Source organism: Nerophis ophidion, linkage group LG13 (assembly GCF_033978795.1).
Source record: "Nerophis ophidion isolate RoL-2023_Sa linkage group LG13, RoL_Noph_v1.0, whole genome shotgun sequence".
Classification (NCBI taxonomy): Eukaryota; Metazoa; Chordata; class Actinopteri; order Syngnathiformes; family Syngnathidae; genus Nerophis; species Nerophis ophidion.
The window spans coordinates 15,881,145-16,005,745 of record NC_084623.1 but is presented as its reverse complement, the minus strand read 5'-3'; the positions used below and the strand labels follow the sequence as shown (position 1 = coordinate 16,005,745).

The following is a 124,601-nucleotide window of genomic DNA, read 5'->3' as shown; positions in this document are numbered from 1 at the left end:
CCTTGACTCACATATGAACTTGAAGTGTCATCCCATTCCTAACCCATAGTGTTCAATATGATGTTGGTCCACCTGGGGCGGCATAGCTCGGTTGGTAGAGTGGCCGTGTCAGCAACTTGAGGGTTGCAGGTTCGATTCCCGCTTGTGCCATCCTAGTTACTGCCGTTGTGTCCTTGGGCAAGACACTTTACCCACCTGCTCCCAGTGCCACCCACACTGGTTTAAATGTAACTTAGATATTGGGTGTCACTATGTAAAGCGCTTTGAGTCACTTTAGAAAAGCGCTATATAAATATAATTCACTAATTCACTTTTGCAGCTATTACAGCTTCAACTCTTCTGGGAAAGCTGTCCACACGTTTGTGGATTGTGTTTATACGGATTTATCGACCATTCTTCCAAAAGCGCATTGGTAAGGTCAGACATCAACAATGGTCGAGAAGGTCTTGCTCTCAGTGTTCGTTCTAATTCATCCCAAAGGTGTTCTATCGGGTTCACATCAGGACTCTGTGAAGGCCAGTCAAGTTCATCCACACCAGACTCTGTCATCCATGTCTTTATGGACCTTGCTTTGTGCACTGGGGCCCTCTCCAAACTGTTTCCACAAAGTTGGGAGCATGGAATTCTACAAAATGAGTTGGTATCCTGAAGCATTTAGGTTCATTTCACTGAAACTAAGGGGCCAAGCCCAACTCCTGAAAAACGACCCCACACCATAATTCCTCCTCCAACAAATTTCACACTCGACACAATGCAGTCCAAAATGTATGGTTGTCCTGGCAACCTCCAAACTCAGACTCGTCCATCAGATTGCCAGATGGAAAAGCGTAATTCATCACTCCAGAGAAGGCGTCTCCACTGCTCTTGTGGGGCGGTATAGCTCGGTTGGTAGAGTGGCCGTGCCAGCAACTTGAGGGTTGCAGGTTCGATTCCCGCTTCCGCCATCCTAGTCACTGCTGTTGTGTCCTTGGGCAAGACACTTTACCCACGTGCTCCCAGTGCCACCCACACTGGTTTAAATGTAATTAGATATTGGGTTTCACTATGTAAAGCGCTTTGAGTCACTAGAGAAAAGCGCTATATAAATATAATTCACTTCACTTCACTATAATTCACTTCACTCTTGAGTTCAGTGGTGATGTACTTTACACCTCTGCATCCCACTCTTTGCATTGGACTAGGTGATGTATGGCTTAGATGCAGCTTCCCGGCCATGAAAACCCATTCCACAAAGCTCTCTGCGTACTGTGCGTGGGCTAATTGGAAGGTCACTTGAAGTTTGGAGCTCTGCAGCAACTGACTGTGCAGAAAGTCGGCGATCTCTTTGCACTATGCGCTTCAGTATCCGCTGACCCGTCTGTCAATTTACGTGGCTAACCACTTGGTGGCTGAGGTGCTGATCCCTCACGCTGTTGCTACTCTTCGCCTTTAGCTATGAAAACAGCAAGAACTCGCCCCAGTGAAAGAAACAACGTGAGTATGCCTCCCAGCTCTTCGTGCACCGTAATCATCGATTGGTTGGCCATACTAGGGAACCGTGGCCGCCAGTTAGAGCAGAGTAGTTTTTAACACGTAGCGAGCTGACTAGCCCAGTTTGTAACAGCCCTAAGCGGCATACAAGTCACGATGAATCGTTTGAGACACATAATAGATTTAGTTAATCCTACACCCCAGTCATAGGAGACTCAATCACCCGGAACATACAGTTTAGTAAACCAGCCATAATTTTGTGTATTCCCAGGGCTCAAGCCCCTGAAATTGAAGAAAATCTTAGGGAGCTGATTCGCAATAGCCTTGTAAACACAAACAAGAGGATAATCTCACCACCAGCTACTTAAACACAGTTATACATGTTGGCTCCAATGAGACAAGGATGAGACAGTCAGAGATTACAAAGAGGAACATAGCTAGGACTTGTAATCTCACTAGAAAGATGTCTCGGCATGGAGTACTTGTCTCTGGCCCCCTGCCTGCTGGAGGCAATAATGCGAGGTATAGCAGATTAGTCTTGCTTAACAAGTGGCAGGCTAGTTTTTGTAGAGAACATGGACTAACATTTATTGATAATTGGCCCTCTTTCTGGGGCGAACCAGACCCGCTGATGAAGGACGCCTTCCCCCTAACCGGGAAGACGCCATCACTCTATCTAGAACAGTAGTTCTTAACCTGGGTGCGATCGAACCCTATGGGTTCGATGAGTCGTCCTCAGGGGTTCGACGGAGCCTCCGCCGCGGAGGTCAAGACACACTCGACTAATCGTGAAAATCAGGGCTCCCAAACACACGGCCCGTGGGCCAATTACGGCCCGCGAGACGTTATTTTGAGGCCCACACATTAATATGGAAATGTAATGTTGGTGCGGCCGGCGAGTTTTAAATGAATGGCACTTTACAGCGTCATACTTGAATACTCTCGATTTTTCCGGGAGACTCACAATATTCAGTGCCCCTCTAGGGGTAATCCCGCCCCCCCAACCCTGTCCCCTGTCACACCTGGACATGGATTATTTTTGCTTTTTCGATGCAAGGAGAATACGGGACGAGCCAGACGTGACTGTGAGTACATGGTTGTTTATTTGGAATACTAAATACAAAAATAAACAAACTAAGGGCGCTCACAAAGAGGTACAAAACTTGGCTACAAAAATACAAACAGGAAAACAAAACAACTGCTCGATGGCATGAAAGACAATGAACTAAACTTAAAACTTGCACTGTGGCAGAAATATGAATAACTAACACAAAAGCACTTACTGTGACCGGTACAAGGGGCATGGATAGCAAGGTAATCTAGGGTGCGTGAAGGCATGAGGCAGAATGCAAAAATCCCAGAACGATAAACAGAAAGCAAGTGACATAAATAGTGGCCGTGGTAACTAGAAACTGGTGTGAGAGGCTGATGATCGGGGCATGACTAGGGGAAACAGGTGGAAACTAATGAGTAGCTATGGTAACAAAAACAAACCAGGAAGTGAAAAAACGGAACAAGAGTCCAGAAAACAAAACAAAACATGATCAAACATAAAACCAGATTTACAGGCGTGACAGTCCCCTATTGTAGAGTTAGGGCTGCATTGGATTCTGGGTATTTGTTCTGTTGTGTTTATGTTGTGTTACGGTAAGGATGTTCTCCCAATATGTGTTTGTCAATCTTGTTTGGTTTGGGTTCACAGTGTGGCGCATATTTGTAACACTGATAAAGTTGTTTATACGGCCACCCTCAGTGTGACCTGTATGGCTGTTGATCAAGTATGTCTTGCAGTCACTTCCGTGGGTCTGCAGAAGCCTCATACAATATGTGACTGGGGTGTTAGCTTTTCATATGGTGGAAAAGCGGATGAGACAGCAGGTTGTAGACAACGTTAAAGGCAGTGCTATCGCGGCACGCCCTTAATTAATATTGTTGACCGGGTAAAAACCGGGAGATTGTCAGGAGGGGCACTGATATTCGGGTGTCTCCCAGAAAGATCGCGAGAGTTTGAGAGTATGTTTTTAGGGCGGGAAAGCCATTCAAAGAAGGTGAATTCATTAAAAAGTTTATGTTAGATTTTTTTTTTAAGAAATCTTTTCTGGCGGTCCACCCTCAACCAGTTCCTGCATCCAGTAGCCCCCAGGTAAATTGAGTTCAAGACCCCTGGTGTAAATAAAAATGTGATACTTTTATTAATAGATTGCACAGTTCAGTACATATTCCGTACAATTGACCACTAAATGGTAACACCCGAATAAGTTTTTCAACTTGTTTAAGTCGGGATCCACGTTAATCAATTCTCCCTATCGGGTTTATGGATATGGAAACAGCAGAAGTCAGACTGATTTGCATGTGTGTAAGTTGTTGTGAATTCATGCAATGTGTTGGTTTTGTTCTTTGAACAAGGAGATGTTGATGCATGGTTCATTTTGTGCGCCAGTAAAAAAAAACATAACTGTCTTGAATTTGAAACAAAAATATTTTATTTTTTACTAATGAAGGGTTCGGTGAATGCGCAAATGAAACTGGTGGGGTTCGGTATCTCCAACAAGGTTAAGAACCACTGATCTAGAAACATAGATTTCTTGTTGAGTCACACTTGACTAACTACACTCGGACACAGGCATTTACAGTGTCTGTTAGCCCGGGTGAGGAGTCCGTTTAACTAGAACTAACCGGCGTTAGGCTGTAAAATTCCTGCACTTATAGCATTTTTCGTAGAATAATACATGACTCACATAATGTTTTTTGTGTAATGACTGTGCCAGAGGTGAACATGCATTTTGCTGAGGTGGAAGATTATGACGTGTTAAATCTATCGCAGCACCAAGCAAATACTCTCAAGATCCCCATCATATCAATTCCTATCCTATTTTATTAAATACTTTGGTACCTCGGTATTGGTAGGAATCATTTCATGACGAAAATGTTTGTCACACCGAATGACGAATGATGAAAATGAATGCCACATTTTTAAAGGTTTACATATTTAATTTTTGTGTACCATTGCAAACACATAGACTTCATGTTTTTGGAATTGTTTAATTCTGTGTATGTTAGTCTGCCTAAACACACCAGCAGACAAAAAGGCACGATGCTGAAAAGGATTGTGGGTGCAGTATCTCAGTCCGTGAGCACAGAAGCACGGCAGCAATGTGCCAACCAAATTAATTTAAAGAACAAAACAAGACAGTTGTTATGAAATTCATCGCCAAAGAAAAAGTAAAGGAATTATGCAAAACCCAGCTGGAATACTTCAAAAAGGCAACCTCACGATTGCCTCAAATAAGAAAAAATATGCTGCTAAGTTTGAATTATTAAGGGCAAGATGAATGGAACTTTTTTGACCTACATAAAAAGTTCTGCTTTTTCCCAATCATCAAGTTACACCGTATTATTTATAATGAGCTAAAGAAATCTATAAAGTGTTTTTTTTTAAAATATTATACAACCTGATTCCCTCTTCTGTCTCAGGAGAGTTTAAATATTTCTATAAGGAAGTCCTTGGGGCGGCGGGCACTTGTGACCTTGGGGAATATGCTTTATCAGTATCATGCTTTGTCATTTTGATAAAAAAAAATATATTAAAATGTTTGCACACATTGTTTTATTGATTTTGTTTTGTAGGTTGAAGTGTTAATGTTGCAGATTGTTATTTATTGAGTTTCTTTAATTTTATTTTTCAGCATCAAACGGTTAAAGGCGGTTAAAAAATGTTCATAGTTTAAATAGGGATTTTAAAATTAAACAGGCAAATTAATTTACTTTGAATATTATCTTGTGGACTAAAACAATGTTAATAAAGTTATTATTTGTTGTAAATTGATCTATGTGTTTTTTTGCTTTCTTTAATGTTAATAAAGATACATTGTTGTGCAGAGGTGTACTTACAACAATTTTATAGACAAGTAAAAACATTTATAATCGCGTTGGGGGTGCAAAATGTTTTCTCCTGGGAATCACTGCTATAAAGCAATGATTTTCATTTACTACTACGTAGTTTATGTATATGTATATATGTATGTATATATATATATATATGTATATGTGTGTATGTATGTATATATACTGTATATATATGTGTGTGTATGTATGTGTATATATATATATATACATTATATATATATATATATATATATATATATATACATATATATATATAATATATATATATATATTTTTTTTTATAGACAAGTGAATACATTTATATTCGCGTTGGCGGTGCAAAATATTTTCTCCTGAGAATCACTGCTATAAGGCAATGCTTTTCATTTACTACTACGTAGTTTTTTGTTAGTGTTTTATTTTAAACACAAGAACATTGTGAACACATTGTTACGTTGTAAACTGCCTGGCAATTACATGAACTAATTTCCCATGGGAATCAATAAGTCTCAGTCTAACTTACAGTAGTCGTATTTCCAACCTGCATGCAGTAAATATAAAATCGGTTAACTCATTTGAACAAAAACAGAATTAAAAAAATGTTGGACGATAAAAAGGAATTCATTACTTTGAGCAGCTGTTCATTAAATATGTGTGGGATATACAGCCACCTGGTGGGTAGAGAATGCCACTGTTACAATACTGGAATTCAACAAAATATAAAAATACATTCACAATTATACTTAAATGATCCTTTTAGCTAAAAGGAATTATTAGCAATATTCCGAATCCTACAGTATAACAATTATGTAAAAGTGTAAATTCTGAAGGTCAAAGGCCTACTGAAACCCACTACTACCCACCACGCAGTCTCATAGTTTATATATCAATGATGAAATATTAACATTGCAACACATGCCAATACGGCCTTTTTAGTTTACTAAATTACAATTTTAAATTTCCCGGGAGTTTCGTCTTGAAAACGTCGTGTAGTGATGACGTGTACGCAAGACGTCACGGGTATTAAGGAAATATGAGCGCTGCACACACACACAGCTAAAAGTCGTCTGCTTTAACGGCATAATTACACAGTATTTCGGAGACCTGTGTTGCTGAATCTTTTGCAATTTGTTCAATTAATATTGGAGAAGTCACAGTAGAAAGATGGAGTTGGGACACTTTAGCCTTTAGCCACACAAACACACGGTGATTCCCTGTTTAAAATTCCTGGAGGTGAAACTTTACTATGGATCAGAGCGCGGTCAAGCAAACATGAATCACGACGGAATGTCAACCAGCAGTTTTCGGTGAGAAAATTGTGGTAAAAAGTCGCTTCTTACCGGAGAAAAGCTGAGCTTGTGCCGTCCATAGCTGCCGTCGGCTCCCCTGAGGCATTCTCCCGTCCAAAGGCAAAACCCAGTAACTCAATTTTGGTCAAAACTGAGCTGATAATAATGTAGTTCCTAGGTGATATGCTTTACATTAGTGTATGCAATATTGTAATTTGTTCCGTAAGTAAGCTGTTAGGCGCATGGCAGGACCTAGCAACTACCACATAACCGCGTAGATACAACAGAAAAACCTAGTATCTCAAGGGACCAATCGGAGCTTCTTTGTCAGTCGCCTTATTGTCTTTAATGAGACATTTGCACAAATGGGGGCCGATGGTCAACCTGATTATGTGATATTATGGCACAAGGGGATATTTGGAAGATTGGCCCAGGACGTTGCAAGCACCTCCATTAAATGTATTGTTCTTGATTCTTCCCCTTGCATACTCTTTTGGGCAGATAACTGTGGAGGTCAAAATAAAAACTGGACGCTGTACACGGCTCTTGCCCAATGTGCAAACACAGAATGGGGCTCACCCGAGATTGTGATAAAATATCTGGAGAGCAGATTCAATCCATGGCTCAATCGGCAAGAAAATGAAAGCTCAAGAAAACATCTATACGTTTGATGACTTTGTAGATCTTTGTAAGACAGCATCAAGATAGATTGGTTTTCCTTTGTTTTCTCAAAATCAGCTAGAAGTGAGTTACTAGGTTTTGCCTTTGGACAGGCGCATTGGTGTCAAGACACCCGTGGACATACACCTCCGACTATCAGGTAAAACACTAGCAACACAATAGAAAGATAAGGGATTTCCCAGAATTATCCTAGTAAATGTCTCTAAAAACATCGGAATCCGTCCCAATGCAATTGCGTTCTTTTTTTTTTTAACTTATTTTTTTCAAAAAACATATTTTTTCTAGTCCGTCGCTATCAATATCCTCAAACACGAATCTTTCATCCTCGCTCAAATTAATGGGGAAATTGTCGTTTTCTCGGTCCGAATAGCACTTTTTGTTGGAGGCTCCCATTAAAATCAATGTGAATCTGTGAGGAGCCCCCACACGTGTGACGTCATCGTCTGCGACTTCCGGTAAAGGCAGGGCTTTTCTCTTAACACCGAAAGTTGCGAACTTTATCGTGGATGTTCTCTACTAAATCCTTTCAGCAAAAATATGGCAATATCGCGAAATGATCAAGTATGACACATAGAATGGACCTGCTATCCCTGTTTAAATAAGAACATCTCATTTCAGTAGGCCTTTAAGTTTTAAGTTTTAAAGTCGAATTTTGGCCTTTAATTTTCAATCAATTTTTATTCTGGCCTGTCATTTTTTGACTTGGAGATTGGGGCCCAGCAGCTCGTATTCTTTCTTTTGAATTAAAAGTGAAAGAAGTACCGTTCATTTCCCGTGCATGTTCAATGTGTGCGTACTCCTTGTGGCCTGTTCAGGTTTTGGAGGAGATAATTGCAGCCAGCTTCTTCTGGATCTTCTCCTCATTGATCAGTATGTTGGACCTCACGGCACAAATCTGATCCTGGTAATCTTTGATCTTTTGCTCCAGCTCACCAAGTTCTGTTTTAAGAGGTTCCACCGCCTGGTCTGTCGCTCTGCACAAGCATGAACACATGGAAAATACGTCAATGAGAATGATCAATGTGATTTTTTTGGTTGTTTATTTTATAGGGAGATTGCACAATATATGTAACAACAAGCTAATTTTCTTCTGTTGTAGAAAATTGTTGAAAAGGCTAAATGACGGCAGGTTAAAAAAATATTTACCAATAAAGTCTAAAATTTTGATGAAAAAAAATACTTTAACAATAACCGAGCACAGGCATGAAGATCAGATCAACAACAGTACAATAAATACAAAAGGAGAGGGATTTTTGTCACGATTTACCTGATACATGAAACATGACAAATTGATGTGCACTATCCACTTAGAGCTGCCAGATGGCAGTAGAGTGCTGAATATCTCATAATGTGTTTTGTGGCAATTTTAACTTTGACCACAGTCCAATAAATACAGTAGGAAGGAGATTCATATGGCCACTTTTGTCAAGGTTTACCTGACACATGAACCATGACAAATTGGGTGTGTGTACTATCCACTTTAGCTGCCAGATGGCAGTAGAGTGCTGGATATCTCATAAAGTGTTTTGTGGCAATTTCAACTTTGACACCACAGTCCAATACAGTAGGAAGGTGATTCATATGGCCGTCAATTGTCACGGTTTACCTGACACATGAAACATGACAAATTGGATGTGTGCACTCTCCACTTAGCTGCCAGATGGCAGTAGAGTGCTAAATATCTCATAAAGTGTTTTTTGGCAATTCCAACTTTGACCAAGGTCATATAAATACAGTCGGAAAGGGATTCGTATGGCCAATTTTGTCACGGTTTACCTGACACATGAAACATGACAAATTAGGTGTGTGCACTATCCACTTTAGCTTCCAGATGGCAGTAGATTGCTGAATATCTCATAATGTGTTTTGTGGCAATTCCAACTTTGACCACAGTCATATAATTATAGTCGGAAAGGGATTCATATGGCCACTTTTTGTCACGGTTTACCTGACACATGAACCATGACAAATTGGGTGTGTGCACTATCCACTTCAGCTGCCAGATGGCAGTAGAGTGCTGGATATCTCATAAAGTGTTTTGTGGCAATTTCAACTTTGACACCACAGTCCAATACAGTAGGAAGGTGATTCATATGGCCGTCAATCGTCACGGTTTACCTGACACATGAAACATGACAAATTGGGTGTGTGCACAATCCACTTTAGCTGACAGATGGCAGTAGAGTGCTGGATATGTCATAAAGTGTTTTTTTGGCAATTCCAACTTTAAACAAGGTCATTCAACCAAGGTCATATAAATACAGTCGGAAAGGGATTCGTATGGCCAATTTTGTCACGGTTTACCTGACACATGAAACATGACAAATTAGGTGTGTGCGCTATCCACTTTAGCTTCCAGATGGCAGTAAATTGCTGAATATCTCATAATGTGTTTTGTGGCAATTCCAACTTTGACCACAGTCATATAATTATAGTCGGAAAGGGATTCATAAGGCCACTTTTTGTCACGGTTTACCTGACACATGAAACATGACAAATTGGGTGTGTGCACTATCCACTTTAGCTGCCAGGTGGCAGTAGAGTGCTGGATATCTCATAAAGTGTTTTGTGGCAATTTCAACTTTGACCACAGTCCAATACAGTAGGAAGGTCATTCATATGACCTTAAATTGTCATGGTTTACCTGACACATGAAACATGACAAATTGTGTGTGTGCACTCTCCACTTAGCTGCCAGATGGCAGTAGAGTGCTAAATATCTCATCAAGTGTTTTTCGGCAATTCCAACTTTGACCAAGGTCATATAAATACAGTCGGAATGTTATTCATTTGGCCACTTTTGTCACGGTTTACCTGACACATGAAACATGACAAATTGGGTGTGTACACTATCCACTTTAGCTGCTAAATGGCAGTAGAGTGCTGAATAACTTATAATGTGTTTTGTGGCAATGTCAACTTTGACCAAGGTCATATAAATACAGTCGGAAAGGGATTTATTTGGCCACTTTTGTCACAGTTTACCTGACACATGAACCATGACAAATTGGGTGTGTGTACTATCCACTTTAGCTGCCAGATGGCAGTAGAGTGCTGGATATCTCATAAAGTGTTTTGTGGCAATTTCAACTTTGACACCACAGTCCAACACAGTAGGAAGGGGATTCATATGGCCGTCAATTGTCACGGTTTACCTGACACATGAAACATGACAAATTGGATGTGCGCACTCTCCACTTAGCTGCCAGATGGCAGTAGAGTGCTAGATATCTCATAAAGTGTTTTTTGGCAATTCCAACTTTGACCAAGGTCATATAAATACAGTCGGAAAGGGATTCATTTGGCCACTTTTGTCACGGTTTACCTGACACATGAAACATGACAATTTAGGTGTGTGCACTATCCCCTTTAGCTGCCAGATGACAATAGAGTGCTGGATATCTCATAATGTGTTTTGTAGCAATTCCAACTTTGACCACAGTCATATCAATGCAGAAGGAAAGGGATTCATATGGCCACTTTTGTCATGGTTTACCTGACACATGAAACATGACAAATTGGGTGTGTGTACTATCCACTTCAGCTGCCAGATGGCAGTAGAGTGCTGAATAACTTATGTGTTTTGTGGCAATGTCAACTTTGACCAAGGTCATATAAATACAGTCGGAAAGGGATTTATTTGGCCACTTTTGTCACGGTTTACCTGACACATGAACCATGACAAATTGGGTGTGTGTACTATCCACTTCAGCTGCCAGATGGCAGTAGAGTGCTGGATATCTCATAAAGTGTTTTGTGGCAATTTCAACTTTGACACCACAGTCCAATACAATAGGAAGGTGATTCATATGGCCGTCAATTGTCACGGTTTACCTGACACATGAAACATGACAAATTGGGTGTGTGCACTATCCACTTTAGCTGCCAGATGGCAGTAGAGTGCTAAATATCTCACAAAGTGTTTTTTTGGCTATTCCAACTTTGACCAAGGTCATATAAATACAGTCAGAAAGGGATTCATTCGGCCACTTTTGTCACGGTTTACCTGACACATGAAACATGACAAATTGGGTGTGTGCACTATCCACTTTAGCTGCCAGATGGCAGTAGAGTGCTAAATATCTCACAAAGTGTTTTTTTGGCTATTCCAACTTTGACCAAGGTCATATAAATACAGTCAGAAAGGGATTCATTCGGCCACTTTTGTCACGGTTTACCTGACACATGAAACATGACAATTTAGGTGTGTGCACTATCCACTTTAGCTGCCAGATGACAGTAGAGTGCTGGATATCTCATAAAGTGTTTTGTAGCAATTCCAACTTTGACCACAGTCATATCAATACAGAAGGAAAGGGATTCATATGGCCACTTTTGTCACGGTTTACCTGACACATGAAACATGACAAGTTGGGTGTGTGCACTATCCACTTTAGCTGCCAGATGGAAGTAGAGTGCTGAATATCTTATCATTTGTTTGGTGGCAATTCCAACTTTGACCACAGTCATATAGATACAGTTGGAAAGGGATTCATATGGCCCTCAATTGTCATGGTTTACCTGACACATGAACCATGACAAATTGGGTGTGTGCACTATCAACTTTAGCTGCCAGATGGCATTAGGGTGTTGAATGTCTTCTGTTTTTTGTGGCAATTCGAACTTTGACCACCGCATCAGTTGCTATGCGGAGTGGCACTTTCCATCATTTTCAGCAGACTGCATATTCCCCTCACGTGAGATCAACCCAGGAATGGGGCCATTTGAATCCCTTCCCTACTGTACATTACATACTCAGAGCTAGTGACTACAAACCTGATGAGTTTATGATATTTCATAATATTGTCAAAAGTTAACAAATTATACTTCTTAGTGTTGATGAGAAATATTGTCAAGCAATATTTAAGGTAAGAAAATATTAGGGGTGTCAAAAAGATAGACTTTTGAAAGATCTGTGGTTCTTATTTGTTAAGTTTTTAATTAATAAAAAAAATCTATTAAAAAAATACATATATAATTGTATATATAGTTCATATATACAATTATATATGTATTATATATGCGGCATAGCTCGGTTGGTAAAGTGGCCGTGTCAGCAACTTGAGGGTTGCAGGTTCGATTCCCGCTTGTGCCATCCTAGTTACTGCCATTGTGTCCTTGGGCAAGACACTTTACCCACGTGCTCCCAGTGCCACCCACACTGGTTTAAATGTAACTTAGATATTGGGTGTCACTATGTAAAGCGCTTTGATATACTTGAGAAAAGCGCTATATAAATATAATTCACAAAATATAATTTACATATGCTGTACATGTACAGTACAGGCCAATGGTTTGGACACACCTTCTAATTTCAATGTGTTTTCTTTGTTTTCACAACTATTTACATTGTACAAAACCCGTATAAACGGAATACAATAATTTGCAAATCTTTTTCAACCCATATTCAATTGAATGCACTACAAAGACAAGATATTTGATGTTCAAACTCATAAAATTTATTTTTTCATTTTTGCAAATAATAATTAACTTCGAATTTCATGGCTGCAACACGTGACAAAGTAGTTGGGAAAGGGCATGTTCACCACTTTGTTACATCACCTTTTCTTTTAACAACACTCAATAAACGTTTGGGAACTGAGGAAACTAATTGTTGAAACTTTGAAAGTGGAATTCTTTCCTATTCTTGTTTTTGTAGAGCTTCAGTCGTTCAACAGTCCGGGGTCTCCGCTGTCGTATTTTACGCTTCATATTGCGCCACACATTTTCGATGGGAGACAGGTCTGGACTGCAGGCGGGCCAGGAAAGTATCCGCACTCTTTTTTTACGAAGCCACGCTGTTGTAACACGTGCTGAATGTGGCTTGGCATTGTCTTGCTGAAATAAGCAGGGGCGTCCATGAAAAAGACGGCGCTTTGATGGCAGCATATGTTCCAAAACCTGTATGTACCTTTCAGCATTAATGGTGCCTTCACAGATGTGTAAGTTACCCACGCCTTGGGCACTAATGCACCCCCATACCATCACAGATGCTGGCTTTTCAACTTTGCGTCGATAATAGTCTGGATGGTTCGCTTCCCCTTTGGTCCGGATGACACGATGTGGAATATTTCCAAAAACAATTTGAAATGTGGACTCGTCAGACCACAGAACACTTTTCCACTTTGCATCAGTCCATTTTAGATGATCTTGCGCACAGAGAAGCCGGCGGCGTTTCTGGATGTTGTTGATAAATGGCTTTCACTTTGCATAGTAGAGCTTTAACTTGCACTTACAGATGTAGCGACGAACTGTATTTAGTGACAGTGGTTTTCTGAAGTGTTTCTGAGCCCATGTGGTGATATCCTTTAGAGATTGATGTCGGTTTTTGTTACAGTGCCGGCTGAGGGATCGAAGGTCACGGTCATTCAATGTTGGTTTCCGGCCATGCCGCTTATGTGGAGTGATTTCTCCATGTTCTCTAAACCTTTTGATGATATTATGGACCGTAGATGTTGAAATCCCTAAATTTCTTGCAACTGCAGTTTGAGAAACGTTGTTCTTAAACTGTTTGATTATTTGCTCACGCAGTTGTGGACAAAGGGGTGTACCTCACCCCATCCTTTCTTGTGAAAGACTGAGCCTTTTTTAGGAAGCTGTTTTTATACCCAATCATGGCACCCACCTGTTCCAAAGTGGCCTGCACACCTGTGGGATGTTCCAAATACGTGTTTGATGAGCATTCCTCAACTTTATCAGTATTTATTGCCACCATTTGTTGCGGGCATCAAATTCTAAAGTTAATGATTATTTGCAACCAAAAAAAATGTTTATCAGTTTTAACTTCAAATATGTTGTCTTTGTAGCATATTCAACTGAATATGGGTTGAAAATTATTTGCAAATCTTTGTATTCCGTTTATATTTACATCTAACACAATTTCCCAACTCATATGGAAACAGGGTTTGCACACATACCACCATGTGAAAGAGAGTGTGTCTAATTGATCACCTCTGTTCCTGCTGCAGAGCCTGTGCATGTTCCTTGTTCTCCTTCCGCCAGCTTTGCAGTTCTGCTTGCATGGCATCTATATCCTCCTGGACATAGTCCATGATCTTACCCAAAGGCAGCGCACTCTGACACACCGACTGGATGGACGCGCGGAGACGCTCTATCTCCCGCATGACCAGGTCCTGCTCCTTCTTCCAGGCTTCTTCTGAAACCAACTTCTGAATATAGAAGAGGATCATGCAATGGGTAAGGACACACTTAAAAAAAAATTTCCCCACACAGTATCATAAATGTGCAAGACATATTAACAAAATCAACCATCAGTTGTTTCTTTCATTGTGAAATCAATCAATCAATCAATCAATTAATGTTTATTTATATAGCCCTAAATCACAAATGTCTCAAAGGACTGTACAAACTATTACGACTACGACATCCTCGGAAGAACCCACATAAGGGCAAGGAAAACTCACACCCAGTGGGACGCCAGTGACAATGCTGACTATGAGAAACCTTGGAGAGGACCTCAAAAGTGGGCAACCCCCCCCACTAGGGGACCGTAGATGGGCACTTTGAGAAATGTTGTTAACATCCATTTCTCAGAAATCTGCCATAACGACATCTTTTTGGAGGTTTACAGCAGGAAATGTCAACTGGCAGCCAGCGGGCCACATCCAGCCGTACTAAAAAGCTGCCAAGTTTAAGAAAATGACAAGAGTGAGACTTAAGTGTCATGAAGGCTTATTTAAATGTTGATTTATACCTTAAGACCGATGTCCTCACCACTGCGACCACTGTTTGATTGAATACTGTTTGGTTCTCAAAGTGGATTCAAGGGACTCTGGAGGTTCTTTCAGGGCGGTCTAAATTGATACTTACCAGGTCTGTAATTTTGACAGTGTTGGGTCCATCTGGTTCCATTTATACACTGTCAAAGTGAAATTAGAATTTTTGACAAACACTGCTCCGGGAGAATCTAAATGTATATTTAAAAGTCAGACACACATTGAGACTAATGCTAGAGTCTCTTTTTCAAGTGTGAACTGGCCAAGAGAAGAGGCAAATAAATATGAGGGGGCCGTTAGGGACATTATTCAGAATTACCTCTTACATACACTACTGAAATGCTCTCACATAAACAACTGAAATGTTTTTCTCTCACACACACCACTGAAACACTCTTATACACACTACTGAAACACTCTGATACACACTACTGAAATGCTCTCACATAAACAACTGAAATGTTTTTCTCTCACACACAATACTGAAACACTCTTATACAGACTACTGAAATGCTCTTACATACACTACTGAAATGCTCTCACATACACTACTGAAATGCTTTCACATTAACAACTGAAATGTTTTTTCTCTCACACACACCACTGAAACACTCTTATACACACTACTGAAATGCTTTCACATAAACAACTGAAATGTTTTTTCTCTCACACACACCACTGAAACACTCTTATACACACTACTGAAATGCTCTTACATACGCTACTGAAATGCTCTCACATTTCAGTAGTGTGTATAAGAGTGTTTCAGTAGTGTGTATAAGAGTGTTTCAGTGGTGTGTGTGTGAAAGAAAAACATTTCAGTTGTTTATGTGAGAGCATTTCAGTAGTGTATGTAAGAGGTAATTCTGAATAATGTCCCTAATGGCCCCTCATAAATAAATGCTACACAGCTTCGCAACAAATGCAGGACAGTGATAGACGTATAGCAGCCCTAAAACACTATGTAGTAGGAAACTCAAGGAGGAACTTTGAATCAACAGTAAAAAAAAATTAGGTAGTTACCTTCTTTTAGCAACCATGAGAACGTTGAGTGAGTTTTAAATGTTGGCGCTGTTGTGTGTGATAGTTTGAGACGCCAAGACCCGCCTACTTCTTCTTTCTTTCCAATGGTGTTTGGTAAGAAACTTTGTGGCATGCATTACCGACTCCTACTAATATGGACTGTGAATCGAGACGTAACCTACTCTACATTATTTTATTTAACCCTTATAGCAGGGGTCGGCAACTTTTACCAATCAAACAGCCACTCTGACCCGTTTCACAGAGTAAAGAAAACAATGGGAGCCACATAACTCTTTTGAAATTTATAATGAAATAATACTGCATGCAGAGTTTTTTTTTGCTTTGTGCTATGTATAAACCAGGGGTCTCAGACACGCGGCCCGCACCTTAACATGAAAATTTAATGTTAGCGCGGCCCGTGAGTTTTATATGAATGCGGAATGTGGAATGCACTCCCAACAGGTATAAAAGTAAGTGCACCTCTATCCTCCTTCAAAACCGCTCTAAAACAACACCTCCAAGCAACTTCAACACTTTACTAATACCCTCCTCCATTCACATCCCATCTCCCCGGATTATAAACAACTCAAATGTACTTCTAATGTATATACTTGTTCTTATGCTATCTGAACTCACTATGTTCTCTGCTGGCTGTACATATCCTACTAAATAAGACCTACATTGTTTCAATGTCCACATTTCTCTGTTGATGACTGAAGTATTGATATCAACCAAAGCTCCTCATCCCACCCCCCGGATTGTAAATAATGTAAATAATTCAATGTACATACTATGATGATTAACTTGTGTGATGACTGTATTATGTTGATAGTATATATTTGTACCATGAATTGATTAACGTGGACCCGACTTAAACAAGTTGAAAAACTTATTCGGGTGTTACCATTTAGTGGTCAATTGTACGGAATATGTCCTGAACTGTGCAAACTACTAATAAAAGTATCAATCAATCAATCAATCAATGCCGCTTGACCGCGTCACACCTGCCAACCGTCCCAATTTTCCCGGGACACTCCCAAATTTCAGAGTAATTATTCTCTCAAATGTCCGCTGGTGTTCACCCAATGAACAATAATGAGGGTGTACAATGATGTCACTACCGCCCTCTACAGCTTGTACAAATGGCTTGCCAGCCCAAAGAATTGTTTGACGAGGCTATAGCAGACACACGTGAGAGACTGCAAGGCATCCTTGTTCAACAGCAATACAGGTCACACTGTGGGTGGCCGTTTAAACAGCTTTAGCACTCTTACTAATATGCGCCATACTATGAACCCACACCAAACAAGAATGACAAACACATTTCAGGAGAACATCCGCACTATAACACAACATAAACACGACAGAACAAATACCCAGAGTCCCCGCTACCACCAAACCCCCCACCCCTCTGTGCGTCGGTTTAGGTGGGCAGGGCTGGGGGGGTTGGGTTGGTGATAGCGGGGTGTATAATGGAGCCCGGAAGAGTCAGGATACATGGGATTCTGGGTATTTGTTCTGTCTTGTTTATGTTGTGTTATAGTGCGGATTTTCTCCTGAAATGTGTTTGTCATTCTTGTTTGGTGTGGGTTCACAGTGTGGTGCATATTAGTAAGAGTGTTAAAGTTGTTTATATCACATCCCTCAGTGTGACCTGTATGGCTGTTGGACAAGTATGCCTTGCAGTTGCGTATGCGTTCAGATAGAGGTCGCATCCAAAATGTGACCGGGCGGCCGGCACGCAGATAGCATGGTGAAAATCCTGGCGCGATGACATGTAGAAAGGGTGTTAGAGGCATTGTCATCACGGCACACCGTCAAAGTTGATGTCTGGGTGAAAATCGAAAAATGTTTACCCGGGAGATTTCTGATGGAGACATTAAAATTGGAAATCTACCGGACTTCTCCGGGCGGTCGCATGCGGCTCCGGAGCCGTGGGTTGCTGACCCCTGCCTTATAGGATGTATGTATTGCTTTTCTACCTTATCTATTCCAAATGCAATCTTAAAATATCCTCAACTGCTATACTAACCTTGTCTTTATATATAAAGAGAAGTATAGCTCAGTTGGTAGAGTGGCCGTGCCAGGGTTGCAGGTCCTAGTCACTGCCGTTGTGCCCTTGGGCAAGACACTTTACCCACCTGCTCCCAGTGCCACCCACACTGGTTCAAATGTAACTTAGCTATTGGATTTCACTATGTAAAGCGCTTTGAGACACTAGAGAAAAAGTACTATATAAATACAATTCACTTCACTCTTTCACTAACTTATTTTTCAATATTTCCCTTTCTCCCTTTTATATTTTCTACACTGCATTCGTATATGCTCTACATTTTCTATTCGATGACAATAATCACACAGCCCTGTGTTATGTTTCCCTGTTAATTTCAGTGAACTCTTTAGATATGTATGTCCTAACCTCATTCTAGTAATAATATATTCATTTTTCCTATTTCTATTGCCTCCTTTTATCACTCCTACACTCGTCTGGACTTTGTAATACTGCGTTTCTTTTGTTTCTTTATTCCAATTATCTTGCTATTTTTTATTCAGTACTTTCTGAACTATACTTTTTACTTCCGCTTGACTTTGATTATTCTCAATGTTTATTTCACTTTGAGTTTGTGTTTGCCACTTGCCTGTGTATGAAAAGTGCTACAGAAATAAAGTTTAATTTGATATATTATACCCTACCTTGTTTCTGAAACAAGGTGTTTTTATGCTGATTAATGCACTGCTGCAGTCCCAGCACACAACTTTACTTGCTTTATTTTCCTTTGTCCAATTAACTGCCATGTAAATTGCTGTTAATTTCCCTCGTAAATAAAAATGATTACTTGTCACGAGATAAATGTCAAGTGTTGAAATGTTAAATTGCGTGACTGTCACGCTCAAAGTGTGTGGGTTGGCAGCTCTGCTACTATGTTATTTATTATTGGTGTGCTTTTATGTTGAAGGTATGTCGTCACCGGCTACAAGATATAAAAATTGGAGCTGTCCGATAATATCGTCCTGCTGATGTTATTGGCCGATAAATGCTTTAAAATGTATTATTGGAAAAAATCGGTTACGGTTTCAAAATTATCGGTACCGGTTTTAAAAAAAGTAGAATATGTGACTTTTTAAAATGCTGTTGTGTACAGCTTAAAGGCACACACACAAGTGAATGCAAGGCATAGTTGATCAACAGCCATACAGGTCACACTAAGGGTGGCCCTATAAACAACTTTAACACTGTTACAAATATGCACCACACTGTGAACCCACACCAAACAAGAATGACAAACACATTTCGGGAGAACATCCGCACCGTAACACAACATAAACACAACAGAACAAATACCCAAAACCGCTTGCAGCACTAACTCTTCCGGGATGCTACAATATACACCCCCCGCTACCCCCAACCCCGCCCAACTCAACCTCCTCATGCTCTCTCAGGGAGAGCATGTCCCAAATTCCAAACTGCTGTTTTGAGACATGTTAAAAAAAATAATGCAGTTTGTGACTTCAATAATAAATATGGCAGTGCCATGTTGGCATTTTTTTTCCATAACTTGAGTTGATTTATTTCGGAAAACCTTGTTCCATTGTTTAATGCATCCAGCGAGGCATCACGACAAAATTAGGCATATTAATGTGTTAATTCCACGACTGTATATTTCGGTATTGGTTGATATCGGTATTGGTAATTAAGAGTCGGACAATATCGGATATCGGCAAAAAAGCCATTATCGGACATCTCTAATAAAAATATTAGCAGATTTCAGAGCAACATGTACACAATGTCCTCGATTGTTCACTAAAATTACAGAGGAAGCAATAGCTGGGGAACTAGAGTTGCAGTCGTTTATTTTCAGGGAAACACTGCCCCCAATGTTTTGGTGGAGAATTGCAAGTCATGTGTTGAACCCTCGCCGAAAAGCTATCACAGGATTTTTTCAGAAGCGTCTTGTAAGACATAATGAAATGATAGCCTGTTAAAACGTGGCGCTAATATTAGCAGTAGGAATGCTAGTGTTACACAGTTGTGTTCTAATCAACTATTTAATGTTAACATTATTTAATGTGATATATGGCATCTATTACGTTAGAATGCCCATTTTTTTCTGACACGCTCGTTGTTTTTCTGTTTCGGCAGAAAAAATGAAAATCATTAAGGAAAAAAAAGGACTAATCACAGTTTTGCAATCTGCGTCATCGTTGACATGAGGTTAGATTTTTTTTCGGAGTCAGACACAGAAAGTATTGTATTTTCCGCATCAAGGCTCGATTATGGCCAAAACACTTTGATTTGTAGCCTTGTAGCGCCACTGAGATTTATAATTGTTGAAAGATATCCTAATAAGGCAGCTTTAAATGTGTTCAAATGTGGGCTGCCAAAAATGTCAAGTTAATTCAAGTGATTAATCACAAAACATGCTTAACCGCAGACCTGAAAGGCATCACTGGTTGTTTTACGGTCAGTGGTCAGGTCAACGCAAAGATCAGTGCGGAAACTCCAATTGGTTTGGCTGCTGGCAAGTTTCATTCCAAAAGTGAAATTCTTGAGCACATAAATATAGTGCATTCAAGTGAAACAAATTTAAAAAAAAAATCCTGGATGACATTCTGACCCTTTTCTGTCTGGCTCTCAACAAAGGCAGTCACATTGTCCTCCTTCTCTGTCATATTTCCTGCTTTCCTTTTTGTCTCGTCTTGTCTTCTTAACTTTCTAAGAGCCTCTTTTTTGCACTGTTCTAAACATGGAATTGATTAACTGGACTTTCTGTTCTGATGAGACAGTTGCCACCAAATACATTAGGGCCTCTTTGGAGATGTGGCAAGTCCTGTGCCTGTCTGTTTTTCCATCCAGGACCGAAAAGATATCCATGTATTTGGAACGGTGATAACAAGGCATCTGCTGATTGAAATAAGCATTGCTCGGGTCCATCTTTCCATCTTCTTCCGCTTATTCGAGGTCGGGATGCGGGGGCAGCAGCCTAAGCAGGGAAGCCCAGACTTTCCTCCCCCCAGCCACTTCGTCCAGCTCTTCCCGGGGGATCCCGAGGCGTTTCCAGGCCAGCCGAGAGACATAGTCTTCCCAACTTGTCCTGGGTCTTCCCCTTGGCCTCTTACCGGTCAGACCTGCCCTAAACACCTCCCGAGGGAGGCGTTCGGGTGCCATCCTGACCAGATGCCCGAACCACCTCATCTGGCTCCTTGAGCTGCCATCCGAGCTCCCCCCGGATGGCAGAAGTTCTCACCCTATCTCTAAGGGAGAGCCCCACCACCCGGCGGAGGAAACTCATTTCGGCCACTTGTACCCATGATCTTGTCCTTTCGATCATAACCCAAAGCTCATGACCATAGGTGAGGATGGGAACGTAGATCGACCGGTAAATTGAGAGCTTTGCCTTCCGGCTCAGCTCCTTCTTCACCACAACGGATCGATACAGCGTCCGCATTACTGAAGACGCCGCACCGATCTCACGATCCACTCTTTCCTCACTCGTGAACAAGACTCCTAGATACTTGAACTCCTCCACTTGGGGCAGGGTCTTCTCCCCAACCTGGAGATGGCACTCCAACTTTTTCCGGGCGAGAACCATGGACTCGGACTTGGCGGTGCTGATTCTCATCCCGGTCGCTTCACACTCGGCTCAGCTCCTTCTTCACCACAACGGATCGATACAGCGTCCGCATTACTGAAGACGCCGCACCGATCTCACGATCCACTCTTTCCTCACTCGTGAACAAGACTCCTAGATACTTGAACTCCTCCACTTGGGGCAGGGTCTTCTCCCCAACCTGGAGATGGCACTCCACCCTTTTCTGGGTGCTGATTCTCATCCCGGTCGCTTCACACTCGGCTGCGAATCGATCCAGTGAGAGCTGAAGATCCATCAGGATGACATCATTTGCGAAAAGCAGAGACCTAATCCTGCAGCCACCAAACCGGATCCCCTCAACGCCTTGACTGCGTCTAGAAATTCTGTCCATAAAAGTTATGAACAGAATCAAAGTCCAACCCTCACTAGAAACGTATCCGACTTACTGCCGGCAATGCGGACCAAGCTCTGACCCTGATCGTACAGGAAGCGAACCGCCACACTCAGACAGTCATTGCTGGGGTCTATCGACAAATTCAGAAGACAATGCTAACTGTTCAAGGAGCCCAAAGGCTGCCTATTGCAAAAGACGAGACGGGCAGATTTGAGGGCACTCAGACTCTGGCGATCTTGGAATTGAATCGCAAATTTGATAACATCTCGGACAAGCTCAATTTGAGAGCCAGAATGGCCAATTTGATCGGAAGAATCCAATTGCAATGTATTTGCTCACCCGGAACCATTGACAATCCTTATCTACAATTTGGCTCACTCTGCAAACGGCCTTGCTTTAAACACCCCGGTGAGACCAGTACAGCAAAAGACCCTCTGAAACCCTCTCCACTTCTGAAAAAAAACACCTTGGATGTTGTATCTGTTCCTGGAAGCCGAGTAGAGTGACTTCCAGGCTTATAGACAAAACATGCACCCATGAACCAATACTACACAGATACACTCACAACCCCTCCAAAAAAAACTACAATAGGAAGTACGCATACCTCTTTAGATGTAATGGAGGACGGGGACAACTCGTAGTCTTTTTTGGTCTCCAGAATCTTTTTCACGAGTCCGCCTTCAGGAAAAGAAAGATCAAAGCTTGCCAATAGCTTCCAGGAAGCAAAACTTTATAAAAAACAAACCAACCGTGTTTCTCTTCGCCATTAAGTGCTGGTTCCTGGATAAGAAAAACACACAATGTTTATGTTTGTCCTTTTCAATCAGGTACTGACTTTCTTTACTCACCAACACCTTCTCGGTAGCCTCTGCAGGTTCCGGGGGTGCCTCTGTCACTAGAAACTGCTCATCTTCATCTTCATCATCATCCGACAGCTTCTTTCCATCTCTGATGACTGATGACTTGGCGCTAGGAAGCCTAAAGAACAAAAGAAATGCATTGAAAACAGTCGGTCATAATGTATAAAAAGCAACATATTTTACATGTAGTGATTTAGCATAAATAAGAATAATGTATGGGGAGGAGACCCAGCCCCAAATGGAGGAGTTCAAGTACCTAGGAGTCTTGTTCATGAGTGAGGGAAGAGTGGATTGTGAGATCGACAGGCGGATCGGTGCGGCGTCTTCAGTAATGCGGACGTTGTACCGATCCGTTGTGGTGAAGAAGGAGCTGAGCCGGAAGGCAAAGCTCTCAATTTACCGGTCGAGCTACGTTCCCATCCTCACCTATGGTCATTAGCTTTGGGTCATGACCGAAAGGATAAGATCACGGGTACAAGCGGCCGAAATGAGTTTCCTCCGCCGTGTGGCGGGGCTCTCCCTTAGAGATAGGGTGAGAAGCTCTGCCATCCGGGAGGAATTCAAAGTAAAGCCGCTGCTCCTCCACATCGAGAAGAGCCAGATGAGGTGGTTCAGGCATCTGGTCAGGACGCCACCCGAACGCCTCCTTAGGGAGGTTTAGGTCACGTCCAACCGGTAGGAGGCCACGGGGAAGACCCAGGACACGTTGGGAAGACTATGTCTCCCGGCTGACCAGGGAACGCCTCGGGATCCCCCGGTAGGAGCTAGACGAAGTGGCTGGGGAGAAGGAAGTCTGGGCTTCCCTGCTTAGGCTGCTGCCCCCACGACCTGACCTCGGATAAGCGGAAGAAGATGGATGGATGGATGGATGGATGGAAGAATAATGTAAAGAGTTGAATGAAAGGTACTGTGGTTCTTTTTGGTTGGTGAAAAGCTTATCTGAGCATGCATCCATTCATTTTCTACCGCTTGTCCCTCTTGGGGTGGCGGGGGGCGCTGGAGCCCATCTCAGCTGCACTTGGGCGGAAGGCGGGGTACACCCTGGACAAGTCACCACATCAACCCAGGCTTATCTGAGCAGATACCTGCATTTTTGTTCTGTTCAATTTCAATGCATTACTATGACCTGGATGATCTACACACACAATGGTGACACAAGTGAGTTGTATTGGGGTCACCTGTCAGGTGGGACACACTCAGTGTAACTCTCCTGCTTCTTGACTGGAGGGGGCGCAGGACGAGCACTGCTGGGCCTCGGCGTTTGCTTGTCACTGTTCAATGAAAAGAGGCATCAATTTTTTGTTTCTTCATTCCGCAGTTATTGAGTTTTGTTTCATGCTCATAGTTTCTGCCTTTGTGCAAGTTTTTGTTCATTAGCCAAGTTTTTGTATTTCCGCTTTGTGCGCGTCTTTTGTTCCTTTTTTTTATAGTAATAAATAAATATGTCCCTACCTTCTTGCCTTGCCCGCTCCAACTTTCCTTTGCCTTCTGGGAAAACAAACCCCAAAGTCCACGATATGACATATTTTAAGGTATTTTTGGGTTGATTGAGGTTAGCTGATTAGGGACCAAATGTCCCTTTGGGACAGAGGACCCTATTGTATTTCTAAGGTTTTATTATTATTATACTTTATTATTCCGCCGCCTCTTCGAGCTGTAATTTGACCCCCTTAACATGCTTCAAAATTCACCATATTTGACACACACACCAGGACTGGCAAGAATTGCCATCTAATAAAAAAATCAAACCCCAAAACACAAAATTGCGCTCTAGTGCCCCATGCTTGTAACTTCCGCTAGGAATGTCGTAGAGACATGAAACAAAAACCTCTATGTAGGTCTGACTTAGACCTAGATTTCATAGATTAAGATCCTTCAGCAAAAGCAAAAGTTGGCAAAAACACCTTGAAAACAAAAGTTTCCTAAAAAATGTCCTTTTTGCCTTTTTGAGCTGTAATTTGACCCCCTCAAAATGCTTCAAAACTCACCAACCTGGACACACACATCAGGACTGGTGAACATTGCAATCTAATTAAAAATAAATAAATATATAAAAACTCAAAATTGCGCTCTGGTGCCCCCCTAGGAATAAAACAGACAAAACTGCTCTTGGGAAGAAAACACAGACAAAACTGCTTGCAACTCTGGGTAAGAATGTCGTAGAGACATGAAACAAAAACCTCTATGTAGGTCTCACTTGGACCTACATTTCATTCATTGACATCCTTCAGCAAAAATCAACAGGAAGTTGGCAATTAACCCTTCAAAACAAAAGTTTCGTAAAAACCTGTCACCTTTTTTCAAACATTATCTCCTCTGATTGCGTTTGTTGTGTCGGCTTCAAACTACCACAGGAGAGGGATTGAACCCTTCTGATTAAAAGTTGATGAACTATTTTTTCTCACTGCTCCGGTTTTGATTTTACTAGCCTTCAAAGAACCGTTGCGCTGATGCTGCCGTCTCAAGATGGCTGCTTAATAGCAGGAAGCACCAGCGTGACCACACAATGCAGAGAAGGTAGGTAATGTGCGGGTAAAGATATGTTGACTGGGTGAAAAAAGAAGGCACCAGTTTGACACCAGGATACAGAGAAGGTAGGTAATGGGAAGGTAAAAATATGTTGACTGGGTGATGGCAGGAAGCACCAGAGTGTATGGGTGAAAGAAAGAAGCACCAGTGTGACCCCAGGATACAGGGAAGGTAGGTAATGTGAAGGTAAAGATATGTTGAATGGGAAAAGGCAGGAAACACCAGCAAAAGCCGGTCCCGTCCGTCGCTGCTTGCAGCTTTAATTTGACTTGTTTTGGAAAGTCTTGACAAACCGAATGTTCTTGTTCTTTTGGCAGATAATTTTGCTGAATTCGAATAAAATACCCCTTATTTTTGTTTGTTTTTTTCTTGTTTGTTAACACTGACATTTTGCAGTGTACATGGTCATAATATCCCTGTAGCAAATTTTTAAAAAGCGACCATTACAGTAGTCAAAAATAAGGCTATATATATAATTTTCCCCCCTCGTCCTTGTGGCGTCCACTAGAGAATAACGACTTGGATAATTTCCCATGTGGCCCATAGGTAAAAGCGCCCCTGCGAACATCCATGTACTTGAGATCAAAGTGTCAATCACAAAAATAATGAAAAAGGCACTGATTTGAATGTTGAAATCGGTTTTAAAGCAAGTGCTGCTAAATGTGGTTTTTAGTCCCAATCCCCCTTTTCGTTTCCCGTTTTTCTCAACATAATTCAACAAAGTACAACATTTAAAAAAGAAGAATACTGTACTGTCACTACAGACCTCGGCACCATTTCCGATGGACATATGCAGCCAACAGTATCTCCACTTTCCTTGAGGAGGGGTCTCTGTGCAGCATGAGCATCTGTGAGAGAAGAGTCAAGAGTAAACATCCTGCGGACATCTTGTTACTTAAACCTCCCGACCCCTAAACAGGAAGACCAAAATAAACATAGTGTCGTACAATTGTAGTTGCTAAAGGGAATCTACATTTTTTTTTAGAATTTTGCCTAACATTCGCAATCCTTATGTAAGACAAGAACAGATGTTTTTCTTTTTTATGCATTCTAATTCGTAAAATACAGCAAGTAAGAGGTGTCTAACAGAAGTACACTATTGTGCTCATAAAGCTCTCTAAAAAAAACTTCCGAAAACTGCCAACAATACTCAATTTTCATGTCGTGAACTGAGAGTGTTGATATTGTTATTAAAATCGCTAAAGCAGACAAACTACTTTTAACGGGGCCGTGATCGCAGATCTAATATATTCAGATTCTGCATTCTCTAAATTGGCACAAGTTAACTCAAGATCCCTAAATTATGCCTCTCACCTGGTGTAGCGTTTGTGGCCACAAATCCAGAAGTTGATCAATTTAGAACCAGAGCTGGCGACCATCTTTTTTTCGTAATCCCTCGTGATGATTATGATTCATTCTTAATCTACACGGGAAGGTATAAACATCAGTCTGCACCCCATTGACAGCCGACATTGTAAAATAAGTGATTGTTTTATTATGTTCGGAGTTTGTATATTTTATATTTTGTTTATATTTTGCTATTTGATTCTTAAGGGTTTTATTAAAGCTGCATTTGTTTAGTACACAACTTTTAAAACTTGTAGTTCATCCTCTTTATATTCAGGCTTAAAAAATTGAAGGTTCTGGATATTATTGGCAGTCCGATATTATCGGCCGATAAATGCTTTAAAATGGAATATCAGAAAATTATCGGTATCGGTTTCAAAATTATCAATTTCAAAAAGTAAAATTTATGACTTTTTAAAACGCCGCTGTGTACACGAACGTAGGGAGAAGTACAGAGCGCCAATAAACCTTAAGGGCACTTCCTTTGTGTGCCGGTCCAGTCACATATCTACGGCTTTTCACATACGCACAAGTGAATGCAATGCATACTTGGTCAACAGCCATACAGGTCACACTGAGGGTGATCATATAAACAACTTTAACTGTGAACCCACACCAAACAAGAATGACAATCACATTTCGGGAGAACATCCGCACCGTAACACAACAGAACAAATACCCAGAACCCCTTGCAGCACTAACTCTTCCGGGACGCTACAATATACACCCTCGCTATCCCACCCTTCCTACCTCACCTTGGATGTTTTGAGTGCTTTATAGGCAGAATACAGTGACTCATTGGCTCCATTGTTAGCTGACTTTTGCTAGCCTTCATTACAAATTAGAATGTATAAAAACAAGAAAAACATATCTTTTCTCGTCTTGCATAAGAATTGTAAATGATAGACAAAATTCCAAACAAAGTGCAGTTCTCCTTTATAACGAGTATAGTAAGTCAAAACTGAGAACTGTTGCTTCTCGGCGGTCCAATCATTAAATTTAATATTTCCCGCTTAAATTGAGATTGCTTTGAGTTTTCAAAGCGTTAAGAGTGTAGTGTCAGAGGGACACGTACCTCTTTCACTGGCAGATTCATTTGTAAAGAAAAGAGACGTGCTGGTTTCCTTTTCAATACAACTTAATCACTGAAGTCCTTGAAGAAACCATAATGAAGTAAAAAATGACTTTTTCAATGTTTGCACTGCCAGCAATCCTGGCAAGAAAAAGCTTACTGACAACAGCGCGGACTACAATGACGAACGCACGCAATATTCAGGACTAATGCAGATCCCAAATACACATCAGCAGGTACCAGTAGGTAATAAAAGTAGGTTTTGCAAATAGGGCGCAAGAAAACGCCAGATAATGTCTCCTAATAGGTGCCATTTCAGGGTCGTTATACACACACCATTAATATTTTGAAGCACAGTATGTAAGACTATTGTAGCCGTAAAGCGCCGACAATCCATCAAGAGATGTGGTTCCGTAGCTTACTAAAGTCATACTAAAATATTTTGAGTGCCTTGTGCAATGTTTTATATTCTCAATGAGACATCAAAGTTTTGGTCTTGCTTGCTTACCGATACTTGCTAGCGTCATTCATTAAACAGGCGTCAACCTGCAGTCCACACTTATCTCTTATGTGTGCCTGCCATGTATTGGCCACACTTTTAATTACACCATGTACCAGCTAAGGTTGGTTTTGAGGGTCAGTTAGCAGAACCATAATTAATACATACATAAGGCCCACCAGGTTTTAAGGCGTGAAAATTAAAGGATTTTAAAGGCCTACTGAAACCCACTACTACCGACCACGCAGTCTGATAGTTTATATATCAATGATGAAATATTAACATTGCAACACATGCCAATACGGCCGGGTTAGTTTACTAAATTGCAATTTTAAATTTCGCGCCAAAGTATCCGGCTGAAACGTCGCGGTATAATGACGCCTGCGTGTGACGTCACGCATTGTAGAGGACATTTTGTTCCAGCACCGTTCACAGCTATAAGTCGTCTGTTTTCATCGCATAATTCCACAGTATTCTGGACATCTGTGTTGCTGAATCTTTTGCAATTTTTTCAATGAATAATGGAGACGTCAAAGAAGAAAGCTGTAGGTGGTAAGCGGTGTATTGCAGCCGCTTTTAGCCACACAAACACAACCGGTGTTTCATTGTTTACATTCCCGAAAGATGACGGTGAAGCTTTGCTATAAACAGAGCGGTCAAGCGAACACGGTTGGATTGGACCACACACACAAAGTACAGTGTATTATGCAGCGATCATTTCGAAAGATCGTGTTTCGAAGAGAGTCCCTTGTGAAGGGCAGAGATGGGCATCGCCACCACCCATCGACTGGTGCTGAAGAAAGGTGCGGGGCCGACCTTCAGGTTGTACAGGTACGACCTTATAATCTCACTAAAACACCAGTAACACAATAAGCAGATAAGGGATTTTCCAGAATTAACCTAGTAAATTTGTCTAATAACATCTGAATCACTCCCACTATATAGTCTTTCACTCTCACTTTCCTCATCCACAAATCTTTCATCCTCGCTCAAATTAATGGGGAAATTGTCGCTTTCTCGGTCCGAATCGCTCTTGCTGCTGGTGGCCATGATTGTAAACAAATGTTCAGATGTGAGGAGCTCCACAATCCGTGACGTCACGCGCACATCGTCTGCTACTTCGGTACAGGCAAAGCTTTTTTATCAGCACCAAATGTTGCGAACTTTATCGTCGATGTTCTCTATTAAATCTTTTCAGCAAAAATATGGCAATATCGCAAAATTATCAAGTATGACACATAGAATGGACCTGCTATCCCCGTTTAAATAAGAAAATCTCATTTCAGTACGCCTTTAAGTTTTCTTTGTAGTCCGAAAAATATGATATACAGTACGGGCGAAAAGTTTGCACACACCTTCTCATTCAACTGGTTTTCTTTATTTTCATGACTTTTTACATTGTAGATTGTCACTGAAGGCATCAAAACTAAGAATGAACACGTGGAGTTATGTACTTAACCGAAAAATGTGAAATAACTGTATTTTAGCCACCCTTTGCTCTGATTACTTTTTCGCACACTCTTGGCATTCTCTCGATGAGCTTCAAGAGGTAGTCACCCGAGATGGTTTTCACTCGACAGGTGTGCTTGAAGCTCATCATCGAGAGAATGCCAAGAGTGTGCAAAGCAGTAATCAGAGTAAAAAGGTGGCTATTTTGAAGAAACTAGAATATAAAACGTGTTTTCAGTTATTTCACCTTGTTTTGTTAAGTACAAAACTCCACGTGTTCATTCATAGTTTTGATGCTTTCAGTGACAATCTACAACATGGGTGTCAAACTCTGGCCCGCGGGCCAAGTTTGGCCCGCCGTGTAATTTATTTTGGCCCTTGAGACAATATTAAATTAACATTAGAGCTGGCATGCCGGAATTATACAGCGGCGGTGCACTCACCGCTAATTCTAATACTTGCCAACCCTCACGATTTTCCCAGGAGACTCCCGAATTTCAGTGCCCCCCCCCTGAAAATCTACCGGGACAACCATTCTCCCGATATTCTCCCAATTTCCACTCGGCGTGCCTTAAAGGTACTGCTTTTAGTGTCCTCTACAACCTGTTGTCATGTCCGCTTTTCCGCCATACAATCAGCGTGCCGGCCCAGTCAGGTAATATATGCAGATTCTACACACACACACACACAAGTGAATGCAAGGCATACTTGGTCAACAGTCATACAGGTCACACTGAGGGTGGCCTTATAAACAACTTTAACACTGTTCCAAATATGCACCACACTGTGAACCCACACCAAACAAGAATGACAAACACATTTTGGGAGAACATCCGCACTGTAACACAACAGCAACACAACAGAACAAATACCCAGAACCCCTTGCAGCAAACAGGTCCGCTTTTCCGCCATACAATCACACACAAGTGAATGCAAGGCATAATTGGTCAACAGTCATACAGTTCACACTGAGGGTGGACTTATAAACAACTTTAACACTGTTACAAATATGCACCACACTGTGAACCCACACCAAACAAGAATGACAAACACATTTTGGGAGAACATCTGCACTGTAACACAACATCAACACAACAGAACAAATACCCAGAACCCCTTGCAGCACTAACTCTTCCGGGACACTACAATATACACCCCCGCTATCAAGAAAATTCGATTTTGCATGTCACTATAAAGTTATATAAGCCTTGCTTGTTCAATATTCAATGCAAAACTTGTTTGGGTCCCTATTAAAAGGTTAAGTTGTTCAACTTTGGCCCGTGGCTTTGTTCAGTTTAGAATTTTGGCCCACTCTGTATTTGAGTTTGACACCCCTGATCTACAATGTAAATAGTCATGAAAATAAAGAAAGCGCATTGAATGAGAAGGTGTCCAAACTTTTGTACTGTACTGTATGTATATAATAAAGGGAATGTAAAATATACCTCCAATAGTTTTATTCTTTTGGTCATCGGCAAATGAGGCCTGAGGCAGACTTGCTGGACTAGCCGTCTGCGAGGAAGAGCGCTTGGGCCTCTCACTGGCGGGGATTGGAACCTTTTCTCTTTCATTGTCTTTAGCTTTGATGCTTTCTCTTTCTTGATCTTTCGCCTGCTCCTTTTCTCTGCCCTTGGCTTTGCCGTGACCGTAGTCTTTATCTGGGTCTTGCTGCCGGTCACAGCCCGGGTCTGGTTCGCAGTTTTTGGTGTGGTCATGTTCGCGACGTCGGTTCTTGCCGGAACGCTCCCGGTCGTGACGGTGCTCTCTCTCAGCATCTCGACGTTGCCTTTCCTGCTCCCTGAGCTGTTGTTCCGGGTCCTTCTCTTCCTTGCACTCACCGGGCTCACTTTTCTTCTTCTCCTGGAATATCAACACTAACATTGTATTCAAAATAAGCACAAGAGTGAGCCAACCAAAACCATTCAGGTAGGCTACGTAGCGGGGAAATCATCTTTGGTTTTCATTTTTCTTCTAATGGCAAGAATCAAGTCGGCAGTAATTTGAGTCATTATGGAATATCAGTTTTCCAGGAGATGCAGAAATGTACAGTAGATCACAGAATGTCTTTCATTATTTTATTTTATTTTTGGCATTTTGTGTCATGATGTCACATGATAGTTTGGGCTTTGATTTTCTTGTGTTCTGTGTCATGTCCTCTCCTGGTGCCGCTACTTTTTTCCTACCCTTAGGACCCTGCGGCTTATAAAACGGTGCAGCTAATTTGCGGATTTGTTTCCACTTATTGTCATAATTTGTTGTGGTTTTGATTGCTTGATTGAAACTTTTATTATTAGATTGCACAGAACAGTACATATTCCCTACAATTGACCACTAAATGGTAACACCCGAATTTGTTTTTTAACTTATTTAAGTCGGGGTCCACGTTAATCAATTCATGGTTAATAGTCTTTATTCTACCCAGAGTACTTAAATCGAGGGTCAGCAACCCGTGGCTCTTTAGCGCAGCCCTTGTGGCTCCCTGGACCCGAACACGTTTTAATAAATTTACACAATAACAAAAAAAATTGCCCCTGCTACCAGATTCACGTGTTTTCATGGAGCCCTGAAAACTGTAGTGGGATTTTTTGGTAAAAAAATAATAAGAAATTCAGAATGAATGATAGAATGATCTGCGATGAGGTGGCGACTTGTCCAGGGTGTACTCCACCTTCCGCCCGATTGTAGCTGAGATAGGCACCAGCGCCCCCCGCGATCCGAAAGGGAATAAGCGGTAAAAAATGGATGATTGAATGATTGACCTATTTTAGTCTCCAATTACTTTACATCAAATACTCCTCTTTTAATTTTTTTTTTTGCATATTTTGTGCTTCTGCCATATTTTTTTGCCAAAAGGGCATACAACAAACGAAAAAAAAATTTTTAAATTGAAACATTAAAACAAATGCAATCTGCTAGCAGGTAATTAATAGATTCATTAAATGTTCATGCAAAAAAGTTGATGTATTAAATGATTTATATATATTTTATCCTGGTTGGGGGAAGCATTTTGAAACACTTTCTGCATTAAAGTTGCAACAACTAATCCAAAGTAGGTGAATATACTGTTGCACATTCCTAAAAGAAATATTAATTAATCATGATTTATATAATTTGATATTATATTAACACACAGCATATATATATATATATATATATATATATATATACATATATATACATATATATATATGCTGTGTGTTAGTAAAATATAAAATTATATATTAATAAATTAATTATGAATTGATTAACTAATATTTTTTTAGGAATGTGCAACAGTAAGGGTTTGAACAGTGTGATTTATAATTATTTCATCAGCAAATAAGAATTCCTTATTGGTTTCTAGCTAGAGATGGGACTCATGGCTTTTTTTTTTTTTAATCAAGGATTTAATCACTGGTCGTAGTTACAAGATAAGATTTGATTGCGAATCATTCTAAATTACACATTCAATCAGCCGTGTGTTTATCAAGTTCTTATATGCGATGCCACGTTAACATGCTACATCATTACCGTATATCATCGATCTGGTATCGCAGTATACAGACAATATAACTGAAAGATCCGTCCAAAATGTCGCACTAACCTCTCTGTCCTGTTCGCATCTCTCCACATTCTCCTTGACTGTGTTGTCTCTGGCCATCGCGTCCAACCTTTCTCCTGCAAGAACTCTCTTCACGGCATCCTTGCTTGACATCTGCAGTCCAAGTCAGGAAATGGGACTGCATGTCAACGTCCTTTACATCCAATAGTCTTGTCCAGTACGTTATGCACATTTGACCATTAGAGTTGTATTCAAAGGCCAGTTGTTCCCAACACTATTTATAGAACCAAGTATACCTGGGCCGATAACTCATTTTGCTCGACAAAATATTGACCTACAAATTATTGCTGAAAAATTATATTATTGCAGGCCTCAAATTTGTACTTTTTAGGGTCAAAGTAAGTGTTGCCTGAAAGGAGGGCTCATATTTTAGGGCACAAAGAGGCAAGTTAGAAGGGCACCAAAGCAAACATTATTTTCTTTTGAAGCAGAGGCTCCAAAGCATGCATGCATGCATACATGTACGTGTGTGTGTGTGTGTGTGTGTGTGTGTGTGTGTGTATATATATATATATATATACACTTATATTTTAAAAAATAACAACATTCAATTAAAAAAAAAATATATATATATATGCACACATACATACATACATGCATGCATATATATATATATTTATATGCATATTTATTAATAATATATATTCATATATATTTAAAAAATAAATATATATTCTTATAAATAATAATTATAATATATAGCATTTATATTATTCATATAAATATATATGTATATATACATTTATATATATATTATTTAGAAATATATATTTATATTATTCATATAAATATATATATATTTATATATATATATATATATATGCATGTATGTATGTACGTATGTGTATGTGTATATGTATATATATAAATATATATATATATATGTATATATATATATATATATATATATATACAAACCCCGTTTCAATATGAGTTGGGAAATTGTGTTGGATGTAAATTTAAATGGAATACAATGATTTTCAAATCCGTTTCAACCCATATTCAATTTAATATATTTCAAGATATTTGATGTTCAAACTCATAAACTTTATTTTTTTTTTGCAAATAATAATTAACTTAGAATTTCATGGCTGCAACACGTGCCAAAGTAGTTGGGAAAGGGCATGTTCACCACTGTGTTACATCACCTTTTCTTTTGGCAACACTCAAAAAAAGTTTGGGAACTGAGGAAACTAATTGTTGAAGCTTTGAGAGTGGAATTTTTTCCCATTCTTGTTTTATGTAGAGCTTCAGTCGTTCAACAGTCTCCGCTGTCGTATTTTACGCTTCATAACGCGCCACATATTTTTGATGTGAGACAGGTCTGGACTGCAGGCGAGGCAGGAAAGTACCCGCACTCTTTTTTTTATGAAGCCACGCTGTTGTAACACGTGCTGAATGTGGCTTGGCATTGTCTTGCTGAAATAAGCAGGGGCGTCCATGAAAAAGATAGCAGCATATGTTGCTACAAAACCTGTATGTACCTTTCAGCATTAATGGTGCCTTCACAGATGTGTAAGTTACCCATGCCTTGGGCACTAATGCACCCCCATACCATCACAGATGCTGGCTTTTGAACTTTGCGCCGATAACAGTCTGGATGGTTCGCTTCCCCTTTGGTGTGGATGACACGTAGTCGATATTTTTCAAAACAATTTGAAATGTGGACTCGTCAAACCACAGAACACTTTTCCACTTTTGCATCAGTCCATCTTAGATGATCTCGGGCCCAGAGAAACTGGCGGCGTTACTTGATGTTGTTGGAAAATGGCTTTCGCTTTGCACAGTAGAGCTTTATAATGGGATATACTAGTATAGCGCTTTTCTACCTTCAAGGTACTCAAAGCGCTTTGACACTACTTCCACATTTACCCATTCACACACACATTCACACACTGATGGAGGGAGCTGCCATGAAAGGCGCTAACCAGCGCCCATCAGGAGCAAGGGTGAAGTGTCTTGCTCAGGATACAACGGACGTGACGAGGTTGGTACTAGGTGGGGATTGAACCAGGGGCCCTCGGGATGCGCACGGCCACTCTCCCACTGCGCCACGCCGTCCTTTAACTTGCACTTATAGATGTAGCGACCAACTGTATTTAGTGACAGTGTTTTTCTGAAGTGTTCCTGAGCCCATGTGGTGATATCCTTTAGAGATTGATGTCAGTTTTTGATACAGTGCCGTCTGAGGGATCGAAGGTGACGGTCATTCAATGTGGGTTTCCGGCAATGCCGCTTACGCTGTTGTAACACGTGCTGAATGTGGCTTGGCATTGTCTTGCTGAAATAAGCAGAGGCGTCCATGAAAAAGACGGCGCTTAGATGGCAGCATATGTTGTTACAAAACCTGTATGTACCTTTCAGCATTAATGGTGCCTTCACAGATGTGTAAGTTACCCACGCCTTGGGCACTAATGCACCTACATACCATCACAGATGCTGGCTTTTGAACTTTGCGTCGATAACAGTCTGGATGGTTCGCTTCCCCTTTGGTCCGGATGACACGATGTCGAATATTTCCACAAACAATTTGAAATGTGGACTCGTTAGACCACAATACACTTTTCCACTTTGTATCAGTCCATCTTAGATGATCTTGGGCCCAGAGAAGCCGGCGGCGTTTCTGGATGTTGTTGATAAATGGCTTTCGCTTTGCATAGTAGAGCTTTATAATGGGCTGTACTTGCATAGCGTTTTTCTCCCTTCAAGGTACTCAAAGCGCTTTGACACTACTTCCACATTTACCCATTCACACACTGATGGAGGGAGCTGCCATGCAAGGCGCTAACAGCACCCATCAGGAGCTAGTGTAAAGTGTCTTGCTCAGGACACAACGGACGTGACGAGGTTGGTACTAGGTGGGGATTGAACCGGGGACCCTCGGGTTGCACACGGCCACTCTCCCACTGCGCCACACCGTCTTTTAACTTGCACTTACAGATGTAGCGACCAAATGTATTTAGTGACAGTGGTTTTCTGAACTGTTCCTGAGCCCATGTGGTGATATCCTTTAGAGATTGATGTCGGTTTTTGATACAGTGCCGTCTGAGGGATCGAAGGTCACGGTCATTCAATGTTGGTTTCCGGCAATGCCGCTTACGCTGTTGTAACACGTGCTGAATGTGGCTTGGCATTGTCTTGCTGAAAAGAGCAGGGGCGTCCATGAAAAAGACGGCGCTTGGATGGCAGCATATGTTGTTCCAAAACTTGTATGTACCTTTCAGCATTAATGGTGCCTTCACATATGTGTAAGTTTAACATGCCTTGGGCACTAATGCACCTCCATACCATCACAGATGCTGGCTTTTGAACTTTGCGTCCATAACAGTCTGGACGGTTCGCTTCCCCTTTTGTCTGGATGACACGATGTCGAATATTTCCACAAACAATTTGAAATGTGGACTCGTTAGACCATCAATACACTTTTCCACTTTGCATCAGTCCATCTTAGATAATCTCGGGCCCAGAGAAGCCGACGGAGTTTCTGGATGTTGTTGATAAATGGCTTTCGCTTTGCATAGTAGAGCTTTAACTTGCACTTAAAGATGTAGCGACCAACTGTATTTAGTGACAGTGGTTTTCTGAAGTGTTCCTGAGCCCATGCGGTGATATCCTTTAGAGATTAATGTCGATTTTTGATACAGTGCCGTCTGAGGGATCGGAGGTCACGGTCATTCAATGTTGGTTTCCGGCCATGCCGCTTACGTGGAGTGAATTCTCCATATTCTCTGAACATTTTGATGATATTATGGACCGTAGATGTTGAAATCCATACATTTCTTGCAACTGCACTTTGAGAAACGTTGTTCTTAAACTGTTTGACTATTTGCTCACGCAACTTGTGGACAAAGGGGTGTAAAAATGGAAGTACACTATTGTGCAAAAAAAAATGTTTATCAGTTTGACATCAAATATGTTGTCTTTGTAGTATATTCAACTGAGTATGGGTTGAAAAGGATTTGCAAATCACTGTATTCCGTTTATTTTTACATCTAACACAATTTCCCAACTCATATAGAAACAGGGTTTGTACAAACGGCAACAGGTGGATAATGATGTTATGATTGGGAATGAGAGAATTCGACAAACCTTGTTGATGCAGCACTTAGCAATAGCCTGCAGCAGCTCGTTGGTCCTCTCAGGCTCATGACCAGCGACTATGTGTGCCGGTTTCACAGCGAGAGGCTCTCCCATAACCAGTGCCACCACATCTATTGCTTTCTGAAGGAATGCCATCTTCATTTCTTTGTCCTAGGATTACAATTGTACAAAGGTGGACGTTTTTGTGAAATGTTACCGAGCAAAACACGGTCGGACCTGACTTACTTTTACACACTCTGACCTCAATTCATTCTCTTTGTACAATCCTTTCATGAAACCGGTGGTCCTGATGATCTGAGGGGTGGTATAAAAAAAAAAAAACACATTTATCAGACATCCGTCTACTCCAGACCTGGGCAAATCATGGCCCGGGGACTACATGCAGCCCGTTTGTCACGCCTGTGGATCATGTTTTATTTTTGTCATGTTTGGTCATGTTAAGTTTTGTTTTTTCGGACATTAAGTTCTTGCGTTTTGCACTTCCTGGTTTGTTTTGTTTCCATAGTAACTCATTGATTTTCACCTTGCCCTTTAGTCATGACCCTGTCTTAAGCTCTCATACCTGTTACTAATCATCATAGTCATTATTTAAGCCATTCTGTTTCTGTCCTCGTCCTGGCAACTTCACCTAGTACCTACGATACCTACTATCCTACCTACCTTACCTTGCCGACCTTCATGCCTTGCCACGCTGTTTGTTGTTTTGACCACGCCACATAATTTTTTTGTACTTATGCCTCAGTGCAAGTTTTTGGTTTATTTTGTGAAGTGAAGTGAATTATATTTATATAGCGCTTTTCTCTAGTGACTCAAAGCGCTTTACATAGTGAAACCCAATATCTAAGTTACATTTTTTTAAACCAGTGTGGGTGGCACTGGGAGCAGGTGGGTAAAGTGTCTTGCCCAAGGACACAACGACAGTGACTAGGATGGCAGAAGCGGGAATCGAACCTGCAACCCTCAAGTTGCTGGCACGGCCACTCTACCAATCGAGCTATGCTGCCCCACTTTGTCCCACAGTTAGTGTTTTTGTTCGTTTGTATATAGTTATGCCATTGTGCTGCTTTTGTTTTGAGTATAGTCTAGTTTGTTATCCGCCCTTGTGCGCGCCCTTTGTTTTCCTGTTTTTGTATTATAGGGTTTAAATAAATCAAAATGTACTCACACTCTCGTCTGGCTCGTGCCAATCATCCTTTGTGTGGAAGAAGCAAAACAAATCCAAGTCCAAGTGTGACACCGTTAAGATATTCAATCCGGCCTGCCAGACATTCTAATGACCGTAAGTCTTGAACTATACAAAGTATTTCAATGGTTGGAATCTGCGCTTTTGCATGATATTCTAGTTACTATTGTAATCTAAGTCACGAAGCAGTGTGGGTGGAGGAGCGTTTCCACAGAGTGTTTCCAGAGTGCCAGCCGGAAATGCAGGTGTCAGGGACAGACGCTGAAGGAGATTTTCACAACAAAGTTCTAAAGCTTAGTGATATATCAGATATATCTGATTGTAGGTGGGGTTTATTTGTACCCTCCGCGTTCCTATTTGGCTGTTTTGTTGCATTTCGCTTGATTGTAAAATATGTCAACAGAGGGAGTGTGACGTTCATATGCTGTCAATATTCAATATTTTATCGTTCGTACTTAATAGTCTAAATCCCACATTCTTTATTTTCATGTACATTCTGAGTGTCTCAATCAGTAAAAAAAATAAAAATCCATTCCTTTTTTTAAGGCGGTCTATTATGACGTTTTTAGCATTCATCAATCCATCCATTTACTACCGCCTGTCCCTTTCGAGGTGGCGGGGGGTGCTGGAGCCTATCGCAGCTGCATTCGGGCAGAAGGTGTCGTACACCCTGGACATGTCGCCCCTTATCGCACGGCCAACACAGATTGACAGAAAACAGGGGGAGTGTGACGTTCATATGCTGTCAATATTCAATATTTTATCGTTCGTACTTAATATTTTAAATCCCACATTCTTTATTTTCATGTACATTCTGAGTGTCTCATTCCCTATAGAAAAATAAAAATCCATTCCTTTTCCATTCCTTTTTTAAAGCGGTCTGTTATAACGTTTTTAGCATCCATTCATCCATCCATCCATCCATCCATCCATTTTTCTATCGCCTGTCTCTTTCGAGGTGGCGGGGGGTGCTGGAGCCTATCGCAGCTGCATTCGGGAAGAAAGTGGGATACACCCTGGACAAGTCGCCCCTCATCGCACGGCCAACACAGATAGACAGAAAACTGAGGGAGTGTGACGTTCATATGCTGTCAATATTCAATATTTTGTTCTTCGTACTTAATATTTTAAATCCCACATTCTTTATTTTCACATACATTCTGAGTGTCTCATTCCGTAAAAAAAAATAAAAATCCATTCCTTTTTTAAGGCGGTCTGTTGTAACGTTTTTAGCATTCATTCATCCATTCATCCATCAATCCATCCATCCATTTTTCTACCGCCTGTCCCTTTCGAGGTGGCGGGGGGTGGTGGAGCCTTTCGCAGCTGCATTCGGGAAGAAGGTGGGGTACACCCTGGACAAGTCGCCGCTCATCGCACGGCCAACACAGATAGACAGAAAACAGAGGGAGTGTGACGTTCATATGCTGTCAATATTCAATATTTTATCGTTCGTACTTAATAGTCTAAATCCCACATTCTTTATTTTCATGTACATTCTGAGTGTCTCATTCCGTAAAAAAAAATAAAAGTCCATTCCTTTTTTAAGGCGGTCTGTTGTAACGTTTTTAGCATTCATCCATGCATCCATCCATTTACTACCGCCTGTCCCTTTCGAGGTGGCAGGGGGTGCTGGAGCGTATCGCAGCTGCATTCGGGCAGAAGGTGGGGTACACCCTGGACAAGTTGCCACCTCATCGATAGACCTCACCTCAGATAGACATCCATCCATCCATTTTCTACCGCTTATTCCCTTTCGGGGTCGCGGGGGGCGCTGGCGCCTATCCCAGCTACAATCGGGCGGAAGGCAGTGTACACCCTGGACAAGTTGCCACCTCATCGCACGGCCAACACAGATAGACAGACAACATTCAATTACACATTATTGTGAGGTTTTGTATTAGTGTTCCTAAAAATAGACATTCCTGCCTCCAGATACATTTTTTTCTCTAAAATTGTGCCCTGAGTCAAAATAATTGCCCAGGCCTGGTCTATTCAGTTGTTAATAGAGACATTGAGGCAAGTCGCAGGGCCAACACAGATAGACAGACAACATTCACACTCACATTCACACACTAGGTCCAATTTAGTGTTGCCAATCAAATTATCCCCCAGTGCATGTCTTTGGAAAGTGGGAGGAAGCCGAAGTACCCGGAGGGAACCCACACAGTCACAGGGATGACATGCAAACTCCACACAGAAAGATCCCGAGCCCGGGATTGAAGTCAGGACCATCGTATTGTGAGGCACATGCACTAACCCCTCTTCCACCATGCTGCCCTATTTATATTTGTATATACCCATAAAATGTATTTTTACGTATAGAAATATATTTGTTCTTATTATTAATATACTCGTATGTGGGGGGGGGGGGGGGGGGGCGTGGCCTGCGGACCTGCAGCGAAGCGGGCGTGTCAGGGCTGGCTTCGAAATCAGCGACAGGTGCGTAGATGGCCCATCTAGGCCTGCTTATATAATCACTTGTCACTCTGTTAAAAGGATGCAGCCGGGGAGGAGAGGAGAGTTAGAGCAAAAGCGAGAGCGAGACTGATACACACGAGAGACAATTGCTGAAAAGCATTAAAAAAAATAAAAATGAATCAGTATTCTGAAACCTTGACGCAGCTGTCATGTCGATAATTGGTGGTCCGAAAAAATCCAGAGGAAAAAGACCTCCACACCCTAAAATGTATTTCACATATAGAAGTATGTTTGTAAATATTATTATTTTTATTGTATTCATATATTTATCTTCAGCTCTGCCATCCGGGAGAAGCTCGAAGTGAAGCCGCTGCTCCTCCACATCGAGAGGAGCCAGATGTCGTGGTTCGGGCATCTGGTCAGGATGCCACCCGAACGCCTCCCTAGAGAGGTGTTTAGGGTACGTCCAACCGGTAGGAGGCCACGGGGAAGACCCAGGACACGTTCGGAAGACTATGTCTCCCGGCTGTCCTGGGAACGCCTAGGGATCCCCCGTGAAGATCTGTACGAAGTGGCTGGGGAGAGGGAAGTCCGGGCTTCCCTGCTTAGGCTGGAGCCCCCGTGACCCGACCTTGGATAAGCAGAAGAAGATGGATGGATGGATGGATGTATATTTGTTTGGATCTGTATTCATTTTTCAGGTTCATCATTCTAAAGGAGTAGTTCTCAAACGTTATATTAATTTCAATGAGCGACATTGATTTGAGATACAAATGTTTTGAGTTAAGAGCTCCATCACAGAACCAATTAGGTTGATAAATTGAGCTGCTACTGGCTGCGTAAATATTACAGGAAAATAAAATGTGAACAGATCAAATTAATAACTACTGAATGAATACTGACAAATGTCCAAATAATACATTTATGAAATACATTTGTAATAATGGTTGAAATTGGCATACATGCTTTTGCTGTACAAATTAATGATTAATAATTGTTCCCATATGGCAGAATAATTAATAACACTACATAGCAAACTGAAATGCACGTTAAAATGCGTGATTAATCACATATCTAAATAGAATCAATTATTTTAAATACACTTCTGTTATTATGTAATAAGAATTTATATTTTTTGTTGTTTCAATACTTTGTATTTATGTTTGATATTTAGGTATCGATCCAATACCAATACGGTGTTGTCCCGACTCCCGATAACAACATCGCCTTTTTCAGGTAACATTGGTATAATTGTGTTCGCTTTTTCTCTCAGTTTATTCAAAGACAAAGTCTCACCTCAGCAAAGATGTCGTGCAGGTATCGAAACGGCGGCTTGCTGAGCAGCCGCTCGGTTAATATCGGCTTTTTTATCACCTTTCCGAGCGAGCTTTGTGTCTTTTTGACGACGGCGCCGTTCATGGCGGCACTTTCTGTCCACGCTCGGGTGTTTAATTATCTCAATTTAAAATTTTAAGCAGACTTTTTTTGGGGTTGGTATTTCATCTATGGAGCACGAACTACCCAGTTTAAATTATTGGTCTTTATTGCGTCACAGCGCGGTGATAGATGACGTCACTCTGGACACGTTACGGATAATATGCAGTCATCGTCACTGAAATTAATACATTATTACATGTGATGTCATGTAAATGACACATCATGCGAAAAGGCTGTCTTGAAAATTAATCAAATAAAAAAATAAACGAAAACAATATTTTTTATTATATATATTATAATGTGAAACGTAATATGCACGACAACATACGGGTTTGTATAAACCACTTACGCATTATCACCACTAGAGGGAGACAGTGTATTTTCTTTAAATGGAGACAGAACAATGGCAGTAAGTTTAGGTATAAAAAATGGCTTTGTAGAAAAAGGATGTTTTATACTAAACACGTTTTGACATCGTCACATTTTGAATTAAAAACTATATATGCAAATACTGAAAAAAGCTAAATTTGGGTGGGCATTTTTGTAGTATGACAAGTTTGTCTATGGCAGGGGTCACCAACCTTTTTGAAACCAATAGCTACTTCTTGGGTACTGATTAATGCGAAGGGCTACCAGTTTGATACACACTTAAATAAATTGCCAGAAATAGCCAATTTGCTCAATTCATCTTTAACTCTATGTTATTATTAATAATTAATTATAATTATCTTTGTGGAAACACTGATCATCTAAATGATTTCTCACAATAAATATATATTTTTGATGACATGTTTTAAATAGGTTAAAATCCAATCTGCACTTTGTTAAAATTTATAACAAATTGGACCAAGCTATATTTCTAACAAAGACGAATCATTATTTCTTCTAGATTTTCCATAACAAAAATTTTAAAATAAATTCAAAAGACTTTAAAATAAGATTTAAATTTGATTCTACGCGTTTTCTATATTTGCCAGACTATTTTATTTTTTATTTTAATCATAAGTTTGAATAAATATTTCACAAATAATCTTAGTCGAAAAAACAGAAGCTAAAATGAAGAATTAAATTAAAATGTATTTATTATTCTTTAAAAAAATAATTTATTTGAACATTGATTTAAAATTTCAGGAAAGAAGAGGAAGGAATTAAAAGGTAAAAAGGTATATGTTTTTAAAAATCCTAAAATCATTTTTAAGGTTGTATTTTTTCTCTAAAATTGTCTTTCTGAAAGTTATAAGAAGCAAAGTAAAAAAATAAATGAATGTAGTTAAACAAGTGAAGACCAAGTCTTTAAATTATTTTCTTGGATTTTCAAATTCTATTTGAGTTTTGTCTCTCTTAGAATTAAAAATGTTTTGCAAAGCGAGACCAGCTTGCTAGTAAATAAATACAATTTAAAAAATAGAGGCAACTCACTGCTAAGTGCAGCTATTCGAGCTATTTTTAGAACAGGCCAACGGGCGACTTATCTGGTCCTTACGGGCTACCTGGTGCCCGCGGGCACCGCGTTGGTGACCCCTGGTCTATGGCAATTCATATTTGTTTACACCGTTATTGGTTTGGTTCGTGGTTTTGTCCGTTTTTTTTACAGATTCACTTCTCTTTTTTTTTTACAGTTTTCATTTAATGGCAGATATTTGACGTGGGTGGGGAGAAGGACCTGTGGGCGGAATTTAGAGTGCGTGAACATATCTCCAGGTTTTAAGTAGAGACGCATTGTTGTTATTGACTAATACCCTACAGCAGTGGTTCTCAAACTGGGGTCCGTGTACCCCTCGAGGGTACTTGAAGGTATGCCAAGGGGTACGTGATATTTTTTTAAAATATTCTAAAAATGGCCACAATTCAAAAATCCTTTATAAATATATTTATTGAACAATGCCTCAACAAAATATGAATGTAAGTTTATAAACTGTGAAAGAAAAATACAACAATGCAATATTCAGTGTTTACAGCTAGATTTTTTGTGGAAATGTTCTATAAATATTGATGTTAAAGATTTCTTTTTTTGTAAAGAAATGTTTAGAATTAAGTTCATGAATCCAGATGGATCTCGATTACAATCCCCAAAGAGGGCACTTTAAGTTGATGATTACTTCTATGTGTAGAAATCTTTGTTCATTATTGAATCACCTGTTTATTTTTCAACAAGTTTTTACTTATTTTTATATCTTTTTTTCCAAATAGTTCAAGAGAGACCACTACAAATGAGCAATATTTTGCACTGCTATACAATTGAATACATCCAAAACTGATGACATAGTGCTGTATTTTACTTCTTTATCTCTTTTTTTCAACCCAAAATGCTTTGCTCTGAAAAAGGGAGGATTTTTGGGTTGGTGCACCAATTGTAAGTGTATCTTGTGTTTTTTATGTTGATTTAATAAAAAAAAAAAAAATTATGCGGCCCGGCACCAAAGGCCGCGGCCCGGTGGTTGAGGACCATTGCTTTAGGGGATAAAAAAAATTAAAAATATAAAACAGGTCAAAGTAATAATATAAAATACAGGAAATATAAAAGCAGTACATTGTAAAATACATAATACTACTGGACATTTACAAGACAGGACATTATACACAGACTTCCAAAAGGTGTTAGCAATTCTGTTCAAATCCAGGCTGAACATGTTTCTTTAAACTGTGCATATGAAACGTGAACGTATTTTATATACATTTATTGATTTAAATGGTGCTAATATTATTTTTATTAATGATTTAATTTCCCTTCTTATAATTTTATTCATCTTTAAGGACTTTGAATTGCCTTGTGTACGAATTATGCTCTATAAATGAACTCTCCTTGCATCAACGCAATACTTACTTACTAAAGTACTTACTAAACCAGTGGGTCTTAACCTGGGTTCGATCGAACCCCAGAGGTTCGGTGAGTCGGGCTCAGGGGTTCGGCGGAGTTCAAGACACACCTGACTTTTCGTGTAAATAAAAACTTCTCCCTATCGGCAACGGATACGGCAACATCAGAAGTCACACTGATTTGCAGGTGTGTAATTTGTTTTGAGTTCATGCACTTTGTTGGTTTTGTTCTTTGAACAAGGTTATGTTCATGCACGGTTCATTTTGTGCATCAGTAAAAAAAAACATGGTAACACTTTAATATGGGGAACATATTCACCATTAATTAGTTGCTTTTTAACATGCAAATTAGTAACATATTGGCTCTTAACTAGTCATTATTACGTACTTATTAATACCTTACCCTAACCCTCTAACCCTAACCAAATAACTCTAAATTAAGTCTTTGTTACTTATAATATGTTCACCTAGTGTCCAAAAAACTCTTACTTAAGTCTTTGTTACTTAGAATATGTTCCCCATACTAAAGTGTTACCGAAAACATAAAACTTTGGCTTCAATTTGAAAAAAAAAACATTTTATTTTTCACTAAAGAAGGGTTCGGTGAATGCGCATATGAAACTGGTGGAGTTAGGTACCTCCAACAAGGTTAAGAACCACTATACTAAACTAACATATTAAACTGTAGAAATAAAATACATAGGAAGAAGGATCTTTGAGCCCTAATGGAAAAATAGTGTGAATGCTTGACGGGCGTAGTGCCGTGTTCTCCCGGCAGATGGCAGTGCAGGAGCATCGTGGATAACAACGACCGAAAAAATCCACAGAAGAACAAAAAGCTGGACTCATTTCCCATCAACAGCCAAACTCCCTGATGCGCATGCGCGGTCGTAGCTTGCCTCATATTGAGACGCGACACGGTTTGATTACTTTCGCTTTAACCCTGTTTTGCTTAAAAAGACTGCCAAAATGAACGCGGCAGTGGTTAAAAAGACACAAGACACCCTCGGAAAAGTGATAAAGAAACCCCCTTTGACGGAAAAACTGCTTAGCAAACCACCATTTCGATACCTGCACGACATCTTCAGTGAGGTGAGACTGATATCGATGTTTCGATGAGATACATGGTGTGTGTGTCGTATTACTTTATTTTTTAAATGGCTATGTTTCATCTATTTTTTGAAAAAGATGTGGTTAGATAGTGTTAGCGTGAGCTTAGCGAGTGTATTAGTGAGTAGCCAAGAGGCTTAGCACATTTGAAGTGTAAACCCTACAAGATACAGAATTTGTAAGAGGAGGATGCTTGCATGATATCAGGTGAGTGTTGTACAAAGTGATAAACTATGCAAGACTGATGGTTGTGCAGCCCGTTGCTATTGACGCTGAGTAAACAACTACAGCGTTGCTAGATTCCCAGAAGGGACGGACAAACCCAACAGAACACATTTTGCTGCCATTTTCTCATGCAAATTAGTGAAAAAATACCAACCATCTACAACAAAAAGCTTTGCAAAACATGACATGACTTTTGCAATACGAGACTATGTAGGCTGTTGTATTTTGCAATCTTTTGTTTCTCATATTTTGTTTTTAAAGGGGAACTGCACTTTCTTGGAATATATTATTTACATCCCTTCACCATAGTACATGATTTTTTGTATACATTCTAAATTGTAAATACAAGTTAGTAAAAGTAAGCTAACAATAGAGCCACTCTATTCCGGCTATAAAACACTCTAAAAACATCCAAGCACCTCCATCAAATGTTTTATATATGTTGTTAGCATTTCACCAGTCTCGCGCACTTTGCAAATTTGGACGCGATCTAACAGCAAAACTGTCTCCCAACACTGCGTAGATGGCATCAAGGCCTATTTATCCAAGTGTGAGGGTTGGGAAACGAAGGTGTTTGGCGAGGGAAGTGGGTGGCCTATTTAAAGTTCCAGGTAACCCTACATTATTATATTTTATAAATAGTAAACCAAGTTGTGGTAGTAGTTTAGTCGTGGATGTACACTGTATAGTGATTAATCAAATAAACATTTGATTTGATTTGATTTGATTTGACATTAAATTTGCAAAATGCGGTTGCGCATTTTGCAGATTGCGCCCATTGGTTTTGTGCTTAGATCATATACATGCTGTAAAGCAGTATATGGGGGCTACTTGAAGGTATGCCAAGGGGTACGTGAGATTTTTTTAAAAATATTCTAAAAATAGCAACAATTCAAAAAATTTTTATACATATATTTATTGAATAATACTCCAACAAAATATGAATATAGGTTCATAAACTGTGAAAAGAATTGTAGCAATGCAATATTCAGTGTTGACAGCTAGATTTTTTGTGGACATGTTCCATTAATATTGATGTTAAAGATTTATTTTTTTGTGAAGAAATGCTTAGAATGAAGTTCATGAATCCAGAGGGATCTCTATTACAATCCCCAAAGAGGGCACTTTAAGTTGATGATTACTTCTATGTGTAGAAATCTTTATTTATAAAGGAATCACTTGTTTATTTTTCAATAAGTTTTTTGTTATTTTTGTATCTTTTTTTCCAAATAGTTCAACAAAGACCACTACAAATGAGCAATATTTTGCACTGTTATACAATGTAATATCAGAAACTGATGATATAGTGCTGTATTTTACTTCTTTATCTCTTTTTTTTCAACCAAAAATGATTTGCTCTGATTAGGGGGTACCTTAATTAAAAACATGTTCACAGGGGGTACATCACTGAAAATAGGTTGCGAACCACTGCTGTAAAGTATACATGTAATGTAATATCAGTTGTCTGTTGTCTGTCATTTACATCCCTTCACAAGAGTACATGTTTTTTGTATGCATTCTAAATTGTAAATAAATGTTAGTAAAAGTAAACTAACAATGGAGCCACTCTTTTCCGGCTATAAAACGCTCTAAAAACATCCAAGCACCTCCATCAATGTTTTATATACATGCTGTAAAGTATACATGTAATGTAGTAACAGTAACATTCATAATCTATCCATCCCTGCATCCACCCATTTTGTACCGCTTGTCCCTTTCGGAGTCACGGGGGGTGCTGGAGCTTATCTCAGCTGTATTCGGGCATTCATAATAGTATGTAATATTTACGTATAATGCCCATTAATATGCCACATACCATAGTGTTAGTTTTTCCTTAAAAAAGGAAAAAACTACAACCCACGGCATACTTCCTGAGAGACAACATAGATTACTCAGGGACAAATGATGATCCTGTTTGAACCTTATGTTTTTGAGCCTGAATATAAGGAGGATGAGCAATCGAGTTCTAGAATTTGTGTGCTAAACAGATCCAGCTCTGGTGAAACACTAAGCTTCATGTAGCAGTATTACTAAGTGCTGAACTAGAAATATCAACTACGGACATAATAAAACGATCACTTTCTGTACAATGTCTGCCCTCACTTGGATGTCAACTGATGGGATGTTTGTATCTTCTATTTTAAATGAAAATTAATCATAATCCTCACAAAGGCTTAATAAAAAGTGCCCTAAACTATGTCGGCTGTTGTACTTTGCAGTCTTTTGTTTCTCATATTTTGTTCTTAAAGGTGAACTGCACTTTTTTGGAAAGTTGTCTGTCATTTACATCCCTTCACAAGATTACATGTTTTTTGTATGCATTCTAAATTGTACATAAATGTTATTAAAAGTAAGCTAACAACGGAGCCGATAGCTATTTTGCCTCTAAAACGCTCTAAAAACATCCATCAATGTTTCATATACATGCTGTAAGTATATATGTAATGTAACAGGCATATTCATAATAACACGTAATCTTTACATATTTTGCCCATTTTATGCCTACAGGGAGTATTAATTTTGCAGACGTATCATTACTGTATAGTTTTCCCTTCAACAACGAAAAACCTACAACTCACGGCATACTTCCTGAGAGACAACATAGATAACTTAGGGACAAATTATGATCCTGATTGAACTTTATATTTTCGACCCTGAATATAAGGACGATGAGCATCAATTCCTAGAATGTGTGTGATAAACAGATCCAGCTCTAGTGAAACACTAAGCATAATGGAACAGTATTACTAAGTGCTGAACAACAAATGCAAACTACAAACGTAATAAAACAATCACTTACTGTACAATGTGTGCTCTAACTGGGATGCCAACTGATGGGATGTGTTTGTCTTCTCTTTAAAATGAAGAATTAATCATAATCCTCACAAAGGGTTGAGAAAAAGTGCCTTAAACTATGTTGGTTGGCACCTCCATCAACGTTTTATATACATGCTTTAAGTATACATGTAATGTAGTAACAGGGACATTCATAATAACACATACTATTTACGTGTTTTGCCCATTTTAAGCCCACAGGGTGCATTAACGTATCATATTGTTAGTTTTCCTTTCAACAACAACAAAAACGGCATACTTCCTAAGAAACAACATACATTACTTAAGGACAAATGATGATCCTGATTGAACCTTATATTTTTGACCCTGAATATAAGACGGATGAGCATCAAGTTCTAGAATGTGTGTGATAAACAGATCCAGCTCTAGTGAAACACTAAGCATCATGTAGCAGTATTACTAAGTGCTGAACAAGAAATACAAACATAATAAATCAATCACTGTACGATGTCTGCTCTAACTGGGATGCCAATTGGTGGGATGTTTATATCTTTTCTTCTAAATGAAAAATTAATCATAATCCACACAAAGGGTTTATAAAAAGTGCCCCAAATGAGCATTTTTCGTGTCTTTTTCACCTACTCCTGGTCTAAGTTGGATGTCAAAGTTGACCAAAGTTCAGGATAACACATGTAGTCTTTGTTTGCAAACCAGTTTAATTTTGAATTGATACGAGGGATGTACCGATCAGTGATTTATGCTGCCCATTCTGATACCGATCATCATGCGTGAGTTCAGCCAGTATTAATGCCGATCACATGTATTAACTGTATATTTTTCAGTTTATTCATGGTCAACGCTATTGACAGTTTAACAATACCAGAGCAATATTTTGCCTAGTTCCTTGTATTCTTTTATTACATAAAGGGAATAAGCGGTAGAAAATGGATGGATGTTTCAGCAAAACAAATGAAATGAAGCCAACTCAACATCCAATTTATCTTGATCAATACAGTTCTATCAATCTTTATCAATAAAAAAAATAAATCTTTCACAATTCAAAATGGAAGATAAATATATGCAAACTAATCCTGGGCGATATGGCCTAAAACTAAAATATCAGATAAAAAAAAAAACAATTCAATTTACGATTTTTTGCGATTGTTTTTCCCTACTTTTTAAACAAACCATTGAATACATAAGACAATATGTTTTGCTTTTATTTGATCAAAAACTAGTTGTCGAAATGAAACTGCATACATTGTATCATACGCTTAGCAAAATTACAATTTTTATATTGTTACAAAACCAAACACCAGGGAAGTTGGCACGTTTTGTAATTCGTAAATAAAAACAGAATACAATAGTTTGCTAATCATTTTATACTTATATTCAATTGAATAGACTGCAAAGACAAGAGTCTTAATGTTCGAATTGAGAAACAACTTTTTTTTTTTAATGATCATTAACTTAGAATTTAATGACAGCAGCACATTGCAAAAAAGTTTGCGGAGGGGCATTTTTACCACTTTGTTGCAAAGCCTTTCCTTTTAACAACACTTAGTAAACGTTTGGGAACTGAGGAGACCAATTTTAGAAGCTTTTCAGGTGGAATTCTTTCTCCTTCTTGCTTGATGTACAGTTTAAGATGTTTCTGTTGTGGTATTTTAGGCTTTCAATGGGAGACAGGTCTGAACTACAGGCCGGCCAGTATAGTACCCGCCCTCTTTTAGAATGAAACAACGCTGTTGTAACACGTGGCTTGGCATTGTCTGGCTGAAATAAGCAGGGACGTCCATGATAACGTTGCTTGGATGGCAACATATGTTGCTCCAAAACCTGTATGTACCTTTCAGCATTAATGGTGGCTTCACAGATGTGTAAGTAACCCATGCCTTGGGCACTAAAACACCCCCACATAGTCCCAGATGCTGGCTTTTGAACTTTGCGCCTATAACAATCCGGATGGTTCTTTTCCTCTTTGTTCCGGAGGACACAACGTCCATAGTTTCCAAAAACAATTTGAAATGACGACTCGTCAGACTCCAAAACACTTTTCCACTTTGCAACAGTCCATCTTAGCAGAGCTCTGGCCCAGCGGAGCTGGTGAGTTTCTGAGTGTTGTTGATAAATGGCTTTCGCTTTGCATAGTAGAGTTTTAACTTGCACTTAAAGATGTAGCGAGGTACTGTAGTTACTGACAGTGGTTTTCTGAAGTGTTCCTGAGCCCCTGTGGTGATATCCTTTACGCACCGATGTCGCTTTTTGTTGCAGTACTGCCTGAGGGATCGAAGGTCCGTAATATCATCGCTTACGTGCAGTGTTTTTTTTCAGATTCTCTGAACTTTTGATGATGTTACGGACCGTAAATGGTGAAATCCCGAAATTCTTCGCAATAGCTCGTTGAGAAATGTTGTCCTTCAACCGTTTGACAATTTGCTCATGCATTTGTTCACAAAGTGGTGACCCTCGCCCCATCCTTGTTTGTGAATGAGTGAGCATTTAATGGACGCTGCCTTTGTACCAAATCATGGCACCTACCTGTTCCCAATTAGCCTGTTCACCTATGGGATGTTCCAAATAAGTGTTCGATGTGCATTCCTCAACTTTCTCAGTCTTTTTTGCCACTTGTGGCATCTTTTTTTAAACATGTTGCAGCCATCAAATTCCAAATGAGCTTATATTTGCAAAAAATTACAAAGTTTTCCAGTTCGAGCGTTAAGTATCTTGTCTTAGCGGTCTATTCTATTGAATATACGTTGAAAAGGATTGTATTCTGTTTTTATTTATGATTTACACAACGTGACAACTTCACAGGTTTTGGGGTTTGTACATTGGGTTTCAATTTATGTATCTATTTTTTATTACAAATTGTTTGAAAGATTTCAGTGTGTGTGTGTGTGTGTCAGTACTTTTTGAGCACATTCAACAATATTGCGACAACAATGCTTACGTGATAATTTTGCTCATAATTGTCACTGCAAAAGTACTTTATTTGGCTGTGGTTGTTGTTGTCACAGGACCCGATGATTCCTCTATTAAATATATTATGTGTGCAAGAACTATGTTTATTTCCATAATTTTTTATGAGAATAATTTTGCCTAATGCTGACGGGAACATATTTTCTTAAACACACTCACTGATGTCAAAGTCCCAGTGTTTGATTGATATTGCCAAATCGAGTCCAAATTTGACAAAATTCCAACTTGAGTCCACCTCTGCTATTCTAACATCCAGATAAAGTTAATATATCTTCCTAAATGAACAAATATACATATTTTTTACTTTTGTAACCACACTTTATCAAATGAAAAATGTATTGATCTCATGTTGATTTTAACAATTTTTTTTTTTTTTTGGTTTATTGGCTGCCTTATCTGCAACTTGTCATTAACTTGAGTCAGCGCAGTGCAGGACTCTGTAACACAATTGGATTTCCTGATTTCTGTCCACTGTCCTTTCAGATCATCAAAACCACCGGCTTTATGAGGGAGCTGTACAAAGAGAGTGAGTTAAAGTCTGATAATGTTAAGGTAAGGATGTTTCATATTGTTTATAGTCTTTTAACACTACCATCCATGTAAATCTATACATAACAGCATCTAAATCAACAATATTATTGTTATTATTATTATTTTTTAAAAACCTCCCAAGTTACATTTCTGATAACTGATTTGTTGTTTAGTCTACCTTTTGGTGATGTCACTAATGGTGTGACCAACTCAGGCCTTAAAGGGAAACGGCCCTGTTTTTGTAATTTTGCCTGTCATTTACAATACTTACGTAGAACAAGAGCACATATGTTTTTCTTTTTTTTTATGCTTTCCAAGCTGTAAATAAGATAACAATGGAGCAAAAGCAATTTCTATTTCGCAGTAAAAGAAAAGCAATGTCTATGTTATGTTATGTTTGGGGCGGCATGGCGTAGCGGGTAGAGCGGCCGTGCCAGAAACCTGAGGGTTGCAGGTTCGCTTCCCACCTATTGACATCCAAATTGCTGCCGTCGTGTCCTTGGGGAGGACACTTCACCCTTGCCCCCGGTGCCGCTCACACTGGTGAATGAATGATGAATGAATGATTGGTGGTGGTCGGAGGGGCCGTAGGCACAAACTGGCAGCCACGCTTCCGTCAGTCTACCCCAGGGCAGCTGTGGCTACAGATGTAGCTTACCACCACCAGGTGTGAATGAATGATGGGTTCCAACTTCTTTGTGAGCGCTTTGAGTATCTAACAATAGAAAAGCGCGATATGAATCTAATCCATTATTATTATTATTATTATGTAGGCTGAAATAATTTGCGCTAAACATAAAATGGTTTGTTAACGCTCCCCCATATAGTAGTTTGTATGCTCATTGTAGTACATGTCCAAATATTGCCTACGATCATGAGGCTGATAGTACAGCCTCATCAAGCACTTTGCTTCTTCAACGCCGTCAGGGAACTTTGCTGATGTGCAAAAAGCAAAGCACAATGGACCACAGGAACATTTTCGTTCCAGCATCTCATGCACATTTACCTGAACGCTTGGGGAAAGGGGACTTTTGTAAAAATCCCTATGATTCTAGTACAATCCTAAATGGATTATTGATCACTTTTATTCACATTTATATAGCAGTTGACTACAAAGGTTAAATATGGGGAAAGTCATTCTAGAAACGTCATCTTAAGACGTCTTAATATATCTGGATACCGACTGTACTGCTCCTCTCTCCACCAAGAGATCATGTCTTTTAATATCATTTTGTTATTTCTTTTTTTAACCACACAAGACATGATTTTGTCTTTGTATTTTATCAGGACAAAGAGAGTAAGATGGCCTTCCTTCAGAAAGCGATTGATGTTGTAGCGTTGGTTAGTGGAGAGCCGCTTGCAGCAAAGCCAGCAAGGATTGTGGCCGGTCATGAGCCTGAGAAGACCAACGAGCTGCTGCAGGCTATTGCCAAGTGCTGCCTTAACAAGGTTTGCGTATTTCAACTCACCCCAGATATTACTGAGTTTATATCCTGTATGTTTAGAAAAGCCTCAAGAACTGTGAATCTTTTAAATGAACCCAAGAGTGGGTGGCCGACGGCCCCTAAAAAAATAGTGGTTCCGCTTTGTGATTGATATGATTCTCTATAGTTTTCTTCGGGCACTGTTGTTGTTAATGAGTCATTGACATATACTGTTACTCACACAAAGTTTTTTAGTAATTTATTCGAAAAACAAACCTATATAGCGACCTATATCGCAATGGTTCTCAAATTGGGGTTACTTGAAGGTATGCCAAGGGGTACGTGAGATTTTAAAAAAATATTCTAAAAATAGCAACAATTCAAAAATCCTTTATAAATATATTTATTGAATAATACTTCAACAAAATATGAATGTAAGTTCATAAACTGTGAAAAAAATGCAACAATGCAATATTCAGTATTGACAGCTAGATTTTTTGTGGACATGTTCCATAAATATTGATGTTAAAGATTTTTTTTTTTTGTGAAGAAATGTTTAGAATTAAGTTTATGAATCCAGATGGATCTCTATTACAATCCCCAAAGAAGGCACTTTAAGTTGATTACTTCTTTGTGTAGAAATCTTTATTTATAATTGAATAACTTGTTGATTTTTCAACACGTTTTTAGTTATTTTTATATCTTTTTTCCCAAATAGTTCAACAAAGACCACTACAAATGAGCAATATTTTGCACTGTTATACAATTTAATAAATCCGAAACTGATGACATAGTGCTGTATTTTACTTCTTTATCTCTTTTTTTCAACCAAAAATGCTTTGCTCTGATTAGGGTGTACTTGAATTAAAAAACTGTTCACAGGGGGTACATCACTGAAAAAAGGTTGAGAACCACTGCTTTATCGAAGCAACATTGAAATGTACTTATGTTCTCAACCAGACAAACTCTGAGATCGTCTTTCAATGAGTTTTCCCATTGCAATATTTTTGTATGTTATTATTGTACAATGTACATTTTAAAGTTCAAAATATCTAATCTAACGGATTCACTTTAATTTTTAGCAGCTTTATAAACATTAAGGGTTTATTGCTCTATGTCAGAGCAAGAGCAGTGTCAATGGCCGTAACAGTAACAGTGTTACTGTAAGTACTTAATGTAAAAAGAATGCAAGTACTTAGAAGATTAGCTATTAAAATGCACAATTTGCAGTTTTGTACACAAAATGTTGTTATAATGGAATGGCTTTTATTTACCTGATGCACAGATGTCCAGTGAGGAGGCAGTGAAACGAGTGCTTTCTGGAGAGAAGGTGGACTTAAAGACCAAGGCCAGCACATCCAAGTCCCAGGATAAAGAGAATCGAGCTAGACGTGAACAGCAGTCATCTGAAAGAGAGGTTAAAATCATTACTAATGTCCATAAAATAATATAATATACTAATAAAACATTAAACTGAATGTCGGTTTACATGTAATAGACATACTATTTTATTCTAGGTATATCGCAGTTTAGAAACTTGTGTATGCCACATTTGTTGAAGGGCCAGCATTTTTCTTGGCAGACACATATGATTTTGTAAAAAAAATGTATTTAGTATAATATGAAATATTCCGTAAAATTTGTATTTGACGTAGTAATTTTCCTGATAAACGCATTGTTTAGCCTATTTCGTTCACACAAGACTTGTTGCAGTCATCTTTTCAGCATTGTAGAGGAAACGTCGTAGTATGTTTGCTTTTAAAAACTGACAGCCGGTGTTGTTTTCCATTGTACTATGGAACTGATGGCGCACAATTGTTTATTACTCTCCATTTAACCCTTCTACATGCAGAAAGCCGAGTTTTGAAACTCTTCACCAGAGGTGGGGGGAATAATCGATTTTCAGATGCATTGCAATTCGGACATGGAAATTGTAGAAGCGTTAAGTAAACGTCAATAATCAATTTATATATTGTAAATCACGGGTCTCAAACTCAATTTACCTGGGGGCCACTGGATGCAGAAACTGAGTGAGGCTGGGCCGCAAGAAAATATTTCTCAAGAAAAGATTTCTCAAGAAAAATCTAACATGCACTTTTTAATGAATTCCCCTTCTTTGAATGGCTTTCCCGCCCTAGCATCATACTTGCCCACTCTCGCGATCTTTCCGGAAAACACCCGAATATCAGTGCCCCACCCCACAATCTCTGGTGGCTAATATTTTCCCGGTTTTCACCCGGAAAACAATATTAAGGGCGTGCCGTGATGGCACTGCCTTTTACGTCCTCCACAACTGGCCATCTCGCCCGCTTTTTCACAATACAAACAGTGTGCCAGCACATTCAAATATTGTAAGAGGCTTCTGCACACCCACGGAAGTGACTGCAAGACATACTTGATCACAGCCATACAGGTCACACTGAAGGTGGCCGTATAAACAACTTTATCACTGTTAAAAAAATATGCGCCGCACTGTGAACCCACACCAAACAAGATTGACAAACACATTTTGGGAGAACATCTGCACCGTAACACAACAGAACAAATACCCAGAATCCAAAGTAGCCCTAACTCTTCCGGACTACAATAGGGGGGCGGGGTTGGGAGGGGCGGGGGTGTATATTGTAGCCCGGAAGAGTTAGGGCTGCATTGGATTCTGGGTATTTGTTATGTTATGTTTATGTTGTGTTACGGTGCGGATGTTCTCCCAAAATGGGTTTGTCATTGTTGTTTGGTGTGGGTTAACAGTGTGGCGCATATTTGTAACAGTGTTAAAGTTGTTAATACGGCCACCCTCAGTGTGACCTGTATGGCTGTTGCTCAACTATGTCTTGCAGTCGCTCACTGCGTCGACTGAAGTCAAATACAACATGTGGCTGGGCTGGCACGCTTTTGTACAGGCTGTAGAGGACGCTAAAGGTAGTGCCTCCACGGTGCCCTATTTATATAGTTGTTCGGGTGAACTTCGGGACAACAAATTACCCCTGGAGGGGCACTGAAAATTGAGAGTTTCCCGGAAAAATCGAGGGTCTACAAGTATGACGCTGTAAAGCGCCATTATTATATAAAACTCGCGGGCCGCACCAACATTAAATTTCATAATGTATGGTCCGCAGAATAACGTCTCACGGGCCGCGTATTTGAGACCCCTGTTGTAAATGAAATAATGCAAACAGTTCTAAAATTTAGCTGACTGCAGCGAGCCACCTCACTGAGAGATCCGACCAGCTCTTTTACAATAGGGCTCTTATGGTCCAGTTTTGCATGTGAGATACATGTGAGAATTAATTTATGTTGCAAATGAAACGAAAAAATAAATGTAAAACTGCGCAATATACATAAATTAAAGATGCTTAGTAATCGATTTGTCATCAAATCGTAGGTCCTGAATCTTAATCGTAATATAATCGTGAGGTGCTCTAAGATTCCCACCTTTAGTCTTCACCCTTTCCAGCGTTTTAAAAGTGTGAGTTTTTAAAAACAAAAATATGTGTTTGTGTGTGGACAAGCGGCAAAAACGCATCGTAAAGTATGACTTGTTAAATTATCTATGTTAGTGTCGTAGACATGGCCAGTGTATCTGTCATTGAGATTAAATGTTGATTAAATCCTAAAGTTAATGTTCTGGACTAATCCAGGAGAAGAAGATTGAGCGCAGTAGGAGCAGAGACGATAAGGACTCGGACAAGCCCCCAGAGCAAGAGAGACAACTTAAAGATGGGGAGCGAGATCACCGCCACAAAAAAGAGCGTTCTGGCAAAAACCACCACCGTGAACAAGACCATGCCAAAGATGCTGAAAAAGACAAAAGCCGTGACCGAGGAAAAGACAAAGGAAGGGGAAAAGACCAAGAGCAGGACTTAGATCTCAGAAGAGAGAAAGACAAGAGCAGAGATGGAGAGAGAATCAAAGAAAGAGATTCCCAAAGAGACCATGAAAAAAACAAGGACAAACTACGAGGAAGAGACAAGAACAATGAAAGACGCAAAGAAGGGGAAGACAAGACTAGGAGTAAAGACAGACACCATGCAAATAGCAAGGTATTCATGTAAACTAAAGCTGAAACCGCAACCACAAACATTATTTATCTAACAATTTGTGTGCTCACTGCCCAGGATAGATTATCAGAACTTCAACCCAAAAATGTTGACGACGATCCCAGGAAAACGGTAACAGCTGTAAGTCCCACCATTTTAATATCAATGTAAAATATGCCATTGTGTATATTAAGTAACTTTGAGTTGCTAACCGGATATCAGAGTTTGAAAATCAATCTGTATTTAACCTTATTAGTAAGACTTTTTTTTTTTTTTATTGCTGCACAAGGATCCGGTGCCAGCTGACGAGGTATTCAGTCCAGTAGAATCACCTATAAAAATGTAGGCCTGAATTATGTAGGCTTTTTATTGACGGATTAAATGGCCTTTGGGTGGCCGGTCGGTTGGTTGGTTGGTTAAGCACCAATTTGAGTTGTAGTGTCAAGCCTATATGCTACGTAACGGTTTTGTTGAGAAGTAGTACCATCTGTATTAATGTTGTGTTCTTTGCATGTACAGCCTGCAGAGAAAGTTGAAAACCAGGTAACTGACTTTTATTCATAGATGTTAACTACTAGATGACTCATGCAACACACAATGTTGTTTTCGATATAAGGACTGCATGGTGGCCTGATGTTTATCATGTCAGCCTCACAGTAACTGGAGACTTTTGCACATTGGTGTGAATGTTTTTTTTTTTTTTTTATGTGTCCTGCGATCAAGCCAGTTAACCAAACCAGAGTGTACTTGACATTTTACCTACAATTTATGTGATATAAGCTCCAGCTCACCTAATGAGCTAACGGTATAGAAAGTGGATGGATGGTTTAAAGAGGAGCCATTCATTAATGATTTGTATGAACAATTTACATTCTGAAATGAATATTATGCCTACTATACACTACACTATGTAATGTTTTCATTTTAACCATCTTTCAATAACATGAATTGTTGAGCAAGTGGACTAAAAGGTCTGCAAGTCACAGTAAGTAAGATTTGGCGGCATATAACTCAACAACATCAAAACTGTTTTTTTAAACCTGAAACTGACTTTTAAATGCATGCAGGGAATATATTCACTTCAGTTGCCTCGTGAATATCCTCCTCTTGATAACTTTACTTTGTTGTGCAGATAACAGATTCTGATTCTCCTCGTGCCATTGATTAGTATACATTATTCTGCAAAAACAACTTTTCATTTAATAGCTATTTTGTGTTGACTTCCTCACAGTCTGAAAGTCCAGCACGAATACCCAGACCGTCGTCCGCCAAAGGACAAAGAAGGAAACCTAGAATTGACGGACAAGGTAAGCTCCTAATCCCCTCAAGACACACCTAATGAAGTGACTGTCAGTTGAACCATTGACATGAGGTCGGAAATGTTTTTGTGATCACTGGTAAAAACGCTCTTAAATGTATCCTACTGTTTATTTTCATTAAATTATGGTGCTGCTTTCTTAAAATATTTTTTGCTTGTTTCATGATGCTGTACTACTTGTATCTAAATAGAAACAATCGCTTTTGTCTGTCTACAGATGCATCCGACAGTGAAGGAGGTAAGGGGTACTTTTTTTAAGACCAGACTTGTATGAGATATACGGCCAACAAACGCATGTTTTATTATCAGAATCACATTTAAGAAACATTCATTATGATATTTATTAGAAATTTAGATCACATCACACTTATTAGCATATCACAGTGTGATAAGATATCTCCATTAACTTTATGTACAATAGGACAGTAATACCAACACAATAAAAAATAATGACTCATAGTATTGTCCCTAACTAGGAAACAATGTTTCTTGAAAGGAGAGGCAGTCATTTGGTATATTTTGGTCATTTAATAAGAACTGTTGTATAAAAGTGTGTGGTGTATTCAGAAACGTTTTTTTTGTCCTATAATGCCCATATATGTGTTAAGAAGGGGACAAATGAAGTTAAAATATAATTTAATACCCTGCCGTACTGGTAATTGATATTTAGTACACTGTAGTTTCCCCCTTACTAGATGATTGTAGTAGCCACCTATACAGTAAGCTCCACATATACTCGACGCTCCATGTTTGACAATTCATCAAAATCATAATTCATTGAGTCCTTTTAAGGACTAGAGACTTGTACTACAAAGCAGGATTACCTATTATTCATCATAAGTTTGAGGATTCATCAATCTACTCTTATCTGCTACACTGCTCAGCCCTGCCTGCTCAGTGATTACATCTCTCTCTCTCTCTCTCTCTCTCTCTCTCTCGCTCTCTCTCTCTCTCTCATTTGTTCACTCTGTCCATGTGTGTATATGTCCCTCTCTCGCTACCCGTGAAATTTAGCAATGTAAATATAATGTAAATGCAGTAAAAGAAAAGGGAAAGACAAAATATTCAACCCGGATATGATAAAGTCCAAAGTTTAGAAGAGATTTGAATTGTTAAAGAAAAATGGTAAAAATTGATAAAAGAATTTCAAGATGCAAAGATTAAAAAACAGTAGTGAAATACTGCAGTAGCACAACAAATCTCAAGACGCACCTGTTAAAAGACATTGAGAAACCAGCAATGACAAAGAGTATACATATCGGATTGTCTCAGGCTTTAAAGCACAATCACTAAATATTTAATCGGTTCGAGGTCAGGATTCCTTCAAACATAATAACTTTATTAACCTGTAAGTGAAATAGAAATGACAGATTTTGCGTGGAATTGCAGTGGTCTAAATACCAGTTGTTCTTGCTCAGACGCAGACACTAAGGTGGCGCAGGGTCCTGTCCCCAAGGAAAGTGGCGATGCAGGTTCCTCATTTTCATCTGAAATGGCCTCCAGGTTTGTAAAGACAAAACTGCAATATTTGAATCTGCGTGCATGCTACAGAGTAATAAATATGCTATTATCATTGTTGGTGCACAAAACAGTTAAGCCAAATAAACGCCACAATAATACCCAAAATAAATGATAAAGAAAACGACAACCCCACTGTGTCAAGTATTTTATGTGCAATGTCAGCTAAATGTTCAGGGTTGCTGTAATAACGTTGGATTTTGGAAGTTAACATCAACTAAGAAGTTTTTATCCAAATGAATTCAGTGGAATGATTGTTTTTTTCATTGTATAGCAGTAAGCAACTTATTTTCTTTTATTATTGTATAGCAGTAAGCGAATGGCGCGCCCCAGCAGCGCTCGTCCTGCTCCTCCTCCAGTTAAGAAACAGGACGGTCTTACTGAGGCAGTGCCGGCTGAAAGGTGACTTTACTAGAACTCATTGAATGCATTTTTTAGGGCTGTCAAATATATATTTTTTTTAAATCAGATTAATCACACTTTGCAATTTGGATTCATCATGATTAATCAAAAGTTATTATTTGCGTGCATAATTAAAATATCTTTGGAAAAGACCCCAAAATTGTGTACACAAATGCAATTTTATCGTCAGAATGTCATCCAGGAACATTTTAAAACGTTTTACTTGAATGCATGTCCTTTCTTTGCACAAAACTTGGTGACAGATTTATGTAAAGTTCTTTGAAGCTATATTTTGGAGTGAAATTTGCCAGCGAACACACGAGTCGGAATCTCCTCACTTATTTTTCCACGGCCTTATGCGTTGATCTGATAACTGGAACGGACAAATAAAAATGATTCTGATTCTGATTCTGATTCTGATATAACGGTTAAGGTAAAAGAGCTTGTACGATCAAAATAAATAGCATAATAAATCAAGTGTGTTCATGAGTAATGCAATATTTTTCTGATTAATCACATGAGTTAACGTGTTAATTTTGACAGCCCTATTTTTTTTTTTGTATTAAATAACATGCTGGTGTTCCTGCTGATTTCAACACAAATGCATACTTAATACAAGAATACATGCATTTACAATTAGTGCACAAGATTTGTTCAATATAAATTGTCTCTTTTCCAGGGTTCCTAGTGCCAAGTTGTCAGTAATCCGAGATGTGAAGAAGCAATCTGACGATGAAGAGGAAGATGAGCAGTTTCTTGTGGCAGAGGCTGCTCCTGAGCCTGATAAGGAGTTGGTAAATGATGATACTGTTCCAACTGTTCCAAATGAGGAAACAATAACGTCGTAATGTGTCTGTTTTATTACAGGGCCCTGCACAAGACCCTAATGTTGAAGAAAAACATGGTACTGTCACATATTCCTCTCTAGTCCTTATTGAACTCAACAAATGTAGTTACTCACTCTTTTACACTAGGTGGACTTGTGAAAAAGATTCTCGATACCAAAAGGGACTACGAGTCAATCCCATCCTCCAAAAAATCTAAAGAGGTATGCTCACTTACAGTTTGATAGTGGCTTTTTCTCCACTAGAGGGCCCTCTTCAACACATATCACAGCCAGGCTATCCTGAGTCCTATCGGTTCTGAAAGGGTTGTGAAAGGTAATTGCTTTGGTCACTTTGAAATGTGCCATGCAGCACTGGTTATTATCACAAAAAAGGTGTAAACAAATGGAGTGTAGAGTTGTAATTATGCTGCCTTGGAACCACAAAAATGTTTCCCTTCAGTGAAGCTGAAGGTCTAATACCCTGACGAGAGAGTGTGGCTTCTAGCAGACCACACACAATTGATACACACATCAGGATGTCTGGACCAAAATGTGCTCTGGCCTTGCTCAGTACCTTTCTAGAAAGATCCAGATAAAATATAGACATATTTGTTTTGTGTGCAATTTTGGAAGTATCTACAGTAGTTTTATAACAAGTGTCATGGATTATTTAGTCGTCGTCCATGTGTGGGCACAGTAACGTGTACACACCCACATGTTCTGTCAGACCAAACACAACTGAGAATCACATGGTCAGGAATATGCAAAAAAGGATGTTTATATTTCTGCATCTTGACTCATGACTAAGTCTGTGTCAGCAGTATTCCATTGTTGCTTTAAGAGTGAACTGGTGTGAAAGTTTTGTCTATTGTGGGGAGGAAGGCCATCTGCTTTGGGTGGTCCTCTCCATTGAAGCGCAATTTCCCTGCATTCCCTTCTTCCAACCACCCCAACACTAATGTGTGCACTGTTTTGGACTGTCACTCATGTGGAGATTTATCCCCCAACCGCGACCCCTGACATCATAACTCACGCCTAAGGTTAGCTTCAAGAAATGTGATTCAACTTACACGTGCATATTTTGTTGGCAATTTTATTCACCTCAACCCCTCTTTTATTAAAAATATGAATCCAAATATAGTCCTTGTTGGATTTGAAAGAATAGCCTTGTAGGATTTATCCTAATTTTCCTAACTCAAACGTCTCAGTTTTCAGACAAAAACAGACATGTCAGACAATCCTGTGGGTTGCAAAGATATATTAGAGCACGTACGTCTGCACATAAGTTATGTTAATGCCACCCCTCCCTTGTTACTGGCCTTGCCTTGTCAGCTGCATAAATGACTTCCTTCCTGACATTTAAATGTGGAGAGGTCAGTTTAATTGAGTCATTTTTTTCTGCCTTGTAATCATGGTAAAACATGCTGGGTCAAAAATGTAAATATTGAACTTCCTCATTCCATAGAGTACGTCAGGTTTTGCATTTCAACTGCCACAATTCATTTTTTAAACTTGGGAGTCAAAGGCCGCTCAAGACATTTGATTTGGATATTTTAGGTAAAAACTTGGACAATTCAACCATGTTTTTTTCTCACATTAAATCACAGTTCTGGTGTCCCCATTTTGTTGTGCTTTTTTTAAATAGCCATCCAACTAATTTTTTTTACTGTAAAGCAGAGCTATTCAACAGATGGCCTGGGGGCCAAATTCACGTTCCGTTTAAAGCTTGGGAGACTAACATTTTTGCAGCAAATTCTGAACAACAATTGAGTGCTCTTGTTGTATCGAGGAACTTGGACCACTTTAACACATTGGCACATCCTTACAGTGACAATTTTAACCTTGCTAGCAAACATAGAGCACCACAGTCCAAACTTGTGATTTACATAACTGTGGCGTTCCTCAAGGCACTCCTTTAAGTCCTCTCATTTTTGGCAGTTACAAATTTTTTTCATAATGTGTTGCTTACATTATGGGCTATTCAACCGGTAGCTCACCAGTTCAGTTAAAAACCTTGTGAGAGAGTCACATTTTTGCAGAAGATTCTTAAAAACCCTTATGCACTGTCATATATATTTTCTTTGACTGGCAGAAGGTCCCTAAAGGGGTCATATTATGATTTTGGTTCTACATTAAAACACTTACTTGTCTATGTAACATATAATGGTGGCGCTTTGGTCAACATTTTGTTTGATTATGTTTTTCAGACCTTAACTGTTACTAGGATTTTAGCATGCATGTGCATGTACAAGCCAATCTGCTCTGCATATAGAAGATTAAGCAGTGTTTCTTAACCTTTGGGCTGCCAAAACATTTCTATTTCTCAGCTGTGGACCATATGGGCCGCAGCGGTACTCAATTGTAATACCATTTTCAATCTCAAACATACAGAAGAAGTCTAGAACTAAATATAGAGAAGTTTCTTAAGCGCAAACATTATGACCAAAATGGTGAAGCTGTATTTTCATTTGCACTGTAGCTATATTGACAGTTTAGTTGAGAAGCAGATTCAAAATTGAGTTTATTGATTTTAGCGCCACATAATTGTATGTTAATGTATTTTTAATCAGTTATTTAGTAGTCCCTTCTAATGCAGTATATTTGGTTAGTATTTATTTCCCTAATTAGCCTGACCTAAGCCTAAAGTTTGTTAAATAAATAATAATTATTGTGATTAACACATTGGCTTCATATCATTTGACAAGTATGTTAACTGTAAGTAAATTGGATATAAAATCATGATTAAGATTACAAATAGTGTTAATATTTGAGTGGATCCCGGGTCCCCTTGTAGTGGAAAAGTTGGGACCTGAGGTCAAAAAGGTTAAGAAACCCTGGCATAGAAAATAATAAGGAACTTATTGACTACAACTGGATATAAACAGCGGACTTGCGCAAAGCTCTTTGAGTAAACCTCTACTATATGGAGATACATCACTAAAGTTACAAATACCAAATGGCTCGTTCAGAGAAAGTTTGGGTTTGCATAACAGGTCCCTTTTAAAAACAGCACAGCGCTCCTGTAACTCTGACAAAATGATAAAAATAAAATGTCTGCTGTAGAGGATGCCGGTTATTTGGATTACACAAAATAAGAATAATAGTGAAAGTCTTTAGCTTTTTTCGGGAAATGTGGCCCCTAAAACAATTCAGTAGAATATCCATGCTATAAAGAAACATATTGAATGATAAACGTATATTATTGTGTGTTTTTGGTCAAAGTACGTGTTCCATACCTAGTGGGGATAACCTTTTCCTGACCCCTTGGCTGCATTGTATATTTTTACAATATACCTCAACTTCACTTTACACAGAGTTTGCCCCTTGCAGCAGCTGCGTTTTCATAAGATTTTTTGTGTACTCCTAACTCCCCCTCTTCGTAACCCCTTTCAAATTAGGCTTGATGAAGGTTTGTAATGTATAAATAAACCCTGTGGCACACAAATGGATGGCTGTTGAGTGAGAATCACCGAGAAGGGCCTGAATACGCTGTAGAATTGTCAAGAAAATAAATATTCTGCTCCATACTGCGTGTCTTCATAAACATGGAGGCCTTTTCTGTATTTGGGGACACATAAGGAAGGGACACAGACATTCAATGAATCTTTTGAGTTCTCTGGATGTTTATTGACATTGTTTAGTTGGACATTAGACTAGCTGCCAGTCATCAGCTTTATACTGTAACTAACCAACAGTTAATACGAGCTATTTCTGCTGTGTCAGATCATTGGTTTGTGCAACAATCATCCTGCACAGGTGATGCAAAATGACAATTTACTGATGTCCAAGCTAAATTGTGCAAAATGGATGATCATAAAATTATAAACCAAATTTGAGGTGTGGATGTACTGTACATGTGTGCTTGTGTCTTTCTTTGACTTTTGGCACTGATCAAGAAAAGCACATGGCTTTGCTCATAGCATACCGTATATTTGTTCTTATATTAGCCGCAACGGACTATAAGTCGCAGATATATATAAGTTATATACACAGATTTTGTAAAGGTTTATTTAAATACCTTAATTGTTTCCAAACAGTGCCTGTAACATGGCAGTAAAACAGCTGATCAAACAAAAGAGAAGTCATCCTCATGGACTCACAAGCTGTAGAAACTTGCCCTCATCCAAACAAGACCCAATAACTCCACGGTGACGTCATGGTGAATTTACTGAGGAGTTTGTGAAACTGAAACAATACAGAAAAGAATACAATGGTAAGGTAACAATACTAACACAGACACCTGTAAATGTTTTAGCATATCAGCTAATGCTAAATACGCTAGCTTCATTACAATATTCCATCACACATGGAACGGTTTAGTAAGAATTAATAGTTTTAGTTATATTGTAAAACTTACAAACGTTGCTTGGAGTGATGAGCGAAGAATCCATTCAAGTACAAATGCAATGGACGAATAGAAGACGGAACATCATTTGTACTTCCGGTTTAAAGCACTAAACCAGGGGTCGGGAACCTTTTTGGCTGAGAGAGCCATGAAAGCCAAATATTTTAAAATGTATTTCCGTGAGAGCCATATAATATGTTTTAACACTGAATACAACAAAATGCGTATCCTTTTAAGTAAGACCAACATTTTTGAAGTATAATAAGTCTCTTATTCTTTTAAATAAGATTTTTATTCTGAAGCTAACCAATAATAAATAAAACACTTCTTACCATTAATGCGACTTCTTGAACAGGTGTGGTAGAAAACGGTTGGATGGATTAAAATGCATGAGAATGTTTTATATTCTGAATGTTATTTTTAACACTGTGATTATCACACAACATTTATGCTTGAGGGCCGTTGCTATAATTATTGTCAATTGTGCTCAAGTGGTATTTTTCTTTGTCTGTGCAAAGCTGACAATCCAAAAGATTGCCAGCCAGTCTGGTATCAGTGTCTGTGTCCAGGAACACCGCCGTGACGCGTACAGAGCAGAGAGACAAGGCGATATCACCACAACAAACACATTTGCATTTTTGCATAATCATATATTGTGTCTAACTGGAGTTGTCGTGATTACCTCCTTCCCTCAGCGACAGCTTCAGTGATGTAAACAGGGACCTCCCAAATAAATAGTGGAAGCACACAGGCTGGACTTTTAGAACGTAGTTTGGATCTATTACTAGAATATAGCCCAAAACACATGTTTCCTCATTGAGCCAAATTGAACTCTGTCTCTGCATAATTCCTTGCTCCTCGAATGTTTATTAAATGTCATCAATGTTTGAACCTGAAAGATTACCAGCGGATATAATGTAGAAATGTCAGCTAAGAATTATCGAAGAGCCAGATGCAGTCATCAAAAGAGCCACTTCTGGCTCCAGAGCCATAGGTTCCCTACCCCTGCACTAAACAAAAGAAAGTACTGCAGACGTTCACTCCGCAGCACCTGCAGTGAGCGAACCTGTTCAAAAGATGGCGCCATAGTACAAACAATAACACACCTTTTTTATTGTCTCTGGTTGTGTTTTATTGAAAACTTATTTGTTGAACACAAAACATAGTGGTTAACAAAGAAACATTTATAAATTAGCCACATTGTTTAATAAGCCTTAGGAAAAAAAGTAGCAGTTTATAGTCCGGAACCATTCCTAATCAACAGATAAAAAAAGAGTTTTCCTGTTTTTGATGTCTTTTTAAAGCTTGGTGTATGAACGTAAAGCTTTCGGTCTTGCCCATACTTTGTGACTAATTCAGTCTATCAGTCGCAACCTTGAAACATGGACTCTAAAGCAAACACTTCTAAAATTGCACAACACATGCGCATTAAGAGTTTTGATCTAAAAGAGATACATGTCTGGTAGTCAAGGGGCAACAAATAGAATGTAAACATGGACATTGTCTGCACTATGCAGACCAAACCAAAAGCCTGAATGAACCACAGTGTTTGTGTAGCTGCAGAGCTCTCACCCAGTGGAAAGCCACCCACCTAGCTGGGGGACCACAGACCTGAGGCTTTTCAACCCTCACACTCTGGAACTACCTCAAATGGGTCACAGAAAAGACGGAGAACACTCAGGCTTGATGTCCGTTCTACCGTGTGGTTCCTCTGTAGTCATGTCTTGTGTATTTACTGAGCTATTTGGTTTGTTGAAGTGGTGGCTCAATAAAGCAAACATCGTGTACTCCGGCGACCACACCCTCGTCCTGAGTGAGCTCGGAGTAGGTGCATGTTATGAAGGAAAACTGTCATTTAGCTTGTTGTCACAAGCACAATGACCGCTGCCTCTTCATGGCAGGTGTCTGCATTGCCAAATGTCGTTAACCGTGAGCTGAACTTAAAAAGAAAGACTAAGTGAGGCAGTTGTAATTCAAGACTGTAGTAAAATAACCTCACTGCCACAGCTTGTTACTAAAATAAACAAGGCTTAGTATGCTTAGGCTGTATGTGTCTGCATGGATATGTGTGGCGAGTAGTATTTTCTCATCGCACACATAAATGCTTATTTTAGGTCGTGATGCCCAGCTGAGCAAACATCTTTGGGTTTGCAGCCTGTTAAGGGTGGCACCCCCTGATTTTTGTTACTCAATCAGCGTACCTGAGGCTTTTGCCAGCAAGTCCCCTGACTTGTACCGGCACAATTAGGCCATACGTTTGATCTTTATATACACGGCGAGGTTTGTTCCGTTCCTGCCCCACATTTTTAGCGTTGAAACACTAAACTAAAGCTGAGATTGAGACTCCAGCTCGTTCAGAATGTTTGGGTTTGGTTTGATGTGATCATTTGTTGTATGGGGTGTGTCAGAAAAGTTTCAGGACCGGTGTCACAAAATATCTGCACCTATAGCATTTTCACGGTCCTCATGTACCGACCTAATTAGGAACCGGTACCAAAAAAAAACCTGGTACACTATACACATCCCTACTCAAAATAGAGTTCTTCTTTATGTACTGTATTTTCCGGTATATAAGCCACACCCATTAAATTTTAGGGAAGAAAATATTTTTTTCATATGTTAACTGCACCGTAATTTTACTTGCAGACATAGGGGTTGCAAAATGAGGTATTTACACAGAAATATTCTGTAAATCTTTCAATACATATGTTGTCTACATACACCTTAATTATTTCCACAGTGCCTGCAACATGGCAGTAAAATGGCGTATCAAACAAAAGAAAAGTCATCCTCATCAACCCTCTAGCTGAGGAAGCTAGTACTCCAACCAGTTAAATAGACTCAATAACTCCACAGTGACGTTTTGGTGAATTTACTGAGGTTTTGTGAGACGGAAACAAGACAAAAAATAATGCCATTTTAGGTTTAATAATACTGGTAAACATGTTAGCATATTAGCTAGTGCTAACAATGCTGGCGTCATTGCATTAAAAAGCACATACACAAATGTATTGAAAAAACCTCCTACAGACGTCACACATGGGATGGTTTAGTAAGTATTAACCGTTTTAGTTATATGTTAAAACTTACAAACGTTGCTTGGAGTGATGAAAGGACACTGCAGCACTTGCAGTGAGCGAACTCGTCCAAATGATGACGAAATAGCACCAACAATAAAACTTGTTCAAGTGTATTTGCTTGTTTTTTTGTTTTTTTTATAAAACTATATCTTATTACGGCAGTCAGCAAAGAAAAATACATACATTAGCCTGATTGTCTTGTAATCTGCAGGGTTCAAAGCGTAGGAAAAAAGTAGCAGCTTTTAGTTCGGAATTGACGGTTGTCTCTTTTATGTAACATATTGTAAACGCAGATATGCCTGCCTTGAAATACAACTTCATTGGTGTAACATCCGCAAGTTTCACAATTACACCGGTGCTGTCTGCTCCAATGTTGTTTTCTAACATGTAGTTCATCCTCCGTATATTCAGGGACTGAAAGATACGTTTGTGAATCCTCATTTGTACAACAGTAGTCGTCTTCCTCGTCTATTACAGAGTCTGCCATGACTATTATTGGTAACAAACACGAATAAGTTTGTTGATGGAAGTAGGAAGTATGTTGCTATTCGCACTGAAGTCAATGCGCCCAGAAATTAAGTTCTTATAATATGTAAAATGACCAAAATAGGGCAAATAATGTACATATTAATGTATGCTGTGTGTGTTACTGCATTATATACATACTTAAAGCATGTATATACCGTACAATGTTGATGGTTGAACATTATGGAACTTTTCTGGCATACCTTTGCAAATGTGAATAACTTGAAGAAGCTTGTTCAGATATTTATAATTGGACTTTTTACATTTAGCAGTCGGTGTCAGAAGAAGAGCGGAAGAAAGAGCAGGACTTGGTAACACGAGAGATCGAGCGTCTTCGGGCGTCCATCCAGTCGGTGTGTCAGAGTGCGCTGCCTTTGGGCAAGATAATGGACTATGTCCAGGAGGATATAGATGCAATGCAAGCAGAACTGCAAAGCTGGCGAAAGGAGAACAAGGAACATGCACAAGCTTTGCAGCAGGAACAGAGGTGAGAGCTCACACATTGTTAATTGACCTGTTGGTCTAATTGTGTGTTGAAGAGCAGTCACACATGTGTTAGTTACATTTTGAACTACTCTCACATTTATCCGTCAACATAAAAATGTTTGGATACTTTGGGGTATGCAGACATCAAAATTACACATATTTTGGAATACTACATTTTCATTCAAATTTGCCTTTAAAAATCAGAATAAAAAAGTTCCACACTTGTCAGACCATTCCAACATGAAAACATTCAGTTTTCGTAATTTTCGGACTATAAAGCACACCGGTATATACTGTAAGCCACAGACACACAATTTTAGAAGAAAACAATATTTTTCCATGTATTAGCCGCACCGGACTAGAAGCTACAGATATATATGTTGTGAAATCAGTTATTTACACAGAAAGATTTGTAAATATTTGTGAACCATATTTTCCTGACCATAGAGCGCACCATATTATAAGGCGCATTGCCGATGAATGGTCTATTTTCGATCTTTTTTTATATATAAGACGCAGCGGATTATAGGGCGCATTAAAGGAGTCATATTATTAATATTTTTTTTCTAAATTGAAAACACTTCCTTGTGGTCTACATAACATGTAATGGTGTTTTTATGGTCAAAATGTTGCATAGATTATGTTTTATAGATTATCTTCAAGCCGCTTTCTGACAATCGCTTCCGGATGCGCCGTATTGTAGGCGGTGTTATTTACTTGGCTCAGCTTTGGCAGCGTCTTCTCCACGTCATCTTTGTTGTAGTGGTGTAGTGTGCAAGGACGGGAGTGGAAGAAGTGTCAAAAGATGGAGCTAACTGAACGGCATTCAGACTTTACTTAAATCAATAAAGGAGCAGCATCTCCTCATCCTGAAACAACAACAAGGCCGGAAATGTGTCCCGTGAAAAACCGACCGGAACTCTGCAATAACTAAAGTTGGTGAATAATGTAAACTCACTACACCGGTATGTTTTAGCGCTTTCATGGCGAGTTTACTGACATATATAAGTAAGAACTTTACACTACTTTATATTAGAAATGGCAACAGTGGAGGATGAATGTCCCATAACAAGAAGATAGAGAAAAACAAGAATCTTATCGACTTGGGCTTCGGCACAGACTACAAAGGCGGACTCGCGCAATTTTTCAGGAATTTATGCAGATCCCAAATACAGATCAACAGTTACCAGAAGGTAAGAAAAGTTGCTTTTGCATAATATTGCAAAACAAAACGACAGATATGTCTTACCTTATACAAACACCATAATAATACTCGTATGTTTAATGCGCCGACAATCTATCAAGCGGTACGGCTTCATACCTTACCAAAGTCGTACTAAAATATATTTATGGATTTTTGAGGATTGTGTTTAATGTTCTATATTTTCATGATATAACATATAAAATGTTGGTGTTTACTTGAGTCATATTGCCATCATATTGCAATCTACACGTAGCTCTTATGTTTGACTGCCATCTCCTAGTCACATTATCATTACATCATGTACCAAATAAAATAGCTTTGAGGTCGTTAAGCAAAACCAGAATTATTCCGCACATTAGGTGCACCGGTTGCACTGTCGAGGTTTGAGGGAAAAAAAAGGATTTTAAGGGCGCCTTATAGTCCGGAAAATACGGTACATAGCTTAGCTGTACGGTGACTGTAACACGGCAATGAAACGGCTGATCAAACAAAACAAGTCATTGTCTTGGACCCACTAGCTGTGGAAGTTAGCTCTTCAAACAGCTAAACAGACTTAATTACTTTTGGTAATTTTGACAGAGGAATTTGTGAGACTGAAACAATACACACAGAATGCCATTGTAAGTTAATAATACAAACACAGACACTCGTAAACATGATAGCATAATAGCTAATGCTAACGATGCTAGCTTCATCATATTACGATAGCACATACAAATATGAATGAGAACACTCCTACAGATATCACACATGGGATGGTTTAGTAAATATGAAATATGAATCATATTTGTACATATCGTGTGTGCTGATGTTCTATTGTTGTTGTGTTTGCTGTTGTTGTTTTTGTCTCTCTGTCTAAGCCCCCTTTTATCCTCACAATTTCCCCCTCCGTCTTCCTTTTTTTCTCTTTCTATCCCCTCCAGCTCCGGCCCGGCTGCAACAAATGATAATATGAATACATTAAATAAAGTCAAATACAAATAAAGCAACAAGAGAAGTATCCTAGACTTCTCTTTAGTAAAGTAAATCTGAACAGCCGATATGGGCATCTACAAACCCCGTTTCCATAAGAGTTGGGAAATTGCGTTGGATGTAAATATAAACGGAATACAATGATTTGCAAATCCTTTTCAACCCATATTCAATTGAATGCACTACAAAGACAAGTTATTTGATGTTCGAACTGATAAACATTTTTTTTTGTTGCAAATAATCATTAACTTTAGAATTTGATGCCAGCAGCATGTGACAAAGAAGTTGGGAAAGGTGGCAATGAATACTGATAAAGTTGAGGAATGCTCATCAAACACTTATTTGGAACATCCCACCGGTGTGCAAGCTAATTGGAACAGGTGGGTGGCATTATTGAGTATAAAGGTAGATTCCATGAAATGCTCAGTCATTCACAAACATGGATGGGGCGAGGGTCACCACTTTGTCAACAAATGCGTTGCATATGTTGCCATCCAAGCAACGTTACCATGGACGCCCCTGCTTATTTCAGCAAGACAATGCCAAGCCACGTGTTACATCAACGTGGCTTCATAGTAAAAGAGTGCAGGTACTAGACTGGCCTGCCTGTAGTCCAGACCTGTTTCCCATTGAAAATGTGTGGCGCATTATGAAGCCTAAAATACCACAACGGAGACCCCCGGATTGTTGAACAACTTAAGCTGTACATCAAGCATGAATGGGAAATAATTCCACCTGAGAAGCTTAAAAAATGTGTCTCCTCAGTTCCCAAAGGTTTACTGAGTGTTAAGGAAAGGCCATGTAACACAGTGGTGAACATGCCCTTTCCCAATTTCTTTGGCACATGTTGAAGCCATGAGTTAATTATTATTTGCAAAAAGAATATAAAGTTTATGAGTTTGAACATCAAATATCTTGTCTTTGTAGTGCATTCAACTGAATATGGGTTGAAAAGGATTTGCAAATCATTGTATTCCGTTTATATTTACATCTAACACAATTTCCCAACCCATACGGAAACAGGTTTTGTACATCAAATGTATGATTTGCCTGAGAAGCTGGACAGGACACAAAAAAAATAAAAAATAATATGAATGCCCAATGAATGACATACACAATCACACAACTTTTGTGCGTGTGTCTTGCTTTATTGCAAGGTGGACATGACCGGAGTCTGGATGTGAAAATACTAATTCGAGAAATATGAGTAACTTCATTTGTGTCGAAAAACACTTTGGCACAAATGGAAGAATGGGGCCTTCAGAGGATAACATATAAAATAAGAGCATATATCACTAAAAATGTTTGTTTTTTTGGCAGAATCCAATGGTCGACGATTCTAACACAGCCCTAAATGATGGTCCCTCCAGTATTGCAACTGAGAATGATGCGTTATCATTCATTTAATTGAAATAATGTTTTTTTTTTTTGTGTCCATGCTTATACAGAGCCACCGACAGAGCGTTAGAACCTCTTAAAGCGGAACTTTATGAACTGGACCAGATGATCAAGGATTACCAGGACAAGATTTGTACTGTGAGGTCCAACATACTGAGGAATGAAGAGAAGATCCAAAAGAAGTTGGCAGGAATCATCTCATCTTGAAGTCAGAAACTACCATCTAATACCTGTAACAAAACTTTTTAGATATATTTCAATGAACATGTGGGCCTAGATGGAAGACTTTGATCTGCACTGCACCACCATTTTACAATTTTTGAGCCTTTACTTTGAAAAGCAGCCACAGTAGTAAGACACCAAATGGTCACAACAAACATTTTTTTAATTATCCTTTTTTTTTGTGTTAGTTTTTTCCATTTTCGACCATATCTTTGACTCCGCGTCCGTACATGAATTTGGTTAGTTCTCAGCCTTACAGAATGCGTTATTATTATTATTATTATTTTCAGTAACTCATAACAACATATTTTAGCAGGCGATGCTATTAGAAAGTATTTAACTGAGCTCAATACTAACAGTACAGGCCAAAAGTTTGGACGCACCTTCTCCTCCTTCAATGTGTTTTCTTTATTTTCATGACTATTTACATTGTAGATTGTCACTGAAGGCATCAAAACTATGAATGAGCACATGTGGAGTTATGTACTTAACAAAAAAAGGTGAAATAACTGAGAACGTTTTTTATATTCTATTTTCTTCTATATAGCCACCCTTGGCTCTGACTACTGCTTTGCACACTCTTGGCATTCTCTGGATGAGCTTCAAGAGGTACTCAACTGAAATGGTTTTCACTTCACAGGTCATAGTTTTGATGCCTTCAGTGACAATTTACAATGTAAATAGGCATGAAAATAAAGAATGCATTGAAATGAGAAGTTGTGTCCAATCTTTTGTCCTGTACTGTACATAGTACAATACCGGAGGTCACAATATGTTAGAGCTGTTTTGTACAGTAGTTTTAAGAGCAATGGCATTTAAACATCAGGGAATTTGTTGCTGGAATAATTGGCTAATAGTTGATAGTTAAAAAGGGTTTATCTACCCAACACAATTGATAATTTGATACTCATGTCAAGTGTACCCACGCAATTTAACTACTGAAATTAAATTTGCTTAATTTGTCACGGTGCACTTTGCAAAAAGAGAAGGGCAACACCGTCAGATTTTTCAAAAGTCTCCACTAGATTTGTGGCTATTGTCAGTTAAAAAAATTATATATACAGAAGTGCTCAGTTGACAATACTGGTCACTCCTGCTCTGTCTTCTTATTCTCTGGCTGACGTGGTGCGTTATAATGTGCTAATGATCCAATTCGATTCGGATTTACTGGATTGTTTCTTCATCAAACGTCTTGCGTACTGTAAAATCGCAAAAACAGGTTTTTGCTGTGGAGCTCATTTCTTTTTCTTGTTTTGTGTGTCTTCTGATGTTTACAGTTTTCCCCGGGTATGAGGTATTTGGAATATGAGTAAGCAACCGACAACGATGGGTTCTACAGTTAGAATAATACTGCATTTAGTACTGCAACATGGATTCTTTTTACAAATATTCAATGTATTTAGTGAGATTTTTTCCACCAACTTCTCTTTTTACAGCTATAACTAATTTGCTCAACATGTAGTTTTTCTTTTTCTGAGAGTATTTGCAATAAGATGTCTTTTAAAGCAATAGTTTACTAATAATCAGTTCGAGTTAGACGTTTGGTTGGCGCAGTGCTTCTCAATTATTTTCTATTACGACCCCTTCTAGAAAGAACAAAATTATTTCGCAGCCCCTCCCAATGTATGTTGCGACTATAAATAGTGTCATTTGTCTATAACATTGTTATGAGTACACCTCTGCATAACATTGTATCCCAACATTAAAGAAAATAGACTAAATACATATAGATGCACTTATTACAGACAATAACTTTATTAACATGTTTTTCAAGTCTAACAGAAAATATTTAAAGTGCATCAATTTGCCTAAAAAAAAAAATCGAAAAAACTCCATAAACTAAGCCAAAAATTATGACCCACAATAAACTTATGGATACTGAAAAATACAATGAAATAAATTCCGGAAATAATAATAAATTAAAATTAATGAGCGACATTAACTCGGAAGCACAACGTAAGAAAAACAATTTGTGCTGATTTTTTAAATGTATTTCAATTCAAATGATTACGTTTGGATAAATGGCCTCAATGAGCCGATGGTGCAGTGCACAGCTTTTTGAAGCAAAAATGACTCTGTGAACATGAGCTCAACTTGACTTCACTGTTTAGTGTACTGTACGTAGTAATGTGAACTGTATATACACATATATATAATGTTTTAAGTACTATCAGGTTATCTCCAAGTAATACTATTTTAAATAAGGCAGTCCCGACCCGATATTGATATCGGCTATCCTTTTGTCCTCAAACTTCTATACACATCAGCCCATAATGACAACGTTAAAAGTTTTTATTTTTTTATTTTGGCAAATATAAAAAAAAAACAAAAAAACATGTTCATAAAAATAAACAGCCTTTGCTCAACACATGTGATTTTTTTTTTTTTAGCTTTTTATTTAATAATTTTGTAAAACCTGAACAAAAAACACATTGTCATTATGACTGGCTTAACTATTAAGAGAAGTGTTGTGTTTATTTGTGTATATGTTGTTACAATCACAGAATCAGAACAGGAAGTGAACAAATACGTTGGTAATTGCTATGATTTGGAAATTAATTAATTAAATTTAAATAAACATATGTCATTATTATATAATGTATCACGCTGTATCTGTTTACATGTTCGAAATGAATTAAAACCACAACCATTACGGGGTATTGTGTGTAGCACTTTGAGGACAAAATTGAATTTAGGCTGTGTATTTTTTCCGGATGTACTGCAAACATCCTCTAATAATCGTTCAAAGTTGGTCTTTTCTTGTATTTTAATGATGTCATTTACAAAAGGTGAACATGATAAGCTATCAGGCTGCTAGCAGCTACACAACAGCTAAGCACACTGAACAAAATTGCCGTAAAACATTTGTCAACATAAGCAGGTAAAAAATAATTATAGTTGAATATTGCTTACCGATAGTCTCCAAAGCAAAACCGTATTTAAAAGTATCCAGTAACAAACGTGTCTGCATCATTCATCTTACTGAATAAGTAACAAGTTAGTGTTTTTCATCCCTAACATTGTTTACTCAGTAATTTCATTTCATCAAACATTTTATTATATTCCACACTACAAAATAATGAATGTATGTATGATTTGTGCTATCGTATAGGATCAATATCTGTAGCGGTATGTCAAAGGATGTGATTTCTTCTCTGTCTTCTCTACATTTCTTTTGTGCTTAGATATATTTTTGCTATTGCATCCCAGTAACAAACATGGAAAATGAAATCTACTTTGTTTGTAAAGGCATAAGTTACTGCTCTCAGACTTTGAATTACCACTTTTATGCCGTGTGGCCAAAAACAAACTGATCAGGTTACTTCTGTCTGTAAAACGTATGTTGTATGTTATTCTCTTGTATAGTTTCAGTGTATTCCACTAGCACAAAGTCTGTGTGTAACAAGAAAAAATACATTTTTGATGCTATCTCATGGAAATAACGTGTTTGTAGAAGAGTTCAGTGGCTTACACGTTACATTGTGTGCAATGAATTTACATATTTGTATTATAATGTACATGTGGATATTGTATTATAGGTCATAGAATTCTATGTTTTGTAGTAAAGTTAAATAAAGCCCGATAAGAAATATCTCCAGAATGTTTTGTATGAACGAGTGGAAGCCTTTAAAACTATAAGTAGAACTTTGTTTCTCCTGAGAGCCTCAAGTACCACAGAGAGTGGCTTTCCTGTCTGCCGGGAGTCATAAAACAGCTGCGACGCACACAAAACGTCTCGTAATTTCCCTCTAAATACTTTTAAATAGGATTCTGGCAGGTTTTGTGATGCGGGTCAAAGATTAAACTGGGCAAACAGGTCAACAGGTGGATTGGAAGACATGGATTGACTTCAGCTCCATTGTCTCCGAAGAAGTGACCATAGGACATAAAAGCCCTTTTAATATTCCAAAAGCTGAGTTGGTCTTCAAGATCTACAATGTTTCAAGTGGCTACTGATTGACATTTCAGTTTGTTTTGTCGATGGCAGCCAACTAATCCAGTACTTCAGATTTGTAAATAATACAAGGCCAGGCCTAGAAGTGGCCAACTAGCCAAAGATAAATGAACCTTTACTGGTAAGACTTGTAGAACATTCTCTGTATTTAATAATAATAATAATAATAATAATAACAATAGTAATGCCAGTAATCCTGTTTACTTTTCCCGTTAGAAACATTCAAAGATGACTCTGTTTAGTCAATAAGTCTGTCTTCATCATGAACAATGTCACACTTGTTTAAAGTCCATTTTACACAATGTTTTTTTAAGTATTTTGAAATAACTCAGAGGGGATTTAAAGTGTGATGTCTGACAGAACAAGTGACTCCAGCAATGTCCATTTTGACCCCAATCACACTGTGTATATAACAGTACAGTACAGTAGAGGCCAAAAGTTTGGACACACCTTCTCATTAAATGCATTTTCTTTATTTTCATGACTATTTACATTGTAGATTGTCACTAAAGGCATCTAAACTATGAGTGAACACATATGGAATTATGTACTTAACAAAAAAAGGTGAAATAACTGAAAACATGTTTCATATTTTAGTTTCTTAAAAAATAGCCACCCTTTGCTCCGATGACTGCTTTGCACACACTTTGCATTCTCTGGATGAGCTTCAAGAGGTAATCACCTGAAATGGTTTTCACTTCACAGGTGTCACATGCCTTCAGTGACAATCTACAAGGTAAATAGTCCTAAAAATAAAACATTGAAATGAGAAGGCGTGTATGTATGTATATATGTATATGAATGAATGACTGCTTTATTTTGAGCCATGCAAACAAAACAAGCGAATGACATAAAATACAAAATAAATATATAAATACATTATTTTTACACCTACATTGAAAACATTACATGTGACTAATCTTTTATAGATGTCAAGATTGGCTCAAAAGAGAGTGGGAAGAAGTAAACTTATTAGGTCCCACCCCTATACATATACAATATATATATACAATATATAATACAATAATATATATAGTATAATTCAATTCAGTGGTTGCTGCGTAGATGCTATATATTATCTATATATAATACATTTAAATTCACACACACTTACATATATACATATGTACACACACACATATATACACAACACACACATATATACAATTTATATATGTATATGTATGTATGTATATATGTATGTATATACATTTGTATGTATGTATGTATATATATATATATATATATATACATATGTATGTATGTCTATGTATATGGATGGATGTATATATATGTATGTAAATATATATGTATATGTATGTATATATATGTATATGTATACATATATTTATATATGTATGTATGTTTATGTATATATATATATAATGTGTGTGTGTGTATATATATATATATATATATATATATATATATATATATATGGTAATATATATATATATTTATATATATTCCAATTAGCCCACGTACAGAACGCAGAGAGCTTCACGGAATGGGTTTCCATGGCCGACCCAAAAAAGTCTGCTGTCTATAGAGCATTTTCTATCTGGGCCCCTGTACCCTGGAATGCCCTCTCACTAACAGTTAGAGGTGTTACCTCAGTAGAAGCATTTAAGTCCCATCTTAAAACTCATATGTATACTCTAACCTTTAAATAGACCCCCTTTTAGACCAGTTGATCTGCCGTTTCTTTTCTGCTCGGCCCCCCTCTCTTTCGTGGAGTGGGGGGGGGGGGGGGGCACAGATTCGGTGACCACAGATGACGCGCTAGCTGTCCAAAGTTGCCACCCAGGGTGGACCACTCATCTGTGCATAAGTTGGGGACGTCTCTGCGCTGCCGACTTGTCTCCACTCAAGATGATCTCCTGCTGGCCCAAATATGGACTGGACTCTCACACTATTAACTAGATCCACTATGAATGGAGTTTCACACTATTAACTAGATCCACTATAGACTGGACTCTCACAATGTTATGCTAGATCCACTCGACGTCCATTGCCCCTGTCGCCCTGGGGGGGTGTCCCCACTTTTGCGGTCCCCTCCAAAGTTTCTCATTGTCATCCCTTTGGGTTGAGTTTTTTCTTGCCCTGATGTGGGATCTGAGCCGAGGATGTCGTTGTGGCTTGTGCAGCCCTTTGAGACACTCGTGATTTAGGGTTATATACGCAAACTTTGATTGATTGATTGAATACAAAAGTTGAACTAAGGAAAATAAGGACAATATATATTACGTACCCAATTATTCCCAAAATTAAGGACATACAATTTTTAATTATTAATGGAATAGAGCAGTGGTAGAGCAGTGGTTCTCAAATGGGGGTATGCGTACCCCTGGGCGTACGTGAGATTTATTTTTTAAAATATTCTAAAAATAGCAACAATTCAAAAATCCTTTATAAATATATTTATTGAAAAATAATTCAACAAAATATGAATGTAAGTTCATAAACTGTGAAAAGAAATGCAGCAATGCAATAGTCAGTGTTGGCAGCTAGATTTTTTGAGGACATGTTCCATAAATATTGATGTTAAAGATTTCTTTTTTTTGTGAAGAAATGTTTAGAATTAAGTTCATGAATCCAGATGGATCTCTATTACAATCCCCAAAGAGGGCACTTTAAGTTGATGATTACTTCTATGTGTAGAAATCTTTATTTATAAATGAATCACTTCTTTATTTTTCAACTAGTTTTTAGTTATTTTTATATATATTTTTTCCAAATAGTTCAATAAAGACAACTATAAATGAGTAATGTTTTGCACTGTTATACAATTTAATAAATCAGAAACTGATGACATAGTGCTGTATTTTACTTCTTTATCTCTTTTTTTCAACCAAAAATACTTTGCTCTGATTAGGGGGTACTTGAATGAAAAAAAAATTCACAGGGGGTACTTCACTGAAAAAAGGTTGAAAAACACTGCTGTAGTCATCTGTTTGTGGAATATGATACAGTCAATGTGTTTATGGAGGAGATCAGAGATTGGCTGAGAAACAAGTGTGTGGAGATGTCCCCTTTCACTATAAAACAGATGAAAATTTGTATTTTTATAAACAACTGTAACATAGAAATGTTTGTCAACATTATTATGCTCTAGGCAATAATTTTTCTACCTAAATGTCGATTTATGAAAGTAAGGCCTACACTTTCTAATCGGCTTAATGGTTTACAATTATCAATCAAATCTTGGAGGATGATTACGAGTACAAAAGCCCTTAAATTAATATCTTTGTTAAAAACATTTAAAGGTCTACTGAAACCCACTACTACCAACCATGCAGTCTGATAGTTTATATATCAATGATGAAATATTAACATTGCAACACATGCCAATACGGCCTTTTTAGTTTACTAAATTGCAGTTTTAAGTTTCGCGCAAAGTATCCTGTTGAAAATATAGGTATGATGACGCGTGCGCGTGACGTCCTGGGTTGTAGCTGACATTTTTTTCCAGCCTGATCCAAGTTATAAGTAGTCTGCATTAATTACATAATTACACAGTATTCTGGACATCTGTGTTGCTGAATCTTTTGCAATTTGTTCAATTAATAATGGAGACGTCAAAGAAGAAAGATGTAGGTGGGAAGCGATGTATTGCAGCTGCCTTTAGCAACACAAACACAGCCGGTCATTCATTGTTTGAAATTCCCAAAGGTGAAGCTTTACTATGGAACAGAGCGGTCAAGCAAACATAGATCCCGACCACATGTCAACCAGCAGGTTTCGGTGAGAAAATTGTGGTAATAAGTCGGCTCTTACCGTAGACATCAGCGGAGCTTGCGTCCTGCTGCAGCTGTGTGGCTTACCTCAGAGACACTGGCGGTCACCACACTCGTGGCCACATCCCTCCCGACTTTCAGGTATGACTATATAATCTCACTAAAACACTAGTAACACAATAGGCAGATAAGGGATTTTCCAGAATTATCCTAGTAAATGTGTCTAATATCATCTGAATCGCTCTCACTACCCTCGCCTTTTTTTTTTTTTAATTATTATCATTTCTTTTCTAGTCCTTCACTCCCACTATCGTCATCCACAAATTTTTCCTCCTCGCTCAAATTAATGGGGAAATTGTCGCTTTCTCGTTCTGAATCGCTCTAGCTGCTGTCGGCCATGATTGTAAACAATGTTCAGATGTGAGGAGCTCCACAACCCGTGACGTCACGCGCACATCGTCTGCTACTTCCGGTAAAGGCAAAGCTTTTTTATTAGCGACCAAAAGTTGCGAACTTTATCGTGGATGTTCTCTACTAAATCCTTTCAGCAAAAATATGGCAATATTGCAAAATGATCAAGTATGACACGTAGAATGGACCTGCTATCCCCGTTTGAATAAGAAAATCTCATTTCAGTAGGTCTTTAAATTAATATCTTTGTTAAAAACATTTAAAGTGACTTAGGTAGCCCTTTTTGTCTTTTTATTTGTATTTTTTTATTTTTGTTAGCATTAATACTCTCTGTATTTGTTTTTGTTTTCTTTCCTTGATGTTGAAAGTGTCTTGACTTTTGGCTGAATTATAAAAGTATGTTTGTTGTTAAATAATAAAATAAATACAAAAATCCAACTCCAACAACAACAACACTTCTTCCCTATCCACCAATCACGCCAAGGTGCATTCAAGAGCACCTGAATTCTGAACATTAGTATCACACGTCGTCGTTAATAATCGAAGTTTAAAGGATTTAAAACCTAAAAAAGCTTCTCATACAAGAGTGTTGATATAGTTGCATTATTCAATAAAAGATTGATTTTATTTTGTGTATGATCCAATGTATTAGATATTGTCAGATTATAATGTACTGTCCCTTTAAATGAACATCTGATCTCAATCAGGAAGTAAAGCACCGAGCTCGGCCGACTCGCCTCCGTGTTGTCAATTTAGTTTCTTCATGTTTGTTGCCTCATTTATAGCTTCTCATTTTGAACATTCGCCTTTTTAATCAGACTTGGAGGTCTCCTTCACAGCAGGGACATGGCCGAAGGTGCCGAGGCTGACATTGAGGAGCCGCCTCGTTGTCATGTGCCTCCTGTCATTACAGTCTCAGGACTGCCCAGTGCCACTGCAGCAGGTAACTTGAACGCATCATCCATTGTTACATTGTCACACGAAATGCACCAGAAGGCAGTTTTGAAACATATTTTAATGTGTAATAATAAAGTGTGGTGTTATTACACTCAATGGGCAATTGTGTCGATTTGTCACTGGTCGGTTAAAGACCTACTGAAACGAGATTTTCTTATTTAAACGGGGATAGCAGGTCCATTCTATGTGTCATACTTGATCATTTCGTGATATTGCCATTTTTTTGCTGAAAGGATTTAGTAGAGAACATCGACGATGAAGTTTGCAACTTTTGGTCGCTAATAAAAAAAGCCTTGCCTGTACCGGAACTAGCAGACGTCACGGGTTGTGGAGCTCCTCACATCCTCTTATTGTTTACAATCATGGCCACCAGCAGCGAGAGCGATTCGGACCGAGAAAGCGACAATTTCCCCATTAATTTGAGCGAGGATGAAAGATTTGTGGATGAGGATAGTGAGAGTGAAGGACTAGAAGAAGAAAAAAAAAGACAATGGCAGTGGGGCCGATTCAGATGTTATTAGACACATTTACTAGGATAATTCTGGAAAATCCCTTATCTGATTATTGTGTTACTAGTGTTTTAGTGAGATTATATAGTCATACCTGAAAGTCAGAGGGGTGTGGTGACCGACAGTGTCTCTGAGGGAAGCCACGGAGGAGCCAAGAAAGTCACAGCTGCCTCTTTGACAGTTGCAGGAGGAACGACACAAGCTCCGCTCATGTTTACGATAAGAGTCGACTTATTACCACAATTTTCTAACCGAAACCTGCCGGTTGACATGTGGTAGAGAACCATGTTCGCTTGACTGCTCTGTTCCATATTAAAGCTTCACAACAAACAAAGAAACACCGGCTGTGTTCGTGTTGCTGCAGCCGGCTGCAATACACCACTTTCTACCAACAGCATTCTTCTTTGTAGTCTCCATTATTAATTGAACGAATTGCAAAAGATTCGGCAACACAGATGTCCAGAATGCTGTGTAATTATGAGATAAAAACAGACTACTTTTAGCCGTGATCGGGGCTGGAAGAAAATATCCGCTACCACCGGTGACGCTACCATCATTCCGCGATGTTTTCAACAGGATACTTTGCGGGAAATTTCAAATTGGAATTTAGTAAACTAACCCGTATTGGCATGTGTTGCAATGTTAATATTTCATCATTGATATATAAAATATCAGACTGCGTGGTCGGTAGTAGTGGGTTTCAGTAGGCCTTTAATAACACACTAAGGCTTTACTGCAAATGTTGGCAATGAAAACAAACTCCAGGCCCAGTATCAATTGTATGTGACGTTCATAGTGTATTGATATTTAGTTTTTCTTTGTATTGTACGTTGGTAAATACAAATAGCATAATATTACTATATGAAGCAGGGCTTAATGAAATTACTGCTAACTCTATAAACACAAAAATGTTAACTCTCGTACAACCATCCATCCATCTTCTTTCGCTCATCCGAGGTCGGGTCGCGGGGACAGCAGCCTAAGCAGGGAAGCCCAGACTTCCCTCTCCCCAGCCACTTCATCCAGCTCCTCCCGGGGGATCCCGAGGTGTTCCCTGGCCAGCCGGGAGACATAGTCTTCCCAATGTTTCCTGGGTCTTCCCCGTGGCCTCCTACCGGTTGGACGTGCCCTAAACACCAGCTTTACTTTGAGCTTCTCCCGGATGGAAGAGCTTCTCACCCTATCGCTAAGGGAGAGCCCCGCCACCCGGCAGAGGAAATTCATTTCGGCCGCTCGTACCCGTGATCTTGTCCTTTCAGTCATAACCCAAAGCTCATGACCATAGGTGAGGATGGGAATGTAGATTGACCGGTAAATTGAGAGCTTTGCCTTCCGGCTCAGCTCCTTCTTCACCACAACCATTCTCGTACAACCAGTCGCAAGTAAAAAAAAGTTATGCAACAAAAAAATGATGAACTAATTGATTTGAACAATTAGAACAATAATAATAAATAGTGAGTGAAGAGTGGATCGTGAGGTCGACAGGTGTATAGGTGCGGCGTCTTCAGTAATGCGGATGCTGTTTCGATCCGGTCGATCTACGTTCCCATCCTCACCTATGGTCATGAGCTTTGGGTAATGACCGAAAGGACAAGTTCACGAGTACAAGAAATGCGCTTCCCCCGCGGGGTGGCGGAGCGCTCCCTTAGAGATAGGGTGTCATCCGGGAGGAGATCAAAATAAAGCCGCTGCTCCTCCATATCGAGAGGAGCCAGATGATGCCACCCGAACGCTTCCCTAGGGAGGTGTTTTGGGCACGTCCAACGGGGAAGACCCAGGACACGTTGGGAGGACTAGGTCTCCCAGCTGGCCTGGGATCCCCCGGGAGGAGCTGGACGAAGTGGCTGGGGAGAGGGAAGTCTGGGCTTCCCTGCTAAGGCTGCTGCCCCCGTGACCTGACCTCGGATAAGCGAAAGGGGATGGATGGTTGGATGGATAATAAACACTTTTAAATATGTAACTGAACATTATTATTTTTGACACTAGGGTATACAGTTTCACATTTTTTTAATTATTATTATTATTATTATTATATATGTTTTTCCATTTTTACATGAAAACACCAAAAAAGGCAAAAAAATCACTATGTAAAGAGAAAAAGCAGAAATAGTCCAAATAATAACTAATATTAATATACTTTGACACCTATAATACAAAGCTGACACAATATCTGTTTTTAGCATTTTTTTTTTTAAATAAAAAAATATCAACATGGACCCTGCATACTTTACTTTTCAGTATGTGGCCCTTGGTGGAAAAAGTTGGGAAACTCCTTAAATAAAGTATCAAAAGTAGTCCGATAATGGCTTTTTATCCCGATATTGTCCAACTCTTAATTACCGATTCCTATATCAACTGATACAGATATATACAGTTGTGGAATTAACACATTATTATACGTAATTTTGTTTTGATGCCCCGCTGGATGCATTAATCAATGTAACAAGGTTTTCCAAAATAAATCAACTTAAGTTATGGAAAAAAATGCCAACACGGCACTGCCATATTTATTATTGAAGTGACAAAGTGCATTATTTTTTTCAACATGCTTCAAAACAGCAGCTTGGAATTTAAGACATGCTCTCCCTGAGAGAGCATGAGGAGGTTGAGGTAGCGTCCCGGAAGAGTTAGTGCTGCAAGGGGTTCTGGGTATTTGTTCTGTTGTGTTACGGTGCAGATGTTCTCCCGAAATGTGTTTGTCATTCTTGTCTGGTGTGGGTTCACATTGTGGCGCATATTTACAACAGTATTAAAGTTGTTTATACGGCCACCCTCAGTGTGACCTGTATGGCTGTTGACCAAGTATGCCTTGTATTCACTTGTGTGTGTGCAAAGCCGTAGATATTATGTGATTGGGCCGGCACGCAAAGGCAGTGCTTTAAGGTTTATTGGCGCTCTGTACTTCTACCTAGGTCCGTGTACTACTCCCTACAGTGGCGTTATAAAAAGTCATACATTCTACTTTTAGAAACAGATAACGATAATTTCCGATATTACACATTAAAGCACTTATCAGCCGATAATATCGGCAGTCCGATATTATCGGACATCTCTAATCAAAATATCGATTTTTTGATTTGACAATTAATAATAGAGCATATATATCTGGTATCGGTGATATCGATATCTATCAGTCACATGTTTTTGTTTTCTTCTTAAAGTGACACACATCGAGGGATACAGTATGTTTCATAATGCATCAATGGTTTAGTATTGTTGACCTGTCACCGGGAAATTGTATGATTGATACTGATGATAACAAGTCTGGAGGGATGTGACACAGTGGACCTCAAGTATATTTTAATAAGCTTCATCCTGGAAAAAAAAAAAGAAAACTTACTAGGGATTGTACATTGTTTTTACCCTTGTGCTTTCAGGTCAAAACCTGAAAGAATGGCTGCTGGAGCAGTTCTGTGACAAACCTCTGGAGCAGGATGACATGCGACTTCACAATGCAGCCTACGTGGGCGATCTGGACACACTGAGGAACCTACTACAGGAAGAGAGCTTCATAGCGTAAGGAATGTTTTTTTTTTTTTACAGTTGTACCTCTGTTTTTGTTAACAATATATTCCAAAAGGTCTGACGAAAACCAAGGCAATGACTCCCCTAAATCTTGTAAATTCAATCCAATCTGTTCCAGACACTAAAAAAAACATATTATAGAGAACACATCTAGTTTTATATGTAGATAACAATAGGAAATACTGTACATATCAATTACTGATTAAATGGATAAATGTACATTGATCATGACTTTTACTTTTATTAAAGGCTATTTTTGTTTAAGAAAATTTATTTTATACAATAATTTTCAAACATTTGCCTGATATCTGTATTTTGTATATTCATCAGGATGGTTCCAGAGAAAATATGTCTACAAAAAGACTTAAATCATATGAAATATACTATCAGCATATATTTAGATTTGTCTTGGGCATCTGTTTATGTAAATTTACAAATTACGCTAACAAAATTGAATACATATGGCATTGAAAATATTGACTTACAACGAAGGAGAACAAATGATTTAATCAATCCAAACTCTATTAGAGCTAAATTAGATTCTGGGGTTCCTCAATGTTTCATTTTGAGACCTCTTTTATTTTTAATCTGTATCTATCTATCCATCCATCCATCCATCCATTTCCTACCGATTGTCCCGTTCGGAGTCGCGGGGGGTGCTGTAACCCATCTCAGCTGCATTCGGGCGGAAGGCGGCGTACGCCCTGGACAAGTTGCCACCTCATCGCAGGGCCAACACAGATAAACAGACAACATTTACACACTAGGGCTAATTTAGTGTTGCCAATCGACCTCCATAATTAAAAAAAAAAAATTGCAAGAATGTACTAGGGCAGGGGCCAGCAACCCAAAATGTTGAAAGAGCCATATTGGACCCAAAATACAAAAACAAATCTGTCTGGAGCCGCAAAACAAATTTAAAAGCCATATTACATACAGATAGTGTGTCATGAGATATAAATTGAATTAAGAGGACTTAAAAGAAACTAAATGAGCTCAAATATAGCTACAAATGAGGCATAATGATGCAATGTGTACATACAGCTAGCCTAAATAGCATGTTGGCATCGATTAGCTTGGAGTCATGCCGTGACCAAATATGCCCGATTAGCATTCCACACAAGTCAATAACATCAACAAAACTCACCTTTGTGCATTCAAGCACAACATTAAAAGTTTGGTTGACAAAATGAGACAGAAAAAGAAGTGGCATAAAACACGTCCTAGAAAGTCGGAGAAAGTTGTACATGTAAACAAACCACGGTGAGTTCAAAGACCGCCAAAATTAGTAGGACAAAACGGCACTCGCCAAATACTCGAATCAGTAAAGCTTGTTTAATACAAACAGTGTGCTTTATAACAATTAGAGAGGTTCATGTCATGTTTTTCCTCTTACAGAAACCAGATTAAAACAAAAAATATATTTTTTCCCTACATCTTTTTCCATTTTTCATACATTTTTGAAAAAGCTCCAGAGAGCCACTAGGGCGGCGCTAAAGAACCGCATACGGCTCTAGAGCCGCGGGTTGCCGACCCCCATACTAGGGGATTTTTCGAATGAATCGCGATTGTTATTTGTAATGATTCTTAATCAATTAAAACAATAACAATTCGATTCAAATAGATTTGTTTTCAATCATAGCTTTTTAGCTATTTTATGGAGGAATTTAGTTAATCATAGAACTGACACCCAATGTTATTAAAACAAGTATTGATTTTCAATCAAGAATTGTTTTGATTTGAAAATCGATTTTGCATCGAATCTTTACCCCCAAGAATCGAATCGAATCGAGTGTTGGCCAAAGATTCACAGCCTTAGAATGTACTGTCTAATTTTTCCAAATGAAATCTGTCTTTTAACATTACATTCTCATCTTGATTGTTTGAAGATAGGCTAAATAAAAGCTGTCCGATCCATCTGAATCATTTAAAGCAGTGATTCAGTGTCTCCATCTCGTGGTACACCAACGAATCACCTGGATAAATATTGTAATGACGCGACTCGAGCAATTATCAAAGGTTTATCATCCTTCGATAGACTACTGTAAGACGTAATCAACGCCAAAATAAACAATAAAGACACAAATGGACTGCGTCATTTCTTTCACTCGACATGCCTGGTACCTGAATGTTCTCCACGTTCTCTGCTTACGTCCGCCCTCTCCTAGCCTCCCACCCAATAGATGCAGAACACATCAATTAATTTAATTGTGTTTGATTTATTATTAAAGTAAAGTTTTTTTTATTTTCCAGTGTTGAAAAAATATTAAATGATAAATGGGTTGTACTTGTATAGTGCTTTTCTACCTTCAAGGTACTCAAAGCGCTTTGACACTACTTCCACATTTACCCATTCACACACACATTCACACACTGATGGAGGGAGCTGCCATGCAAGGCGCCAACCAGCACCCATCAGGAGCAAGGGTGAAGTGTCTTGCTCAGGACACAACGGACGTGACGAGGTTGGTTCTAGGTGGGATTTGAACCAGTGACCCTCGGGTTGCGCACGGCCACTCTTCCACTGCGCCACGCCGTCCCTAATAAAATGTTATGAATGATTGAATGGTTTATTTTGAGCCATGCAAACAAAACAAGAGAATGACATAAAATACAAAAGAATATATCAATACATTATTTTTACACCTACATTGAAAACATTACATGTGAATAATCTTTTGTAGATGTCAAGATTGGCTCAAAAGAGAGTGGGAAGAAGTAAACTTATTAGGTCCCACCCCTATACATATACAATATATATTCACAATATATAATACAATAATATATATAATATAATTCAGTTCAGTGGTTGCTGCGTAGATGCTATATATTATCTATATATAATACATTTAAATTCACACACACTTACATATATACATATGTACACACACATATATACACACACATACATACAATTTATATATATATATATATATATATATTTATATATATATACATATATACATACACATATATATGTACATACATATACATATATACATACATACACACATACATACATACACATACACACATAATCACATACATACACAAATGCATATACCCAAAATACACATATGTCCATCACACACACACACACACACACACACACACACACACACACACACACACACACACACACACACACACACACACACACACACACACACACACACACACACACACACACACACACCTATATAAATACTATATATAATAGGATATATAATATACACTTTTGTCTAAACATTATTAACAGTTTATGGTGCCTATGGGAACAAGCTTTCATTTTGACTGTGATATTAGTGGTTAAAAGTGGATCTGTGGCTGTGGAGCTACTGCCCCTGATCAACAGGACCTGAGGACCACTCTTGCTATGTGTCCTATGCTGTACATTAAAAGAGACGAGGGGAGCCCCCTGCCAGAGGAGTTATCCACGAACATAAGATCCCCCACTCGCCTGCCCTGTACTCCAGATAGTGTACTTATTATGTGTCCTATGCTGTGCATTAAAAGAGACGTTAAAAGATTATATGGCTCTCACGGAAATACATTTTAAAATATTTGGCTTTCATGACTCTCTCAGCCAAAAAGGTTCCCGACCCCTGGTATAGCCTGTCTAAATACTACATTTAATTTTCATTGGTGTTTTAGATCAAGACAACAGCTGTAATTTTTAGCTGCAAATGTATTTTTTATCTGAGTTTGATACATTTTGTATTATTTGCACAGCTATGTCATTTAGTTTATGTAGAAAGAATATTTTTCTGTTTTATGTATGCATTTGTTTTTGTATTTCATTTAAGTTATGTAAATCTGTGCTACTTAAACCGTTTCTATTTGTGTGATGTTAATTAATAAACATAGTGACTAACTGGGTTTTAATAAAAGTGCCACTGACAAAAATTAATATCTTTTATATGTATATTTTCACCGGAAAATATATCAAGAGATATATATTGAGTTGAAGTAAAAATACACTGAGTTATACTTTTTCGTCCATATCACCCTGCAAGATTACCACAAACGTAATAAATCCATTTAAAAGAAGACATTTCGCCATTTCCTTTAACTTGGACATACGCATATATACCTTTGGTCATTCAAAGATAGTCATTTGGTGGAGTTATTTCACCCCCTGAGAAGCCTGTTTTTTTTACGAATGCTGTGAAATTGTGTTTAATAAATATTACACTTTAACATTTCTGTCAACAAATATTTGTATCAGCCTGCGACGGACACATAGACATTTTGATAGTAGGCTAATATAACTAATAAACACACTTACAGTACATCATGTGTTGCCTTCATTATAACACTCATTTAAGACTTTTAAAGTAATTTTGATAGTAGGCTAATATAGACACATCATCACCTTCGTGATGGGCTTTTAATTTTTTGCTGCTCCAGACAGATATTTTTTTGTATTTTCAGTCCAACCTGGCAGTTTCAATATTTTGGGATGCCGACCCCTGCATTAGGCTGTAGCATTTTCCCATTGAAAGCTAATGATTGTCAACCATCACTCCTAATGAATAACTCTTCCCTTTCCTTTCGTTCTAGACGGATCAATGAGAAATCGGTTTGGTGCTGTGGATGTCTGCCCTGCACTCCCCTAAGGATTGCAGCCACAGCCGGACAGGTCGCCTGTGTGGCTTACCTTATTGCTCAAGGGGCTGAGGTGGACCTCGTGGATGTCAAAGGCCAAACGGCGTTGTACGTCGCTGTGGTCAACGGTCACCTGGACTGCGTGCGTGTCCTCCTCGAGGCCGGAGCCAACCCCAACGGGAGCCGTCACCACCGCAGCACACCGCTCTACCATGCTGTACGTGTCGGTCGACTGGATGTGATTCAGGAACTCATCCGGTGAGCTTTGGATGGGATTGTACTGAATCATCCCTGTACTCTATAGCAACAAATAAGCTTGGATTTATTAGAGAACCGGCGTGATATAAATATTGATACAATTGTGGAAATAAGTCTAACATTTGGGAATTCAAGAGCTGGGAATGACGTCACAGCCGAGTTGTGGGCATTCCAGCTATGAGGTCAGAAATCAAAATGGCCATGTTGATGAAAGCTATTTCTGCACTTGCTTAGTCTAAATATATACAGTGATGGGAAAATATGGAGTCTTTGTGCAACCTTCAAACATGGTGGACGAAGAGGAACCACAGGTGCTATTGCAAGCCATGTAAAACGTTCATTTCAGCAGGGGTCACCAACGCGGTCCCCGCGGGCACCAGGTAGCCCGTAAGGACCAGATGAGTCGCCCGCCGGCCTGTTCTAAAAATAGCTCAAATAGCAGCACTTACCATTGAGCTGCCTCTATTTTTTAAATGTTATTTATTTACTAGCAAGCTGGTCTCGCTTTGCTCAACATTTTTAATTCTAAGAGAGACAAAACTCAAATAGAATTTGAAAATCCCCAAAAATATATTAAAGATTTTGTCTTCACTTGTTTAAATAAATTCATTTTGATTTTTACTTTGCTTCTTATAACTTTCAGAAAGACAATTTTAGAGAAAAAATACGACCTTAAAAATTATTTTAGGATTTTTAAACACAAATTCCTTTTTACCTTTTAAATTCCTTCGTATTCTTTCCTGACAATTTAAATCAATGTTCAAATAAGTTAATTTTTTTATTGCAAAGAATGATAAATACATTTTAATTTAATTCTTCATTTTAGCTTTTTTCGACGAAGAATATTTGTGAAATATTTCTTCAAACTTATTATGATTAAATTGGAAAAGAAATATTCTGGCAAATCTAAAAAATCTTTAGAATCAAATTCAAATCTTATTTCAAAGTCTTTAGCATTTCTTTTAAAATTTTTGTTCTGGAAAATCTAGAAAAAATAATGATTTGTTTTTGTTAGAAATATAGCTTGTTCCAATTTGTTATATATTCTAACAAAGTGCAGATTGGATTTTAACCTATTTAAAACATGTCATCAAAATTCTAAAATTAATCTTAATCAGGAAAAATTACTAATGATGTTCCATAAATTATTTTTTTAATTTTTCAAACAGATTCGAATTAGTCAGTTTTTCTCTTCTTTTTTTCCGTTGAATTTTGAATTTTAAAGAGTCCATATTGAAGATAAAATATGTTTCAAAATGTAATTTTCTTTTTTTCCCCCTGTTTTCTCCTCTTTTAAACCGTTCAATAAACTTCCGTAAAAGGAAAAAGAATGTACGACGGAATGACAGACAGAAATACCCATTTTTTAATATGTGTATATATATATATATTAAAGGTAAATTGAGCAAATTGGCTATTTCTGGCAATTTATTTAAGTGTATATCAAACTGGTAGCCCTTCGCATTAATCAGTACCCAAGAAGTAGCTCTTGGTTTCAAAAAGATTGGTGACCCCTGGCCTACGGCACGCAAAAAAAAATGTGTTTACACGATAGTAATGTTAGAATAGAATATATCTTTATTGTCATTGTACATTGTACAACAAAATTGTAAGCAAAACTGATTTTAACTCATTATCCAACAATACATCGTATATAGCCGCTTTAGTGTGGAAAAACAACTAACCAGTTTTAAAAGCCTATGATATTGTTTACATTCAGAGCAGCCATCTTAGAAGCCAACTCATGGGTGGTGATAATGCCCTGACTTTCCGACTAGAAAATTAGACCTGAAGGGGCATTCCAGTTGAAATTCCGACTAAGAATTCGGAAATTCCGACTTCCCAGTACAAATGGAACGCACCATTAACCCTTGTGCAACCCAACAACACGATCATTGTTCAGTTTAAAGGTTAGCGGTTAGAAACTTTGCTATGGAGGTTTTTTTTTTGTTTGTCTTAAAAAAAAATACCATAGTGTTTTTAAATGCAACATAAAATATATTATAAAAGTAAAGTGTACACACCTTAAAAACTCTTTCAGCTCCATTTTCAGACTATAATCCTGGTATATTACTACCATGTTTCCATGAATACTGAAGTATTCTCATTATTGTAGATTAATACATAAGAAAATATTGTTTTAGTCTAAGTATGCACCTTAACCACTAGCTAACAACAGAAAACCATAAGCATAGGTCTCAGAGCTTTGATAAGTGAAAGTAAATAAATCCACAATTAAAAAGCTAGAAACGGTCTTGGGCAGTTACAGTAAATGAAGTATAACATGGCATATATATATATATCCATCCATCCATCCATTTTCTCCCACTTATTCCCTTTTTTGGGGTCGCGGGGGGCGCTGGCGCCTATCTCAGCTACAATCGGGCGGAAGGCGGGGTACACCCTGGACAAGTCGCCACCTCATCGCAGGGCCAACACAGATAGACAGACAACATTCACACTCACATTCACACACTAGGGCCAATTTAGTGTTGCCAATCAACCTATCCCCAGGTGCATGTCTTTGGAGGTGGGAGGAAGCCGGAGTACCCGGAGGGAACCCACGCATTCACGGGGAGAACATGCAAACTCCACACAGAAAGATCCCGAGCCTGGATTTGAACCCAGGACTACATATATATATATATATGTATATATGTATATGTGTATATGTATATGTAAATATATATATATATGTATATAAGTATATGTAAATATATATATATATATGTATATATGTATATGTGTATGTAAATATATATATATATATGTATATGTATATGTAAATATATATATATATGTATATGTATATGTAAATATATATATATATATATATATATATATATATATATATATATATATATATATATATATATATATATACTGCGATGAGGTGGCGACTTGTCCAGGGTGTACCCCGCCTTCCGCCCGATTGTAGCTGAGATAGGCGCCAGCGCCCCCCGCAACCCCGAAAGGGAATAAGCGGTAGAAAATGGATGGATGGAGATATATATATATATATATATATATATATAGTTGACTAATGACACTTATGAGTGGGTCCCTTTCGGATCCCAAGAGTAAGTGTGTAGAATCAACCTTAAGGTCACATACAGGTATTAACTAGACATGGCCAAACTCTAATACGTGATCATTATTAACTGCAGCTGCTCATTTTTTTTTAATGAAAACATTTTTAAGCCACAAAGGCTCATTCCTTATTTTTGTTTGTAAATATACTTCTCTCCTAAATAAGCATTTCAAGATAATAGTGCCTATTATCAAACAGTATTTTTTTGATTTGTAAAATGTTACCTTGTTCCAGGTTCAATGCTGATGTTGACATGGATTATCAGCTGGGTCCCCGTCTTCCCTTATGTGCTCGGACCCTCAACACTTTAGTGGTGTGTCCTCTCTACATCAGCGCCGCTTACCACCACCTGCACTGCTTCCGGGCTCTGCTGGAAGCTGGTGCTCAGCCTGACTTCAACTACTCAGGGCCCGTGTGCCACGATGCTTTGACTCGCGGCCTGGCTTCCTGCCTCCTGGATGCCGTACTTCGACACGGATGTGAGGTGACCTTCGTCCAGCTGCTGCTAGACCACGGGGCCAACCCAAGCTATGTGCCCTGGGATGATGCTGAGCTGGAGGCTCCCATCCGAAGAAAGGTGGATCCCGAAGCCCTCAAGCTCTTCCTGGAAGCAAGAAGTAAGTTAAAATACTGACATCACATCCTTATATGAAGTTGGTCTTTCCTCAAACCGTTCCAGTGTGTAGCTTTCAAAGATTAATGATATACCATATTTTACGAACTACGAGCCGCTACTTTCTTTCAACTTTTTGAACTTTGCAGCTTATAAAAGGGTGCGGCTAATTTATGGATTTTTCTTCGCTAACGGCTATAATGTTGTGAATTCAACAAAAAATGTTCATATTACACTGACAGAGACACCGAAAAGTGTGTTATTCTTTGTGCTATGGTGTCATCTTTTGGACGAGTTTGCTCACTGCAGGTGCTGCGGGTTAAAAAATGTACTTCCTGTTTTGTGCCCTGAACCGGAAGTACAGCCGTCCATAGCGTTTTCTGCGTGAAATGATTCTTCATTCATCACTCCAAGCAACGTTTAAAAAATTTTCAATTTAACTAAAACAATTCATACTTACTAAACAGTTCCATGTGTGATGTCTCGAGGAGTGTTTTCATGCTAATTTGTATGTACTATCGTAATGTAATAAATTAGTGTCGCTAAAATTAGGTGCGTGCGGTTTATATACACCGTGTGCTGTATAGCTTGGAAAATACAACAGTTTAATTAATTTTGAACATTCTTCATGAAGTCCACAATAAAATTATATATCATGTCTCCCCAAAAGTAAGGAAATGCCAATCGCTTTACTTCCAAAAACTCATATATTTATTATTTTGTTAAACAGGAAGTAAAAAGAAAAAACTAAACAAGGAAATACATTTACAGTTCCGGTCATCAATCCAAGCACAGTGGAGAAAAAAAGAACCGTCGTACCTCAATTTAATTTTGTTAGTTTTAGCCTTTTCCAAAATGTCCCACAAGGACACAATTTAACAAAAAACTGAAGCAATTTTCCGGTAAAAATTAACCTATAACCGACAGACACCCAAAATATTACAACCAAACACATTTACTAGATAATAATTATAATTTTGTGGTCACAAAACAATGCAAAATATGCGAAATAAAAACTTGATATACGGACTCAAGTAGGTCTTCGACTGGACTCCTAATTAGAAAAGTTTGCATATTGAAGCGAATTTTCCCATAAGAAATATTGTATTTTAGGAATGTTTGTAGACTTTGAAAACAATTATACACTATCGTAATAAGATATGGGTACCAAAACCAGTACTTTTTTGGCACCCACCAGTCTTACTGAGGACCGATTCAAACAAAATAAAAAGAAATTGAAAAAACACTTGCGTTTGATTCCGGGAGTAGGAACACATTTGTAGCAGGAGGTAGGAAGTGCGCTGCTATGGAAACAGAAATAAATTCACCGTAAAATTAGTTCCAGCTTTGCATAAAATGACCAAAATACGGTAAATATTGTGCGTATCACATATTGTTATCATCGTGTCTGTTACTACATTTTATATATATATATATATATATATATATATATATATATATATCGCCACGACCCCGAACGGGACAAGCGGTAGAAAATGGATGGATTGATGAAAATATATATGTATGAATATCCATCCATTTTCTACCGCTTATTCCCTTCGGGTTGCGGGGGTGCTGGAGCCTATCTTAGTTACAGTCGGGCGGAAGGCGGACTACACCCTGAACAAATCGCCTCCTATATATATATATATATATATATATATATATATATATATATATACAGTGTATATATACAGTGTATATATATGTATATATCTATATATATTTATATATATTTATATATATATATACAGTATATATATGTATATGTGTGTATGTGTATATATATGTGTATATATATATGTGTATGTGTATATATATATATATATATATATATATGTATGTATATATATGTGTGTGTAATATAAATGTATATATGTGTATATATATATATATATATATATATATATATATATATATATATATATATATATATATATATATATATGTATATATATATATATATATATATATATACTTGCAGTGTGTATATAAAACGGAGGGTTTTGAAGTTGTTTTAGAACAGGGGTGCCCACACTTTTTCTGCAGGCGAGCTACTTTTCAATTGACCAACTCGAGGGGATTTACCTCATTTGTATATATCATTTATATTTATTTATTTATGAAAGAGACATTTTTGTAAACAAGTTAAATGTGTTTAATGATAATACAAGCATGTGTAACACATATAGATGTCTTTCTTTCACAAAGACAAGAATATAAGTTGGTGTATTACCTGATTCTATTAGACAGTAATGATGATAACGCCCACATTTTCAAATGAAGGAGAAAAAAAGTTGTCCTTTCTGTACAATACCACATGAAAGTGGTTGGTTTTTGGCATCTAATTCATCCAGCTTCCATACACTTTACAAGAAAAACATTGGCGGCAAATTCCTTAGCTTGCTGATTGACATTCACGGCACCCGAGGGTCTTGTGAGATGACGCTGGCTGCTGCCAGTTCATTATTATGAAAAAATGACAGAGAGGAAGGCGAGAAACAATTTTTATTTCAACAGACTTTCGCGCCGTCCCTTCCGTCAAAACTCTAAAGGCCGACTGCACATTTCCTATCTTCACAATAAAAGCCCTGCTTCATGCTGCCTGCGCTAACAAAATAAGAGTCTCGGAAAGCTGGCGTGCACAAGTGATGTGCACGCCAGCTTTCTGAGGGATTGCTTGTGCACGCCAGTTTTCCGAGACTCTGTATTTAGTTAGCGCAGGCAGCATGAAGCAGGGCTTTTATTGTGAAGATAGGAAATGTGCAGTCGGCCTTTAGAGTTTTGACAGAAGGTACGGCGCGAGAGTCTGTTGAAATAAAAAGTGTTTCTCGCCTTCCTCCCGGTCATATTTTCATAATAATGATCTTGCAGCAGCCAGCGTCATCTCACAAGACCCTCCGGTACCGTGAATGTCATTTAAGTGACGTCTTGGTGAAGATTGATGATCACTAATTTTTAGGTCAATTTTTTTTAAAAGCCTGGCTGGAGATCGACTGACACACCCCCCGCGGTCGACTGGTAGCTCGCGATCGACGTAATGGGCACCCCTGTTTTAGAGGCTTTGATGGCTACAATGATGACTCCCATTAGCCGCATTTTGCAAGCGTTTTTTTGTCACCTTTAAAAATCCCCCCCCCCCAAAAAAAGATATGTGTTCTCGTCTCTTATAATGATTGTGACTGATAGGCAAAATTCCCAAAAAGGTGCAGTTCCCGTTTGAAGATATGCAACTGCAATTAATACAAAATGGACAAAACAAATATAATTAGTAACTGCCTTTTTTATTTCCCTGTGGGCCACGTTTTATTTAAAAAATGTTCACGACCAGATGTGATTTAGCCGTTTTTATGTTTGAAAATGCTTAATTTAGGGCAAAATTCTATTCTAAAATGGCATAGAATATGTTTAGTTAACGCTAATACAAAGCTATGATATGGGTGTTTTGTTCAGATAGCTTAGCATATATTTATTGACTTTTAATGTATTGGTTTTGGTATATTTAAATGTACAAAATGTTTTGTAAGGGTTCCCCGCATCCTTCAATTTTAATTTATGCATCCCTCTCTGGAAAAAGTTTGGAGTAAACTAAACAAACTCAGCATGGGATCAAATACGTGTTTCTCTTGATCTACTGTATGTACTTTTCTGACAGGGACTGTTGCTAAGTTTAAAAGATTTTATCTGGAATATACAATGTCAGCAAATAATCCTATGATGGCGAACACGCTGTAACCTGCGGTCAGGAAAGCAGTCGTGCAGAATCCACTGGCGGCGCAGAGCTTTATTTAGACAGTCATGAACGGTTCCTATCAAAGAGAACTTGACTTCATTCAATTTGCAGTGAAAACAAATGTTCACGAGCTTGTGTGCTCGGTGATGTCAGGAAAGCATGCAGCTGCTCGGTCATGGACACAACTGCCATGAAGCTGCATGCTTTTGTGCTGAGGTTGATGCCAAAGCAGGTTTGGCACTCAGCACTTATTGAGTCAGTCCAGCATTTTATACACATTGTGCCTCAGCACTCCGTGAAGGTCATTTCATGGCTGAACCACTGTGCTTCCTATCATGAACACAGCAAAGGTGCATTATATTTTGTTCCGTTTCACATAGAAAATTGTCGGATTCTCAATAATTCTTATTTTGTCACATAGCACTTCTTTAATACACACCTAATACAAAGGTTGAGTAGACTTGAACTGTCATGGAATATTTAAGCAGAAAGTGTTTTGTTGCAGCTATGATGTTTTATGACACTACCAGTCAACTTTATACAGACCGTAAAGACTCATTCTCTTCACAAATGGCTTACTGTTTTTTGTAACCCAGTGAAAATTCATGAATCACAGGACAGTATTTTTTTAAAAGGCCTACTGAAATGAAATGTTCTTATTTAATCGGGGATAGAGGGTCCATTCTATGTGTCATACTTAATCATTTCACGATATTGCCATATTTTTGCTGAAAGGATTTAGTAGAGAACATCCTCGATAAAGTTCGCAACTTTTGGTCGCTAATAAAAAAGCTTTGCCTGTACCGGAAGTAGCAGACGATATGCGCGTGATGTCACGGGTTGTGGAGCTCCTCACATCTGAACATTGTGTACAATCATGGCCACCAGCAGCCAGAGCGATTCGGACCGAGAAAGCGATGATTTCCCCATTAATTTGAGCGAGGATGAAAGATTTGTGGATGAGGAAAGTGAGACTGAAGGACTAGAAAAAGAAAAAAAAAGATGAGGGCGGTGGGAGCGATTCAGATGTTATAAGACACACTTACTAGGATAATTCTGGAAAATCCCTTATCTGCTTATTGTGTTAATAGTGTTTTAGTGAGATTATATGGTCGTACCTGTACAACTTAAAGGTCGGCCTCGCACCTTTTTTCAGCACCAGTCGACGGGTGGTGGCAATGCCGATCTCTCCTTCGCAAGGGACCCTCTTCGAAACACGATCTTTCGAAATGATTGCTGCATAATACGCTGTACTTTGTGTGTGTGGTCCAATCCAACCGTGTTCGCTTGACCGCTCTGTTCCATAGTAATGCTTGGCTGTCATCTTTCGGGAATGTAAACAATGAAACACCGGCTGTGTTTGTGTTGCTAAAGCCGGCCGCAATACACCGCTTCCCACCTACAGCTTTCTTCTTTGATGTCTCCATTGTCCATTGAACAAATTTCAATAGATTTAGTAACACAGATGTCTAGAGTACCGTGGAATTTTGCGATGAAAACAGACGAGCTAATAGCTGGGAACGATGCTGGAACAAAATGTTCTCGACAATCCGTGACGTCACGCGCACGCGTCATCATACCGAGACGTTTCAGCCGGATATTTCGAAGCGAAATTTAAAATTGCAATTTAGTAAACTAAAAAGGCCGTATTGGCATGTGTTGCAATGTTAAGATTTCATCATTGATATATAAACTATCTGACTGAGTGGTTGGTAGTAGTGGGTTTCAGTAGGCCTTTAAATATCATATTGATTTCTATGACATCTATTCAATCCGAATTAAACTTAATAGCACTTTTTATTAGTGATGCTTGGTTAATATTCAGGTCATGAGGTGTAAATGTAGTATTTTTGGCGGTTTTTGGATATTTTTTGGACGGCTTTATGGGCACAATAGACACAATGATGTCAGGAATGCCGTTACCTTCATTGTTTGCTGACTTTTGCTAGCATTTATTTACAAGTTAGAATGCATAAAACAAGAAAAACATAGGAAATGTGGGTGACAGGTCAATTTTCCAAAAGTGTGCAGTTTCCCTTTTGAATAATAGTTTTTCCATTTATTCTTAATAATGTTTTTTTTTCAATCGATTTTAAAAAACTGTGAATCAATTTAGAATCTGAATCGGTATGTGGATGTAAATAAATACAACAAATTCAGGTCCCCTGTTGTAACGAAAATGAATGGAGAATCTTGTCATCACTTATTATAACCCCAATTTATACACAAAGATGAAGTTTTATGTTGTACAGTTGGACTCCTTTTGTTTAACCAGTTTTAATTGGAGCAAAGGTGATATTGAATCCGTATCAAAGTTCATTCTAGTTTCTCGATGGGATTGGTTGAAAAAGACCTACTCCTGTGTCTGCATGGAGTCCTGCTGACGTGCTAAGCTAGATGTTTGTCTCTGCCAGAATGTCCCAGCAGGTTGACCCACCTGTGTCGCATCAGGATACGCAGAGTCCTAGGGAAAAAACGTCTGGAGCATATACCATCACTGCCACTTCCTCAACCCATCCACAACTTCCTGTTTCATCACAACTAACAGTCTTCGTTACAACCACAGCGGTGTGGCTCTGTGGACGTCTTTTATTTAAAATTGAACACTTTTGTTTTGTCAAATACCGGTAAGTTGAAACACCGTTTTCATCTCCCTGTCAGAGTCCTAATATTGTATACTTTCACTGTTAATTATCGCTCCTATCTTACTATATATTCTGTGTACTCTTTAAACAGTGGAACCCGTTAATGTCCAGCAAATCTTCACATTAAAGTTAAAGTTAAAGTACCAATGATTGTCACACACATACTAGATGTGGCTAAGTTATTACTATTATTATTATTACTAAAACGTGCTCAAGTTAAATTTGGCAGACACGGTCGACGGATTTTGTGGACGCAAAATATAAGAGCCAAAAGTGTAATTTGTTTATGTCGACATATATTCTATTTATTTGATCATTATCGCGAAGCAGCTTGAAACAACAACATAAATATTAGGGATGTGAATCTTTGGGCACCTAACGATTCGATCCAATTCTGATTCCACGGATAAGAATTTGATTCAGAATTGGTTCTCGATTCAAGTTGTTTCTTGATTCAAACAAAATGTTGCAATGTACAATTTAGTATAAGTAATATATATATATATATATATATATATATATATATATATATATATATATATATATATATATATATATATACATACACACACACACACATATATAGATATACATACATATATATGTATATATATATATATATATATACACACATATATATAGATATACATATATATGTATATATACATATACTGTATATGTATATATATATATATATATTAATATATATGTATGTGTGTGTATATATATAAATATATATATATACAGATATATGTATGTAAATATATATGTATGTATGTATATATATATATGTATGTGTAAATGTGTACATACATATATGTATATACATATATATGCATGTATATATACAAACGTACGTATGTGTATATGTATATATGTATGTATATATATATATATATATGTGTGTGCATATATATATATATATGTATATATTTATATTTATATATGTGTGTATATATATGTATGTATGTATGTATGTGTATATATATATATACACATATATGTATATGTATATATGTATACTTAAATATGTGTGTGTGTATATATATATATATATTTACACACACACACTATATATATATATATATCTATATATATGTATATATATATAGATATATATATATATATATATCTATATATATATCTATGTATATATATATATATACATATCAATCAATCAATCAATGTTTACTTATATAGCCCTAAATCACTAAAATACATCCTTTTTTTTTTTTTTTTTTCCAAATTGATTTTAGAAATTAAAAATATTTAAAATTGGGAGTAACATTTTTGATCAATTTAAACTCGGGATGATTCAGAATCACATTTCGGTTGGAAATTGATTTTGTTGTACACCGCTAATAACTACTGTCTTTTTACATTGAAACCTGCCCACACCGACTTCCTGTTCAGCGCATAGTATTCTTCAAAATATAAGCATGCCATTATTACCCAGCTTTTACCATACTAACTATAACAAAATGAACTCATTTATGTATTTTTTTTATAGATTGTTTTTGATTATATCATTCATTAAACAAAATGACGGCAACAACTCTGACAAAAGCGTATGAAATATCTTTAAAACAAAAAATATGCAAAAATGGAGTGAAACAATTCTAAAATCTTTCATTAGCATCAATTTTCCTTATCTGTCTTTGCAAAGTCACGGGTAAACGTGCAAGAATTGGCTCATTTTGGTTATGTCGACAACTGCTTATGTTGACATTAGTCAGCCTGTCCGAGTGGCGTCGACTTAACGGGTTCCACTATACCGTACACACCCTCCAGTCTCTTAGTTACGACTCGTAATATCTACGTTAAATATGCATTCATACTCTACAACTTACACCGACGTTATACATGATCAATAGTAACAAGTACAGTATATTGCAAGTCATGTCCTGTGTTTGGACTAAAACATGTTTACAGTTCTGCTAGAATCAGGAAATTCTGCATGTCTCGCAAAACTTCGTGCAACATTGGTATTGTTTGAAAAGTTAAAGAATATATATGCAGGATAGAACAAGTGTCAATTACTGTGCTTTGACTGAACGTCTGGTACTCTAACTTGTTACGTTGTACTTATTTGTTTATGTTCAGTAAAGCCATCTAATTGCCTCTTGTGTGTTTTATCGGGGGTTCTTGCACATGTTTACGGATTTATTTTTATTCTCCTTTTTGGTTCTATTGTCTTTTCCAAAGTGAACTCCTCTGATTATAATATCTGACTCTCGACATAAACCATTTGTATAAGAAATTATCAAATCACAGATTTGCAAAATATTTTAATATTTTTTCAAAACATGCTTATTAGTTATTTTGTGCATACGATATGCGGTTTAGGTGTATTTTTATTGAAGTTCAGGCTGTTAAACGATTAAAATATTCAATATAATTAGTCCTATCCAGCTACTCAGGCAAATCATATTGTTGATGTAGATGCCAATATTTGTTGTACAGATTTACAAAAGAGAAGTGTGGGATATTAATTTTGTTGACTTATTTGTATTTTACTTTATTAAATGGATTTATATTCATGTTTGGCGCGACCGCAGCAGGAGGAGACAGAACGAGATTATTGCACTACAAAGGGAGCAATACAAATACCAATAGACATAGCACTATTGATAATTAATAATAATAATTACCTCTATAATCAACAATATATTTTTTTCAAATGCAGCATTACACATATGTAATGATAACTTGAAATACAAAAGAAAGCAGATAAGTGGGGGGGGGAAGAAAGAAGTGAACTGTTTTAACCTTGTAGATTGTTATAGTAACAATAAGTTAGGCTTTTGTCAGTGTGCCGTGTTTTCCCCAGTTTCCCCTAGGGCAACAACATTAATATATGTTGGATGAAACGTGTTATATGCATGAGTGTATGTATGTATGCATGCAGTATGTGCTTGCCTATGTACAGTATGTGTGTGTATATGTATGTTTGTGCAGTGAATGTACCATGAGTGTGTATGTATATACTGTACTTGTGTTTGTGTGTGGGACCGTAGGTACCTATGTTTGTGGTATGCATGTACCATCGTGTGCACGTATGTATGTATTAATGAATGACTATATGTGTGTGTGTATATATATATGTATAATTGTGTGTATGTGCATTTGTATGTAAACTATATTTGTCTCACAGTGTGTTCGGGAGCCAAAGTACGGCCCCAGCCACCTAGAGAGCCCAACCCAAAACAGCAGGTGGGGGGCCCACAATACCCAGCAATATGTTTGGAGAAGAAAAGGTGAGGCCTTTAATCCCAGGAACACCAATCCCACTGTCAAGCATGGTGTTTGTAGTATTATGCTCTGGGCCTGTTTTGCTGCCAATGCAACTGGTGCTTTACAGAGAGTAAATGGGACAATGAAAAATGAGGATTACCTCCAAATTCTTTAGGACATCCTAAAATCATCAGCCCGGAGGTTGGGTCTTGGGCGCAGTTGGGTATTCCAGTAGGACAATGATCCTAAACACACGTCAAAAGTGGTAAAGGAATGGCTGAATCAGGCTAAAATTAAGATTTTAGAATGGCCTTCCCAAAGTCCTGAATTAAAGGTGTGGACATTGGCTTGTGCAGCCCTTTGAGACACTTGTGATTTAGGGCTATATAAATAAACATTGATTGATTGATTGATTGATTGACATAGCTGAAGAAATTTAGTCCATGTTAGAAAACCAACACATTTAGCTGAACTGCACCCCTTTTGTCAAGAGGAGTGGTCAAATATTCAACTAGAAGCTTGCCAGAAGCCGGTGGATGGTTACCAAAAGCGCCTTATTGCGTGAAACTTGCCAAGGGACATGTAACCAAATATTAACATTGCTGTATGTATACTTTTGACCCATTACGTTTGGTCACATATATATATATCCATCCATCCATCCATCCATCCATCTTCTTCCGCTTATCCGGCAACAGCCTAAGCAGGGAAACCCAGACTTCCCTCTCCCCAGCCACTTCGTCTAGCTCTTCCCGGGGGATCCCGAGGCGTTCCCAGGCCAGCCGGGAGACATAGTCTTCCCAACGTGTCCTGGGTCTTCCCCGTGGCCTCCTACCGGTTGGACGTGCCCCAAACACCTCCCTAGGGAGGCGTTCGGGTGGCATCCTGACCAGATGCCCGAACCACCTCATCTGGCTCCTCTCGATGTGAAGGAGCAGCGGCTTTACTTTGAGTTCCTCCCGGATGGCAGAGCTTCTCACCCTATCTCTAAGGGAGAGCACCGCCACACGGCGGAGGAAACTCATTTCGGCCGCTTGTACCCGTGATCTTATCCTTTCGGTGATGACCCAAAGCTCATGACCATAGGTGAGGATGGGAACGTAGATCGACCGGTAAATTGAGAGCTTTGCTTTCCGGCTCAGCTCCTTCTTCACCACAAAGGATCGGTACAACGTCCGCATTACTGAAGACGCCGCACCGATCCGCCTGTCGATCTCACGATCCACTCTTCCCCCAATCGTGAACAAGACTCCTAGGTACCTGAACTCCTCCACTTGGGGCAGGGTCTCCTCCCCAACCCGGAGAGGGCATTCCACCCTTTTCCGGGCGAGAACCATGGACTCGGACTTGGAGGTGCTGATTCTCATTCCGGTCGCTTCACACTCAGCTGCAAACCGATCCAGTGAGAGCTGAAGATCCCGGTCAGATGAAGCCATCAGGAACACATCATCTGCAAAATGCAGAGACCTAATCCTGCGGTCACCAAACCGGAACCCCTCAATGCCTTGACTGCGCCTAGAAATTATGTCCATAAAAGTTATGAACAGAATTGGTGACAAAGGACAGCCTTGGCGGAGTCCAACCCTCACTGGAAATGTGTTCGACTTACTGCCGGCAATGCGGACCAAGCTCTGACACTGATCGTACAGGGAGCGGACCGCCACAATAAGACAGTCCGATACCCCATACTCTCTGAGCACTCCCCACCGGACTTCCCGAGGGACACGGTCGAATGCCTTCTCCAAGTCCACAAAGCACATGTAGACTGGTTGGGCAAACTCCCATGCACCCTCAAGAACCCTGCCGAGAGTATAGAGCTGGTCCACAGCTCCACGACCAGGACGAAAACCACACTGTTCCTCCTGAATCCGAGGTTCGACTATCCGGCGTAGCCTCCTCTCCAGTACACCTGAATAAACCTTACCGGGAAGGCTGAGGAGTGTGATCCCACGATAGTTGGAACACACCCTCCGGTCCCCCTTCTTAAAGAGAGGAACCACCACCCCGGTCTGCCAATCCAGAGGTACCGCCCCCGATGTCCACCCGATGCTGCAGAGTCTTGTCAACCAATATATATATGTATATATATATATATATATATATATATATATATATATATATATATATATATATATATATATATATATGTGTATATATATATATATATATATATATATATATATATGTGTATATATATATATATATATATATATGTATGTATGTATATGTATGTATGTATGTATGTATGTGTGTGTGTGTGTATATATAAGTATATGTTTATATATATATATATGTGTGTGTGTATGTATATAAATATACAGTATGTATATATATATATATATATATACATACATTTACATGTATATTTATATAAATGTGTATGTATGTATATATATTTATATGTATATATATATACATATACATACATATATATATATATATATATATATATATATATATATATATACATACACACATACGTATGTATATATATATATATACATATGTACGTATATATATATATATATACGTATATATATGTAGATATCTGTCTTTATATATCTGTATAATTAAAAAATGTGTTGCGTGTAATAATTATAATAGAATAGGATTTTGTGTAGTGTCAGATGAGTTTTAAATCACTCATTTGTTCCCTTTTAAAAGGACACGTTGACCTAATCTTTAATGGATCACTTTTTCCACTACTACTCATTAATAATTTTTAGTTTTTACAAAATAACCAAACCAAGTTATTAGTTCCTTTTTTTTTCCTACACCGACTGCCTGATTTGAGATTGTTGATGACAAACTTCCTGTTGCCACCAGGTCTCTAGATGGCACTATCCTCCCTTCAAGTGCTCACACATCTGCCTTCCTTTGTCTGGTCTGCATTCTCTCTACCCATCATTCTGCTCGAGGGTCTCCGACATCTGTCGTCCAGGAAGTATTTAGCAAGCACAATCACAAGCAGAATAAGCAAAGCTGCACGAGTGCTGAGCGAATGATTAATTACTCCATTGGAAGGCAGGCGATGCACCTTATTATCCCGCTTACTGTGTGTGGAGAAGGTCATCTCAGTTAGACAATTGCTGCTCACTCAAAAGGCCTTTTTTTCTACTGCAGGAAACTATACAGGAACTTTTCCATTTACCCAGGTCAATAAAGTTCCCCCTGCCATGGGTTTCCACCAAAAACTACTATTTTTAGTTCCTAGTAGCGAGGATGGACTTTCGGAAGTTCCCAGGATCCTTAGAGAAGCGGGCTGTGCTGTCGAAGGCTGAATGGTTGAACACAGTGTTTCTAAAACTTTGTATTCCAAATTGTCAGCCGCCATTACAGTATGCTTGTTTATTTCTCATTTCTTGTGTATTTCCACAACATGCTTGACAACGGAGAGAAAGAAAAACAAAGGGAACTTTCGACTTGCAGGAACTTTTATGTAGCGTCTTTGTCCTGAAGTACGCTGATTAGTGGAATTATCCTGCAGTGTTTTTACTCAGCTGTGGTGTTTGAACGAGTATGCAGTTTCAAGTTGTTTATGCTTTTTTTTCTTTTTTACAAAACTAGCAAAGGTAGAAAAACTTTTTTTTTTTTTAAAATCCTGAACAGGACAAGCGGTACAAAATAGATGGATGGACAGGTTTTTACAAACATAAAAATGACAGGAGTATACACAAATACATAAAATGCTGTTTTTTTTCAAATAAAATAAACAAAACTACATATACAGTCGTGGTCAAAAGTGTACATACACTTGTAAAGAACATAATGTCATGGCTGTCTTTGAGTTTCCAATCATTTTTAGAACTCTTATTTTTTGTGATAGAGTGATTGGAGCACACACTTTTTGGTCATAAAAACAAAAAAAATCATGAAGTTTGGTTCTTTTATGAATTTTATTATGACTTGACTGAAAATGTGACCAAATTTGCTGGGTCAAAAGTATACATACAGCCATTTTTATATTTGTTTACATGTCCCTTGGTGAGTTTCACTGCAATAAGGCGCTTTTGGTAGCCACACTGTGGACAAAAGCTTGAATTGGTCTGTAAAATATTTGTGTCTTAGGTTCTAGATCAGTGATGTCAAACTGATCCGGCATGCGAACAGGTTTTATTTGGCCTGCAAGATACATTTGCTAAGTATAATAATAAGTTCAATTATTTCAACAAAGTAAAATGCTGTTCTAAATGTGTCCACCGGATGTCGCAATAGCAATCTTGTTAGGCAAGCAAACGGGGGGCTAAGTATGAGGTCCACAGTAAAGCGTGACTACGGCTCCTCCCCTTTTACTCAAATGAAACGTAAAATCTGTCGTTTTATATCTTCCACTTCGAACACATCGCACTTTGGCAATGTCATTGCCCCAATATGTCTCTATCAAAAAAAAAAAGAAAAGAAAATGGGAGTAACTCAACCCTCTTGAATAGTTTTTCCCTTCATTTGTATGGTTTGTTGAGTTAGCACAGCATTAACTAGACTAAATATATAGAAAATATATGATAATGTTGAACTTGAACATAACTTGGCCTTAAAGAAATGAACTATTAATTAAAAAATTGCAAGAAGAAGTTATTAGGGATAAGAAGATTCTCGGGAAGTTATGTGATGAACAGGAGGGGAATGTTAAATAATTATGTATATATTATCATACAACTCTTATGCTTAAGGACCGTTGCTATAGTTATTATCAATTGTGCTGAAGTGGCATTTTTCTTTGTCTGTGCAAAGCCGGCAATCCAAAAGATTGCAAGCCAGTCTCGTATCAGTGTCTATGTTCAGGAAAGGCCTGCTCACTGCCATGGCCGAACACCGCCGTGACGCAGACAGAGCAAAGACAAGGCGATATCACCAGTGTCAACACATTTGCATTTCTTGTATAATCATATATTGTGTCTAACTGGAGCTGTCAAGATTACCCCCTTCCCTCAGCGACAGCTTCAGTGATGTAACCAGGGACTTCCCAAATAAATAGAGGAAGCACGTGGGCTGGACTTTTAGAACGTAGCTAGAGTACAGCCAAAAAAAACGTGTCTCCTCAATTGAGCCAAATTGAACTCTGTCTCTGCATGATTCCTTGCTTCTTGTCTGTTCAATAGATGTCATCAGTGTTTGAACCTGACAGCAAAGACGGAAGCCATCAGAGAAAGATTTGGCTCACCAGGTCACAAGCCGCCCAGTCTTCCCCTCAGAGGTTTGGTAATCCAATTCATCATTTTACCAGCTGGAGAGTCGCAACAATGACGTCACCCCGTTGCCCCCCCCCCCCCCCCCCCCCCCCCCCCCTGATTACGTCACTCCACCCATTGGTGATGACATCATAGAGCAATCATTTTTTTAGCCAAACTTCTAATTGTCCATAGACACTATGGACAATCATAAGGATTTTTATGTTTTAATGGTCAAGATATAGGTAGATTATTATTTTTTTTTTCTGTAGGTTGAGAAAATGAATAACATTATAGGGGTGGGCCAAAGAAAAGGCAAACTAATTACAGAGGTAGTTGTAGGGTGTCCCTAGCTAAATGACAGCTGGTTAATAGTATCCATCCATCCGCTTATTCCCTTTGGGGTCGTGGGGGGCGCTGGCGCCCATCTCAGCTACAATCGGGCGGAAGGCGGCGTACACCCTGGACAAGTCGCCACCTCAGCACGGGGCCAACACAGATACACAACATTCACATTCACAATGTTGCCAATCAACCTATCCCCAGGTGCATGTCTTTGGAAGTGGGAGGAAGCCGGAGTACCCGGAGGGAACCCACGCAGTCACGGGGAGAACATGCAAACTCCACACAGAACGATCCCGAGCCCGGGATTGAACCCTGACTACTCAGGACCTTCGTATTGTGAGGCAGACGCACTAACCCCTCTTCCACCGTGAAGCCTAGTTAATAGTAATGGGTAGCTTGCTACAATTATCCGGGGATAGATTCTCCTGTAGCTTAGCTACATTTAATCAAGAGTAACTTGTAGCTTAGCTTACTACATTTTCTCAGTAGCTTGCCCATGGTTAGAAAACTTCACCTTTTTTTTGTAGAACAACAAAATAAAATAAAAATATGTTCACTGACTGTTATTGAATCATCAATATACTGATTTCCTAAACTAGTGGTTCTAACCTCAGAAAAAAACGGGTCTCTCCAAGTACCACGATATTGACCAACATTAAAATACAGGAGCGTAGTAGGCCTACATTGAAAGTATTCATTAAAAACAAGGCAGTTGTCAAACAGTTTAAGAACAACATTTCTCAACCAGCTATTGCAAGGAATCTACGGTCTGTAGTAAAAGTTTGAGTTGGAACATCAAATATGTTGTCTTTGTAGCATATTCAACTGAGTATGGGTTGAAAAGGATTTGCAAATCATTCTATTCTGTTTATATTTACATCTAACACAATTTCCCAACTCATATGGAAACTGGGTTTGTCCCGCTCAATTAGTCCTCCCTTCAACGTCACTGATCTAATTAAGAAGAATATGTGGAAATATTGAGGCTCTCCAAAAATGTGCCCTAACTAAAATCCTCAAAGCGGCTTAATGAGACTTAATTTGACTGTTTTCCAAAAATAAGCCGGTAATAGTGAAATGTGGCAGGAAGGATGTGAAGTGATTGCCTCTGTAATTACTCCCGCAGTCCGTTACACGGCTCTGACGCACTTAATTGGTTCCCCCTCGTTTGACTGGTGTTTGGTTATTGTGTGTGCAATAAAGCCTGTCTGGTATGGCCCGGCCTCGCTTGATAAACAAGGAGCAAAGTGTCGGAAAACAGCTGCAGACGGGCTTGCGCTTTTTATCAGTGGTGTCGGTGTCAAGTACAGTCCCATCGCGAGTCACGAGTAGGCGCGGTGGATGAGTTAGGCTCCGGAACGTTCTGCTTTAACCTTCCTCTTGTGTTAGCTTTCTGTTACCATCTCTTATGTTAACGGGTCGGTTTTGACCCATGTCTTAAATCAGCTGTAAAATACACTAAAAACAATTATCTATCATCCAATTTGTTTCTCATCTCTTGGTTACCTCGTTAGGCTTCCTTATCCTTGAAAATATTGGTTTTAATATTTTTGGTTTGGGCCATTGGGCCTTTTTTTGTCAGTATACCCCTCGATTTCAATTTTTAAAAATGGTAAAACGAACCTCAAGAGAAGCAAATAAATAAAAAAAAAGGTTGTTGTGTTACCTAACTATTACTAAGGGGTATTAGAACAAATCTCTTAAATAAATGTTTTATTTATTTTTTCATTTTAAGAATTTAACTATAGTAACATCTATGGTGTTACAGGTCAAATTCGACCCATATATATTTACTTCAAGAAAAAGGCTAAAACATTTTTTTCAGCAACAGAAATCCAACATTAAACAAACAACCAATCAAGCAAATGAAACCAAGAGAAATAGATTACTAGTTCCAAAACTAATAAAAAAACAAAATCAGAGTGGCAAAAAGTGACACTTTTAGTGTCCGTCTTTTGTTTTGTTTTTGTACAGGGTAACAAGGTAAAATGAGAATCCACTAAAGCTCACATGACTGGGAGAGGAGCTGGCTGTCAGAGTGTTCAGTTTTGGCTCTTATCATTGCTTTATCATCTTATTTTTATAACTGGGTCGAAACCGACCCTAACAACACCAAGGGCATAATTTCTACCAGAGCATTTTATAATTTAGTGAAAAAAATTAAAATGTTTTATTTTGTTGCCAAAGAGGTTCCTGACAAAGTCAGAAAGCTTTGATGCAAAAAAATAAATGTATGTGGTGTTTTTATGCATTTAAAAACTAAAACGGGTCAGTGCCGACCCTAACACAAGACGAAGGTTAATACCTCCGTTCAAGTCAGAGAAGCGCCGCAGGTATGCGGGAGGACAATAACTGTCCGTCATGTTGAGGAGCGTGCCGTCACATCAAAGCGCTCTTAAGTCTCCAATCAGCCTCACTTTCGTGGTCTGTGGTGGGAAGCCGGAGCATTTTGGGAGGAGCAAGTCCTCATGGAAAAGCCCGCGCTCAATCCCTCTTCCTGGGAGGCCAAATAGTCTCCAGCTTCGGCAATTGAGAATAATAAGCACGTTATTATCAGGCGTGTGGAATTCCCTCAAAAACGCGGAAGGCCGGGTTTTTAAAACATTCATTTCGGCGCCAAAATATCACTCGTGGAGTTTTTTTTTTTTTTTTGCTGCGATTTGAACTTGTACAGTATTTCCTTCTGTTTAGTGCTTTGAACCGGAAGTACAAGTGCTGATCCGTCCATAGCGTAGCTACTTTCTTCATTCATCACTCCAAGCAACATTTGTAAGTTTTACAATATAACTAAAACTATTTTTACTTACAATACTAAACTGTCACGTTTTTTTTTTTTAAATTTATTTATTTTTGAATTTTTTTTTTTTTAATTAATAGAATAGAATAGAATAGAATAGACTGCGATGAGGTGCCTTCTGGAGGGGTTAGTGCGTCTGCCTCACAATACGAAGGTCCTGAGTAGTCAAGGTTCAATCCCGGGCTCGGGATCTTTCTGTGTGGAGTTTGTTTGTTCTCTCCGTGACTGCGTGGGTTCCCTCCGGGTACTGCGGCTTCCTCCCACTTCCAAAGACATGCACCTGGGGATCGCTTGATTGGGAACACTAAATTGGCCCTAGTGTGTGAATGTGAGTGTGAATGTTGTCTGTCTATCTGTGTTGGCCCTGCAATGAGGTAGCGACTTGTCCAGGGTGTACGCCGCCTTCCGCCCGGTTATAACTGAGATGGGCACCAGCGACCCCAAAGGGAATAAGCAGTAAAAAATGGATGGATGGATGTTTAAGTACGACTTTGGTAAGCTATGAAGGCACCCGATTATCGGTGCATTAAACATACGAGTATTATTATGGTGTGTGTATAAGGTAAGACATATCTGGCATTTTTTTTCGCAGTATTATGCAAAAGCAACTTTTCTTATCTTCTGGTACCGGCTGATCTATATTCGGGATCTTCATAAATCCTGAAAAATTGCGTGTGTCCGCGACGACACCTTCTTCTTTTTCTCTTTCTTCTTGTTATGGGACGTTCATCCTCCGCTGTTGCCATTTCTAATATAAAGTAGTGTAAAGTTCTTACTTATATCTGTCAGTAAACTCACCGTGAAAAGGCTAAAACATACCGGTGTAGTGAGTTTACTTGTTCACCCAAGGAACTATAGTTATTAGAGAGTTCCGGTCGGAGAGTTTTTCACGGGACACATTTCTTGTTGTTGTTTCCGTTCAGACTAAAGTAAAGTCTGAATGTCATTAAAACAGTTAGCTCCGTCTTTTAAAACTTCTTCCACTCCCGTCCTTGCACGCTACACCGCTACAACAAAGACGACGGGGAGAAGACGCTGCCGAAGGCGAGCCACGTAAATAAGACCGCCCACAAAACGGCGCATCCGGAAGCGACTGTCAGAAGATGATCTGTAAAACATAATCTATGCAACATTTTTGGCCAAAGAACCACCATTACATGTTATGTAGACCACAAGAAAGTGTTTTCTTTTTAGAAAAAAAAAAAAATAATATCCATACTTCCATTTTCTACCGCTTATTCCCTTTTTTTGGGGGGGGGGGGTTGCGGGGGGCGCTGGCGCCTATCTCAGCTACAATCGGGCGGAAGGCGGGGTACACCCTGGACAAGTCGCCACCTCATCGCAGGGCCAACACAGATAGACAGACAACATTCACACTCACATTCACACACTACGTCCAATTTAGTGTTGCCAATTAAATTATCCCCCAATGCTTGTCTTTGGAAAGTGGGAGGAAGCCGGAGTACCCGGAGGGAACCCACGCATTCACGGGGAGAACATGCAAACTCCACACAGAAAGATCCCGAGCCTGGATTTGAACCCAGGACTGCAGGACCTTCGTATTGTGAGGCAGACGCACTAACCCCTCTGCCACCGTGAAGCCCAAAATAATAATATGACTCCTTTAATGCGCCCTATAATCCGGTCCGCCTTTTATACGAAAAAAGATCGAAAATAGATCATTCATTGGCAGTGCGCCTTATGGTCCGGAAAATACGCTATTCAAACCCCAGCTCCTGAAGAAGTTAAAGTTAAAGTACCTATGATTATCACACACACTAAATGTGGTGAAATTTGTTCTTTGCATTTTACCCATATCCTTGTTCACCCCCTGGGAGGTGAGCAGAGCAGTGAGCAGCAAGCGGTGGCCACGCCTGGGAATCATTTTTGGTGATTTAACCCCCAATTCCAACCCTTGATGCTGAGTGCCAAGCAGGGAGGTAATGGTTGCAATTGTTATAGTCTTTGGTATTATTCGGCCGGGGTTTGAACTGACAACCTACCGATCTCAGGGCACACACTCGAACCACAAGGCCACTCAGTAGGTGTACTAGTAGTAGTAGAAAGATTATTCCTCCAAATTCCAAGCAGTAGTGTGTAACAAACGGTATGTTTGGCTGGTGAGCCTACAAGGATTCGTTAATGGCATCATGACACCAAACCAGCCTTGTTTCATTACTTCCGTGAGAAAGATTTTCCGCCAGCGAGAAGATCCCGCAGTCTGGACTGGGACCAGGGGATCACTTGGAAGCGGAACAAAGCCGCCATGAACAGTGCAGTGAGAACATCGAAGGGTTGAGGTGGGAATGCGGTTCCTCTTCCTCCCCCTAATCATTGCCCCCTTCTCCCAAAAGAGCCAGGAAGCATCGGGCAGATTCCCAAACCACTGAACGACCCGGCCGAGCCCAAATCCCAGTTTAACAGAAGAGACAAGAAGAGGAAGAAAGTCATGCACTGACGAGCGTTGTGGGAATGCTGGAAACTAGGCTCGGGAATCCCACACAAGAGGTGGAACCTGCGGCCTTGGAAAATGGGGCTCTGTCTTCCCCGAAGAGATGAAACTTTTTTTGGATTAAGTATTAAGTTGTAGCAAGTGTTTAATCGTTCAAGAATTCTGTCTGCACGTTATTCCAATACTTTATATCAATAATCTGCCAGAGACCGATTAATTCAGATGTTATTTCATGAAAAACGCCAATGATCCATTGAAGACCATATCTCGCATAAAACTGTGATCATCCTGATGAAAGCCCAGGTCATTATCTACCAGACCATGGTCCTCCATCAAGATGGATGGCCCCTGCAACATCTCCACATAAGTCCATCCCTTGCAGATGACGTCTTTTAGTTCAGTGAGGGCCATCATTTGGATGAAGTATCGGTTTTTGTCTTCAAAGCCAAGCCTGATGGATCCTCAGGCGGAACATAAGATGAAATGTTTTTAGGACTACTACTGTGTTTTTTGGACCATACAAACTGGATTATAAGGCACATTAAAGGGGTCATGTTAGGATTTTTCTACATTCAAAACACTCCCTTGTGGTCTACATAACATGTAATGGTGATGTTGCACAGATTATGTTTTACAAACCATCTTCAAGTCGCTTTCTGACCGTCTCTTCAGGATGCACCGCCGTTTTGTAAGCGGTCTTATTTTTGTGGATCCACTTTGACACCGTCTTCGCTCCGTCGTCTTCGTTGTACAGGTAGTTTATAGCTTTTCCATAGCGAGGCTACTGACAGATATATAAACCTTGTTTCCATATGAGTTGGGAAATTGCGTTAGATGTAAACATAAATGGAATACAATGATTTGCAAATCATTTTCAACCCATATTTAATTGAATGCACTACAAATACAAGATATTTGATGTTCTAACTCATTCACTTTTTTTTCTTTTTGGCAAATAATAATTAACTTAGAATTTCATGGCTGCAACACGTGCCAAAGTAGTTGGGAAAGGACATGTTCACCACTGTGTTACATCACCTTTTCTTATGACAACACTCAATAAACGTTTGGGAACTGAGGGAACTAATTGTTGAAGCTTTGAAAGTGGAATTCTTTCCCATTCTTGTTTTATGTAGAGCTTCAGTCGTTCAACAGTCCGGGGTCTCCGCTGTCGTATTTTACGCCTCATAATGCGTCACACGTTTTCGATGGGAGACAGGTCTGGACTGCAGGCGGGCCAGAAAAGTACCCGCACTCTTTTTTTTACAAAGCCACGCTGTTGTAACACATGCTGAATGTGGCTTGGCATTGTCTTTATGAAATAAGCAGGGGCGTCCATGAAAAATACGGCGCTTAGACGGCAGCTTATATTGGTCCAAAACCTGTATGTACCTTTCAGCATTAATGGTGCCTTCACAGATGTGTAAGTTACTCATGCCTTGGGCACTAATGCACCCCCATACCATGACAGATACTGGCTTTTGAACTTTGCCTCGATAACAGTCTGGATGGTTCACTTCCCCTTTGGTCCGGATGACACAATGTCGAATATTTCCAAAAACATTTTGAAATGTGGACTTGTCAGACCACAAAACACTTTTCCACTTTGCATCAGTCCATCTTAGATTATCTCAGGCCCAGAGAAGCCGGCGGCGTTTCTGGATGTTGTTGATAAATGGCTTTCGCTTTGCATAGTAGAGCTTTAACTTGCACTTACAGGTGTCGAGATGAACTGTATTTAGTGACAGTGTTTTTCTGAAGTGTTCCTGAGCCCATGTGGTGATATCCTTTAGAGATTGATGTCGGTACAGTGCTGTCTGAGGGATTGAAGGTCACGGTCATTCAATGTTGGTTTCCGGCCATGCCGCTTACGTGGAGTGATTTCTCCAGATTCTCTGAACTTTGGATAATATTATGGACCGTAGATGTTGAAATTCCAAAATTTATGGCAATTACACTTTGAGAAACGTTGTTCTTAAACTGTTTGACTATTTGCTCACGCAGTTGTGGACAAAGGGGTGTACCTCGCCCCATCCTTTCTTGTGAAAGACTGAGCATTTTTTGGGGAAGCTGTTTTTATACCCAATCATAGCACCCACCTGTTCCCAATTAGGCTGCACACCTGTGGGATGTTCCAAATAAGTGTTTGATGAGCATTGCTCAACTTTATCAGTATTTATTCTCACCTTTCCCAACTTCTTTGTCACGCGTTGCTGGCATCAAATTCTAAAGTTAATGTTTATTTGCAAAAGTTTGAACATCAAATATGTTGTCTTTGGAGCATATTCAACTAAAAATGGGTTGAAAATGATTTTCAAATCATTGTATTCCGTTCATATTTACATCTAACACAATTTCCCAACTCATATGGAAACAGGGTTTGTAAACAACTAGATTGCAGTTTATAGGACGCCGTTTTTGCACCGCTGTTTATGTAGTAAAAGTGAACTATGAGATATGCCTGCAGAAATGTGTTTGGTACATGTCTCAGGATACGGTCCACCTCTCGTCCAATTATTGCCGCATGCGGGAAATGATAGGGGGATAAAGACTTCACCATACCACTAGTGGGAGATACATATATTACCGTTTTCTGCATGAATAAATCAATATACGTGAGACGGCGTACTACTGGCTCCTGCTGCCAGGTAGCAATTAGCTCAGGCCCATCTCTTTAATCAGCTGACTGGAGGAGGCGCCACATAATGCCTCCTCTCTCATTTTCTCACCAGGCGCCACACCCATCTACGGTCTGGGGGGGGGGTTGCTAAATCCGCAGCCAGTCAGTTAGCAGGTGGACAGGTGGTAAGAGTGCAGCAGCTGGTGGATGCCTTCAAACGCTGCGGCGAAATCGTGTTTTTTTGGAACAAAGGCCGCATGCTTTCTGAGGAACACATCCCAGGAAATATGTTTCGGATTAGCAATTTAGTCAAATGTGTCCTGGGAGGAAAAGACTGGGCGTGACTAATCGCTGAACTATGAGAAGATGAAAGGGAATTACCAGCAAATCTGACAAAAAGAATAACTTCACAGTGTTGTTTCTTTGCGCGTGATATTGAGCAGATGGATAAGAACGACACGCACGTTCAGTAAACGAAAGTTCAAACTGAGCACTTCTCACCCAATCAAAGTTAGCATGGAAAACACCTTGATTTAACCCTTGTGTAATGTTCATATTGTTGTTACTCAGCCAGTCTGATGGACCCCTTGGGTGGAGGAGGACTGGAGGAGAACAGAGTGTAGGTAGACAGAACATCAGAGGCTCAAATGTGCGAGAAAATGAGAGCAGACAGTGTTGACAATATTGCAACTGTGTAATGTTCATATTGTTGTTACTCAGCCAGTCTGATGGACCCCTTGGGTGGAGGAGGACTGGAGGAGAACAGAGTGTAGGTAGACAGAACATCAGAGGCTCAAATGTGCGAGAAAATGAGAGCAGACAGTGTTGACAAAATTGCAACTGTGTAATGTTCATACTGTTGTTACTCAGCCAGTCTGGTGGACCCCTTGGGTGGAGGAGGACTGGAGGAGAACAGAGTGTAGGTAGACAGAACATCAGAGGCTCAAATGTGCGAGAAAATGAGAGCAGACAGTGTTGACAATATTGCAACTGTGTAATGTTCATATTGTTGTTACTCAGCCAGTCTGATGGACCCCTTGGGTGGAGGAGGACTGGAGGAGAACAGAGCGTAGGTAGACAGAACATCAGAGGCTCAAATGTGGGAGAAAATGAGAGCAGACAGTGTTGACACTATTGCAACTGTGTAATGTTCATATTGTTGTTACTCAGCCAGTCTGGTGGACCCCTTGGGTGGAGGAGGACTGGAGGAGAACAGAGTGTAGGTAGACAGAACATCAGAGGCTCAAATGTGCGAGAAAATGAGAGCAGACAGTGTTGACAATATTGCAACTGTGTATTGTTCATATTGTTGTTACTCAGCCAGTCTGATGGACCCCTTGGGTGGAGGAGGACAGAGTGTAGGTACACTGAACGTCAGAGGCTCAAATGTGCGAGAAAATGAGAGCAGACAGTGTTGAGAATATTGCAACCTTGTGTGGCGACCGCAGGGGCAGAAACACAAAAGGATGCAGAAACTGGCAGAGAAATTTCCATGTTGTTACTCAGCCAGCGTTTGCGGGTCTGATGGACCCCTTGCATTTTGTGGCTTTTAATGCCTCACAGTCAAACACATTTATTTTCAAGGCCTACTGAAACCCACTACTACCGACCACACAGTCTGATAGTTTATACATCAAAGATGACATCTTAATATTGCAACACATGCCGATACGGCCGGTTTAGTTTACTAAATTGCAATTTTAAATTTTGCGCGGAAGTATCATGCTAAAACGTCACTGTATGATGAAGCGTACGCGTGACGTCACTCATTGTAGAGGAGATTTTGTTCCAGCACCGTTCCCAGCTATAAGTCGTCTCTTTTCATCGCATAATTCCACAGTATTCTGGACATATGTGTTGCTGAATCTTTTGCAATTTGTTCAATGAATAATGGAGACGTCAAAGAAGAAAGCTGTAGTTGGGAAGCGGTGTATTGCGGCCGCCTTTAGCAACACAAACACAGCCGAGGTGTCATTGTTTACATTCCCGATAGATGACAGTCAAGCTTTACTATGGAACAGAGATGGCAAGCGAACACGGTTGGATTGGACCACACACACAAAGTACAGTGTATTATGCAGCGATCATTTCGAAAGATCGTGTTCCGAAGAGGGTCCCTTGTGAAGGGCAGAAATGGGCATCGTCTCCACCTGTCGGCTGGTGCTGAAGAAAGGTGCGGTGCCGACTTTCAGGTTGTACAGGTATGACCATATAATCTCGCTAAAACACTAGTAACACAATGAGCAGATAAGGGATTTTCCAGAATTATCCTAGTAAATGTGTCTAATAACATCTGAATCGCTCCCACTCCCCTCATCTTTTTTTTTTCTAGTCCTTCACTCTCACTTTCCTCATCCACAAATCTTTCATCCCTGCTCAAATTAATGGGGAAATCGTCGCTTTCTCAGTCCGAATCGCTCTCGCTGCTGGTGGCCATGATTGTAAACAATGTGAGGATGTCAGGAGCTCTACAACCCGTGATGTCACGTGCACATCGTCTGCTACTTCTGGTACAGGCAAGGCTTTTTTATCAGGGACCAAAAGTTGCGAAATTTATCGTTGATGTTCTCTACTAAATCCTTTCAGCAAAAATATGGCAATATCGCGAAATGATCAAGTATGACACATAGAATGGACCTGCTATCCCCGTTTGAATAAGAAAATCTAATTTTAGTAGGCCTTTAAAATACTGAACAGGTGTTTATTGGGATAAGGTAAACATCTGTTCAGTATTTAAACATAAAAATGCTTGATTGTGAGGCATTAAAAGCCCCAAAATGCAAGGGGTCTATCAGACCCACAAACGCTGGCTGAGTAACAACAATGTGAACGTTTCACAGAATATTTTTTCTGCCAGTTTCTGCATCCCACAGGTATTCTTCTTTTGTTGCAAGGTTGCAACATTGTTTGTCAACACTGTCTGCTCTCTATTTCTCACACATTTGACCCTCTGATGTTCTGTGTACCTACACTCTGTCCTCCTCCTTTCCAGGCCTGCTGTGCGTGTGTGTGTGTGTGTGTGTGAATTTTTTTTTTTTTGTATTAGTTTGAACATCAAATATGTTGTCTTTGTAGCATATTCAACTGAATATGGGTTGAAAATGATTTGCAAATCATTGTGTTCTGTTTATATTTACATCTAACACACGTTTTCAACTCATATAGAAACAGGGTTTGTAATAACATCATCGTTATTTATTAATATTCATTTATTACTCAGGGCTTCACGGTGGCAGAGGGGTTAGTGTGTCTGCCTCACAATACGAAGGTCCTGCAGTCCTGGGTTCAATTCCAGGCTGAGGATCTTTCTGTGTGGACTTTGCATGTTCTCCCCGTGACTGCGTGGGTTCCCTCCGGGTACTCCGGCTTCCTCCCACTTCCAAAGACATGCACCTGGGGATAGGTTGATTAGCAACACTAAATTGGCCCTAGTGTGTGAATGTGAGTGTGAATGTTGTCTGTCTATCTGTGTTGGCCCTGCGATGAGGTGGCGACTTGTCCAGGGTGTACCCCGCCTTCCGCCCGATTGTAGCTGAGATAGGCGCCAGCGCCCCCCGCAACCCCGATAGGCAATAAGCGGTAGAAAATTGATGGATGGATTTATTACTCACTATTAAATGAGGCCCTATAAGAGTAGTCATAACTGCGATGTGACACCCCCTGGGGTAAACTAATCTCCTTTTCGGTACCAGCTCGGTTGGTAGAACGGCCGTGTCAGCAACTTGAGGGTTGCAGGTTCGATTCCAGCTTCCGCCATCCTAGTCACTGCCGTTGTGTCCTTGGGCAAGACACTTTACCCACCTGCTCCCAGTGCCACCCACACTGGTTTAAATGTAACTTAGATATTGGGTTTCACTATGTAAAGCGCTTTGAGTCACTAGAGAAAAGCGCTATATGAATTTAATTCACTTCACTTCACTACACATTTTTGCCTTTTTGACCATACTACCACCGTCGAATGAAATTACCCTCACCTACAATAAAATGTGGAAACAATAAAGCACGCGTTGAAATTGAATTTTGCATTTGTCCTCGACTCTTTTCGCTGTTTATCGGACGACCTCCGGGGGCGACGGGAGGTTCCACCTGATGTGTTTTTTTACGCAGTTGTTATGATTATAAATGGAGCGTGTCCCAGAACGTAATAGAAGGTGTTGAGCCAGGCTCTGTTGCAAGAGCGCCTATTATTGTGTGATTATGATTATGAGCGCTCATGCTGTGGATTGATTTTGTTTGATTTGGCGCTGGGGAGAGCCGCATAGGAAACAGCTCTGTTGTTTATTAGTGCGCACTGTATAAACATTTCAGATCTTGATATTGTTTTATTTATCACATCCACTTGACACGCGGTAATGGCGAACACATTTTGGGATGAAAGGGCGTGCGTGTGTTTGCGAGCACAGGAAGTTACTGACAGAGATGAAATGCCTGAGCGTGCAGTGGTGGAAAAGCAAAAATAAAATATATCAAGTTTTTTTTTCAATTTGTCTTATTGTGGACTGACCATACGTCCTCTTTTCCCCTGACATGTCCTCTTTTGCAGGGGTGTCCGGGCGGGGTTTTTTAAATGCCTCAATTGTCCGGCATTTTGAATTAGGGTTGCGTGTATTTTCAATGTACGTCCAAGGTTAGGTTACCGTTTATATATATTACTGGAGTTGGTGAATTCTAGCTGTAAATATTGTAGTGGCTGGCTACGGGGGGCGGGACTTCCGGGGAAGATAGGGAAGTGACGCTGTTGACAGGAAGTGTTGGTCCTTTTTTTGTTTTAAATTTTGACTATGCATTATTTTTTTTTATTTTTTTTTTTACAGAAGTCTAAAATAATTGGCTCAGAAATGCTACCTTTTTGTTGTTTTAACTGATTTGTGAAATACTCTTCACCTATGGTGTATTCTCTATGGTGTTTTTGTTTCAAATGTTTTCAGGCATTATGTTTATTTTTTTACATTAGAATGGTCCACTAGACTGAGAAGAGACATTTTAAGGAATGGGCTGTTGCCTGTTTTTTGTTTAAATATAATTAAACTGTTCTGAGGCATTATTTATGTGTATATTATATACAAGAGGTTATTTTGAATATTGCTTCCTCTGTTCTTTTTCTAAAACTGTGAATGTTACATAATATAAGTGTGACTTATTTTGTTTTACTGTCAA

At 38.9% G+C, this 124,601-nt stretch overlaps 3 protein-coding genes across 11 annotated transcripts; 2 read left to right on the top strand and 1 right to left on the bottom strand.

Annotated features, from left to right (window-relative positions):
- Positions 1–5,664: 5,664 nt before the first annotated feature.
- On the bottom strand, positions 5,665–42,550 carry LOC133564871 (TRAF3-interacting protein 1-like). The gene is made up of 13 exons (XM_061919411.1): positions 42,428–42,550; positions 37,753–37,821; positions 37,516–37,677; positions 33,409–33,519; positions 31,271–31,685; positions 26,225–26,345; positions 24,108–24,200; positions 22,918–23,047; positions 22,819–22,849; positions 22,674–22,747; positions 14,277–14,494; positions 8,088–8,299; positions 5,665–6,026 (listed from the first exon to the last, which is right to left on the bottom strand). Exons 1-12 carry the CDS (start codon positions 42,548–42,550, stop codon positions 8,137–8,139), a joined length of 1,710 nt encoding a protein of 569 aa, XP_061775395.1. The 3' UTR covers positions 5,665–6,026; positions 8,088–8,136.
- A 3,699-nt stretch (positions 42,551–46,249) lies between these two features.
- On the top strand, positions 46,250–78,378 carry traf3ip1 (TNF receptor-associated factor 3 interacting protein 1). 5 transcript variants are annotated; one of them, XM_061918456.1, is made up of 17 exons: positions 46,250–46,477; positions 52,982–53,050; positions 54,317–54,478; positions 55,739–55,870; positions 58,092–58,493; positions 58,569–58,631; positions 58,780–58,800; positions 59,010–59,033; positions 59,722–59,797; positions 60,026–60,046; positions 61,227–61,311; positions 61,639–61,728; positions 62,408–62,522; positions 62,596–62,632; positions 62,703–62,776; positions 70,774–70,991; positions 74,615–78,378. In XM_061918456.1, the coding sequence occupies exons 1-17, from the start codon at positions 46,355–46,357 to the stop codon at positions 74,769–74,771; spliced, it is 1,869 nt and encodes a 622-aa protein (XP_061774440.1). In that variant the 5' UTR covers positions 46,250–46,354; the 3' UTR covers positions 74,772–78,378. The 5 variants fall into 5 exon arrangements, with proteins under 5 accessions (XP_061774440.1, XP_061774441.1, XP_061774439.1 ...); XM_061918457.1 differs by having other exon boundaries at positions 61,636–61,728; positions 70,777–70,991; XM_061918455.1 differs by having other exon boundaries at positions 46,251–46,477; positions 61,636–61,728.
- A 5,196-nt stretch (positions 78,379–83,574) lies between these two features.
- On the top strand, positions 83,575–111,193 carry asb1 (ankyrin repeat and SOCS box containing 1). Of its 5 annotated transcripts, none has more exons than XR_009809261.1 (7): positions 83,575–83,832; positions 87,733–87,871; positions 92,444–92,746; positions 96,072–96,454; positions 102,598–102,810; positions 105,983–106,085; positions 111,162–111,193. XR_009809261.1 is itself a non-coding variant. In XM_061918454.1 (5 exons), exons 1-5 carry the CDS (start codon positions 83,736–83,738, stop codon positions 102,726–102,728), a joined length of 1,053 nt encoding a protein of 350 aa, XP_061774438.1. In that variant the 5' UTR covers positions 83,575–83,735; the 3' UTR covers positions 102,729–103,353. The 5 variants fall into 5 exon arrangements, 1 of the variants encoding a protein (XP_061774438.1); XR_009809262.1 differs by lacking the exon at positions 111,162–111,193 and adding an exon at positions 110,845–111,119; XR_009809259.1 differs by lacking the exon at positions 111,162–111,193 and adding an exon at positions 108,889–111,119.
- The last annotated feature ends 13,408 nt before the right edge of the window (positions 111,194–124,601 follow it).

Excerpts from the sequence above, each read along its gene's own strand:
- LOC133564871 (XM_061919411.1), bottom strand. The coding sequence starts at position 42,550 with ATGAACGGCGCCGTCGTCAAAAAGACACAAAGCTCGCTCGGAAAGGTG. Across the intron at positions 23,048-24,107 it reads GAGTGTGTCCCACCTGACAG|GCTTCCTAGCGCCAAGTCAT; the intron begins GTGACCCCAATA and ends TTTGTTCTTTAG. Across the intron at positions 14,495-22,673 it reads CCTCCATTACATCTAAAGAG|AAGTTGGTTTCAGAAGAAGC; the intron begins GTATGCGTACTT and ends TTCTATATTCAG.
- asb1 (XM_061918454.1), top strand. The coding sequence starts at position 83,736 with ATGGCCGAAGGTGCCGAGGCTGACATTGAGGAGCCGCCTCGTTGTCAT. Across the intron at positions 87,872-92,443 it reads CAGGAAGAGAGCTTCATAGC|ACGGATCAATGAGAAATCGG; the intron begins GTAAGGAATGTT and ends CTTTCGTTCTAG. Across the intron at positions 92,747-96,071 it reads GTGATTCAGGAACTCATCCG|GTTCAATGCTGATGTTGACA; the intron begins GTGAGCTTTGGA and ends ACCTTGTTCCAG.
- traf3ip1 (XM_061918455.1), top strand. The coding sequence starts at position 46,355 with ATGAACGCGGCAGTGGTTAAAAAGACACAAGACACCCTCGGAAAAGTG. Across the intron at positions 55,871-58,091 it reads AGCAGTCATCTGAAAGAGAG|GAGAAGAAGATTGAGCGCAG; the intron begins GTTAAAATCATT and ends GGACTAATCCAG. Across the intron at positions 59,798-60,025 it reads ACCTAGAATTGACGGACAAG|ATGCATCCGACAGTGAAGGA; the intron begins GTAAGCTCCTAA and ends GTCTGTCTACAG.